The 115,000-nt window shown below is 43.2% G+C and overlaps 4 protein-coding genes and 1 long non-coding RNA gene across 10 annotated transcripts in view; 3 read left to right on the top strand and 2 right to left on the bottom strand.

The window, feature by feature from the left end:
* LOC129164686 (meiotic recombination protein SPO11) overlaps positions 1–9,178 on the bottom strand; it is a 12,673-nt gene extending 3,495 nt beyond the window's left edge. The window contains 12 exon segments of the mRNA XM_054745562.2: positions 55–166; positions 465–541; positions 753–790; positions 1,125–1,190; positions 1,193–1,223; positions 1,305–1,414; positions 1,528–1,564; positions 5,093–5,179; positions 5,447–5,555; positions 5,656–5,722; positions 8,394–8,482; positions 9,077–9,178. Of these exon segments, the coding sequence (XP_054601537.2) occupies positions 55–166; positions 465–541; positions 753–790; positions 1,125–1,190; positions 1,193–1,223; positions 1,305–1,414; positions 1,528–1,564; positions 5,093–5,179; positions 5,447–5,555; positions 5,656–5,722; positions 8,394–8,457 (798 nt within the window). The 5' untranslated portion in view covers positions 8,458–8,482; positions 9,077–9,178.
* Positions 9,179–16,725: 7,547 nt separating this feature from the next.
* Positions 16,726–40,375, top strand: bmp7b (bone morphogenetic protein 7b). Its single transcript, XM_015968302.3, has 7 exons — positions 16,726–17,261; positions 33,894–34,086; positions 35,222–35,370; positions 36,917–37,120; positions 37,925–38,001; positions 39,685–39,795; positions 40,087–40,375. Exons 1-7 carry the CDS (start codon positions 16,862–16,864, stop codon positions 40,234–40,236), a joined length of 1,284 nt encoding a protein of 427 aa, XP_015823788.1. The 5' UTR covers positions 16,726–16,861; the 3' UTR covers positions 40,237–40,375.
* A 5,668-nt stretch (positions 40,376–46,043) lies between these two features.
* On the top strand, positions 46,044–66,973 carry irf10 (interferon regulatory factor 10). Of its 4 annotated transcripts, none has more exons than XM_015968307.3 (8): positions 46,047–46,627; positions 53,700–53,895; positions 57,554–57,621; positions 58,865–58,907; positions 63,576–63,677; positions 63,782–64,168; positions 64,362–64,480; positions 66,420–66,973. In XM_015968307.3, exons 1-8 carry the CDS (start codon positions 46,457–46,459, stop codon positions 66,531–66,533), a joined length of 1,200 nt encoding a protein of 399 aa, XP_015823793.1. In that variant the 5' UTR covers positions 46,047–46,456; the 3' UTR covers positions 66,534–66,973. The 4 variants fall into 4 exon arrangements, with proteins under 4 accessions (XP_054602058.1, XP_054602057.1, XP_015823793.1 ...); XM_015968306.3 differs by having other exon boundaries at positions 46,182–46,627; positions 63,573–63,677; XM_054746083.2 differs by lacking the exon at positions 57,554–57,621 and having other exon boundaries at positions 46,044–46,627.
* Positions 66,970–85,070, bottom strand: zmp:0000000926 (ataxin-1-like). 3 transcript variants are annotated; one of them, XM_070545029.1, is made up of 4 exons: positions 77,641–84,399; positions 76,285–76,448; positions 68,799–70,537; positions 66,970–68,678 (listed from the first exon to the last, which is right to left on the bottom strand). In XM_070545029.1, exons 3-4 carry the CDS (start codon positions 70,377–70,379, stop codon positions 68,220–68,222), a joined length of 2,040 nt encoding a protein of 679 aa, XP_070401130.1. In that variant the 5' UTR covers positions 70,380–70,537; positions 76,285–76,448; positions 77,641–84,399; the 3' UTR covers positions 66,970–68,219. The 3 variants fall into 3 exon arrangements, with proteins under 3 accessions (XP_070401130.1, XP_015823789.3, XP_015823790.3); XM_015968303.3 differs by lacking the exons at positions 76,285–76,448; positions 77,641–84,399 and adding an exon at positions 84,493–85,070; XM_015968304.3 differs by lacking the exons at positions 76,285–76,448; positions 77,641–84,399 and adding an exon at positions 73,994–74,414.
* LOC139063343 (uncharacterized) lies at positions 78,344–93,934 on the top strand. The gene is made up of 5 exons (XR_011516720.1): positions 78,344–78,437; positions 80,756–80,824; positions 86,932–86,994; positions 92,980–93,047; positions 93,341–93,934. It is a non-coding gene; the product is annotated as an uncharacterized lncRNA (long non-coding RNA).
* The last annotated feature ends 21,066 nt before the right edge of the window (positions 93,935–115,000 follow it).

Here is a 115,000-nt window from a genome sequence, read left to right as displayed (position 1 = left end):
ACATCCTGAAACACCCAAAGGCTCTTCTCTCCATCTGGATTCCTCAACACTCACCTCCTTCTGCCAGTCTGGCTGGCTGGCTACGTAGGGTCGCTTCAGCAGGCTGTTCAGTTTGCTTTCGTCTCTCTTGGTGAGTGGAATCAAGGAGTCCCTGGGAACCCGTAACCTAAAGAAGACAAGTTTATCATCTTTCCTCCTGACGCTTTTCAAGCGCAGCGTGGAATTTGCATCAAGATGGAGCTCAGAGGGAAAGACTGCAGACTGCAATTACAAGCATCTCAAAAGGCCCTTTTCCCTAAATTTGCTCAAGTCGACATATACTTAAAACACCATACGAGTTTAAAAGTGGCTCCTTAAGCGCAACAGCAATGGAAACCAAAACAAACAATCAACAAATCCCCAGAATATAATCCCAACTGAAGGCAGGAGAGGGAAGTAGGAAGTCGTGAATGTTAAGTCCAAACCTCTGCAGGTCAGAGGGGAGGAGGCCTAGCCACATAACGCTGGGGACGGTCAGACTGCGAGCCTCAAATGACATTGCCTGTGGCAAAAAACCCACAATCCCACACCCAGTCACACAAAACGCCTCCAATAAACATACAGATAATCAGCACTGTGTCTCCATAATGTGACTATGGCCAGTGTGTGCTCACAACACGGAGATGGTTACTCCAACGTGTTGTCTCCTTGACACAACAGCTGACGCTGACCAGGCTAGATCTGACAGAGCACAGAAACATAAAGGGACTCACCACCGACCCATACTTGTAGATACACATGATCTCAATGCCTGAAAAAAGAAAAAAAATCATAGGAAGCGACACAGACATGGCAATCAGGAACATACCAGAGCAATTATCCCCTAAGATGGGTAACAGAGCTAAGATCAAAGTAAAGCGTGACATATGCAGGAGGGGAGAAACGTCGGAGGTATGGAGGTTGACGGAAACGGAGCCATCCTGCCTTAATGGGATTACGCCAAAGGGATTACCAGATACATCGGTACCGTGACGCCCCAGACAGATGCTAACTTGGCAGGACATGCAACCAGGCTGTCTCAGGTCATAAAAAGCTGTGGTGGTCTATGTGAACTATGTGTGAGCGTTACACTGATTCACAAGTACCATGAGGATCAGCGTCCACCAAGGCCTAGATGGGAATGTGCAGAGTGTCCCAAAGTTTCCTCACATCAATCGGCTGTTCACATCAGGAACGCCTTTACCCTAACTCAGGAACAAAATAACAATATTTCTGTGACGTGAATCACATTCACAGCAGCAGAGTGTTAAATAAACAGGACAGACGGTGATCATGATGCAAGGAGAGAGCTTTGTGCAGGCATCGTCATCCAGGAGTCTCTGGAATGTCGCATCCTTCTCAACTATCAGGACAAACTTAGCCGAGGATACGATATCTGATGCAGTCAAGGAAGGACCAGATGGACTTCTGTGTCCACAAAGAAACACACGTTGTGTGAATCTGAGAGAAACCATCTGAGAAAGCTGTTCTCAGAAGTATAAAGGATACTCGTGATGCCGCTGATGTTTGATGAAACTGAAACAGCCTGAAACAGAGTCATTAAGTATGGATGATCAAAGACAAGCAACGTAAAGCTAGTTGGACCGACTGAAACACACAGTGTTATAACGATAATACACCTTCTGCAAAATAAAACAGAATAATACAAGTATGAACACTCTGCTGTAAACTAATTACAGTAAAACGCTGTAAAAGGACGGAAAGTTCAGCGTGGAGGCTGAACAGTAGAAATGACACGGAAGGCAGTACGTTACAAAGTAGGACATTTATTTAGTTAAAGACCATTGTTATTAAAGGCTTAATCAGAATGTGAATTTTAGGATTGCATGTTATCTTAGGACCAATCAAAAGTGGTTTGTTAGTACAGGTCTTGCCTCCATGCCACGCCACATTGAAGCAGTCATTTCTGCAAAAGGATTCCCGACCAAGTATTGAGTGGATGACTGAACAGAATTATTTGAAGGTTGACTTTTTTTTTTGTATAAAAGCACTTTTCTTTTATTGGTCGGATGAAATATGCAAATTTTTTTAGATAGGAATTTTGAGCTTTCATGAGCTGTATGCCAAAATCATCCAAACAATAAAAGACTTGAACTACTTCAGTTGTGTGTAATGAATCTAATATATATGAAAGTCTATTGTTTATCAGTACGTTACAGAAAACAATGAACTTGATCACAATATGCTAATTTTTTGAGAGAACCTGTATTTCAGGGACACAAAAAGGAAGTTAATCCTGGACAGTTTGTCTGAGCTTTTACAAGCTAAACTATAAACCAAAAATTATGTTGAATCAGCTCAAGGAGAAGCTTTTAATCTGGCAGCTGAATCCATCAAGGAGCTCAGAACTTCTTTAACAATAAGAGTCACAAGCACTTACCTCAAAGTGTTTTTAAAACACTTAGTTGATGACAATTTTATTGTTTTAATAATTGTTCTTTACTGATAATTGTAATGTGATGGAAGTGGTTACTTTTATTAAATTACCAATAAAATGTGATATTCTATATAAATATGAATTATCAATTTGATTGGTCTTTGAATATTTGATTTAATATGAACTTAGGTTCTTTGGACTCTCAGGGAAACACACTGTATGATAATTCAGAGTCAAGAATATAGATTATAAAAATGAATTTAATTCTATATTTCTAAACTAATGATGACACTAAACAAATTATGATGGATGATGGTTGGACAAGATAACTGAGACAATGAATGAAATGATGGAATGTAAGCTTAGATGTTTTGTAGCAAAACCTTATTAAGTGTCTTAGAAATTAGTGATATCTGGGTTGTAAAATCAGTCTGACTGTGTGGGTTAACAAGCTATCAATTATTTATTAAACCATCTGACGCCATTGTGCAGAATCTACGCACCCTTGTGTGATGGTCCCCGTTCGATCCAACGGGTCAAGAGGTCGGTACGGACAGACTGCCGGTGGCATGGACCTCTGGGTATCGGAGCTCCTAGCTCTGCTGATACCCTCCAGGTGATTGCAGTAATCTGGTGCATCTATTTTGCATCTGATACAACTTGCAAAGGCTTTGACCTTGGGGTCAAAAACGAGGATGGTTCTTTATGCTTTGCTGCCCCGTCGGCCAAACTGTGCAGCTCGTGAGAACGGTATTGTTCAGGAAGTGAACTAGCTTTTATTAACTATTGTTTACTAATTTGGACAAATCAGAGTCTGACAAGTTAAGTGGACGTTATCAACATAGCTCAGACACCACTCCCTTCTCTAAACACAGAGAGATAATTTCTTAAAGCTTCTTTCCGGAGTATTTCTCTCATCCGATGGCACCATTTAGTGGCTGACAAGCATATCACACTCCTTCCGTTTTTTTTAAGATGGCGACTTCACGTTTCGGTTTATAAATGTGCTTCTGTGGCCGACAGAGCTAAAAAACTTTGTTTTACAAGTATTATTCTCATGTCATGCTGTGTTCTCATATATTTATATTTTAGAGACTTTCTTGTCCGTGAAAAGTTCATGAACTCTGCATCAGCCAAGGTATTCCTTAAATTTGAAGCAAGTAAGCGGTATTCTAACTCTATTGGTTAGTTCTGGTCAGCGCTCAGTTTCCTATTGCATGGAGCTCTGTGAGGCGGGGGGCGTACTTAGCAAAAAAAAAAAGACGTATTTTTTACATTATATCACAGTACATAATGAGACAACCACTTTTATGGATTTCTGACAAATCATACATCCTTTCTGAAAGGGGAAAACTCCGGAAAGATACTTTAATGTGAAGTAAAATCTTAATAAACATGAATGTGAAGTAAACATGTTAAAAATTCAAATTCATATTAATGTGCGAATATACTGATAGATTAACATTAAATTCAACGATTACTAATTTGGTGTAATTTGAGATCTGAAAAAAATCCTTAAAGGAATAAATATTCATGTTAACCCATCATTTATTCATGTAGAGTATTGGACACTTCAGATTTAAACATATTGTCCAAAAAAAGATTATATAAAACTTAGAAGAAGAAGAAGAAGAAGAAGAAGAAGAAGGAGAAAATATCATTTCTATAGCGCCTCTCAAGATAAAAATCACGAGGTGCTTCACAAAAACAAAAAATGTAAAGATATAAAAAAGAATTTAGAGAATGGTTAAAAATATATTTGAAATTAGCAAAAAATAGACAATTGTGATTAAAAAATGTTAAGAAAGAGAGAGAGAGAATAGGAAAGAGGGAAATCAGTGGATCCTGAGGAAGGTGGAATAGGTGGGGAGAGCAGAATAAAGAGAGAGGTGAAGAAGGTCATACAAAAGCCAGCTTGAACAAGTGAGTCTTCAGCTGCTTTTTAGAGGAGACCACTGAGTCCACTGATCTCAGGCTCAGGGGGAGAGAGTTCCAGAGTCTGGGGGCCACAGCACCAAATGATCTGTCACCTTTGACCTTTAGCCTGGTGCTGCACAACCAGTAGGCTTTAATCACTGGACCTCAGGGACCTGCTGGGGGTGTAGGGACTAAGAAGATCACCAATGTAAGATGGCGCTTGTCCATGTAAGGCCCTATAGACCAGAACCAGGATCTTGAAATGAACCCTGAAGTTGACTGGCAGCCAGTGAAGCTGGAGGAGAAGCGGGGTGATGTGGGTGTGTTTGTTATAAAACTATAAAGTCGTTTTATGAGACAGGAAAGATAAACTGGACGGGGTTTTAGGAGTGCCTGTATTTATTCTGCATCTAAAGCGAGCGTGCAAACAGAGAATCCTGACTTTGTGTTTCAACCCACAACAAAGTGTGTACCGATGAGAGAATCTGCCTTTTATCATGGTTTTTGTGACGCACCATGACATTGCTGATCCTCCTGATTGGGTGTGACAGGAAGAAGGTTGAACATGGAGATCATTTTATAAAATGAGTGTTATGGTAAACAGCCGCCAGCGGGGCATTTATAAGGTTGTTTTAATGGTTTTATATATAGCAACAGAAACGCGTGGAGCTGAACAAAACACACACATGCTGCTGAGGTTATCTTCTAGACAAGTGGGTTATTTGTTAGTGTGAAAACAAGATTTTTAGTGGAACTTACAGCAGAGGTAGAGCGACTGTCAATCCTCGTGCCGTCTGCCTCCAAATAACACAGATCACCTGAGATTAGGCCCTTGGATGTTGCCAACTACACAAGTTACACAAACACACACAGGTCACACACAGCTGTGGCATGGCCTCTTGGCATTCCAGATTAATCTCATCTTTGTTTGATCAGTAAAACTAGATCTATGCCACAGGTGTTTCCTGAAACATGAAGCAGAGCAAAACTAAAATACTGTTTTAATCTAACAGATCTCATATGTGAGCCGTTAATCAGCACAAGCTTTTACGCTTAAAGGTTTTTGCAACAATGCAAACCATCTTGTAGAAGATGAAGAGTGTGAGGGCTCACCACATGTAGCGATCTGCGGGGAAGCTTCAGCATGCAGGAGATGTCATCTATTATAGCATCCAGGCTCCTCTGGGAACTAAACAGCTGAGTGTTGCTGTAGAAGATGTCTCTGTGGAAGAAAACCTCAAAGTGAGAAGATTTCAGAATGACATTAAGATAAAGATGCAGATTATTTAGCTTTGGTGGAATGTATTTATAAGATAAATGACCTTTTTGTAGCGTAGGAGTTGCTCTGCACAAGTGTGTAGATGACAGAGAGGATCTTCAGAATTTGTGCTTTAAACAAAAGAAGAAAAACATGTTTTGGCATCAGTGATGAGTTGTAGCTAACATTTTCAAAGACTGGATAAACAAAAAAGAAGCTTTTTATGTGGCGATCTGATCCTCAAAGGTCGAGTTCACTGAGAAACAACTCTTACTTGTTCTGATATGATGAGTTTAACATGCAGGCTGAACATGAAAATGGTTGATAATTTCCTGCATCAGCCGCTAATATAAAATAGATGGGACTAGGGTTGCAACGATAATAAACTTTGGTGATTATAGTCTGAGAAATAATCACTGTTTCACGATAACCACAATTATTTTACATTAATCGATTAACATCAGGCTGTGCAGTGGCGCAGTGGTTAGAGCTGTTGCCTTGCAGCAAGAAGGTCCTGGGTTTGCTTCCCAGCCTGGGATCTTTCTGCATGGAGTTTGCATGTTCTCCCTGTGCATGTGTGGGTTCCCTCCGGGTACTCCGGCTTCCTCCCATAGTCCAAAAACATGACTGTTAGGTTGATTAGTCCGTCTAAATTGTCCTTAGGTGTGTGTGTGCATGATTGTTTGTCCTGTGTGTCTCTGTGTTGCCCTGCGATGGACTGGCTCTCTGTCCAGGGTGTACCTCGCCTGATTGCCCGTTGACCGCTGGAGATAGGCACCAGTCCCCCCCGCCCCCCCCCACCCCCACCCGCGACCCTGCGTGGACAAAGCGGGTTCAGAAAATGGATAGATGGATGGATTAAACATCTGTATTAACACATATAAATCACACATTCTGTAAATTATTGATAAAACACATGATTACATTCTATAAAGGTTTTGAACCCCTGAATTATCTATTGCTCCTTTTCAGAGTTTTTGCTTAGAAAAACTTACTCCACTACTGATTTACAATGTGGATGTTTTACCTCCACAAATAACACAAGCCTGGAGGAGTTCTGCTGTGTGGTGGAGTTGCTAACGCTAACAGTTAGTTTCTACTAGTCGAGAGTCGAGACATTCTCTGCTGTTTCTCGGATGCTAAACCAACAATAGCCTTCCCTGTCAAGAGTCAAGATGGATGAGTCCATGAATGTTAAAGAAAGAAAGAAAAATATGTTTTATACAGTGCCTCTCAAGTAAAAAATCACAAGGAACATGAACAAAAAATTCTAAATACAAAAAAAGTGACAGTGTACCGTACATCTGTCAGGCTTTTCTAATCCTAGACTTTCACCGTCTACTTTCTATCAGACGCTGATGCAGGAGATAGGTGTAGGAGATTGTTTTCATGTCCAGCCTGCATGAAAAACTCAGACTGAGTGATTATCAGAAAAAAGAATCATTAAAAATGTATTTCAGTGAACCACACCTTTAATTGTATTTGCCTGAAAAACTTTTTGGAGTTTCTTTAAAAAGACAAAAAGGTTTAACTGTTGACAGCTGGTCAGGTTAACCCTGAAGGATGGAGACACCTTAATGAATGAAGATGCTAAATTTCTACTAGTGCAGTTATTATTACGAATGTTACTTATTACTTATTTGTAATTTCTACTCGTTTGTGTCTTTTTAAGTTTCATCAGTAAGAATATTATTTGGACATGGATAAATTATATTATTGTTATGCAGAACAGGAATTACAGCGAGGTGCTAATTAAATATTATAATGGCTTGCCCTACTAGCTAGTTGTAGACAGATATGGGGAGAAAGGTAGAGCAACACAAAATGAGCCGTCGTTCACTGGATTGTTCTAATATTACTGTTAAATCTGTTCGGCCACTAGCCTCATCTGACTCAGTTGGGGCTAATTTGTCTGGCTGATGATCTCAGAGATGATAACAAGCTGGGATTGTAGCAACTTTTTTCTGTCAGCTCTGCAGATGGATGAGCCATTGTTCTGATTTTCTCTTTTAGCAGCGTTGGGAGTCTAAAATATTCCCTCACAGGAGACTTGAAGCACTTCCTAGATGGAAACGAAGCAGTCCCGGTGGTTGTTAACGCTGGTTCTGCTGCGTGCGCTTATTCGGTTTCACTTTTGCTTTAGTCCGCAAATTTTTTATTTTATTTTATTTTTCTGTCTTGGAGACGTCTTTACAGTGGATTAACCGCAGTGTTTCACACCGTGGTTAATAGTCAAACCAGTTAATCCTTGCGGCCCTAGATGGGAAAAACTGATCTACTTCACACTGTCACTTAACATTCATGGACTCAACTTGGACTTGGAAACAGCAGAGACCATCTCGACTAGTAGAAGCTGACCATTAGCATTAGCTACTCTAACACACAACAGAACTCCTTCAGACTTGTTTTATTTGTGGAGGTAAAACAGCAATGTAGCCACATGGTTGTTGGCCAATCAGAGGAGAGGTGTCTGAACATCAGGCAATAGGACTCCAAATCCTGCCGTTTTAAGCTCTCCTCTCCTGTGGCTCATTTAGTTCCTGAAACCGGAGCGCCAGAGCTTTTGTCCCCCAAACGGTCCCGTAAATTCTAGCATAAACATGCAGTGGCTCACAACGGAAGTGAAATGCTCCACAGAATTTTTCTCCTGGAAGTAGCATATGCTAAGACGCACAGAGTCGATCAGAGTTACAGATGGACAGAGGGGGAGAGAGCATTCCAGAGACGGGGAGCAAAGTAACAGAAAGCTCAGCTCCCCGTGGGGCTGAGACTAATGTAAAATAATAGTAGAGCCTTTCTCACCAGATTTAGAGGCGGATGAAGGACAGTCGCTCCTGATGATGGTGACACAATGTTCTGAACTCATCTGAAGCCCAATGGCGTCATTAAAGCTTTAAAAGGAGAACCTTAGAGAGACTGCATTATGGTTCCAGAGCTCTGATTCATCTAAATCTGAAACCTTTAATTTAAGCCAGGCTGAAAGTTCCTAAAGATAAAACAAGGTTTTGGTTAAAGAAGACCTGACAGTCAGGGCTCTGTGACACCTTATCACAGCCATCGCTTAAGGAACAGGAAGTTAAAAGTGGAAAGTTTTTCTTCCTCAACCGTTTCCTCCTGTAATCTGCCTGAAGCACGTTTTACGTAAATCCAGATCCAGCCAGACCAGAGTTTCCTTTTGAAGGAAATAAAACAAACATATGATCATCCTGTGTGACATTTTTACTATCTGGGTCAAGAATTAGAAGCGCCCGATGGCTGGCTGGTTGAAAGTTGCCCAAACAGAGAACTGATGTAATCACAATGTAGAAGAACATGAGTTAAAACAGAAGCACAGGTAAAACAAGTAAGATGAGTATATTTATATACATGTGACCACACAGCAAATGTCTGATATTAGAGCAACACTAGAGGACCAACAATAACATTAACACATGTTGACATGTGCAGAAGCTGCATGTCAGTGGCGTGTACATAACTACAGTTACCTGACATTGGCCCAACTGGATCGGTTTGGCACCACCAGAGCAGGAGCTTCATCCTTAGACAGACTAGTCACTATCCTCAGGATTACACCTTCGATCTGATTTAAAATCACTGTCCTGGAAATAAGAACGTGGTATTAAGGTTTTCACCTTTCTATCAGTATCTTTATTAGTTATTTCTGGGTTTTACTCAGCTTTTTTTTTCAAAATCCTACACTTTTGTTTATACTGTAACAAAACTACCTAAGAAACAGAACTCATTGTAAGTGAAATCCTACTCAGATTTTTGTCTTTCTGTTGGGTTATTTTTTTAATAAAACCAGGTCACCTTAAAAAAGAAGTCAAACGCACAGAGGGTTAGAGCAATATTATTGTTCAATTTTACTTTGCATAGTGGAGAGACGAAATGAATACACACCCAAGCATGGTTCACAGGATCTCTCAAAGGACTAAAGTCCTGTCAAGAGGTTTTATTCAGCAGACGAGTAGCACACGAACATCACATTCCACGACAGCTACATGGAAAGCTGTTTAAAACAACACCACAATTCCCTCATTTAAACCCAGGTGCATTTAGCCAACATGCAGTTTCTCATGGGAGTATAACTGATAAGCAGACCAGCGCAGTCTGAGGAAGGTCTCGTTATCCTCCCTGTTGAGACGGGAAGGCCAAGCAAAGGATAATACTTGCATTTTAATCAAAGCAACAGATGTTTTACTTTTAAGGCAGTTAAGGCAGCATTCCGTGCTGATCCGTCAACAACTCTCACCTTGATCGAATCCACCTTCTGGGTCAGAGCCTGAATCTCGGCAAAAGTTCCAAGCTTACGGCTCATCTTGACAATTATATGAGTTTGTGCGTTCACAGCACGGTGTAATCCATCCCTGAGCTCCGGGATTGAGCCAATATTCCTCGAAAGCTCATTGATTTTCTGGTAAGCCAGGTAACCGCTCAGGCCAAACAGCAGGAATCCCAACACCAAAACCACGAATATCCAGACATCTTCAGAATCCTCTGCAGACAGTTGAGAGAGGCAGATCAGGTTCCACTGTTTCCAGGAGTCCATGATATACCCAGCTGGCTCTGTCCCAGAGGGGCATCCGGGAGCCCCTTCTCCCGTTCTCATCGTTGAAAAAAATGTTGTCAATCTCGTTGAAAGACCAACTGACCAGATCCTTTTCTAATAATCTCCAGTTTCCAGAAAAAATGCAGAAAGCACCGTGCACAAGACAGGACAAAGAGCATTGGGGTAAGGAGGGAGGGAGAGGAGAAAAAAAGCATCTGTACGCTCCAAGAGCTGGAAGAAGATGACCAATATGTGATCATGAAGAGCCAGTAGTGATCAGTTTCCCAACACATCCCAGATCTTCTCCCTCTCATCAGTGACCCATACTAGTTCACCTACAACCCAAACCGGTCCACAGAGGACGCCATCTCCCTCACACTTCACACAGCACTGAGCTGGAGAACAAAGAGAGCTATGGATGCTCTTCATGGACTACACCTCAGCTTTCGACAACCTTATCCTGGACATCCTCGCTAAAAACTGCAGGAACTACAGGTCTTCGCTCACCTACACCTAGATCAAACGCTTCCTGGTGGACACCCACAGCATGTGAGGTATAATTTTATGATAATATGATTTTTTTTTCTCTTTTAAAGAAGTTATTCTACTCATCAAAGCACAGCAGGGCCCTTGCATTATCCAAATCATTCCCAAATGTTTAACCTGGACTTTCTCTGTTAAACCTTTATTTTGCCAAACCTAATGTTTTGGACTGGATCTTGGTACCAGGTTCAATCAAGCGAATCACACTGAATAATGGCCCAGTTTATGATTTGCATCTTTAATTTCCACACCTAACCTTCCTGCACAAGTATTTACAGGTAGGAAAGGGTTTTATTGCATAAACCAATAGTGCACGATTGTATAAGCAGGATTTCAAACCATGTTTGAAAACTAAAAGCTGATTGAATGAAGCCTCAACTCATTTCAGATAGAACCTGACTCCAACTAGAGGATCCCAGTGTGTGTGTGTGTGTGTGTGTGTGTGTGTGTGTGTGTGTGCGTGTCAATGTGGGCCAGTTGCACCTGGCTGGTGTAAAGTAATAATCCCATACTGATAGTGTTAAGAGAAACTCCCATTGCATCCTCTGTGGGCCTCAGTAATGAGACCCTCAGTCTGAACTTGCTGCTACTTGTCTGAGGTGTGTTTCTGTTTGTGTGCATGTGAGGTGGTGTACTTCGCTGTGGTTACAGCCCACAAGAAAATGAATATTTATTGTTTCTATTAGCCATGTGGAAGGGATTTTCAAGTGCAATTTTAAAGATGGATGTGTGTAATGATAATGCAGGCCAACGTGTGTTTTGGGGCTCTGTGAGATGCTGTAATCATTCACTACCAGTTCAGCTGTTTTAACTTCCAAGCATGAGTTGAACTAAATTAGACATTTTGAGGAAATTACACATATGTCCTCATCAGAAATGTGTTTAAAATGTGTTTCTTTGTTCTCTCATTAGCATCCTTTTTTTACACTTGAAAATGTGATTCTGTAAATCTGGGGTTATCCGTAGTCTCCACCTTTTAGAGTTGGTAGGCATGCTGTGCGTGTGTTTGCAGAGGCACCGATATCTTTGTTTCACAGTGTGTGGAGAGGCGAGGTCCGTGCCCCTGACCTGACCCTGACTATTTCCTAACGTGCGTATTTACCAAAGGCCTCCTTCACTCCTGAGAGGCTTTGGCAGCCTGCTTCCGTTGTAGTGGCCCTTAATTTCACCATAATTGCTATCTTTCAGTGAGGATGAGCCACCCCTCGCTCAAGCTGTAACAATCTTAAGATGTGCAAAACCACAGGTTGTGGGGGTCTTTTTCTTCCATTCCAGAAAGCCAGAGGACCCCCCACTGTTCCTTTTAGGCTGGGAGAGCTTTGAATCGAGTGCGAGGCCCTAACCTGAGGAGACAGAGTGCAACGAGTCATGTGCATGTCTCTGGATGAGTGTTTGTGCTGGGCAGGAGGAGGGAACACAGGGGAAGTGAAGGGGGCTGCAGGGTCAGAAGAAAGAAAGGGGCTAGGTGGAAAGGAGGGGGGCACCCGTTTGCAGGTGACGGGGATTAGCTGCTGCTAGAGGCCCAAAGAAACTAAATACAGATCTGTCAACCTAATCCTCACAAATAGAAAACAGAGCTGCCCTCCCTCCACAGTCCAGCACATCCACCTCCTGCTCCTTCACCCCAACCCCTAAGTGCACACACGCACTTCTCCAGCTTCTCTGTTTCTCATCAGCTTCATGACTTGATCACCGTGGATGCTGCCTTCTCTGTAATGACTTCTCCAGTCAGCATTCCCTACAGAGGAGCTAGCACATTGCCCAGTGTGCTCTGTGACTGACTGACTAACATAGCCTTATGGAGTGATGAGAGCAAGAGTCAAAGGGGCAGGGCCTCCCTCCACACACACAGGAATCTTAATGGGGCCATAGCCTAGAGTTGCTTGGAACCGCCTCGACCTTTATCAGGCCCACACACCTCAGTGATAAGACACTGGCACGCTGCAGCCTGGGTTCTGGGCTGATGACACGAGCGACGGTGCCTGAGTGATAACATCCTGCTATGGATAAGCACAACTAAGCTGGGCTTTAGCTAAAACGGCATTGCTGACTGTCAGCAACACCAGCTAGAACTGATGGGTCTGGCTGAACCGTTGAGAGCTATAGATCAGATCCAGGCGACCCCCGGTAATCCCAAGTGCCATATCCAGTTGCAGACAAACACACAGTTGACAGGACATAACTCACACAGGCAGATGTAGGCAGTGAGTGACAGCAGAGACTTGCAAGGTGCGACATTATAAAGGAATAAAACAACAATAATCTCTTTGACCTGATGTAATCCATTCATTCCAGAATAGAAAAAAGCACAGTGTCGGTGTTTTCTCCTTTCATTCCATATTTGGAGTATGCGGCTTTAAAATGCATAAAACTGGATCCAGATTTATTTCCTTTATGTAATCAAATCCAAATCTGAATGGGCTTTGTAAGTGAAGCATTTCAAAGCTGTTTCTTATTCCCATCCCTCTGGCTTTTCTTTCTGCCTGTCTCACAGCTGTGTTTCATATGTTCATGAGGCCCCTGGAAGTGTGAGACACCAGGGGAACATTTGCAATAGCTCAGCTCCACCTGGTTAGGCTGCTTAAACAGGCTGTCAGTTTTTAATGCTGCACACAGCGGACAGGCGAAAAATGTGGACAAGTAGAATGAGAGGTGGAATTAACAAAGAAGGTAGCTCCATCTCTTCAGACACCACATTGCTACAGTCCTGGCTTTAAATGTATTTTACCGCTTCTGCCTGGTCAGACCCTTTTTTCCTCCAACCTCATCCGCCTCCGTGCATCCACAGATCTTCAAAGGGCCACCGCCTGCTGCTCTCTGAGGCAACACATGAAATAAATATTAATATGACCTCTGACCGCATGCTTTAAACCCCTGAACAGAGTTAACCAAGCAGGCAGGAAGAGAAATAACTCTCGTGACAGAACCAACAGATGCAAAATAAAAAAAAAACGAGAGAACAATGTGATGAGCAGATGACAATGTCACAGAGGAGGGGAAAGAGTTTCAAGGGGTGTTTGATTGCACCACGGTGTGGTCTCCTTCGGAGCTTTGCATCAAGCTCCAACCTGTCTGAGTGTAGATGAGAGTTATGTAAATACTCTCCTTGCTTTAGATCGCAGAGAGACATCTGACAGAGAAGTCAGAATGCTTCAGGCTAAACACTGAGCTACTGACAACAAAAGGCTCAAAAGCAGAACAAGTAGAAGCAGGTGATGGTGAGGATCTTTAGATCTTACGGCTGAAGTTCTGTCTCATCACTTGCCACCAACAGTGTGTTATTGTGCGTTTGTCAGCCCAATATCACATAATCCACCAATCTTAATGAAACCTAGGGATTTTACGTATGTTCACCTATGATGGACTAACCAGTGCAATGTGGTCCCCACAGCTGATCTTCTCCAATCAGAACCAGAACAAAAGTGGCTGTAACTGTTAATTTTACAAATGTTGACCTATGACGTTTTATCGTAGTAGCAAGAGTCACTTCCAGCACACACACCAAGCACTACACAACACATATTACTCAAAGGTGTGAGCCACTCTTTAAATCAATACATTTGCAGTGGTCTCTAGTAGAAACAAATGCCTGTACTCATACTGGTGTGTGTGTGTGTGTGGGGTGGGGGTGGTGGTGTTCTCAGATGCACCTGTTTCAGGAACTAGAGGTATGCCAGATCAGAGGAGAGCTTATCATGGTCAGGATTTGTCTTACTTCCTGATATTTGGACAACTCACCTCTGATTGGATAGCAGCAACACTGACTCCGTTTGCTCTGCGACATAGACCGACAACTCAAGCCTGGAGGAGTTCTGCTCTGTGGTGGAGTTGCTAACACCGATGGTTTCCGGTTGAGACGTTCTCTGCTGTTTCCTGAACATTAAACCAACTACAGCCTTCCCCGTCATGAGTCCAGATGGGTGAGTGCATGAATGTTAAGGGACAGTGTGACGTAAATCTGTCAGGATTTACGCAACCTAGAGTTTCACCGTCTATTTTCTATCAGAAGCTGATGCAGGAGATAGGTGTAGGAGACTATTTTCATGTTCAGCCTGTGTGAAAAACTTAGAGTGACTGATTATAATCAGAAACAGTAATTATAAAAAGTTTTCAGAGTTCTACACCTTTAAGACCTTTGAACTTTAGATAAATAAACTATTTGTTGTTGCGATATCTTTTCAACCACTTGATGGATTTTAATTAAACTCCCAGAATGTATTCATCGAATGAATCTATAAGTGACTAACCCTGACCTTCCATAGGTGATCAGCCTTAGCAGAAACATGTCAGTTTAAAAGATGCTGACCTAAAGTTTCTTATAATAATAGATAAGAATAACAACACAGCAGCTCACACGATTGCAAGATTGCTTCCAAAATAATTTTGAAGATTAGACCAAAACAGCAATAATTTAAGATAATCTTAGATGAAAATGTTGGTGTAAAAGTTGTTATGGTTTATTATTCTGGGGAAATACAAATATCTTCACACATGTGTCTCTACAGAACAAGTCTATTGCGAACATAATGAGAAGAATCACAGTAATTATTTTGATAACCTTGCTTTGTCTCGTGCACCGCTGTTGTAACTTTTAAACACCGTTTCTGCTTTAATTCCCCCTCGTCAAAGGCCCCTCAGTGCAAGCCAGCCTCAGCTTGTGCCTACCGTTTACTGGGACAGTCACCAGACCCACGGAGGCCTAAACAAAAGGGGGTCTGTTCCTTTTGTCCTTTCCAGGATTGTTCACCCCTCTCTGGGCACAGAGTGAGCTGATGGCTGAGGGGAGTACTTGGTGGCAATTTGACCTCGCTAACATTTTAGCGAGGGTGAGAAAGCAGGAGGACAAGACAGGAAGACAAAAGGGGAAAGAAAGTGAGCAGGAGAGAAAGATGTGTATTTTTAATGAGGAGACTTTTAGTTTCCATGTCTGGAACTGACGTAGTGTAAACACCTGAGGTCATTAGTGAACTTTGTTTGAGCACCAGATAGAAATGTTTATATGTTACGGACACTGAGAGGCTAATAGAGGATTTGATGTATAGAATTAGCAGTGGCAGTAATGTAAGCTCCAGAGCTCTAAATCATGTGTGTGTGTGTGGGGAGGGGGGGTGCGGGGGGGGGGGGGGGGGGCTTTTTTGAAGACTAGAACAACCACATTAAAAAGGCAGGAAGGTGAGCTAAGACCTGTTCTTTCATTGCACTCTTGAAGTTTTAATTATGTTAGCATAAAAATCCCCAAGAGACATCCCAACTACAGTTCTGTGTAACCCTTCTGCTTGCATCAATAAGGTCAACGATGAGGTCAGGGGCGTTCCATTAAAGTGTGGTGTTGAGGAGGTGCTGGGGATGGAGGAGAGATGGGGAAGTGAAGCAGCTGCTGAACATCTGTAGCCTGTGCTGTGTCTGTGCACCCGCTGTCTCTTTTTGCCACAAACCTTCTGCTGCAGAGGTTTGATGTGTTATAAAGAAAACGAAGAAGGTTGCAAAGTTGTATAATTGCCTTTTGTACATCAAAAAGCTGCTGAATCGCACCCACACCATGACCCCAGGTACTCATAGAGTGCACCTGCAGATTATGGAGTAGTAGCTCTGCAACTGCATGTTGCAACGACTCCCCTGGAGCATTCCCTCACAAAACACAAATAATGACTCCTTTCTATGGACGGTTTTCCATCAACACAAGGGGGCTTAGGAGGCTCGTATCAGCGTCTCCACATCTGTTATTAGTGCATCTGCACACACAAGGAAGTGTGGGAATGAAGCGTCGCTGCATATTGATAACATCCAGCATTAAGTCTGTCTTCGCGCCTGGAGCTCTTCTCCAGCTGGCAGCAATGCTGCTCCTCTCCTCCCTCTCCACTCCTCCCAGCGCCTCTTTACAACTTGTTCAGTCAAATGCGTCTCCTCTCAGCCTCCTCTCTGCAGTTGCGTGCTGCACCACAGCTGACGGCAGGTTTTGAATGAGGACCGAAGTAGTGCACGTGCACACATCCCGCTCAGGAACAGCCAAAAGTCTTTGAGCTGACGTTGATGTCTCATCTGGGAGCGCTTCCCTCAACACGGGGCTCATTTTGGTTATTGATTACAGCCTGACTGTTGTTTAAAGTAGTTCAAGATTCCCCTTTCCCCTCTTTGTTTCAGCGAGCACTTCTGGGCGCAATTACGCACGGCGAGGATCATGGCACAGATTTTTGACAGACGCGCGCCAGCTTTGCTCTTGGTTTGGAGCTGCTGTGTCCTGGCGGATACGATCGTTACAAACTTTACTTCGGACAACGAGTTCCACTCCAGTTTCATCCACCGCCGACTGAAGAGCCAGGAGCGCAGGGAGATGCAGCGGGAGATCTTGTCGATCCTGGGGCTGCCGCACCGGCCGCGTCCGCACCCCCACGGAAAACACAACGCTGCTCCGATGTTCATGCTGGACTTGTACAACGCGATGACCACCGACAGGGACGAGAACAGATACTCCTACCCATACAAACCCATCTTCACCACCCAGGGTCCCCCGATAGCCAGCCTGCAGGACAACAACTTCTTGAACGACGCAGACATGGTGATGAGCTTTGTGAATTTAGGTAGGCTCTCTGATTATTTAGATTTATTCAACGAATTATTTGAATTTCCATCTATCCCGAATCAGTTTTCTATTTTTTTAAAGACCAATGAAGGTCCTGTAATAGGATTTTGGTCACCTGCTAGAGATTTAAGAATCATCACTTCTGAATTTCTGCATAATTATGTTCATACCTTTAATTATTGACAACTAAATCCTAGTTTTGGTGCTACAATCCTCCTGAGGAAGCACATTATTCTCCAACACCTGCCCACACATAAGGCTCCAAAACAAGCCTATAGTGCAGCCGCCCAGCTAATAGTGTCAGATTCCAGTGCACCCTTTTATTAAACAGCTGGGCAATCAGGTGCTTTAATGTGGAGCAAGGAGCAGCCATCAGCTAAAATGTCAGCCTTGCCTTATCTGAAGAATGAGTGAATCAACAGAGGAGAGGGTTCAAAGTGCACTGGGTCTTCTCTCTGTCATAGAGAGCACAATCTAAGGTCAGTCAATGATCTGAGCTGGTGAATTCACTCACTGTAGGATGCCCTGAACTTAACGGAGTCATTTTGGTAAGTGTTATCTTAGTCACAAAGCTCATAAAATAAGATGTATTTTATTTGATCTCAGTTGATTAATTTAAGTTACAACATTAACTGGAAAAGCCACACTATACATTTATTTAACAAACCATTGGGTAGCTGCAGAGTATTCATTTGGCACAAGACAATGAAATGAATGGAACCTGAGAAGACTGTTTCATGCTTCAACAGCAACAGAAAAAAAAAACGCTGTACTTTATGAACTTCTGCTGGAAGTTTGCTCTAAATCCTGGAAAATGATTGTTTAAGTGTTGGCTGGAGCGAGGGAGGTGACACTGGCTCCTCTACTGTAATGTGTAATTACTGTGGGAGCTGATGCTTTGTGACTATTTTCAACAAGCTGAAACACAGACAGATTTTGCCAAAGAGGCTGACAAAGTCAAGGACCAAAGGCGAGTTAGCGGAGTGCTTTTTGATTATCATCAGCGAGGGTGAGTCGCTGAAGTCTGAGGACAGAAGGAGTTCAATTTGCTCGCTGTCTTTTAGTTGTCAAATATTAAAGTCATGCACATTTTCTTTGCAAGATCTTGCACAATCTGGTAACACTTGTTTGTTTTGAATGACTTTATGCTACTACTGCAGGGTTGCAGGTATTTTTTGTAGTTTCTAAGGTCAGCTGTCTGTGGAGCCATCTTGAATGGGGTTGACTCCAAAAGGCAATCAGTTGTAGATGAACATCTAATGATTAGTTCCAAATAGTTTTACTAAAACCCATCTGGTGTTTTGTGAGTTGTTATGCTAACAGCCTCTAGCAAAAACGTTATGGTCCAGTTTATTTCCTTCGACTGCAAGCAGAAGGAACGCCATGTTCCCTCCACGGCTCGCAGTTAATTTAGCTCAGGTTGAAGCATTCTTTCGGACAAATGCTCAGCATTCTCATGATTGTCTGTAAACGTCACACAAAAAGCCTTTTTGTCATTTCATTCTGCCCGTTCTTGCAGAAATCAGCATTAAAGCTTTAATGTTGCTCATTCTCATGTGATAAAAAGCAACATTTATGAATGGTGAAAGGTTTGAGACTGTCTGTTACAAATCAGTAAATGGATTTTGTCCTCACAGGTTCCTATAGAATGAAACATGATATTTAATTGGGCATCAAGACTTAGTGGGTGTTTCTCATTGTCAAGGAACCTCGCCTTGATGTCGTGGCCCCACCCCGGTTGCCTATAGAGATACGTCATCTGGAACTGCAGAGAGGAGGTGTCTTGTAGCCTAGCCTTGGTCAAAAATTACCCAGAATACACCAAGGTATTTTCAAAAGGATGGCGGATCAGAAGCCGGCAGCTGCTTCAGGGGCAAATTTCAAGTTTAAAAGTAGGTCAACTAATTTAAAATGTTTTTGTTTTTAGATCCGAAGAAGTTATCTATGGTTGGTTAGCAGCTTAGTAGTTGCAGTTTCGGTGGCTAGCAGGTAGTAACTTGCTTATATATTTAATTTAACAAACATATACACAATTTAAAAAGTGAAAGGCTCATTATACATTTACATTGAAACTAATATGTATAAAATATGATGTTATCTCCCGTGTCACGTGACTTTACGTGACCGGCGTGGAAGCCGCGGTCACGTGATGCAAGTCTGTTCCATTTAATCGTTTTCTTTGACCAAGGAAGGACAGTGTCCTCGTCAGTAAGGCGCCTGGCCTCACAAGACATCGCCTCGCAAGGCCGGGCACCTTGGCATTGAGAAACACCCTTAGATCCACTCTCATGTATTTTACATCCAATTTTTTTGGTTATATGTTATGAAGCGGACAATATTTTTCAATAACTGAGAACCATTTAGTTTATTTTCAACAACATTTTGATTAACAGTAAAAACTAAACATTGTCACTTTAAGGCCATAAAGTATCATCAAACTCCTTTAACATTTCCTGATTTAACCATTGGGGGGCTAATATAAAATTATTTTTTATGATTTGGGTCTTTTTGTCCTTTGTTGGTTTGAGCAGTCATGTTATTCCAGGTCAGGGTGTGTGAGGGACTTGGGACAGACCCCTGACCAGGGATGTCCTCTCATTGAGTCAGTGTAGTTTAAAAGCCCAACTGTGTAAATGACTTACAGCATACATTCACAATCCACACTGCTGCAGGCAACGCGTGTCGCCCAGGCTCTGGGTGTGTGTCGGACATTTAACACAACACACAAGTTCCTGAAGGTGGTCACACTTAAAATACTTTGTGTACTTGTAATGACTATTTACTGTAGTGCTTTTGATCTCTGGCAGCATTAGCCCTCAGCCAATGTCAATTAAAGCATTTCCTCCCAAACAATCCACAAATTCCTTTACCTTTGGCAATGCAGGCCTGTAAAGTTCAGTTTATGCTAAACACATACAGTCACCCACTTTTAACCAACACACACACACACACACACACACACACACACACACACACACACACACACACACACACACACACACACACACACACACACACACACACACACACACACACACACACACACACACTAATAAAATCTAACCTGAAACTGTAATTTAGATCTCATCACTTACAGGAAAATACTGATAATGATGAGATCTGCTATTTGCACCCAGGACCACTGGGTGAGTAGTTGGGTAGTCACCTGTGTGTGTGTGTGTGTGTGTGTGTGTGTGTGTGTGTGTGTGTGTGTGTGTGTGTATGTGAGTGTGTGTGTGTGTGTGTGTGTGAGGGTTGGACCAAGTCTACTGTGAGATGTTATCGTGTGGTGCGTTAGTCACAGCTTCCTTGTTTTCCCTGTTCTCATGCAACCCTGCATGGATTATACCAGCAGTGGTTGTATAGTGGAAACAAGACTCAACAATAGAGGTGTGGTACCATGGAAGACACATGGTGATGGTTTTATCATGGTTGTGAGCAAGGCTGTTACTCAAAATTGTTCTTTGAACTAGAAAAGCACAATGATTTAGTATGTCTGCTGCTTTCTGTCTCTTCTAGGGAATCGTTATGTTTTTATCAGTATCAATAGCATTGTCGATTCTATCGATCCAGTTCCTTATCAATTCCTTTATCAATTATGGTGAATAATCTATTTATTCACAATATTTAACTTTCTCTTGTACCATGTTCAGCGCCTTGAGCTTCCCGATAGGATTGCGGAAGGCATTGATTGATTGAATTCCAGAGTAGTTCAACAGGTTGCAAAAATGTGGTTGTACAAAGCCTCCTGCATTATAACTATCAATTTATTCATGAAAAGCAATGATTTGTAAATGAAAATGGATGGATGGCATCATTTGTACCTGTATCAGTTGGAAAGATCTTTTTAAATGTTCTCCTTTATGCTCCCTGTGAAGGCAAAGTCATCTTCTTGTTCGGTGCGGTGTTGCTGTAGCTTTTGCAGAATGGGGAAAAATCTCCCCACAGGTCAGACTTTAGTTGCTGGAGTCTGCTAGCATGGAGGTGTATGTGTGCTAGCTTGATAAGCAGTGTTAGTTTGTTGGTTACCTGCAGTATTAACAGGACGTGCGAACGTCACAGATGCCGCTGCGTTGAAATTCACTTGTCCGGAGTTGGTCCAGTCACTTCCTTAAATGTAAGTGAACGAGTATTTTGTGCCCAAATGCTTTTGCATATTTGTGGTGTTTCCTCCCCTTGATGAAATGTCTACTATGCAAGTTTCCCTGTTGTCATTATTTCCCATAAAATATTATCCAAACGTTTGAGCGTTTGTGCTGCTTAGATGCCGTGTTTCCTGCTTTTGTAAGCTACGTAACGTGTGTGGTGATATCACTTGATAAGGGGAATCGTTTGAAAAGGAGGCAAAAGATTCCTAGGAATTGGAACAATGGGAACTGGTTCTCAACAAGAACCGGTTTTCAATTCCCACCCCTAATCTCTTCTCTTAACTTTTACAATGAAAGGCCTAACATTCCTTAAAGCAATAGACATCTTCTTGTGGCCTTTGATGCCAGAGCTTTTAACTAAGATCATCTGAAGTAGAGAAATGACAGAGTTGTTGAACCTTAAAGTTAACCGGTTTTAGATGTTCATTCAATACATATTTTATGAACGTTTTATTAAATACCTTTCTATGTTCCATGAGATTTTTGCAAACAAATAAAAATGCAGAAGATAAAAAGATTGATATGGTTTTTATCATCCATTCATGGGTCTATCTAGAGCCCAGACACCCTGCAGCCGCTTGTATCCGAAATCTCGTTCTTTCAGTCACCACCCAAACCTCGTAACCATAAAATAGCGTCGGAACACACATCAATCGGTAAATCTAGAGCTTCGCCTTCTTCTCAGCTCTCTCCACCACAACAGACCGCTACAACACCTGCACCTTTTGATCTCCCACTCCATTTTTTCCCTTACTTGTGAATAAGACCCAGAGACACTTAAACTCATCCACTAGGGGCAGGACCTCATTCCTGACCCGGAGAAGGCATTCTGGGATTTGGAGGAGCTGAATCTCATTCCAACTGCTTCACAATTGGCTTCAAACCAGTCCAGCAAAAGTTGGAGATCACATTCTGATGGCATTTTTGCTTCTGCGATCACCTGAGTCACATTCCGCTTGTGTTCAAAGTTTTGTCAGAGGTGGGAATCGAATCTACCTCTGACTGGAGACTCTTCCAGATATTTCCAGCAGACCCTCACAACACATTTGGGCCTGCCAGGTCTGACTGCCAGGTTTCGATGGTGGGGGAGGATGCCGGCCACTGACACGGCATCCTCCCCCACCATCAAAGCCAACTCACCACCAGGTATTGGTCAGTTGACAGCTCCACCCCTCTCTTCACATGAATGTCCAAAATATGTGGCCGCAAATCAGATGAAAAAACAACAAAGTTGATCATCAAGCTGCGGTCTAAGGTATCCTGGTACCAAGAGCCCATGAGGACACCTTAAAGCCTGTGCATGGTGTTCATTATGGATAATCTTATCAGAGATGTGGGGGGGGGGGGGGGGGGGGGGCATTACTCCCAACCACACCTCTCTAGGTCTTACTGACATTGTCCAGGAGAAGTCCCCCAGGAGAACAAGGGAGTCACCGGATGGAGCGCTCTCCAGCAACCCCTCCAAGGACTCCGAAAAGGGTGGGTGGTCCAACCTGAAGTTTTGTGCGTAAGCACAAGCATCCATCAAGACCCGTCCCCCCACACGTTGGTGGGTCCTTCCCTCATTCCCTCTCATTCTCCAGGGTAAACCCCATTTTACAGGCATCAAGATGGGGGGAATCTTGTATGCCCACCCCTGGTCAGCGCCTCTCATTGGGGACAACTCCAAAGTGCTAGACAGTCTAACCCCTCTCAAGGAAACTGGTTCTGGAGCCAGAGCCATGGGTTGAGGTGAGTTTGACTATATCTAGCTGGAACCTCTAAACCTAACAAACCAACTCAGGCTCTTTCCTCAGACCGCCAAGGTCCCCGCCTTTGTCTACGGCTCATCTCGCAACCCACCCGACCCCTTTGGCCCCTCCCATGAATGGTGAGTCCATTGGAAGGGGGGCCCAGGTCTCCTCTTTTAGCCGTGCCTGGCCTGAATCCATGGGTGAAAGCTCAGCCACCAGGCACTCACCAATATGATCCCATCTTCAGTCCTTGTTTCAGAGGGGGGCCCCGGTGATCCCCGTCTGGGCGAGGGAACTCAGTTTCCATATATATTCATCAAAAGGGGTTTTTGGGCTGCACTTTGTCTGATCCCTCAATGATGAGACAATTTTTTCTTAAAATGTGGTACAACCCCCCCCCAAATGTTCTGTTTTCGATTGTATATCAATGCTACGAAATATACAGTACAGGCCAAACGTTTGGACACACCTGTCTTATTCAATGTGTTGTCTATATTTTCATGACCATTGGTAGATTCTTACTGAAAGTATCAAAACTATGAATGAACACATGTGGAGTTCTGTACTTAAACAAAAAAGGTGAAATAACTGAAAACATGTTTTATATTCTATTTTCTTCAAAATAGCCACCCTTTACTCTGATTACTGCTTTGCACAATCATGGCGTTCTCTTGATGAGCTTCAAGAGGTCGTCACCTGAAATGGTTTTCCAACAGTCTTGAAGAAGTTCCCAGAGGTGTTCAGCACTTGTTGGCCCCTTTGCAAATGTTCCTGCTCATGAAAATAAAGAAAACACATTGAATTAGAAGGTGTGTCCAAACTTTTGGCCTGTACTGTACATCAGAATCTATGTGATTTAATTGTTTTTGTTAGTTAAACACGTTTCAGTTTCACATTTCAGCAGCAACCAAGTTCACTTTTAGATGTCAGCTCTATTTGATGGCGGTACTGTTCACACGATTGTTAAACAAAACATCTGCTTTCTCCTCCCGAAAAGACTTTAACACCAATCTGAAAAGTTATTTTTGGATTTGACTTATTTCCACATGTAGTCAGAAAAATTTGGAGTTCTGTTGTCCATATGTGGAAATAAAATAAAGTGGTCCCATTCAATAGGTTTAGTTTTAATATTGTATGTGATCTCAAAAAATCAGTTGTGATCACCCATGCTTTTTAGCAGAATTTAACATTAGTTTGTAGATGTGTACACTTTGTGTTATTTTTTATTTTGTCACAGTATCATCTTTGACAGTTTGTCTGGATTTCCGAGTAAAATCATGTGAAATGCTAAGTGATGTAGTCCCACTGGAAAATCAGATGCTACCAGGGAACATTTAATTGTTCTGTGTTTGCTGCTGTTAACCAGCACCAGACATGATTCATCTCCCAGGTTCGAAAACAGTAAATAAAATCCTCAGATTCTTCTTCTTGCCCTCATTTGTAGTCTCGCTGCACTTTGGTGATTTCAGCATCTATTTGTTTCATGTTGCAGATGTTGGTTCCTTTTAGCAGAATCTAGTCAACTTTTATTTGTCTAAAAACAAGGCAGCTAGCACAAACTCTAGGTGAGTGCACAATGACCTGATCGGTCACCACCTGACCCTCCACTGTTCACATCTGCTCTCATAGCAACAGTCCTCCTCTGGTTCTTTCAGCTGTGGCCTGATAGCGAAGTTATGGAGAGCAGATGAGGGAAGAAATGTCAAACTGGAGAATTAGTTTGGATGCATTAGCGGTTTTGGCTTTGAGACAAAACTCTGTCACCAGCGTTGTCTCTCATTTTGCCACAGGCTCAGACACAGTAGTGTCGCGCTCTAGACACACATGCAGTTGTTTTTTTATCATCTTTAGTTGTCTACTCATGTTTTTGGCAGTGATGAGCTCCAAATATATGTTTTTAAAAAACACACTCCTATCTCGCCCTCGTGCTCTCCCCACCCTTCTCTGTTGCTCCTCACATTCCTCTCCACAGCGAGCTGCCTGTGGTGCTGAGGTTAATACAGATGTTTCTCTCTGTCTGCAGGCCAAAGCAGCTGTGCAGAGAAACTTTATCTTTTCAGAATGCAACAAGTCCCCTAAACTCAACCTCCTCCACCAGGTCTAGTTGTGTTTTCAGTCCTTTTCACACACGCACACAGGACCACCTGATACCCCGGTTTCCTGCCTACCCTCCTGAGCTGGCAGTATTGATTGTCAGCGCTGGCCTCTGAGTTTTAATCAGTTAGTTATTATATGGCCCCGGCAGTGCTGTGTGGTGTTTAGTCTCCAACCTCCTGCTCTGGCCTTCACCTCTAGAGGTTTACACCTCCTGTGCTCCCAGACATAAAACATTTCAGCACTTTCTCGAGTTCTTTTGTATGTTTTTCCATTCTCCACCTCCCTTCCCACACACACACACTTCCCCTGAACTAAAAACAAGGCGATCTGTGTTTTCTGTGCCGCTTGTTGTTATAAACACACATTTTGTGGAATCTTTTTTAGTAAACTACTAAACCTATTTTTTGCTTACTTTGAACCACGCAACAATGTGTTTGAGGAACCTGACCAGATCTTTGCTGAAGGCCAGGCTTTTATTCATGCAGATTCATGCCATAGCTTCTGTGTACACCCCCAGAGGAAATAAAACACACATGTGCGTGCTTGTACATGCTTGCATCCAGGTGTGGACAAAGGCATGTTTACTGGTTTAGGGTCTGCAGCTCTGGAGCTGATTAGTGTTACTCAGGGCATGTTGGTGTTGCTGCTGGACAGAGAGTGAGCCGTGAGGAGTGCTGCAGCTAGTACACAGAGTTCGATCTTATCACCAGGTAATTTCCCATGACACACTCGGAGATTGAATGTAATGCATTGGGATCTGGTGCAGTAAATATGAGCGTCAAGTCAGAATGAAGAATTTCTTCTAGCACAGGTGTCAGGCAGACTTAAAAGCACTCAGCAGACGAGACTGAGAACTGTCTTCGTTTTTTAAATTTTTCATTTGCGATCTTGTGGATTCACCTGCTGAACTCCAGGGTTACATCTGGCGGTACTTAGCTGAGCCTGCTGTCTGCTTGACCGAGTAGAAGCACTTGCTGTGAGGGATGATGAAACTCACCGCGGGTGGGACTTGATAATGTGGCCAATGGTCAAATAGTCCAGATGTACGAAGCAGCAGGCATTCTTGCTTTGCTTCAGTGATGGAATGACCTCCATCTTTGCCAGGAATGTTGGGCTCATCTGAGTTTTTTCCAGTGAGTTCACTCGCTTTCTCTAAATCCCCCTTTTGCCTCTCTCACTGTAGCTCCGACCTGCAGTTATTAACACGCTCTGTAATTTGAAGAAGGTGAAAACATCAAAAGGAGTTTAGAATAAAGGAATCCTACATTTATGATGTGTGAAGTTGAATGTATTTTAGCAACTTAGCCATCATCTGGGTTACTTTGGCCTCTTCTTATCAGAGAACAGCAGCGTCGAAGACTCCCCTGCACTCCTACAATAACGGGTACCAAGCGGTGAAGCTGAGAGGGCAGCTGTGAGCCAGAGCACAGCCAGAGATCCTGGGACCAATAGCTCCACTGCAGCAAAAACAAATAAAACCCTCTAGCGTGGGCTCTGATGGGCAGAAGGGAGAGGAGCAGTGAAGCCGGAAGCGTATATGATGGGGAAATGTTTAAAAAAGGAAGAAAATAAAGTAATGCACTCATTTCTTAAATGGAAGTGCTTTTCTTCTTCCTAACGTGGGACTTCACATGCTTGTGAAACTCAGTGCAGTAAAGTGTGTTTTTGCACAGTAAAGCACTATTTTTGAGCCACCTACGCTTCCCAGTCATCAGTTGCAATGTGTTAGTGCTTTAAGCAGATGACTGCGTTAGCGGAAGCCCGTAACATTTACCAGATTCCTCAGCAGGCTCCAACATTTCAAATAAAAGCTTGTAAAAACACAGCAGCAACTGTGCACCACTGCTTTTTATGAAACGTTATGAACAAGTACAGGGGACAGGTTTAAATTTATTTACAAAAAACTGTGTTTCTCTTGCATTTCCTCCACTTTTACCCAAATTAAAAGAGCCTATAATTAAACAAAATAAACAAGAAGCTGTTAAAATCAGTGTTCCAGCAAGCCCATCATGTGCACACAAGGTGCCATCTGGGATGCAGGAAGAAATAAATGTTGAGAAGTTTCTCCTCATGCCAATGAGCGTCCGGGATGCGAATTTTCCTGAAGTCTATAATAAGAGGTGGCTTGGCTGGATGAGGAGGGTGTGGTTCTTGTGGCCTCTAAATTAAAGAACAAGAAAACAAGAGGAAGAGGGAATGAGTAGAGGAAAACTGAATGGCTGCGGTAGCTCGTCGTCGGGTTGTTTTATCCTGCAGCTGAGAGGAAATGCAGCTGGTTGAAAGGATGCTCCTGTGTCATCTGATGGATTCATTTATGCATGCAGACGAAGTGATTTTAAAGGATGTTAGAGAGAATAACTGCATTTCCTGGAAAACCAAGCGGTGATTTTTAAAGCTAAAGATCCAGCATTGCTTTAAACAAGCGAGAAAAAGACGTTTGAGTGGTTATTTTTTACATTTCTATTAGCTCCAGACTGTTTGTGTGTCTTTTATAAGTTTGTGGTCCGCGGTGAAGCATGAGGTGGAACCACCTAAAGGAGGACGGCTTAAGCTTCATGCGTGCAACGAGAGGAAGAGGTCAGCCGAGCTGTCAAGTTTAGAAGGCTCGAGAACGTTTGGACTGACCGCAGCTCTTCAACGTAAAGCCTTTTCATCCTGTGGTTGCAGCTTCCTCGCACGCTGCAGGTTCACACACACACACACACACACACACACACACACACACACACACACACACACACACACACACACACACACACACACACACACACACACACACACACACACACACACCATGGAAAGTTAACTATCGTCAAGTGCGAGTGAGTTATAGCATGAAACTCCGCCGACCCTGTCAGGGCCTAGTGGGAATCCATCATGCAGGAATGATGTCAGCGGCACTTGCTAGTGGACAGGATGTTTCCTAATGTGATAATCGCCCTACTGTGGGCAGTCACTCGTACCCAAGAGTTCAAACTGTCTTTATTCTTTATTGGATAAACATCTTGAAAAATCTGCCCCCTTTTTGCTCTCTGTTTTCTTCCCTTTTTGCTTTCGGAAACTGTGATGTCTTCCAGAACAGTTTCCTGTTGGTGCTATGGAAATGATCTAATCCAGCTTTGATTGACTGAAACATTCTCATTAGGTGTACCAGGTGTGCTATTAGAGTTAATGAGCTCTGCAGGATAGTGGTGATGGGAGGGGGGGGGGGGGGGGCACTTTACTTATCAGTTCAGAGAGAGTGAGAGCGGTGCCAGGGGTGAGAGCGCCCCTGCAGAGTAGCGGAAACGTGCGAGTAGGGCTGAAGGGTGTGAGGGTGCTGAACAGACACTTGGGTTAATGTGAGCCGTCAGATCTGTCCGCTGCTGCTCCGAGGCCGGAGGTGTTGGAGAATTGTCTCAGATCCACAGGAAAGCATGAAGAGAGGGACGAACTAACAGAGAGGAAACACTGTTAGAGGACAAGATGTGGAAAACCTGACCTAAATATGTTTCCAATGACATTAAAGTGGGAATTCACACTCGTCACATAAAAAAAGTTATGTGAAGCTTCTTTCTGTTAGAATCTAAGGTTTGACAAAATGCTGGCATTTTGATGACTAAATAATAAAACAATCATCATGTAAAATGATAATATGAGCACAGGCCCAAGTTTCCTCACTTATGTTTGTGGAAACTGTTTTTCGCTAAAGTCGTTTTTTCCCCCCAAAATTAATTCAGCTGTTTATCTTTTCCCAGAATAAAGCTTAAATCATAAAAAGGTCCATTCTGGAAATTAAAGCGATGGACAATACAAGCTCTAAAAAGACTGTTCTGCTGGTAAAAGTCCACCATGCTTCTCCCCATTACCAGTTGAGCTACACGTTTTGATGCATTGTGAGAAAAGCAGCAAACTTAAAATCTTGACAGGAATCAAAGAACAATGGGTGAACAGTGATCCCATGTGATTTCCTTCTTTTTGGTTTAAAGGCGAATGACATAAACTTGAGGGATTTTGTGATCTTTCAAGTAAGGCGAAGAGGATAGCAGAGAACCCGCTCCGTGGCTGAGAATTTCCCAGTGTGTACTGGACTGCAGCCTAAGTTGCGAGTAAACCGTTCCGCTCCGCTTCCAGCGTGAAATAGGGGTTAGGGACACAAAGTAGACTGGGTATGCATCTACAGCACCATAGCAAACCAGTCTGCGCTATAACTGCCCATATGTGTAACACAGGGCCGTGCTGGTGGTGGTAATTTTTCCGGAGGAATTGTGTGTAGGCACCACAGAAACAATGAAAAGGGCCATAAAAAGCCCATCTGTTACGGTAGAAACAGTCTTTGTTCGACGAGTCTTGTTCGTTCTCCAGGGATGAAAAGAGAAATGAACATGACATTCTCACATCCCATTTGGTAGCAAAGGAACTTAATGTGTTAAAATGGCAGAAACAAGGCTCTCCTCTAATTACTTCAGAACAAAGAGGACAAGTCAAACACCGGGTTGTGGTTTTGATATCACCGCTTTGGTGGAAAAGGCTTTAGATTTTCCACTGATGCATGTAGAGACACACAAAACACCTGACAGCTTTTGTTCATATTCCTGTTATCTTCCGTTTAAGTATGGGAGAACACACTAGAACAGCTGAAACCATCAATCAGAATAAGATGCAGATGTTAGCAGAGAGCTCATAGACCAGGTGTACAACATGCATTTGAAGGATGGATGAGTTACTATTATCTCATCGTGAGTGTGTGTGTGTGTGTGTGTGTGTGTGTGTGTGGCCAACTCACTGTAGAAGTGTGTCCCTCTTTGTGTCTGTTGTTGCATCTCTAATTATGGATCACAGCAGCCCATAATGATTGTGTAACTGTGCTGTGACGCACAAGAGCTCACTTTACTTTACGTGTGTGTGTGTGTGTGTGCGTGCACACATGAACTCTGGCCTATAGGATCTTAAGAACTTCCTGGAAGATCATAATCAGTGTTGTGTAAAAGTAAAACAGGCTCAACATCAAAATGAATTAATGTTCAACTCAAATTTTTAACAGAAATTCATTAAAATTTTGACTGGACATGTTACACACTAAACTGTGAGCGCTGCAGACGCTGCACTTCTAATTTCTACTGCAAACAACTATGAGATTGCTTGTAAACAGGCATTTAATGTTACATTTATGGTAATGTAATGGCTTATTTAAAGTGCTTGTATGAATTGAAATGACATATTTGGCTCTAGAGTTGTTTTAAGAAAACAGAAATAGACTTCGAACTGGTTCCTATAGTGACTACAGCCATTAGCTCATTGGTCTGGTCAGAACTAATCTCATTTTCTAATCTGAGGTTGTTCAATGAGCTTTGGACAGCAGGAAATATTATGTTTATAACATTTTCACAGAAACACTGAACTATTTCTTTCAGGTAAGCAGTTTCTGAACCACCATCCAGGTGTTTTCAGATTTAGAAAAGCGTTTACAGTAAAGGTGTTAGGGGTCTGGAGGGCAGGTCTGGCTTTTTGAACAGAAGGAGTGCACCTGCACTGGGTGACAAAAGGAGGGAGAGGTCTGCGCAGCAGCTGCCTGAAGTATAAAACAACTGTGAGCAGAAAAAACCCCCACTACTGCTATAAATCCCAAAGCCTTTGTCGTAGAAGGTCTCGTTCCCACCCATGAGTCTGTTTGTAGTGCAGCTTGTTTTCTCTGCTAAATGAATTCCTATTACGATGTTTATTGTAAAGAACAAGTTTGTATTTGACCAATCAAAGAGAAGCAGGACTTTCTGAAGAGTTATAAAAATGATTCAAAAAGTCTGAATAGTTTGTGTGATAATAAGTTTATGACATTTTCACTAATGTGTTCTTATTCGGAAAACAGTGATTAATTCTTAGTCGTCATGGGAAAGTGGTTCACAACCTGATCTGACCCGAGAGGACTGAAAGCAGCTAAAGCCTGTTAGAAATGCTTTCAGGGTTTTTAAGTGTTTTACTCAGAGTTTGGGTATGACTCTCACTCGTATGAAACAGGATTTCAGTTGTGCGATTAAACGCTGTTTAATCAGCTTATCGTAGACGTAATTAAGGGGTAGGAGCTTTGTGATAGACCCGACTGACCCAGACTGCAACAAGACACGAACACAGAGAGGGTGTGCAGAGGAGTCAAAGCCTGGATGGATTCTCTTGATGCTCAATCCTCAAGGTTAAAGCAGTTTGATGTGATCGTCCTGCTGCACTCCTGATGATGTGCAGAAACAATTAGACTGGGCTTTTTTGATAATTCAAGCATTAATTGGGACTATTTAATCAACATTTGGAAAGCATGATCTGCTTTATACCTGTTGTAACTGGATACTGCTCTGTGGAGCTGACCACAAACCAGCGGCCCTCTGGGTCCCAAAGTCATGAAGCAAAACTGATCAAACAAAGACTTCATATTTTCCCTGCAGTGGTTGATGGAACACTTGTAAAATATGAAATGAGATTAAAGACTCGTTGAGACCAAAGTCTTGCAGAGAAAAATCAGTTTATGTCACGACGCGCAGGTGAGCTGAGCCGGAGGTGAGGATCCACATGCAGGGGAAGAAGCAAGCAGGCAAACTGGAATGTCTAAAGAGTCTTTATTTACACAGAGCAGGCAGGACAATGAAACAATGAACCGACAAGACACAGAACTGAGGCCTAGTCCACACGTAGCCGGGTTTTTAAAAAAAACGAATATCCGCCCCTCCAAAAACTTGCATCCACACCACCTCGTTTTAAAAAAACTCTGTCCACACATACCCGGATAAATACGTTGTTAAGGACATGCCAGACCTGTAGGCGGCAGTACTTCCCCCGTTCTTAACCTCGTCCTTCCTCTGTGGTCTTCCGCAAGGAGCAGTAATTCCGCTTGAAAAAACAAACAAGCAAAAAGCGCTTGGACAATTGATAAAGCGAGCGCAGCTCTGAGGGCATCCATGCTCTCGGCTAGTGTAAACACAGGTCGCACACGTGATGTCAGCAATTTTTTGTCGCGGAAAGTGACGCTGCGGACCTTAAAACACCGGTTTTGTCCGTCCACGCGCAGACACCCAAAATGGAGAAAACACAGATCTTCACTTTGGCCGGAGTTTTTAAAAAGATCCGTTTTCGTGTGAAAAAACTCTGTTTTCGTGTGGATGACAGGCCAAAACGTAGAAAAATATCTACGTTTTGGCAGATCCTCGGCTACGTGTGGACAGGGCCTGCGAGGGTTTAAATACATGAGGGCTGGGAGCTTGGGTGATTGGAAAACGAGAGGCAGGTGGGAGTAATCAGGAGACACAGGACTGCACAGAATGGGGAGACAGGACAGAGTGCGACAGTTGATGATGATGAAATTAGCACCTGGCTCTGGCAATAATTTTCTATATATACCCTAAAATCATCGAAGAATCATTCACTATGACAATCTGGAAAACAGATGCTCCCTTATGTGATTATAATTCCAAATTTGTAAGAAAACGTTGAAGCAACTTTTAAAAAAGACTTCCTCGGGACAAATTCCCAGATAGAACCACCAGCTGGATAATAACATTCCGTGTTCAACTATAAGCTTGTGATTATTTTGGTAGTTTTATTATGCAGCTCTGGGAACGAATCAAGGGCGCCCCCAGAAAAGTTTGAAAAGGGTGGCCAGACGGGGCCAAATGTGTTTTTGGCGTGGGACACCAAATTGGTTCTTGTGGTAACTCTAGGAGACTTTAGCCTGTGGCGATCCTTTTTTTAAATAAAAAAATATGTATTCAAAACTTAAGAAACGCAGGCATTTCAGAGAAATACATTTCATTTATTTGAAATTTTACTACAATATATATATATGTATTTTTATTTAATTCTCCTGTCGCAGCTATTTTCTAGGGTTGGCCATAGCCCCCCTCGGGGGTGCCACTGGAACTAATGTTTTAATTAAGCTTTTTTCCATGTTTTGATGTAATAAATTAAAGTATGAAAGAAAGTTACTGATGGAGAACCATAGTAGAGATCATCCCTTTAGTTGGAGCTACACAGAAAAAGATAAATATTGGAGTGACACCCAGTAATGGGCACTGACCCCTGGGATGTCCTGTTGTGACATAAGAGGAGCAAGGCTAGGGAAGAAGAGGCGGGATGACGGGGGTTGTGGAAAGCAGGGATGTGGCAATAGGAAAGAGCAGGGATGTGGGAATAGGAGCCCCAACTCATGAGAACCAGATGAAGGGCAGACCGGATGGCTCTCTGGGGCTATGAAAGGAAGAAAGAGGGAAGAAATGGGCTCATAAAGCTGTCACAGTCTGCCTGCATCTCTTTATCATGACTCAGTGTGTGCCAGATGCATTGCTTTGAATGCTACTATGAATGTTTCTACCAAAAGCCAACATGTGTACTTTATATCTACAGACGTGTCTAATCAGGGTCAGGGGTCAGAGCTTGACAAGCTGCATCAGGTCCCTCAACCTATGTTGTGCAGCCTACGGGGAAGAATCAATACAAAAATGAAGGAGGAAAACACGTATCCACCAACTTTACAAACATGTGTTTTTTTTCCCTGGAGGTTGCAACTCAATACCACAAAAAAGCTTTTAAACTCTCTATGAACTCACGCAGATCTATGTGCTGCCCTCTTTAAGATGGCGGGAAAGCTGTTCACGTAGAATTAATTCTATGTTCTTATTATTTTTTTTCCAGTGGAGCACGATAAGGAGTTCCTGCCAGTGCGGCGGCATCATCGAGAGTTTAGATTCGATCTGTCACGGATCCCAGAGGGCGAGGCGGTTACTGCCGCCGAGTTTCGCATCTATAAGGACTTCATCCATGAGCGCTATGACAACGAGACTTTTCGCATCAGCATCTACCAGGTGCTGGAGGAGCACAGCGACAGGTGAGGAACAGTAACCATTTTACCTGATTAAATGACTTCAATCAAGACCAGCAGGTTTTGGTGATGAGGACTTTGGATTAAAGTGAAATTACTCCCGATGAACAAAGAATTTTTCCACTCAGAATGAAGTGACTCTAATGATGTTTCGATCTGATGACTTTCTTTGACTTTGCTGTGTCTGAGGAAACGTCATCAGAGAAATGATGAAAAAAGGATGAAATAAAACTAAACAGCTTTATATTAACTGACAGAAAAACCATGGAGCTATTTTTTAAAATACACTTCTTTGACTCTTGCAGAACTGCTGGAACAATTATAAAACAACCAGGCTTCTTCAGAGGTCGGAATAAACTGAACTTTTAGCTTCATGCTGTCAAAATCCAGATTTCAGTACACATGTGTAATTTAGAAGTTTTGATCATTTGGCGTTTTCTTCCAGATCAGACAAAACTAATCAAGGAGGAACATCATTTACCTGCAGATGTTTGAAAATCAGCATTTAAATCCTTGTGGTTCATCTGGACCACAAGGTGCATGACTCAGATAGAAACCAAGTCCCCGGTCTGTCCTTAAGGTTCAGTTGTCTGCGGGGAACAACACAATCATTTATTCCTCTGCCGGGGACATGCCGGGGACATGAATGGACCAGGGCTCTGTGACACACTATCTGCTCAGTCAGAAAATGGGTCGGGATACACGAACGGCTGCATAAAGAACAAGGGATTTTAGTTTGAAACTGTGAGAGATTAGAAAACCCAAAGTTCACTTGGATATGCACTATTTCCTCACTCATTTCCACACAGTTTTCTTTTGTTTTCTCACAGCTGTGAGAAAACACAGCTCTCATTTTGTCTTTCTGGTTCGCCCTCAGAATTCCAGTGAGTGATGGACTGTGTGCAGCATATGAAAGGACCGCTCGTTTATAAAGCTATTATTGTCAATTAAGAAAATGAAGTGCTCCCCTGGGCCTCACCATCTGGTGCCCTCCCTACTTGCCTCTCATCACTCTCTTTGTTTCACTTCGTCACACTCCTCTGGTTCTCTCTCCCTCCTGTCTATGGCTCTGTGCTCCAGTCTCGATAACTGGCTTTTTTGTTGCATGCATGTTCTAACTAGGAATATGTTTTCCCTGCAGGGAGTCAGACCTCTTTCTGCTGGACTCCAGAGTTATCTGGGCAGCAGAGGAGGGCTGGTTGGTGTTCGACGTGACAGCGACCAGTAATCATTGGGTCCTGAACCCTGGCAGAAACCTGGGTCTGCAGCTGGCTCTGGAGAGCACAAATGGTAAGGGGGCATTCTTGCCAGTAAATTCCCTCATGTCACAAAACACACACACACACACACACACACACACACACACACACACACACACACACACACACACACACACACACACACACACACACACACACACACACACATTTTAGATTTTGTGTTATGCTTAATGATGTTGAATTAATTTGCAGTATACTCATGTTTATTTGTCTTCATTTATGCAACCAGAAACAGGCTAAGACTTATTCTGCAATAAAATACAACACACATATAAAGGAGAAAACCCTAAAATAGGACAAAAAATGTATATATATATATATATATATATATATATATATATATATATATATATATATATATATATACATGTCAGAAATCATAAAAGAAACATTTATCTAAATAGTAATTTTATTTATTTATTTTTATTTATTTTACTTATATTTTTCTTCCCAGGAGGATAAACTGCTTGAGATGTGGCATCTCGTTTTCGAGCAGGTCCTCCTACCATACAACAAGTAAAGAATAAGAAGGCAACGTCGATAAACCATAACAAACTAAGAGAGAGGGGAAAAAATAATAATAACACCCGCTGTGACTTACCCCATGTATCTCTAGGCATAATTTTATTTATAAAACAATAATGCACATGCATCCAGTTAATAATAGTTGCCAGTCAGTATAAAATATGAAACAAATAAAATAAATCAAGGCGAAGACCTCTTCACATTTCCTTCCCATGAAATCCTCCTGACCTAAAGCACAATAAACCTGCATTTGTTATTATATTGTTATTCAAATGTTCTTGTAAACACCTAAAACAACACAAGCGCTGCTGGATTCTGCATGTTTGGACAGAACTATGAATATAATTCAATCAAAGTAATGACCACAAAGTACATCGTAAAATGTGTTTGGAATAAGTATTTCTAAACTGTTCCATCTGGATTAGAATCTAAACAAACCCAAATGCTGCATTTCCCACAGAGCAGTAAAAAAAAAACACGAGAGCTGGCATTAAAACACTCGAGTCTGCAACCGAGCTGCTATGAAACCAATGAAATCAGGTAATTTGTTCTCTGATGAGAAACACCAAACCCTGTTTCTCACCACCACTATCCTCATCTGACCTACCCTCAGCATCATTTAGCAGGTATGCAGTAAATACGCTGCACTATCTCAAAAGGCACAAACGTTTGTTGGTGATCAACTTTATCAGCAAAACACCAGGCAGTACAAGCGTGTTTCACAGGATGGCAGGATGTTACATGTTGGTGAGGGAAACAGATGCTGCTTTCAGGCTACGTTGTGGATGTTTGTCAGTGTGTGATTGTAGGTTTGGAGCTTTATGGAGTAGCATGTTCAGACAAGCTTAAGGGACAGCCTGTCACCAGACATGATGAAGGAGAAAGGGTGAAGGGGGAAAAGGATGAGGATTTACTAAAATAAAGCTCATTTTTAAAAGTTAAGTTGGGAAAAGTGATTTTTGTTGCCCTTCTCTGCCCTCTTGATGCTTTATTCCTCTGACCTGTTGTGTTTTCTCTCCCCCACCCTTCAGGAGAGAGTATCAGTCTTCGTGTGGCAGGGCTGATTGGTCGCAGTGGACCTCAGAATAAACAGCCCTTCATGGTGGCCTTCTTCAAAGCAACGGAGGTGCACCTGCGAAGCATCCGCTCTGCGTTGGGAGGATCCAAACAACGAAACCCCAGCCAATCCAAAGGGGCAAAGAGCCAAGTGACACTCCGAATGGCTAACATCGCCGGTAAACACATTGTTGTCAATCTGCCTTTGGTTTTCTCACAGAGGGACTCAGTTGAGCAACATTCACTATTTGATTCCTCTGCACACAAATATCCAAGTATTACACTTCAGATGGCAATGAAACATTTAACGTATATTGCAGGCCTTTGTCCAGGAGGTGTGAGAGAGCTGTGTTTATGTGAAACATTAGACTGTACAGCTTCAAATATCCATCTGCTGTCTTTGTTTATTTACTCAAGCATTACACAGCATTTGGGGCCAAGCTCCCTGCATGAAGGTAAGGCACCGCAGGCTTTTATGGCAGAGCACATCTGTGGCGTGCTGTGGGGCAACCGGGGTCCAGACACATGGGCCAAAATGGGACTGTTTGGAACTGTGGATAGCAGTGGTCTTTAGCTTCATGATGAGAACCAGTCCCTCATAATCACTTCCAATGTGAACTCCTTTCAAGCACTAATGTACCACAGAGCCTCCATGGTCACCAGAGGAGCAGAAAGATACTGCTGGATAGAAAACAGATATGTCTTTTTTTTTGCACTTGGTAAAAAGAAAGAAGGAATGCTGAAATGAGTCTTCAGTTATGAATTTTACCAAACTCTATATTATTGTACAGATGTGTCTCAGACACTCAAATCCCAGCAATGCTACGGTTTGTTTGAAATCCTCACTAAAATGTGGAAGTGATTTTCTTCAACCAATAATTATTGTTAATTTCTTTTTGGATAACAGTGGCTTGAAGGTTAATTCTTCATCATAGTGTAATGGTTTACCTGCCCTAAAACATTGTTTTCTCTCTGTTCCCCAGAAAACAGCAGTTCTGATCAGATGCAGGCGTGTAAGAAGCATGAGCTTTACGTCAGTTTCAAAGACTTGAAATGGCAGGTACAGAACCACTTCATCAAAGACACTTCTTCTTTCACAACGAATGAATAAAATGTTTTGTAATATCAAAAAGATAAGAAAAATGCCACCAAAAGATACTTTGGACAAACAATGCATCAAGTATCTGGAAAAAGGCCATTTTCACCTGATACTTGGTACTTTTTCATTTACAAGCAGAGGTATGAGTCTGCAATATGGAACATTTTAAATAAAAAGCTATATTGTTAAACAATAGATACCTTCAAGGGGCGTTTAGAGGGGTGCAGAATGAATGTCCTTTAAAAGCTACATTTAAAAAAATAATAATCAAATTTTAATTTTGTCGGCACAACGCTAAGCTTATGTTTACATCTACCAGCCTCTAGGGGGAACTGTTGCACTGAAAGGTCCACTCAGCAAGAGGCTAGGACTGTGTAAAATGGCGGCCCTGTCAAGTCAAGCAGCTGATTCTGAGCCCAGAAGATGTTCTAATGTTAAATACTATTGTAAAGGAAACTTATTAGTAGAAATGAGCCCTTACCCTGTACGATATGCCACTGGACATGGTGCTGGCTGGTCCCATAACGTTTCAGCAGTGAACCAACACCCCAAAGGCTGGAAAATGTGTTCTGTTGTTGCAATACCACCTCTCAACACCAGATGTCACCAGAGTGTCCGTGCTCCATATTCAAATTTTAAGATGTTTTCTTGATGCATAAGAATGTCCCAAAGTGGACACCATAGCTCAGGTCTCTAAGTGACAGGGTGCATGTCAATTTCAAGGCGCCTGGCCTCGCAAGACATTTCTTGATGCATAAGAATGTCCCAAAGTGGACACCATAGCTCAGGTCTCTAAGTGACAGGGTGCATGTCAGTTTGAAGGCGCCTGGCCTCGCAAGACATTGCCTAGCGAGGCCAGGTGCCTTGCTTTTGAGAACACTGTCCTTCCTTGGTCAAAGAAAACAGCTAAATGGAACAGACTTGCATCACGTGACCGCAGCTTCTGTGGCAGTCATGTGACACGGGAGATAACGTTATATTTTATACGTAAAAGTTTCATTATAATATATAATGAGCCTTTCACTTTAAAAATTGAGTATATATTTGTCAAATTAAATATGTAAGCGGGTTACTATACCTGCTAACCACCGAAGCAGCAGCTACTAGCATCTAACCCACCATAGCTAACTTCTTTGGATCTAAATAAAATATTTCAGATACCAGCCCAATAGCTACAATTAGTTGACTTACATTTAAACTTGAAATTTGCCCCCGAAGTAGCTGCCGGCTTCTCTTCCATCCTTTTGAAAATACTGCGGTGTATTCTGGGAAATGTTTGACCAAGGCTAGGCTACAAGACACCTTCCGTGTATCCTTGCTCAGCTAGCTAAACGGCTAACGAACGGAGAACAGATGCCTTGGTAGAACATGAACATTGGAACACGCCTTGGCGGTTCCTGATGATGTATCTCCTAGGCAACCGGGAAGGGACCAAGACATTAAGGCAAGCTTCCTTGGCAAGAGTCATGACTGGGTCGTCTCAGTGTGAAAACTCGTTTACATGAACGATGAAAATAGTAACCATCATTTTGCAGACATGCTAAAGTGTAAGCTACGTGGGTTAGCACTAAAGGTTCCTATTGAGTGAATTTATACTAACCAACCAGTCAGATGAAATACCTTGTCTGCCCCATCCACCCACAGGACTGGATCATTGCTCCAGATGGATATGCAGCATATTACTGCGAAGGAGAGTGCGCCTTCCCTCTGAACTCCTACATGAATGCCACAAACCATGCCATTATGCAAACACTTGTGAGTAACCACAAAACCAAAGAATAAAATGCAAAAGATTTGTTTAGACTTTATTAATCTCGCCAGGTGATAAAACATTTGATAAATGCAGATTATATTTTTACTCTGTGGTTTCAGGTCACAACATTCTGTGTTTAATAAGCCTGAAAGTTTCCAGTGTGATCAGTCTTATTTATTTATTTTTTTATTGTCACACGACACCTAACAAATGCCACACATTTACGGTGATCTATAAAACAAAGTGAATTGCTAAAATATAACTTTAATATCTGATTTTCCTTTGATTTCCAGGTTAATTTCATCAATCCCAAAACGGTTCCTAAACCCTGCTGTGTCCCCACACAGCTCAACGCCATCTCCGTGCTCTACTACGATGACAGCTCCAACGTAATCCTCAAGAAATACCGCAACATGGTGGTCAGAGCTTGTGGCTGCCACTAGGACCGTCAGCGCCCTCACCAGAACACGTACTGTACATACAGATGGGGATGGGGGGTGCACTGTGTCAAAAAGCTGCAAAAACACACCGCACAGAGTGGTTTGTGCATCTCGTGTTGATGATGTGTGACCAAACAGGACTTCGACGAACTTAAAGGGACAGTTCACCTCAACATTAAAGGCTGGATTGTATGCTGAAAAAAAGAATGTAATAAACACAAATACAACCAAATTATCTCTGTTAACAGCTGTACATACTGGCTTTATACAAATATCCTGATAGATTTTGTAATAAATGTCACAAACTGGCATGTAGTAACATATCTGCATGTTTATAGTTCCTATCAGTAATGCTTTTATTTATTTTACTTCTGATTATTTCCTCTGTGTGCGTGTGTGTATATATATATATATATATATATATATATATATATATATATATATATATATATATATACATATATATACATATATATATATGTATATATACATATATATATTAGATTAGTAGCCATTTTGTGCATATTGCAAAAAAATTGCACATTTTAGTATGTGCAGGTATTTTTATGTATAATATGATGACATTTCTATTATTTTCTTCCTGAATCATCTAGTAATTTTCCTCAACCTTTTCAGATATCTTTATAAAGCCAAATGTTCACTTGTTGAATACTTTTTTATTTTTCACACGTTTGCAAAGTGAACACCCTCAAACACAGTAAATCTGTATATGTTTGATGGATCTTGATGATAAGTGCTCCAAAACTCCCAGTTGCAAATGGTTGGAGGCTACATATCCATGGGATTTACATTTATTTGTAAAGTGAACTTTCTCTTTAAGACCTCTCATGCACACATACTCATGTTTGTGCTTTCTACTGTGTGATCAAGATACTTCAACTTGATTGTACTGAATAATCATCCACAGTTGCTTATATTCATGCTTAGGATCAACATTATAGTTTATTATGGTACTTTGCCAAAGTTTTAAATCACTTCTAATTTCTTTGTGGCCTGGGTTAACAGTTCTTCTGTTTTTATACAGTTTTTATAAGGTTTTCTGTGGACTTTGGCTGCTTTTTCTGTTTCAGTCTTTGTTTCTAACTATGGCAACACGTTAAACAGACAACAGGTGGAGAAGTTTTCAGGAAACATGTCTGAAAAGCACCTTGTTGACATTCTGATGATTTATGTTTCTAAAGGTAGGATTGAAATGATTTTTTTGTCAGCTAAATCGTCAACTCTGGCTCGTTTTTCATGTCTGAATAATTTTTAGTTACGTTCTAATTTGGTTGTCTAAATAAATAAAAACAGTCCCCGTACAGGAGTAGGCAACCCTGGTCCTGTTGGCTTTCCAAAATCTTTGTTGATCCTGCTGTTGATAGGGTCTTCTCCCTTTCTGGTCAGCTCATTCAGAAGAACGAATAAATGAATGCAAGTCAAAGTGGCTAAAAGAGCTATTTTCTAATCCGCTTTACCTTAGACCCTGGATCGCACATATATTGTACTGCAATTTAAATGAAACGTAATGATGGGTGTTTCGACCACGCCAGTCACGTACTTTGAGATTTATCAGCTTGTAAAAGTTTGTGATTAGCATGACTACATCGGCACATCGCATATATGACGTCACCACATAAACTCCTCTCTCCTAGCATAGCTGCTACTCACCACATGGCCAGCTTTAAGGTGGTTCTTTCCTCCTGAAAGAAGGATTTGAAGTTTGCAGAACTTACAGCCATTTTCCCTCAGTTTTCTCCGTGTCTGGCTCGATGACGTCCCTTTCGTGAAGCGCATTTGTAGTTCTGGACTTATTTTCACACAAAACCTAAAATAGCGTTTCCCCTCTGTTCGAAAATAAGTTTGTTCTTGGTATCAAAATGCATATTTAAAATTCACGGACATCACATATGAAATCCATAGCAAGTAACAAGTGGAATTAGAAAATAGCGGTTTTAGCCTCTATGACTTGCATTTGTTTTTTCGTTCTTTCGGGCACCCATGGTCCGGAAGTAGATGGGTGTGACTTGGGCTCCCTATTACCTGGATCAGGTGTGTTCAGCCAATTAGAAGTTGCAAGTTCATGCATGGCTGGAAAACATGCAGGACTGCGCCTCTCTAGGACCAGGGTTGCCTACTCCTGCCTTAAAATGTTGTGGTACCATCATGAAAAAAGTGAAAAAGCTGCTAAAGCCCTCCCAAATATCTTTATTAAGACTTTAGAAAGCCAGGAGAAATACTAATCATCCCAACATCACAAGTAAGCATGGAACATTAAGAGATGACTCAAGACTTTTGCACAGTACTGTAGTTATATATGTATGGCGATAAGGCTGAGAGAGGAGGAAACACTCTGTATTCCTTCCATGTATAAACTGTGTACATATTTTTATTTTAAAAGAAACAAGTGTATTTATTTCCTTGAATGTCACTCACTTGGGTTTGTTTATTTTGTTTTGCTGTATGAATGTTGCCTGGTTTCTCTTTTAGAAACTGACAGGAGTGTTGCATCATACACTTTTTAGAACAACAAACAGCTGTACGAAGCATCTCGTTTTGCGTGCTCGACATTTTCAGGTTTGTACTTCTCTGCTGTACTACAATCTGTCTTTTTTTAAAAAAAAGGTCTATTTATTGAGAGCAAGCTAAGCTGTTCAACAGCGTGCTCAGAATTCTCAGCCGCGTCTCACAGCTGAACGGTTACAACAATAAACTAAGAGTTAAACAACAAAACTGCTCCACAGTGTTTTACTGAATTTGAACGAAAAGCAGAACTTTGGTGTCAGGTTGGTGGAATGCTTGTGCTGGAGATGCAGTTCCTTGCACGACCCTGGATGAACATTTGACTTGGTTCCTTCACCGACTGACCTGAGACTTGTGTCTGCTGTTCCCATCATCACACTGAAATGTTGCTGTCTGTATCTGCAGCTCATCTTTTTCAGGTGGATGTGGAATATGAATGAAGACATGATTGCAGAGCCAGTGAGGTCATGTGTAAGCAAATGTGTGCTAGAATTAAAACCGCATCAATGGTGACATCATGAAGAGCTGATCGTTAACTGGGAACAGAATGCAGGTAGCTTGTGTTTGGGTACTTGGATCACACGAGACAAGTGCAGATTCTGCTAAATAAGCTGCTATTTTATCCAATGCTTTGGCTTTTTTGGTATCAATGCAAGGTACTCATATGCTTTCAGTAAGAATTTATTGCTAAAAATGTAAGAAACAGCTCCAAGGACTCTTGTAGGGGTGTATTTCAGTCATTCAGTTGGCAGAGAACTTTTCAGTAAGACTATGAGGGCCTCAAAGTGGAAAACAGGAGCTGAAAGTTAGGATTTATCATCAGTATTTACACTTTGCAGTTCTGACATCTAAAGAGACACTAGAAGAGAGGGTCAAAGGTCTTTGGTTTAGGGTTCTTCAGATTGCATTGCTGCTCTTCTTTTAATGCCGCTATAAATTCAGCCTTTCTCAGGATCCCATGATCACCTTTACCTATTCATTTTTGTCTTCCTTCACATTTTTCAATTAATAAAAAAATTCCCCATTTTTTATGACAATAGATTTTTTTTAAGTGTCCTTGAGAGGGGCTGGACACTATCACTCTAGAGTTGCCCCCACTGAGAGGCGCCGAGCAGGAGTTGGCATACTGGTTGCCCCCTATCTTGGTGCCTTTACGTTGGGGTTTACCTCGCCTACATGTGGGGGGACAGGTCCTGACTGTGGTCTGTGCTTATGCATCAAACTACAGTTCAGACTACCCGTCCTTTTTAGAGTCCTTTGGTGGGGTGCTGGAGAGCGCTCCTTCCAGTGACTCCCTCGTAATCCTGGGGGACAAATGGCATCCTTCAAGGGTGTGCATAACCCAGTAAAGCAGTACGTGAAAGGCAAGCCCCAACTTTGGGGATTAAAAATCCTGGCCCACTGCTCATCCTCCGGTATTCTCCACAACTTTGTTGTTCATCAAGTTGGCATTGGGAAGAAGACCTTAACCTGAGATTGGAGGTGATATTGTGGTACAACTTAGTGAAACACTCTCAGCTGGGAAAAAGAACAAAGTCTTTGCTGATAACTTCTTCTCTTCAGCCCTACTTCTACTCACCCTTCTTCAGTGACAGATCCACTTTGTAGAAACACTTTGTGGAAATCGCTTAGCAGGTTGTTAGCTTGAAGATGAGACAAGTTTTGCCCATCTTTTGATGCCAGAGTGGATAAAGAGGACAGCATGGTTGTTGTCAAGTGGTATGACAACAAGTCCGTTACCCTGATCTCATTCTTTTGTGCAAATGGGACAAACAAATGACTGAAACAGTCTTTTGAGCTTTCACAGCTGCCATAGTTCCCTTTTGGCGCATACACCGAACATCAGGGACGAGTCTGCAACAATACATAAAGATACAGATCTGGTTAATGGCTGGAGATGGGATTCTTGCCCTCCAACTTGTGTGGATGTGTGCAGTTACACACACACACACACACACACACACACACACACACACACACACACACACACACACACACACACACACATATATATGTGGTTTTATTATTGCCTTCATCTAAAAATATCTGGTTCATGTAGATCATCCAAAATCAGGGCAACCTGACTAGTGGTGTTGATTCTTCTTCATTTTTGTTTGTTAGCTTCACTTCTGACAAAAATTTTAAAACATTATAATTTATTGAGCAACACTAAGAAGAACATTTTAAAGCTGGCCTTACGCAAAGTAAGGACATTAGTGTTAATTTGATATGATCAAGTTTGGTTTAAGGGGGTCTAGATTATTGTTCTGACATTTTTATGTTTGATAAAACGTGTTTGTTATCATAAGGAATGACTGAGAAATCTGCTTATTTGATGTATAAAAAAGGATGCTTACATGCCTTAACTGTGGGGTATAGTGAGATGAGATCTGTTAAGGATTCAGGACCACTATGGCACCTCTTATTGGAGCTGCCATAGTGGTCGGCCGTCATCTTCAATAGGTCTCCCTTCCCCTGCTTACCAAACTAAAAACCACATTTTAACATGCTTTTTCACAAAATCAGACACATGGTGTGGCAATTAAAATATAAAATTATTAAACAAACTACATTAAAATAAACTAAAATATAAAATCTCATCACGTCGAAAAATAAATAGTAAGTGATCTATTTTCAACACAGATCACTCGTTGCTGGTTGCAACAAATCACCTGTAGTTGCTCACTGCATTGACTTTGGAGAGTGAGGAGACCCGTGCAATATGGCGGTGACATTGTTACGCCCTCTAGCGCCCAATGCGGCGTCTTACTACTTCTTCATTACAGTGTTTTTTTCTTTCTTTTTTAAAAAAAAACTTTATTGAACAAGGTGAAAGTATACAATCAAATTGCATACAAAATTGAACAAAGAAGATGAAACATATGCCAGGGGGTGCACTACAGAAATGTTACACACATCCAAATAACTTATAGGTGGTGCAAATAGTTATAGTTTTTAAAGCTTTTTTGTTTAGTGATCCACTAATCAATTTTATGTAAGATAGAGTGTCACTATAATAGTGCTCTTCATTACAGTGTTCAGGAAAAGTAGTTGCATGTGAGATGTTTTGCCGTTTGAGATTCTCTCTCTCTCTCTCTCTCTCTCTCTCTCTCTCTCTCTCTCTCTCTCTCTCTCTCTCTCTCTCTCTCTCTCTCTCTCTCTCTCTCTCTCTCTCTCTCTCTCTCGTTTTTTGAAAGAGCGAGCGTTTCATTCTCAAAATAAATTAAACTGAATTTCCTGTCTGGACAAGTAAAGCTCGTACTCTTCTCTTTTCACCTTTTTGATAATAAATGGTTCAGGAGGATTTTAAATATAATCCCGTGCATTTCCTCCTACACGTATTTGTGTGTTTCACACATTTGGACAGTTTTGATCCGGCCTGTAGCTGATAACTCTGAAGCAATTTACTTAGAAATGATTAACCATCCTTTCAGCGCCCAGTAGGGAAACCGAAAGTTGGTTTCAGTAAAGCTTTCGCTTTCGCTTCTAAGAGCGCATAAACCCTTACTTCTGCATTTAAGTTTGCGATGATCTCAGTAGGAGTTATTTCTCACACAAACCTTATTGGATGAGTTTTGAACCTACTGATTTAAGCGTGATGCTAAGCTGAAACGTCGATCGGTGGCCCAAAATAAACAGTTTTGCGTTTGTGAAGCGGATTAAAAGCGCTCGGAACTGAAACGCGCAGCATGTGCTGAAGATGGAAGAAGGAGCCAAGTTGCACCTGAAAGAGTGGCTGGTGGCTCAGATAGAGAGCGACAGCTATGACGGCCTGTGCTGGGAGGACGAGGACAAGACGATGTTCAGGATTCCCTGGAAACACGCAGCTAAGAAGGACTACAAACAGACGGAGGATGCGGCTCTGTTCAAGGTCAGATCACGCTTCACACAGAAAGTTGCAGGGAAAGTTTGTGCTCTGACAGGAAAGCTCCAGGTGCGCCACTGGGGGCCGTCTAATACCATATTTAAGTTTAAAGAAGCAAAGGATCAAGTGTCCAGTTTCAGTTAAAAGGGGATTTTATAAAATCTGATTTGAATACAAACTGAGCACTAGTTGTTTCCACCCAGGGTTTAAATTAATAAGTCTGGAGATCACATATGGGGCACCGATTGTTCAACAATACAGTTAAAACATGATTGACGGTCCTGATAGAGTCTAGGCTAAGTTTTCACCACATTAATTTAGGACTGTACAAAGTTATGTCCTATGCTGAAACATACATACATATAAAACAATGTATTCAATCAAATATAAGAATATAACATTGAAGTCATATTTTAAACATCTAATTAAGTGTGTGAAGCAATTGGGATGAGAATCAGCTCCTCTACATCCGAGACCATGTTCTTGATTCAGAAAAGGGCAGAATGCTTCTCCAGGTCAGGTACAAGGACCTGCCTCAAGTGGAGGAGTTTAAGGGGTCTTGTTCACGAGTGAGGGAAAGATGGAGCATGAGATCGACAGGCGGATTGGTGCTGCATCTGCAGAGAACTGAGCCGGAAGGCAAAGCTCTCGATTTACTGGTCGATCTACGATCCTATACCTCAACTTGTCAGGACGCGCTGGTGAGTGGAGCGGAGGTAAGGATCCAAACGCTGGGGAGAAAGCAGGCAGGCAGACAAACTAGAAAACTCAAAAGGTGTTTAATGATAACTGGACACAGGACATGGGAACAATGAGGCAACAAGAGACACAGAACTGGAGGGGTTTAAATACAGGAAGGTTGGGAGCTTGGGTGATTGGGAAACGAGAGGCAGGTGGGAGCAATCAACAGAGACACAGTCTGAACCAAATGGGGAGACAGGGCAGGGTGTGACAGTACCCCCCCCCCCCCCCCCTCAAAGGGCGGCTTCCAGACGAACACAGGAACACAGAGCAGGGCGGGAGGAGGGGGACCCGGAGGGAGGGCCAAGAGGGACCGAGGGGCCGATGGAGAGGAGGCAGGGACCAGCAGAGTCCGAGGGCCTGCGTCTAGGGCAGAGGAAGCGACGACGACGGGCTCTTGGGGGCCTGCGTCTGTGGCAGAGGAGGCGACGACAACGGGCTCTTGGGGGCCTGCGTCTGTGGCAGAGGAGGCAGCGACGACGGGCTCTTGGGGGTCTGCGTCTGTGGCAGAGGAGGCGGCGACGGGCTCTTGGGGGCCTGCGTCTGTGGCAGAGGAGGAGGTGACGACGGGCTCTTGGGGGCCTGCGTCTGCGGCAGAGGAGGAGGTGATGATGGGCTCTTGGGGGACTGCGTCTGCGGCAGAGGAGGAGACGACGACGGGCGCTTGGGGGCCAGCGTCTGCGGCAGAGGAGGAGGCGAGGACAGGACACAGGAGACTGAAACACATGGGGCACTGGAGACTCTTGAGAGGACGTAGACACTTGAGACTGGAACTCTTGAGAGGAGGGGAAGATGTCATCCTCTTGGACTGGAGAGAGCGCCGACCTCTGGACTGGAGAGAGCGTCAACCTCTGGACTGGAGAGAGTGTCGACCTCTGGACTGGAGAGAGCGTCGACCTTCGGAGTGGATGAGTCGACCTCGAGACTGGAGGTGTCGACTTCTGGCCCAGAGGCGTCGACCTCTGGCCTGGGGGGCGTCGAATTCTGGCCCGGGGGCGTCGACTTCTGGCTTGGGAGCATCGACTTCTGGCCCGGGGGCGTCGACTTCTGGCCTGGGGGCGTCGACTTCTGGCCTGGGGGCGTCAACCTTCATCGACTTCTGGTCCGTCGGCTCCTGGACTGCCGGCTTCTGGACCGCCGGCTTCTGTTGCTGCAGACGGGACCGCTTGGATAGGCTGGACCGGACGCGGTGCCACCTCCGGGCCCACCGCCGGAACTGGATGTGGTGCGACCTCCGGGACCACCGCTGGAACTGGCGCTGACTGGACTGGTGGCGCGGGACCTGGTGGAGCCAGTAACTGGAAAAGCAGGGAGGATAGATTGTCCAACTGGAACTCCTGGAGACTGAGGATCTGATGGAGTCGGTCCACCTCAGCTCGGAGACCGGCGAGCTCTGCTGGGTGGACTGCAGGCTTGCTCCTCTGGTTCTGAGATGAGGGAGCCGCTGGCTGGACCGGAGGCGGGGCCGCTGGCTGGATAGAAACCCTCCCCTGGAGATACGGGGAGGACAGGGTGTCCAGCTGGAACTCCCGGAGGCTGACGAGCTGACGGATCCGGCCAAGCTCCACCTGGAGACCGGCGAGCTCTGTCAGCTGGGCTGTAGGCGTGGTTCCTCCACCTGCAGGTGACAGAGGCGCTGATTGGACTGGAGACGCGACAGCTGATTCGACTGGGGGCGGGTCCAAGCCGGTGCGCCAAGCCGGTGCGCCGAGCCGGGGCAGCTGCGAGCCCGCGGCTCCGTCCGGGGACAAGGGGTGACGGTGGAGCCCGGCATCCTTCCAAACGCCATGGGCCAACTCCGGGGGAGCACACAGCCAGTCTGGTGCCCACATAGCAGGAGTGGTCCGTCTGCACCCGTCCAACTCTCCTTCCGGCTTCCGGAGGGTGGGTGGAGAGGATCGCCGAGAGGAGAGGATCGCCGAAGCCCGGGCTCAGCGGCGGAGTCTGCGGCGAGGCAATGCCGGAGGAAGAGGAGCCGGCCGGTGGTCTGCAGGTAAAAACTGAGGCAAGCACTCCCAAGGGAGAACCTCCCCGCTGGATCCTTTACTGGGTTGCCTCATTCAGTCAGGACACGCTGGTGAGTGGAGCGGAGGTAAGGATCCAAACGCTGGGGAGGAAGCAGGCAGGCAGACAAACTAGAAAACTCAAAAGGTGTTTAATGATAACCGGACACAGGACATGGGAACAATGAGGCAACAAGAGACACAGAACTGGAGGGGTTTAAATACAGGAGGGCTGGGAGCTTGGGTGATTGGGAAACGAGAGGCAGGTGGGAGCAATCAACAGCGACACAGGCTGAACCAAATGGGGAGACAGGACAGGGTGTGACACAACTATGGTCACGAGCGTCGAGTAGTGACCAAAAGAACGAGATTGCGGATACAAGCTGACAAAATGAGTTTTCTCCCCAGGGTGTCTGGGCTCTATTTCGTCTAGTTTTAGCCCTTAAGCTAGCTGCTATTGGAAGGGTGATCTCAGCATCAGCCAATCATAAAGAGCTTAAATGTACGCCCAACAATGTTGGGCACCCCGTGGGTATATAAGTGGAGCGACTCCACTGTTCACCTCTGCTATTTCTTCAAGCCAAGCTTAAGAGCTATCTTTAAAGAGCATTATCCATCCAAGAGCAAATTATCCTACTCACAACCATGTCCAGCGACGTCAGGACCTGCCCGGCCTGCCAGACGGGCTTCATCTCCAGCGGTGACCTTCACACCAAATGTGAGGTCTGTCTCATGGCTCATCATGCTGGCCTGGCCTTGACCCCTCAGGCCTTGTGCCCGTTTTGTACAGCTCTGCCCTGGCACAGCTCACTGATCGCGCACACCAGTGTGCCTTCCAGACCGGCGCTGCAGGAAATAACTTTGCCCTTTTTGCCTTTGGCATCTCCAAAATGGTGGAAGAGCTCGACGCTCCTGACGGGTCAAAAAACATCATTAGCAAGACCGCTGATGCCATTCTCGACCTGTGCGCTGCTGTACTCACCGGTTCTGCTCGCATTGCTGCCTGGCAGACCCTTCTCCAGTGGGCCTTGTGGCGCAAGGCCCTGCCCTCCATTCCTGAACACCTGCACAGAGAAATGCTGGAAGGCCCCATCACCTCTGATGTTTTGTTTGGTCCCCATCTTAGGATCGTCTTCGAGAGAGCTCAAAAGACAGCTGAACTGTCAGCCACGGTGTGAGACCTGGACCGTCCCCGGTCCACCTCTCACTCCGGCTGCTCCTCCAGAGGATGGGACGAACACCAGGGCCAGCGGGGAAATTTCAGACGCCCAGCTGCACTGCCCGCCCCTCTGAGCCGACCTCCCGCTGAGGTGGAGCCAAAGCAGGACCAGAAATCTGACAACCAACGGTTCCGAAAGAACCAGCAGACATCATCCTGGCCTTCTCAGTCACAAGAACTTTGCCGAAAGCAACCAAGAAAATGACTCGTTCGGGGGAATGTGTGTGTTATTTACGGTATTTTTTTAAATGCGTTACATTTTCAGACAGCTAAATAAACCCTGTATATCAGGAAAATATTGTCCTCAGTTTGTGTCTAAATTTTGCATAAAATGTGTAATTTTGTAATTATGTTGTTAATTTGTTTACATTTTCCCCTTTAGTGTTTTAAAATAGCAATATTTGCCCATAACTTCTTATTTTTTGTCTGTTTGATGTCATCATTTAAAAAATATTAGATCAGATGTTCCTCAGTACTCAAGTAGCCTTCTAATCAGATACTTTTTTTTACCCTTACTTGAGTAATAAACCCTATATCAGGAAAATATTGTCCTCAGTTTGTGTCCTTCCAGTGAGCTTTGCAGATTTGGGAAAATGTCATCAGGCAGTAATCATTGTTAAATTCATAATTATTCTTGGAGAGAGACCAACTTTTATCTACCCCTGGGAGCCCCATAATGCATAGCGTCATTTCAATATGGGGGTGTCCGCGACACGGTTTATATGCAGGTAGCGGGCGATTCGGCTGCTTTATTTAGCGACTCGTTGCATTCTCCCTCAACCCAAATCCTCGGATCACACATTTTAGCTAAAACGCTAATGTTAACTTGCCTTGCGTTGACTGTAGAGTTGTGGGTGATGGTCATGCAGATGTGTCATGAGATTTGAAGCGTTGCTGCCTTTCACAGAAACTTTTTCTGCACGTGCTGCAAACAGGATTGCCGTCTTCTATCAACTGTCCCTCGGCATTCTTCAAATATCCAAAAAAATGCCCATACTTTCCACTTTGCCTTATTTGAGGGATAAAAAATGTCCTGAGTGCTGCCGTCTCCTCCTTTGGCCGTTATTTCAGCTTTAGCTTCAAGAAAGTTTTGGTTGTAAACAACAAATATGTAGCATCAAGTATAAGTTAATAAAGCTAAACTTAAATATTTAGAATCAAAACTAATTCATATTTAAAAGTTAAAATCTAAATCTTAATGTGGTGGTTCCATTCTAAACTCTTAACCAACAACCTTAAAGCTGCACAAGCCTTTCAAAATAAAAGTGGAGGAAAATAACCCCCTAAATGACCGTGAATCTCTTTAACTCTCCACCATTCAGCAATGCTCTCCTCTCGATTTTCAGACTTCACCGTTATACTACCAGAGAGACTTGGAGATGTTATAGGGGATCTGTTAGCCCTGCTTTTATTTTGGTTGGCTGGCTTCTCCTGTTTTACATTAGTCTACATTTGAATGTTAAATATGTAATATAGTTCAAAATAGTCACATCCTTTCAACATAAATAGCACAACATTGTTATTATTTTAATCACTGTGTTATGATGTTAGTTTGAACTTTGTTTCAACCTTTTTTCTGGGGTCAACAGATGGCCTTAAAATACGATTACATGCAAATAATGGTTTTAGACTGGTGATAGTTTCACTTGAAACAATTTGCATTCAAAAGCTGGTAGTTTTAGGAGCAATGCGATGTGCAGAAGAGATGATCTGACCAAACAGACTGAATATCCTGAGGAGTAGAAAGATCAAGTAAAAACCTGGAACCACCTACAAAGAGTCATGGTATAAATACAGAAACCAATCCAACCAAGACCAATCAGAATCAGAATCAGAAGTTTTTTATTGCCATATGTGTGCCAAGTCACAACATTAGGAAATGTCTGCGGTATTTCAAACAAATTCAAATAGAATTTTGTCTTTATAATAGCAAAAAGGTAAAGACATTTGTGATGTAAAAACCAGATAATGCATTTACAAATGTTTTTTTAAATGTTGGATGTTGGTGAGGTTGTGAAAGGGTCGACTGTTCCAGAATTTAGGTACAGCCAGGAGCATCTCTGCTTGCTTAGTATGAGGATTGCTGTATAGTCACTGACACTAGTCAGTGACTTGATGCAATTTGCTGGGTTCCTTATATAGGAAACATTATTTCTGATTGGCTCAATGAACTGACCTGAATTGGAATGTTTATTATGTGAAGTGCCTTGAGACGACTCTTGTCGTGATTTGGCGCTATATAAATAAACTTGAATTGAATTGAAACTTGAATTGAATCTGCTCTCGGTGACATTCTTGGGTAGCCTATTATAGAGGAGTTACCATTTTAAAAAGCTGCAAAATATTTTAACTCATTCTAAAATAAAGAAAGCTATACTATGAAAACAACAAGAAAGGTAAAATATGCCAGCAGTTGAGCTCCAACGTTTGGACAGCTCATTGATGAAGCAGCAGAGACTGGCTGGTCCTGATGCAGAAAGTTTGTTTGTAAAGCGCCTTTCAAGATGAAAATCACAAGGAGCTGCACAAACACAACAAAATAAATTGTTGCAGTAATTCAGTCTATATCAAATAAAGGCACAAGGCATCCTCTCAAAAATGTGGAAATGAAAGAGAGGACAGTTGGATTAAAACTTGTTTTGACGATATTATTAAGTCATCTACTAAAAAAAATTGTTGTCAAGTTTTGGAAAGAGCCGACAATCATAGCTATGGTGTGGGTGGACTGGTTCAAGAGTGATTAATTGAAAAGTTTCGTGTGGGTTTGAGTTTCATATGATTGATTTTCTTTTTTGTTGGGACCAAAAAAACGTATTTTCTTCAAAACTTATTTTCTTCATGACTTATTTTGTTCATATGTTTTAGGTAATCAACAACAGAGCAGCAGTTAGTAAAGTTAACATTAACCCCCTCCCCCAGTAAATAAAAACAATAAATCTGCCCTCATTCATCAGCTTGTTGGATCTGGTGAGGTCCGTTTTGTATCGAAGCTAAATAGATGGAATACAAACATTTAAACATTGGTATACCTTAAGAATAAAGCAGTTATCTGAGCTAATAACAGCAAAAACCCTTTTGTTGTGTTGCTGTATAACAACTCTTTTACTGTCTACAGGCCTGGGCTGTGTACAAGGGTAAATATCAGGAGGGAAGGGACAAAGCAGATCCCACTATGTGGAAGACTCGTCTCCGCTGTGCACTCAACAAGAGCACAGACTTTGAGGAGATTCCTGAACGCAACCAACTGGACATCACAGAGCCGTACAAGGTCTATCGAATCCAGCAGGACAGTTCATCCACCAAACCAGCAGGTAAACAACTCAAACAGTTGCTGTGTTGGAGCTGTATTTTTAGATCTGAAGAAGGCTTTCGACTCTGTAAACCATCAGATATTGTTGTCCAGACTGACTCAGTTTAATATCTTCAGTCAGGCACTTCAGTGGTTTGCCTCATATCTCTCACACAGGAAAAAGTGTGTGGTGTGGGATGGGGTTAAATCTCCATATTTAGACTGTGATACAGGAGTTCCTCAAGGATCTGTTCTTGAGCCTTTATTGTTCTCTCTCTTTATTAATAACTTACCTGAAGTCTGTCCAAATACATTTGCTCAAATGTATGCGGTTGATGTAGTTAAATATACGCAAGCAAACATTGTCCAGCAGGTGGCAAAAGATCTTACAGCTGCTTTAGCATTAATGCTTAGCTGGCTGGAGGACTCATGCCTAATGTTGAACAGCTCAAAAATTGTATGTATTTTTCAAAACGCCCCTTAAACTTGAAGCAGTCAAATATATTCCTGGATGGAGTAGAGCTTGATCTAGTACCAGAATTTAAATATCTTGGGGTCATTCTAGACCCAACATTATCCTTCAAGAGTCATATAAATAGTGTCCCAGGTACTTAAATTTAATAATCGAAATTTTACTCATATACGTAATAATCTAAATATGAATGTTGCAAAAACTTATTTTTACTCAATGATCATCTCTCATATGGACTATTGTTTGACATCCTGGTCACTTGCTTGTCCAACAACACTTAAAACTATTGAAAACATTTATAAAAGAAGTTTAAAATTACTTGACAAAAAACCGACTTCCCACCACCATTGTCATGTGTTAAAAAACATAAATTACTGAACTTCAATAACTTAATGAAACTTAAAAGAGTCTGTTTAATGTATATTAATATGTATAATATATATATATATATATATATATATATATATATATATATATATATATATATATATATATATACCGTAAATCCTCTAATACAGGCCCGGGTCTGTATTTGACTCAAGCTCATCAAGCTCCAGGCCTTTATTGGAAGGAGGGCCAGTATTAGAGGCAGGCCTCTATTTCTATTTGAGCAAAATGAACTAATGGTTCACTGGAGTTTTTGACAATTAAAATTGCGCCCACATTTTCAAAGTTAAACACATTTCTTTTAACAACGGTAGTTTCTGCTTCAGCCCTCTCCCCCCTCCCCCTGCGCAGCGGCTGCAAACTCACTGATGCGCCTGCAGCCTCTCGGAGTTCCTGCTGCTCTAAACATTAAAATAATTATTTCATTTTCTGTTCCTCACTTCTGATTACCTTCAATGGTGTCTGTTTGTTGCAACCACCAGGTACAAAAACTAACTTGTTTTTATTTGACTATTTTTCTGTCCTGCCTGTTTATTATCTTCCTGCATCTCCTCTCAGTCCTAAAGAGAAACTGCTACCTGGGTTCATATATATTGACCTTATGAGTTACCTTTGAACTGCAGTTCTAAAAGAGCTACCGACCGCAAAAACAGTGGAGCGCTCCCTGCTTGGCGGCCGTATCATAAAGTCCGAGCAATAAACGCGGAAGTTAGATCCAAACACCCGTTGTGTGGGAGAAGCATCGAAATGAACTGTTTAATCTGCCCATCATTTGTGTTGAGAGATCAGCAGTGTTTGGATCAACAAAGGGCGACTACTTTGACAGTAGAAACTGTATTTATGGCTTATTTTTGTGCATTTAAAGTTCAGCCGCCATTGATAGTTGTTAAAAGTTGTTATGCATATGAAACAAAAAACGCCTTTTGTTTATCGGTTTATTGTGAAAAAAGGAAGTTGTGCTTGCTCCTTTTCCTGTTGGGCAGTTGTGATTTCTGTCCATTGACTGCGGAGGTGCTCCGGCGAAAATAGGATCGATTCTATTTTTGCCGGACGCCGGAACAGAGGGCGGCGCACGGCGCCGCATTGCCGGAGCACGGCCGCAGTAGTAGAATTGCTCTGATTGACTACAACGGGACCGATTTTGCTCCGGCGTTCGTGTCGGAGCGGAGCGGAGCGGAGGTAGTGGAATTTGCGTCGGAGGACAAGGTGATGCGCGCAGCGCCCCGCTCCACAGCATGCAGCAAAACGCATCAGGCGCAAATAAAAGACAGAAAACATTAAAGGAAATGAACTGACATGAACAATCGCGTGTTAAATTAGTTTTTGAGGTGGCGACACCTGATTGTGGCCGTGCTCAGGAGGCAGATCTACCGACCGCGAAAACAGCGGAGCTCTCCCTGCTTGGCGGCCGTATCAGTGATCTGTGAGTCGGAGGACAAGGTGATGTGCCCCGCTCCACAGCAGCGAAACACATCAGGCGCAAATAAAAGACAGAAAACATTAAAGGAAATGAACCGACATGAACGATTGCGTGTCAGTACCTATGCTCTGACACAGCGCGTTGCCCCCCTGAGCGCAGGAGCTTGTCACCTGCTGACAGCAGGCTGCTGTATTTTCCGAGGGCTGCATCTTGCCGGTCATAATCACGTGACAGCGACTAGTCGACGACAGGAATAAAAAATCACTATAGTGAAGTCGACTAGTTCATACAACCCCTACTGCTGCTCCCCAGAGTGTTCTGCAGCATAATCAGCACGTTCTCTTTGAACTTGATAGTGTAATGACCTGGCTGGGGGTTGTAAGCCAGGTGCATTCTGGGTATTGTGTTATATGTGTTTCCTATCGTTCTGCTAGTTCCTATGTGCTGATTTGCGTGTTGTGTGAGTGTTATGTAAGCCACAGGGAAGGTGATGTGTGTTCTGTGGAGTGGGTTGAATTAGCATGGTTAACTGACACCGTGACTCTGTGTGGTAGGAGCGTGATAGAGGATCGTGTCTGTAGCGTTACACAGCGTTGAAGAAAAAGCCTAACAAAGATCTGTGTGAACCTCTACTGCCTCCTGCTGGTTGATTTGGCGACTATAACCCTGCCGCTGAGACGCTCATATTTGCTTGTTACTACATTCCACCCGGCCACAATAAGAGACCGGCCATTATTCACCTCCGCTGACTCTGACACCGGCCAAAATTGGAGACCCGGCCTTTAATTGAATACCGGCCTGTATTAGAGGATTTACGGTATATATAGTTCATTAGGCATAAAGAAAGCTCAAACAGGACTACACGAGCTACAATTCGAGGAGAAATGTTTATACCACATAGACAGACAGCATTTGGGCAGAACGTCCTCTATGTCAAGGGTGGCCATCTGTGGAACAGTCTTCCTCAACTCATTAGAGAATGCTCGACTTTCAATTTGTTTAAGGCAAAGGTTAAAAACTGGTTATGGACAAATCAATTGTGTGGTCATGTATGAGTTGTATAGTTTGAATGTTTTATTTGTGAATAGAATGGTGTGTATGTGTACGTTTGGTGATGGAGTTTTTATTATGAATGAATGATGAATTTTTTATGAATTATTATGTCTTTTTATGTCTAAGGACAACAGATGGAAATTAGCCTTTGGCTATAATCTGGCATGTTTACATTCATGTAAGCTGCTTTTACATTTATGTTCATTAACATGCACTGTCATAAATAAATAAATAAATAAATAAATAAATAAATAAATAAATAAATAAATAAATATCACCTTTTTACTGTCCTTCTGACTTTAAGTTATCAGTGCTTGACACTCATTTTGTCCCACCAATTCTTTGCAGTGACAAACTACCAGATGATGCATCAGGTGAAACAGTCTCCAAGGAGTCCTGGTTACCAGGACAAGCAGGTAGAATGAGATGTTTGACCACTTTAGTTAAACATAACTAACTGTAAATTTCATGTTACAGTTAAAGAAAGTATTTTATTATTTAGAAAATTATGTCCTACATCCATCTCCTGCATTAGCTTCTGATAGAAAGTAGACGGTGAAACTCTAGGATTAGAAAAGCCTGACAGATCTACGTCAAGTGCTGAACTCACCTATATGGACTCACAACAAGGATGGCTGTTGTTGGTTTGGCATCCAGTAAACAGTAGAGAACAACTCGATTAGTAAAAACTAACCGTTAGCATTAGCAACTCCACCACAGAGCAGAACTCCTTCAGGCTTGTGTTATTTGTGGATATAAAACATCAACGTTGCAGAGCAAACAGAGTTGCTTTGCTGTTATCTAATAAGAGGAGAGATGTCCAAAGGCTCTAAATCCTGTCCTGTGAAGCTACTTTGTTTTCCATCTGAATTATTGGAACAAGCGCATCTTAGCTTTTTTTTTCCCCAGAGCACGACTTACAAGGCATTCATTCTTACTCGAGACATACTAGAGACCGCTTCATATGTATTAAAGATGTGGGACACCCTAAATTTGCAGTGGTCTCTAGTCAGAATAAATGCCATGCATGTCATACTCGGGGGTGGGGTGGTGGTGGAATGCTCAAATGCACTTGTTTCAAGAATTAGCAGAATGCTACATCAGAGGAGAGCTTAACATGGCCAGATTAGGGGATTTATTTCTTGATATTTGGACATCTCGCCTCTAATTGGCTGACAGCAACATGACCGTCACAGACTCCGTTTGCTCTACAACGTTAAGGTTTTATCTCCATAAATAACACAAGCCTGAAGGTGTTTTGCTGAGTGTGGAGTAACTCATGCTAACAGTTAGCTTCTACCAGCTGAGTCGTTCTCTGTTAGCCTTACCCGTTGTGAGCCAAGATTGATTTGCTCGTGTGTCATTTGGTTATTCCACATTCAGTGTTACTGCAAACATAAGTTTGTTTCCAAATGAAAATATTCAACGTACATATCTGTAGATGAAGGAAAATGTACACATTTGTCCTCACCTTTTCAAAAAACATTGAGTTTGGCCTGCAACTTCGTCCTAGTTTTTTATTTCAGCCCAGTGTGAATTAGAGTTTGACACCTCTGGTCTAGAAAGTTGAAGAATACTCATTTTTTAAAATGGCCCATGCTCTCGGCCTCATCAGATGTCCATCTAATTCTTGTTTTTGTTCTTTAATCTCCTTTTCAGAAGGAATTGTTTCAGTCAGACAAAGAAGAAAAGACATGTTCTGGTAAGTGTTACACAAACAAACAGGTTCAGTGAAACAGTATGAGTCAGGCGAAAGGACCCATTCAGACGTTTATTTAACAGCAACAAACTCAGCAAATTCAGCCTACCAACATGACTTTTATGAGCATCACAAAGGTGATCATTGTTTATTAGGTTTAACTGGGTTTAGCTTGATTTGTTCATACTCCTGTTGGATAATTTGTGTGACAGTGGGTGAGTGGATGTTTGTTATGTTTTAATGGGAAACACTTCTCCATTTTTATTTCTGTGGTTCATTTTGGCCTATGGGATCTCAAATGAGAGATTATAGATTTTTCAGTTTTTAGTGAATATAAATAATACATCAGTGTTCCACACAAGTCCTTAAAGCTCCAACATCAAATATTTGCAACCATGAAGAGACAACCGTCCTCTTGCTGTGTGCAGATTTGTGGTTGCATTGATGTTCATATCAGAGCGAGAAGCTTCTCTCTCTCTCTCTCTGTGCGACTCGTTTTATGTTTGTACTCTTCAGCCCTTTGTCTCTAAAGTTGGAAAATCTTCAAAAAAGAAAAAAACCAAAAAACTAAGAAGTTCTTCATTTTTGTCTGTTGAAAATTGCAGCCTTTTGGGTTCAAGAGGATCTCACAAAGAGTTAGAGCCAATTCAAATCCAGTTCATAAAGAAAGAAATTTCCAGGTTAGGATACACTTTAGGGTTTCATTCATTGTGGTTTGGAGGCAGATTGAGATGCTGTGGTGTAACACTCAGTGGTTCTCTCCAGTCACATAATAGTGGTCTGAAAACAAATTGAGTTGAAGCTATATAGAACACAGTAGTTAAAGCCATACTTTACAACTTCTTCATATTTTTAAATCATTTTCTTGAGCCAGTATGTGGTAAATGACTCTTTACAGGGTTAATGAAAAGTCACTCAGACCTCCACCACCTTCTGTGGCCAGAATATCACACTTGCAACTTCAGACTGGTGGGCCACCACCTGTGGAAAAAAACTGAGCTGACATACCTGAAGCTGCAGTCTGTTTCCAGCTCGTTTCCTGCATGTTTGAAATAACGAACACATCTAATTTGTTTGATTTACCCCGGCTTTCCACAGGAGTCGTCGGCAGCACGTTACTGCAGCAGCATGTCATAGCTGCTGATAGGAACCGCTGTGGTCAACAGAACCTTTTCCACTGGAGCCGCCAGCAGCCGTCAGCAGCGCGAGTCGGCAGCGTCTCAGGAGCAGCATGTCGCGGCCCTTCGCGCCGGTTCTATTTTCTACGCGCGATGCCTCTGAAACGGGTCAAGGTCGACATTTTTGGGGAAGGAAAGACAGGAAATCTGACGCGGAAATGGAGAGAAGCTCCCGAGATTTTCAGAATAAAGAACGTACTGCCTTCCGGTTGCTTTACTTTTAAAAAAGGTTACTAAGTGTGCGGCCCCGTGAGAAGTTATCACCTAGCTAGCGGTCTCCTTTGTTTTTCAGGTCTGTATTGGCGATTATAAAATGGACAGAACATAAAACACAAAGCTTTTGGAGCCATGTTGTAGTTTTCTCCTGCTTGTTGTTGTGTTTACTGACGAAGTCACTCGTGTGACCTCGTGCTCTGTCGGTGACAGCTGCTCCCCTGCTGCTTCGCGTCTCGTGGGAAGGGCCAAACAGCAGCGTACGCGAGCAAGACGTGCTGCTGCAGTAACGTGCTGCTGACGGCTCCTGTGGAAAGCCGGGGTACGTGTTGAACCGATCATGTAGACACCAAGGAAGGCTGTGGAGACATTTCTGCAGTTAGATTAAGGTGTTAAAAAGATGCACATTGAGGAGATACTGAAGTTTCACTTTTGGTTCTACTAAACGAACACAAGGGGATGCAAAAAACAAGCCAAAACTTAAACTTAAAATTTTTATGACTAGTTAAATTCAGATTTTTATGCCAAAATAAGAAAACTTACATTAAATGCATGAATACTCATGTGCAGCAGTGAGTGAATATAGATGTTTCTACTGATTGTTTATCAGTCCTGCATGTCAGCTTTGGCCCATTGTTCTTAACATATTCATTCTCTCCACAAAAACAATTTATTCCTCTGACTGCTCCACTTTCACTTGAGTCAGCCTTCAGTCAGATGTTCGGATATTTCATGTAGATAATACAAAACACAAGTCAGGATTTATTGATCCATCTTGGGGCGACGGTGGCACAGGAGTTAAGTGCTCGCCCCGTAATCGGAAGGTTGCAGGTTTGAGCCCTGCTCAGTCTGTCGCTGTCGTTGTGTCCTTGGGCAAGACACTTAACCCACCTTGCCTGCAGGTGGTGGTCGGAGGGACCGGTGGTGCCAGTGCTCGGCGGCCTCGCCTCTGTCAGTGCGCCCCAGGGCAGCTGTGGCTACATCGTAGTTCATCCCCACCAGGGTGTGAATGTGTGTGTGAATGGGTGAATGACTGATTGTGTTGTAAAGCGCCTTGGGGGGTTCCAGGACTCTAGAAGGCACCATTTAAGCCTGTTTCACACCTAATGCTGTACAGAGGCAGTCCATTTTCTGAATGGCATTTGTATGGAAATCTCCAAAAATCTGTTCCCACAAGAGCACCAAATGATTTGACACCATACATTTAAAGATAAACCTTTAAAAGTAACATCAGTCATCACACACTGTGAGCTGATACCCCTGTCATAAATAATAAAACTAAAGCTGGCAAAATCAATGCCACATGGGCTTTATTTTGAAATATACTGAATGCACCTTGGTGTTTCATGTCTCACTTCCTGTCGGGCTCATGTAATTTCTTTAACATCGTGACAATCAGCAGGTGGGCAGAAATAAAACACTTCATGCGAGAACTTTTAAGAACTCCACATCTGGATCCGCACCGCACCAAAACTGGTGCAAATGCTCTGATTGGACTCAATGGTTTTTGATCTACGTGGAAGCCTTGTGGAAACCAGACCGCATCCCTACCATGTTCTGCGTGAAAAAGGCTTAAAGTATGCAGCCCTGGAGCAGACGTTAGAAGACAAATAATGAAAGCTGTGCTTTAAGGTCAGACTTGAAATTCAGGATCTTTCCTTTTCAGTATTGAAACTTTAAACTGAAAGAGATTTTGGAGCGTTTTTGTTTTCATTTTTGAAATGTGTGCTTGTACTCCTGCTTTTAGCTGGTGTAGGTTCAGTTCTACACACCAGTATCTCACTGGGCTGTGCGTGTTTTCACTTGAAATCAAACGGAAGTGGTGCAACACAATTGTGACTAATTCTATATATGACTAGTTCCCTTTGGGGATTTGCCATAACTGCAAACAAATTGTGACATGCATTTTTTTTTTTGCTTTACACGTGCATTTTACATTCTCAGCTGAAGCTTCTTTCCACTCTGCAACCCGATTGCAAATGGCTGGAACAGGCTTTGTGTCATCATGCACTGCTCCTTCCGATCTAAGTAGCGTCGGATCTGGATCCGTCCTACTCTGGACTGTAAACACTAACACCCAGTCTCTCTGAGTTGCTAGTGTGGTATTTAATCTTCACAGTTGTGAAAAAGTTATTTCTTTTTCATCTAGTTTGCACTTTTGGTAACACGTAGAACCCCAAAAGGTCATTTTTGGCTGTGAGAGTTACAGGAATTAGTCCAGTCTTTATAGAGAACAGTTTAGTTGCCATAAATGGTTGGATTTTATCTTCTGGAGCTCGGAAGAACCGAGCCACATTGTGACTGTGATTTCACATACTGTACGTTAAACCACCACCAGTACCAGAGTGGCTTTTCAGATGGATTACTTCTTCAAACTGGCACCTGTCCAATGTTAAAACCACCCGATTGACAGGCTAGGGTGGTGAGTAAAAGCAAAATGTTATCAGCTAGCAGCAAGATAAATGGTGTTAAAGTTTGGTGGGCAAGTGTCAGGTACGGACTGGGACAATAATTCATCCCAGCTACCTTTTCTCTGTCCGTTGTCCCGATGACAAGTTCACCACTAGTGTGTGCTTTACTGCAAATGCTGATTTCTTCATTTTCCATGATGCTTTGCTGGGGATCCAGGGTTAGGTTATGAAATGGGTGGAATTCACGTAGTTGGAGGTGGGATTGCATGTAATCCAAGCGTCTTAGTTCCAGATAGAAAACATGTCTTAAGAAAAGAACTTGTACTTATATCTCCAGTGCCAGGGGTAATATTGTAATCATTAATGGGCCTATCTTTGCTCTGGAAGCAGCATGACATAGGTCCTTTAACTCTCAGTTTATCCTCATTTGAGTCACAGCTCTGTGTCCACATGGAGACAACCGAACGGATGTCTCTGGCTTCCTGCAAAAAGTCTTGCAGGCAAAACTTTAAATCTGAAAGTCCTTCAACATGAGAGAGCCTGTGCCTCATACAAGAAATTTGAGAACTCTTGTAAATATTTCGAAATTTTTTGAGAACTCTTGTGAATGACGTTGGCAGTTTGACATCAGAAGTTGCAGCATAGTGATATCCTGGTATAAAAACACCAAAGTTGTTGAGGGGTGAATATTTGTCCTGCCACTGATCGGATTGTTGTTTTAGCTCAGTCAGGATTTATCTGCAAACTGCTTTAGTTCCTACGTGGAGTGACTTTGAAATCAATAACAACAAAGAAAATGTTGTTTCACAACATGCGTAATGTTTCTAAGTATGACTGGATTAATCTGTTTCTCTGCTCTGCTTCAGAAGTCCTGATGAGAGAGCACGTGTACTGTGAGGTAATGGAGAAAAAAAATCAGATTCAGGCCCCTGCTCCTGTGAAGTTCCTAAGCCCTACACTTGTTATATCAGGTAAGAAAACTTACCAGAATATACACAAAAATATTAACCAAATAAAACAGTTCTGATCTTTTGACTGCATCAGCCAGAGTCTTAGCTACATTTTGCATGTACAGATTTTCGTATGGAGGTGAGGCTGTTGTACCAAGGCCACATGGTGACAAAAGTGGTCACCAGTAGCCCAGATGGGTGCTTCATTCTACAGGGACGTGTTCCTTTAGGAAATGAACGGATCTATGGACCCTGCTCTGTCCAGCAGATCTCCTTCCCTTCTCCAGCTTCTGTATCTCTACCATCCTTCATGGCTGAAGCAATGAATCGCCTTCTTTGTCACCTGGAACGAGGCGTTCTGTTATGGGTGGCACCAGATGGGGTGTTTATCAAGAGGTTCTGCCAGGGCAGGGTGTATTGGAGTGGGCCCATGGCCCAGCACATCGACCAGCCAAACAAGCTGGAGAGAGAAAAGACTTTCAAACTGCTTGATATACCCACCTTTCTTAATGGTATTGTAGAACATGCACACTTTTTTTTGGAAAATCTGCTCTGTCAGATAAGGATTTGTTTATATATATATATATATATATATATATATATATATATATATATATATATATATATATATATATATATATATATATGTATGTATATATACACATATATACATTTGACTGAATGTATAAATTACTGCCTTTGCAGCGCTTCAGAACAATCTACAAGGGAAGGGGCAGATGCCCTCTTATCAGATCGAACTCTGCTTTGGAGAAGAATATCCAGACCCCATCGTACCCAAAACCAGAAAGCTCATCATGGCGCAAGTTGGTGGAATAAACTATACACATGGATTGTTTAATGTCAGCTTGTAAATATTCAGATGAATTATTAATGAAAACAATTTGAATCACCACCCTTGGATATCATGACAACAATTAGCTCAACTGCTGACTTCTAAAGTGACTCAATGCTGGCCACTTAATTAGGTATGCTCGGCTAGTACAAGTTTAGGGAAGCCTGAAAAGCCATCCTATATATGAGTATTTAGTCTGGTCACGACCCATAGACAGATCTCAGTCACGGGGAGGAATCCGTGGTTGTCTTTGAAACTTGTCTTTATATGCTATTGGACAACGAACGACGTGACATACTTACTGCTACAAATGCCAGTCAACGGGGTAGTCCACCATACACTGTTGAAGGTGACACAAATACATCCTTTTTCTAAATAAAGGACTTAAGTACCTTCATCTGCTATTGAGTCAAATGGGCCTTCCCCACTAGCATAGGCTCCACACCACCTGGATAGCCCCAGCTGTCCCCAGCCTGGCCCAGTTGATTCCACACATCCTTGCTTAGGATTGCAAGGAATGCAGTCAGAGATGCTCTCTCCTTCTTGGTAATCAGCATGATATTGAACTGTGCATGCTATAAGCCTACTTGGGTCAGTGGCCCAAAGGGACAGTGCTAGAATGCCAGATAGACCAGTCCAACCCTGCGCACTGGGCTGATTCAACCCACCAATCAAAGGCTTCCCCTAATGGGAGGCGTAAATTTGAGCCAGCCTATCAGTCAGCAGTGGGTGTGTTGGCCCTGGTCAGCCTGAAGCAGACCACTTTGTGAAGAGGGTTGAAAAACTGTCCGATTGCACCCTGAAAGACAGCCAGGCTATGCTAATGTGGATAGTCTCTATGCTATCCAGACCATGCGGAGCCAGTGCTAGTGGGAAAGGCCCAAAAGAAAAAGTCGTACAGAGTTCATACCAAAGCCATTTCAAACAAGCCGTCCCCACCTTAGTTTTGCTCTGTTGCAGTAACATCCCCCCCACCAAACCAATAGAGCGCTGTGATTGGCTGCTCAGGTCAATGGTAGACCTGCTGAGGCTACAATGGAGCGTGGCTAGAGCTAGACCTGCAAAGCAAATTTCTTTTGCTACTGCTATAGTATGTCTAGATTTCTAGGCTAGGATGCAGACCTGTTTCACCTTCAGAACTACCAGTTTTCCATGACACAGATTAGTTGTTGGAAATAGTGCTTAGAGATTTTGGTCCAGTTTGGACCACACAATGATGGTTAAACAGTGGCCAGTTGGTACCAAGGGACCCAAAGTAGGCCATAAAAAATCACCTCACCACCGCTATACCTGACATGAATCATACATGACATGGTCTTCTGCTGCTGTGGTCCTTCTGCTTCAAGGTGCGACATGTGGTTCAGAGGAGATCACATGCAGAGTTTTGTTGATCAGTGTTTACGTGAGTTACGATTGCGTTCAGCCCGCCCATTCTCCTCTAACCTCTGACATCAGCAAGGCATTTTCATCCACACAAGATACTCTCTGTTAACCCCCTAGAGGTGATTGCGGATAAAAAATACCAGCACGTCAGCAGTTTCTGAAATACTCAGACCCGCAGTGTTCATAGTAATTAGATTTTTTTTCTTCTTCATTCTGATGCTTGGTTGGAACATCTTCACCACATCTAGATACCCAAATGCATTCAGATGCTGCCGTGTGATTGGCTGATTAGTTACTGGTTAACAGGTGTACCTATTAAAGTGGCCAGTGAATGTGCATTTCTCAATTAGCCAAAACATAATTTTAACAAGTAACTGAATTTTAAGATTTTTAATTCATATGGAAAACATGTTAAAACGTTTACATTTGCACTGATCAGACACAAGCTCTGGGCGACAGTATTATTTTCAGCCAGCAGATGTCCTCAAAAGCACATTTGTGATGTTGCTCTGTGTTCTGTTGCTCAGGTGGTTCCCTTGTTTGCTGTAGAACTGATGCGGAGACTCAACTTGGGACAAAGTCAAGAAAAACGTTTGAATCTCTCGTCAAACTCAGCAGGAAAGATGACTTTGGAAGGCTGACTCTGGAACAGCGACCCGGTGAAATGCAGCTCTGTGAACAATTTTAAAAACAGTAGGAATACCATTTGTGAAGATGTGCATTATATATAATGAAATGTGAGTGTGTGGTTGACTTATGTGCAAGGTATTAAGCGAAACATAAACATGTATTTTTGAACACTGTATACGCCTAGAAATGAAAACCAAAATAAGAATAAATAAGTAAGTGGACTAGTCTTTTTTCTGATGACCTTTCACCTCTCAGGCTTCAGAGTCTCTACGCCATCACGCATTTCAGAAGGGTTGTGGGTGTGCATGCAAAGTGCAGCTAAAAACGCTTATGACATAGTAATGTAAATGATTTTCTTCGTTTTCATCGATGTTGATCTGAAATTTGAAAGATAATACATACTAATCTAGATTTCTATTTCTAATAAGAATAAAGTGACACCAGCAATTCAGTCTGTAGAGCTTTTTTCCTCATTTATTTCTAGCGAACATCATTTAACAGATTCACAATTTTTAAAAATATACATTTTTGTAGCTTTAACATTTAAAAAAAAATAAACAGATTAAATCTTCTCTTTGAAAAAAAAGACAAACTAAAGTGAGAGAGAGTGCTGAATCAGATGAGATACCCGTATCTGAGTTTAAAATACTTTCATCATTTTCCCTGCTTTCAAACATATACAGTACACAAAACATGAGATGGGAACAAAAGCGTACAGTACACAGGGGTCAAGAGCATTCACAAAGCATCATGTTCCAACGTGTTATTAGCACCATTACTCTTCAGCCCATCCTGCACCTTTTACTCCTTCCATCATTCAGGTTTAATGGAAAAACACCACGAGTGTCGAGGCGAAGTGGCACAGACCTGTCTGTGCGTGGGATTGTCTGTTACGCGATTTTCATTAGTGTTCTCCCTTTCTCAGAGATAATGTTAAGAACATATTGGAGGGTAATGCCTTGATGAAGAAACCATGTTGAAATGACTCCCGGTGATGAGAATGGAAAAAGGCGAAGAGTTGCTCATACATTCACTTTGCCCGCCAGACCGGCGAGAAGACATCGGCTCAGAAGCAAGAAATTAAACAAAACAAGAAAAAAATGCATCGCAAGATTGATAAGAGATTGCATTAAATCTGTTTAGCATATTTACTGTATATAACATTTGTAATGTATTATATATATTTATATTGTCAATTTTTGTATATTTCTGTGATTCCTCAATAGCTTTTAGTTTTATAACACTGATTGAAAATACCCTGCAGCAGTGACTTTCATTAAGTAGGTGTGTGGGACAACAATAACAAAAAACAGAGTGAACACACACACACACACACACACACACACACACACCAGTGCTTGATTGTCTCACTGATAGTCTTCAGTGTGTTAGTTAAGAGTCCTCCGCATATCTTTGAGCTTCTGCTCCTTTCAGGGCTGTGCTGAGTACAGTAAGGCTGAGGGAGAGGAGATGAAAAGAGACAAGGAGAGGAGAGGAGAAGAAGAGAAAGGTGCAGTGGGTGACAGAGAAGGGGGGGGGGGGGTAGAGACTAATCACCTGTAAAGTGTGTTTCCTATTGTTTTGTATTCCTTCCCTGCAACCCTGCCTTGAGGTCTCTCCATTGTTTTTCTTTCTGGGTGCAAAAGAGACAAGGAGGGTGTGTATATGTGTGTACTTGGGTGTATATGTGCACGTTTCTACTGCCACTTCATTAGCTTGGAGCCATGAGGTAAATCCAAGAGCCTTTCATCAGTTCCAGCTGAGGGAAGAATGTCTGGAGCAGACCAGCGCCGTTTTCGAGATAGTCGCTGCTCTTTAGCCGAAGAATCTGCAGCCTGTGAGCATGGAGGGTTTGATGCAGATGGAGATGGTTGATGAGCAAGAGGGGGAGGCGGGGGTGGCATCTCCTCCCTTTGTGAACTGCTCGACTCTGCTCCGGCCCTGGAGAGGGGCTGTGTGCGGTGGGCCCGGGAGCTGGCACGTGTGTGTGTCTGGTGAGTTTGGGTGGGCGTGGGGGTGAGGGCCAGGCAGACGTCACCTTCTGTGAGCTGACGGCATGGCAAGCCATACAGCTGTGTGGTTCTCTGAGGAGAGCAAGAAGACCAGCCTCTGTCTTGTACAAAGAATGGATACTCCACCAAGACCTGCAGTAACTCCTAAAACCAACAAACAAAAAACAAACAGGTGTGTTCAACTCAGCCAGAAGCAACTTTCCTGGTTTAAGCTGTAATGTAAACACAAAGGTAAGGCAGAAAAGGGCTCAAGAGAAAGCTGACCTGAGTGTTGCGATCTGCGAGGTGGACCTGCAGGTGGCTGAAGCCCTCAGTACTGCTGGGAGAGATCAGCAGCACAGTGCAGGTGCTGAGGTGGAACTCCGGGGATGTATCTGCACTCCTCAGGAAGTCCTCGGTCCGCAGCTCCTCCACCCGCTTCAGTCGCCCACTGCCCAACTCAATCAGAGACCCCTTGGTGAAATGAGGTAGGATTGTGGGTGAAGATGGGCGAAGGGCTGGGGATGAGGTGTGGGGATTGGAAGGAGATATCGCTCTCCCTTTGTCTCTGTCCCTGTTGCGTCGTCTCTCACGCTCACTTTCTCTCTCTTGGTCTTTGTCCTGCTGCTGCTGTTGCCTCTCTTTGACCTTACCTCGCTCCCTGTCTCTCTGAAGGACCTTCTCTCTTTCTTGGTCTCTTTGTGACCTGTCATGTCTGTTAGGCAGATCCAGGGGTGAGTGTGATGAGTTCCTCAAATTGTGCTGCCTGAGTCCTGGCTCCCTGTGCAGGTTGTACGGAAATGTTCCTGAGGGGCTGTAGAGTGGGAAGGTTTGAGCCTGAGGCCTTGGGTGAGAAACCGACCCTAAGGAATAGTAGATATGGGCCTCAGTTTGTGTGGCCCCCACACGTGACAAAAGTCCGCCTCTGCCTGTCCTAGAATCTGGTCCAAGGGGATGGGGACTGGTGGAGAGTGAAGTAGAGCTGGTCTTCCCAGAATGATGTCTTTCCTGCAGAGAAGAATGTTGCTCAGGCATTTCTTGAGTTTGCAAGTCTGACAAAAAAGCTCCCCCAGGGTGGACAGGGGAGGTTAGATCCTCCCGTTGTCTTCGTCCACCGTTGGCATGGGAAGAATGTGGGCTGACATTCAACCTTAGCCTGTTGCCATCATTCCCATATTCTCCTATGAGCAGAGGTCTGGTGGTTGAGGCAGTCCTGCTGCCTGGCCCATCCAAGCCATTGGGCCTCTTGCTCAAGTACCTAGGTCTTACTTCAACTAAGCCAGGGTCTTGGGGGAAAAGGGACTGAGGGCTAAATAGGTATGAAGTGGAGAAGAGCGATTGGCTGTAGTCCCGCCGGCCACTGTTAACATAGGACCACATCTCCCTGGAACTGGCTGGGAAAGGAGTCTTGAATGAGGAAGTAGAGGAAGAAGAAGGGGAAGGAGGCAATGCCAGGGGCCCATCTCCTCTGTACCAACTGGGGGGTTGGGGCAGGGGTGAGACATGTGGATCATCTCTCCAAGCTGGAGACCCAGAGCTCCTCCTATCGCTGACCGTCCCCGGGAAAAGGGGAAGGGAGACAGATGAAGAGTAGCTAAGGGGCCACGCTAATGGCACGGGGAGGCCTGGTACTGGACCAGGAAGGGGCGGGGGGCTTTGTAGAGGATGGAGGCTCAGGTTAGGGAGGCCTCTGTCTCTGTCATTGGCCTCCCTGCCTCCCTCCCCTCTACCAGTGCTCAGCCGACTCCGGAGAGGCACAGGGGGCTTAAAGTCATCCACGGGAACGTGGTGATCAGCAGAGCCTTGCTGAGTATCCCTCTTCTTGGGAGGGAGGCACTCTTTGCTGCGGCCAGGGCTTGGATTCATGGGTGGGCTCCAGCAGCAGTGGGGGCCCCCTGCGTGTTGGTGAAGGCTAGGTCACATGGGCCTCACGGGAAAACGAGGGGCAAGGACAGATGGGAAGGCTGGTACACAGCATCACTCTTGGATCCCTGTTTCTGCTCTCCGACTAAAGCACCACTCACCTAGAGAAACAGGGACAAGGTGGGGAAAAGGGAAAGACAGAAGTAGAAGAGATTAAGTGTGAGCATTGGGAAGGAGCCGTCTGTTAGGTCCTGGCATCAGCTGTACTTAGGACTTAGCTGCCAGTATGGTCAGACATGCAAACAAACATTCAGCTGTAACAGACAGATGGAGAGAAATCAGATAATCACTCCATCTTCCAAACTCCTTCAAGGAAGCTGGAACCCATCTTTGTTGTGATCTTGTTTTTTGTATAAAATTCATTACCTGCGTGCACTGTGGTGGGGCAGAAACTACCCAACTTACTTGATTCATTCAAACACATTACTCCCACATGTGGGCTAAAAATACACCTGCAGCCAATGAAGCTCAGAAGCAGCACAGTAACACACTCAGAGCCCTCCCAGCAGGAGGGTTTTCATCTCTGACTCTCGGGGGATGATTGGAATATGTAGATATGCTTTTCTACCACTTTCATGAACCACCCCCACAACACCCTCGGGTGCTCTCTGTGTTCTATAAGCTTACTACCAACACCCCCTCACCCCTTCTAGTTCAGACACAGAGAGCGAGCGAGAGGGAGAGACAAACACGTACTCCCTCAAGTGGCTGTAAACACTCCCCCAGTGATAGGCAAAGCTGGTCACTACCCACCAAAGCTGACACAAACACTGTTGATTTTACCACCAGTTGTTGTAGACACAGGCTGTGTGTCTTTGCATGTTAATCAGGCATCACAGCGGGGATGTGGGGAAAATATGTGCCACTGTGTGCAGACATGTATGCCCTGTTGATCTGTCAAAATGTGTCGTATTTCTGTCTGGGGAACAAAAATGTGAATGTGTTTTATTGTTTGGGTCTTTGTGCGCGTGTGTGTTTGTGTTAGAGCGCTTCGATGTGTCACAGATTTTCAAACCTTGTTTCATTCAGCGAGAAGTGCGGAGGAGCTCCACTAATTCTCCTCCAAATGTTTTAAATGAGCTCTTTTGAAATGAATGGCGGCGGCATGAGTCCGGCCGTTCCCCTCCTCCACTTACATCGCTGCTCCAGCTGCACCACAGCGCCGCCCTGCCACCCAGCCCCGCATTCACCTGCAAGTCTCGCAACCGTTAACCAACTCCCCGCAGCCTCAGCATCCGCCACATCATCACCATGGCAACAGGGTCCACACAGGAACACAAATACATGTAGCTGATTAGAAAGGTTAAATGAGGACACGGCTCATTGAGTAACTTGGTCCAAACAGTGGAGTCAGAGTAGAGTCAGCTGTCAGTACGTTTGAGCGGAGGGCTCGTAGTCTCACAGGACGGACGAAATAAACCAGAGCACCTAAAATGATGACGTGTATTTATTAAGTCAACACAAACGTTGCTGCATTTACTGCAACTCTGATACAGAAGGATCTCTTCTCATGACACTTATCAGTAAATCATATTTTGTTAGCTTAAAACGTGGAAACGGTTTCTACGTTTTAAGCTAACAAAATAACACAATGTCTTTTGGACTAACTTGTAGCTGTATTAAAATTAGATTGATTAAAATTTCTAATAGAAAGTATTTAAGAGGTTGGTTCTGACACTTAGGCATCATATTTAGGCAAATACCTTTTCTTATAAAGCTCCACACCTGGTTTTTTATGTTACAGTAAAAATTTCAGTGACAGCTGACTCAGTAAAAAATTAAAGGAGGATATTTGGGGAGGCATGGACAAATATTTCTGCAGCATACATGTGATCAACATTAAAAGATTAGGGTTGACAAACTAAATTCTCAAACCTGGATGTAAAATCAAAATCAGGGATGAAGGGCAAATGGGTCACAATAAGCAGAGTCCTCCAGTTTACCAACACAGAAATTAAACGGTTTAAAGCTATTTCATGTTGAAGGGTCCTCAGGAAATCAGGCGAAAAAGCTAAATGCTGAACAAGTGAAAACCTTCAGCAAAATTCCATGATGAAGAAAACAGCCTCATAAATAAAATGAAGGAATCACGTCACTTCAGGAAAACTGTGTGAAAGTCCTGATGCAACTCACACAAAATCATCCAGCAGAGAAAAGCTATGAAAAGGGTTCAGAAATGTCTGTCTTTACAAACGGCCTGAGCTAGAACGCTTTTGGAAAAGAAAAACCGGAAAGATTTTTCCTATTTAGTTCAAATAATAATGAAAAAAAAAAATTCTAAAATGTTTCGCAGAACAGATTTGACTCAATAATCCTAACAAGTCTAGAATGCACCACGCAGAGCAGCGGTTCCTAAACTTTTCAGCTTCAGGACAAAAAATAAACAAAATACAGCCATCAAGACATGCAATGCCAGATTTGATGACTGAAAACTAAAAAAATGCCAAATAATTTAAGGCATGAAGAGAATTGCTTCAGATCATGTTCCCTGATATGACAACTCAGTTGAGTTTTTCCTAACAGTTATGCTACAAAATGGCTTCAGCAAAGGTTTTTCAATTTTATTTGATTTCTGGAAATCATCTGAAGACCCTCCGTGTAGTTCTCAGTGACCCACAGAGGGGTCCCGACACCAGCTTCAGGGACTGCTGACATAAGAGACACAACTAAATGATGTCTCATTTTAAATATTTCTACAAATATCCAACAACGAAAACAAAACAAACCAAATAATTAATCTGAATAATTTGAAACCTGACAAACGGAATATAAATAAACACAGGACCCTCATAAAAATATGGATTTCAACTTTCTTATAGACTCAATCAAATAGAGCTAAAGTAAAGTTTACTTAATAAATTTAGTGAAATCATTGATTCAAAAGGTCAAACTGTGCAGCTTAATAGAAGAGGCTGAAAATCCTTAAAAAATAAATCTAACTAAAAACTACAGCATAAAAGCCCACCGCAATCTGGTTTTGGTGTTTGTCCTCAGATGACTCTCACACCCGCATCTTCAAAATAGACCTAATATAAACTTGCCAAAGAGTACAACAAAACAAAGAATGCAATTGTGCATGTGGAGGAGTTTGAAAAGAAACGTCTCCTAACAGAATCCTCCTACACGGTGCAGACGTGCACGCAGAGCTGGAGTTTAGCTGGAGCTTCTGCAGCTCAAACAGTTCAGCTCATCTAAAGGGATGGATCGTTGGCATCATGGTGCTGCTCTACATTCCTTCACATGAAACCACCTTAAAGACTTCTCTTCCCAGTATTTAACACGTAAATATTAAAATCATCATGGTTTTAAAGAAAATTGTTGTTTTAAAACTGGTCTTTAACATAAATTGTAAGTGAACTCAAACTTTCAATTTCAAACTTCTATGCTCTACCTCATCCCGCCTTTACTCTTCATGCTGTCAAACACTCATGACCACAAACCTCAGAAACACACATCTGCAGAGTATCAGTTAAATGCTCCCATCAATTTAAAAATAAAAAAACAGAGAAAGTGGAAACAATCTGGTGGCAGCTGGTGTGATGAGATGCAAGACTGACCTTAGTGCAGACAGGAGATGTCCCAGAGTTGCCATTTATATTTAAATCCCCCTCAAAGGGTCAGCACACCCCTCAGCTCATCAGAGCTCCTTCACAGCACCACCGTGGACTAGCAGCAGCCTCCAGCTACGCCCTGCCTCTGATCTCTGGAGGCATGAATAACACCAGCGAGCCCACCAAACTGGAGGAAAAAACTCAGTCTGCTCTCCGTCTCTGTGTCTGTTGTGCTTGTGAGCATGTGTGTGTCAAGAGAGGGTGTGTGTGTGTGTGTGTGTGTGTGTGTGTGTGTGTGTGCCTGTGTGTGCAAAGGGCTGAGGAAATGAGTAATATCTAGCAGTGAGAAACATGTCTGCTATGCAGAGCCACACAGGCAGACCAGTTGCTGCTGCCGCCCACTTGCTTTAATCACTGTGAGGGATACAAACCTGCACACACACACACACACACACACACACACACACACACACACACACACACACACACACACACACACACACACACACACACACACACACACACACACACACACACACACACACACACACACACAGTCAAATGTATGCACAGTCAAGAATGCAGACTATACCGATCATCTGATCTTTCCATTTGCTGCCTCTGCTGCCTTTTATTTCACTCCTAAAGTGTTTCTGGCTAAATGCAATTTTTCACATGAAATATCATTAATCAATCAATAGCAATCAACTCACGAGAGTGTGTCTGCATGTCTGCAGTGACATTTCACAGAAGACATGCTGACACATAAAAGAAACAGAGGGACAGAGGGGAGGAAGAGAGACAGTTGATGAGAGACAGGGAGGAACGTGGTAGGAGGCTCATCCTACACACACTCTCAGACTTAGGCTTTCGCTGCTGCCTCTGACTCAAAACTAAACCTCACATCCATCAAGAACACACAAAAACACACACACACTAACTCGCACGCTGCTGTTGAGTCTTTTGTTTATCTGTAGTTTCATCTGAATTTGTGTCCTTTGTTCTCATGAAAGCTCTCGGTGACGAACCTGCTTGTTAAGAGCTTTTTATGAATACATTTGATTCGACTTTATGCACACACACACACACACGCACGCACGCACACACACACACACACACACACACACACACACACACACACACACACACACACACACACACACACACACACACACACACACACACACACACACACACACACACACACACACACACACACACACACACAGGAGCACTGCAGGGGAGCGCTGAATGATTTGCTTCAGTGATTCAGCTAGTACGGGCGGAGTGTGTCGGCACGGCTGCTCTGACAGTCGTGTAGCGTTCATTCACGTTCACGGCGAGATTTCAGGAGAGCTGTCAGTGCAGAAACAAACCCAGGGTCAGGGAGGGTTGAGCTGTGTCCTTTCAGAACTTAAGAGGAACTTCATCTTTCAAATGAAACGCACAAAATAATTTTTTTAACAACGAGCAGCGAACGAAACATCCAGAAATGAAAGGGTGATCAAAAATGGAGGTGAGAAAACTCAACTGGCTGCTGAAAACACGACCTCTGACATTTTAGTTGATGATACTTTTAATTTCAAAGTGACTGAAGACGATAAACACTGAAGCTGTGTGGGCATGAGGACTGTCTGCTCCTCCAAATGCCTTTATTGAATGTTACCACAGCTTGTTTTGGTTAAATTAAAGTTAAACGTTTATGTTGTCTAATGGGAAATACAAGTAATCCAGTTTTATAATTTAAATAAAATATTTTAAAGCAAATTTAACAGTTATATAATAAAAACATTACTATACATTTACTGTTGACTGAGATTATTGTTCAAAAACAACACAAATACCAGAAGGCAGAGAAAGCTTAGAAAGTTTGCTTAGTTTGAGTGAACAGCTTTCTACCTGTAGGAAATAATTTTTTCTTCCTTCTATAAACAATTTGTGCACCAAAGTTACTTTGGTTATTCAATTTAATCTGAAACATGCTTATTTAACTAGTATTTTAAACAAAACCTTCAACTAGGGTCAAAAGTGTGAAGTAATGGACATAAAATCATAGAGAAATAATTGTAATGATTGTTTATGTATAATATTTATATTTATTTATAGTTAAACAATTAAATGATTACTTATCTGTAAATATATATATAACTCCTCTTGCCTGAGATCAGCCTGCAGCAAATATCAAACCACAAGTAAGTGTTGGACGGAAGTTTGCACAGTCCAGTCAAAATGAAAGAGAAAGAAACACGAACTACAATATAGAGCTATAGAAATCACTTTTGTGTTTTCACTCTTACCTGATACACACGTAAACAAATGTCGAGATGTGCAAACACACACCGTGCTGCCAGTCATTTAGGGCCTGCCTGAGTCATTCTGCTGGTGTAAGTCCTTCCTGTATTTCTCCGGTTTCTATCGGTCGTGCTCTTTAGTGTTGCACTATGTAATCTGTCCATCTTCTCTGTGACACACACACACACACACACACACACACACACACACACACACACACACACACACACACACACACACACACACACACACACACACACACACACACACACACACACACAGAGATACACACACGGGGTCAGGCCTCGACAAGAAAGGTCAAATGAGTCAGACAGCATTAAAAATAAGTCAAGGCCCATACAGGTGAGGCTTCAGAGAGCTTTATGCTTTTATATGTTTTTGTTTTAGGGAAAAAAAGTGTATTTTCTTTATTTTTTATTATTTTAATCTTCTTTTTACCCTCTTTCATTTGTAGCTTTGTATTGGGCATCTGATTATGTTTCAGGCTGTGTGTGTGTGTGTGTGGGGGGGGGGGGATCTATGAAGGATGTCTGATGCAGCAGAAATTTGTTGCTGAATGTAACAGATCTGAACGGAGGCAAGAGTAGAGGAGAGGATGGTGGAAGAAGGACAAAGCTGACAGACGGACTGCCTGATCAACCGGCCGACAGACAGTGAGCAAATTTAGATTTCCTCACCTCTCAGGGGTATTTGGAGTGATGGGGTGATGCAGGGAGGAGGAATAGAGTACTACGGTGGTGGCTTACTCTACAAGAAGCCAGGCTAAGCTGATAAAAGGACAGAGTGATACAGGCAATAGCTTATTGGGCAAAAGGCCAGGCCAGCCTTCAGAGCCCTGAGCCATTCTTCAACAGGATGAGCCAGCAGCAACAGAGTCAGTCACAACCAGGACGGACGGGCTTATGGTTCAGGACTTACTATTAACATCTGACACACACACACATGCACACACACAAGCATGCACGGATGCACACAAACACACGTGGATAGGGTGAGAAAAGCATGCCTTTAGTGGACTATAATAAACAATAACAAAACCAGGTCGCTGACACAGAAGTCTGCAACAGAGAGTGATTCAGCCTCCGAGGTGAGCCTGTAACGTATCGCTGGGTTAATCCTCACGAATCCAAACTGGAACAACCTAAGGCTTAGTATAGTTCTGAGAGGAAATCCCCCCCCCATAGTGGTACAGGCCATTAGCCCCTAGAGTATAAATAGGGCAGCTATGGCTCCTTAAGCTGGCTTTTACGCAATATCGGTTAAAAATATGACTTGACTAATTACATGCAGGTCAGCAAGTCAGCAGAAACCAAACAAAATTCCACCTCATTCTCGTTTACCTGTGGCGGGCCGTCGCTGTGCTCCCGCTTGCGTTCCATGTTTCTCCACACACATGCAGACAGTAAACAAACGCGGGTCAGAGTTAACGTGTGCTTACAGTCTGTAGGTATCTTTGTGGCTGACATCTTCAACTGCGGCCGTTGTTGTCATTTATTGACATTTAGGTGTCTTCTGTAACGAGTTTCGTTCTTGCTATTGTCGTTTTTTTCACAGCGTGAGTCTGATCATTTGAAACAGCAAGAATTCAAACCACAAAGCCCTGAATTTGGTTTCAGGCTGCAGTTATCGTTTGCATCACAGAGGTGTAAAACCCACTGTGAACGTTCTAAAGATTAAATGAAAAATAGTTATTACAAAACAGCTTTGATCTCATATAATGCTGAAGCTCAGCTGACAGTTTCACATCCCTGTTCCTATTTCATTCGTTTTCCACATCTCTGCGTGCCTTGCCCCACCGTGGTGCTGACCGAAGTTCTCGTGTAAAGTTTTTGACACAATTAACCCGACTCGGAGCTTTGTTCCCCGTGCTATGAAGTCTCCGACTCACAAGAGAGGTGAAAGCTGTTGAAACAGGGCCAAAACAGCCAAGTGTGTGTGTGTGTGTGTGTGTGTGTGTGCGTGTGAGGATAAAGGAGGGGAAGTATTTTTCATTCTAATGACTCGTTGCTTTTGGTGCCGTCCCTCCGGTGAGTGTCAGTCAAACGTGGAGGTTTCTCTGTTTCAGCAGCAAAATGTCAGCAAGCCTGTGAGCAGTCTTGACATCTCCATGGAGAGAACATGGCCAGGTCTCTCACTGGTAAGTGGCATTCATGTTCAGAGACACTGTCTAGACTGGCTTCGCAGACATTGTCTTGAGCACGCTATTCAAGGCAACATTGCTATACACTGCCTTTATTAATGCTGCTCCACAGCCCCACCCACAACAACACAGCCACACACAGTCACAGCCGCTTACTCAACACGCTCTTCGTTATAAAAGGCGCTTCAAGTTATGTGAAAATATCACTGAGTGGGCTGAAGACTTATGCGGAAAATTAAAACTCCATTCCACCTTTGTCAATTTCTTCACCTCTGAAAATAGTTTCAGATGAACTCACAGCCAGACGTTTGGGTGAGTGATTACAGAAAGGAAGAATGAAATGAATCACGAGGGCATCCAGCTTCAGGACAGGCTTTCACATCTCCAGGACGACTCTGGGATGTTCCACACTCTGCTCCAAAAACCCGACGCTGTGCAATCTGTTGCATTTGTGCTCGGGGCCCGCCTTTAAAGAAGGAGCAGCCTTAACGCTCTAACAGGGAGAAAGCCAGGCCTGGCTGAGGAACTGTGGGTGTAAGTGGTGGGCGGCAAGGTTTAAAGGTCGTTGACCTCTATTGTAGATGAAGGGTGGAGGAGGAGGAGGACGCCCAGCACGATCGTTCTCAAAGGTTAGCGAGTCAAGGCCGAGGATAACGATCCATGTGAGCAGAAGCAGTGATACCCGTCAGAAGAGACACTCGTGTTTCCTTAAAAGCGTGTACACACATTTAAAAATATGCACATATGTTTACTTCACACATACAGCGAGTGGATTGGAGTGTAAATAGCTTGTATGAAGCATCCCTGCTCTCAGGAGAAAACTTGAGCAACAGGTGTGTCTGTCACCTTTAAGCAGTCTGGCACAGTGTCAGCTGTGTTCAAACACTGGCTTCTGTTTGGGATTATTAATCACACTCCCATCTCCTTGGCTAAGCTCCCAAGCCAAATCTCAAACCAATTTAACTAGGAGAGCTAATCTGGGAGCAGTGGACAGACCAAAGTCCAATGATCACCAAACACCTCAAACGCACATCTGGTTGAAGATAAAACAGATGTTTGGAAGAAGGTCATGAACAATTAATGTCTCACCTGATGTGGAGAGTTGTTTACATGACCCCGATTTGCAGCAAACAAGATTAGATCTAACCTGATAAATAAGCTAAAGGCTAGTCACCATGGAGCTAGTTACAAAGTGAGTATTTTCTATCTTCAAACAACTCTAGTCTCAAAGTTTTCATTTAAATTAGGATAATTTTAACATCATAACCTTTTACACAATTGTTAGGTTTCCACTGCATGATTAATCTGGCAAATGTTAAAATGTTCCACCTAGAAGTGCTGAAAACAGCAAGTTTTACTGCTAATTCTAGCTATAAAATAACTACTGAATAATTTGTGAGTATCTTTAATGCAAAACGAAAGAGTAAAAAGACGGTTTGGACTACATCCATCCTAAGCTACTATAATCCACTTTGTAACAGACATAGCTGTGCCTAGCCATTAGCATGTCAATCCCTATCTGGAACTAGTTTCTATTACTTGGAACAGACATCGTTTAAAGAGCTAGCTACATTTGAATACATTTGTCCATGCCTTTTCAACAGAAACACATTAAGATAATTAATTACTCCCTTGAAACATAAAATGAAATTAGCTAGAAATTGCCATAAAAATGCATTTGTGAAATTATTCAAGCTCTGTTTGTAGCAACTGTGTGAGTTTCCTTACAATAGAAGCAAAAGAGTCAGACAGGAAGTACATACGTAACACACAAACATAACTACACAGTTTCAGCTCATCTGTTTTACTTTTATGTGGGTTTTTAGTAACATCTGCTATAGCTGCACCTTATTGTACAGGAAGGTCATTTATACGGGTGGCGCAGTTGTTAGCATTGTTACCTCGCAGCACGGAGGTCGCAGGTTCGAAACTCGGCTGTGGCCTTTCTGTGTGGAGTTGCGTGTTCTCCCCACTCATGCGTGGGTTTCCTCCGGGTACTCCGGTTTCCCCCACAGATCACAACATGCCCTATAGGTTATAAATTGTAAGTCGCTTTGGATAAAGTCGCTTTGGATAAAAGCGTCTGCTAAATTACTAAACATTCAAAAAACATAAAATAAACATAAACATACTTGGATGTACGTAGATGCTACTGATGCATGTGGAACGCAGACCGCATGAATGTTTTTCAGTTTAAGTCGACTCTTGAAGTTTCTAAATGAACATTTACAATATGACTCATGAATATCCATATTCGTTTAGCACTAATGTAACCTAGAACTCGTTCATTTTATTTGTTTTTATTTACCTTTTAGATGAAGTCTCACCCACCTGTGACCTGTCCTGGAGGCTGAACGTTGTTTGTGATGTCCTAAAGCCTAAAGGTACTTTCGATCATTTTACTTACCGTTAGTGACTTCTGCTATTTTACTGAACACAGTGTCAATAAATATTTTACTTTATTCTAGTACTTCCTAAATATTTTAGTTTCTGACCAAAATAACTATGGCAAAGGCGTGTGTGTGTGTACAAATAACCAGATTCAGTTTGCAAGGAAGCACTCATAAATAATATTCTTTCACGTACATACATGGGGTTCAAATATTATATTAGCATTTATTATTCTGTTACGTTTATTTGATTAATGAAGTCATCTTAAGATACCAAAAATGGATATTTCTCGATTCACATTCTATTCTATTCTATTCTATTCTATTCTATTCTATTCTATTTATTTAAACTGCTGGGTTACACAACTAAAGAAGTGCACGATGGGGAAAAAACACACCAAAGTGCTGGAGGTACAAGGCCCATCTCCATTTGCATTCACGTGGTGGCCATAAACTCACCTCCCTCCAACAACGAAACCAATGAAACTAGTCTCATTTGAGGTGACAAAGTTATCATCCGTTGAACATTTAGGAGAACTGCTGTAATAAGACGTGTGCTGTCAGCTTTACATCAGCAGGAGCAAAATCTCAGTCCAGTTAAACATCTATGGAAGATCATGGAGCGAAGAGCGCAGGACACCAATCAAGCAAGTGGGAGAATATAACTTGATTACATTTTTAATCCTAGATGTCCCGATTTATAGTAGAAAGCAGAATTAAGTACAAGATCAACTGAAGGTGAGTATTTTTATTTTGTCGCCTCTCTGAATAATCCTAACTGAAAGGTGTGGAGCATCTTAAGTGAGGGAAGTGATGTTGATTAAGATGTTTCTGCACAAAAGAAGGAATGACACTTTCTGTTCTGTGAGTGGTTGACATGCCAGACACGCAAAGACATGCAAGTGTTTGCCCGAAGTGTAGGTGTGACTACGAGTGGCAATGAGACACATAATCCCTCACACAGTTGGCAATAATGTGCTGAATGCTTCTTAAGAAAGAAGGGAACAAACCGAGTGCTTGTAAAGGATCGCACAGGTCACAATGAAAGCTGAAGTGCTGCACCCGCAAACTAGAAGATTAGCGTCTTCTTAGAGCCGGCATGCGGAATGCAGTCCAGGAAAATTAGCACTGTGTAAAGTATGCATGCATAGATTCATGCAATCATGCAAATGCACGTCGCAGCATGAATGTACACATCCCTGTGTAAGTTTTCCCTTTCTTCATCTTTCACTTTCAGTCTCCCCAGCCCACCCACTCCTGGCCTCCCTCTCACTCATCTGGGTGGCTGTTTGAGAGCATACACTCAGCGTGGGTGAGAGTGTGAGAGTGCCAGAGTAGAGTATATCACTGCTAGCACAAGATGCAGGGTGTGTGTGTGTGTCTGCCTGTCTGCGTGCTGCTGTAGGTGGAGAGGCACAGCAGGGCGTGAAGGAGCGCTGTGATAATGACAGGCCATGCATTATGTAACATGCAGATTGCATAAGGAAAAGATTATTTTAGGTCCAGATATTGAGGATGTGTACGTTTTTATTTTTTTTCACGTGGGTGAACAGCACTATGTGCTCCTCTTAATGCACAGAATGGGTTTGAACGTTCACAAGCGCACATGTTCGTGTGATTTTCGTTCGAGGAGTGTGTGGGCGTGAGTGAACTACTGTGTGTTTTGTGTCTGTGAGAAGGGGGCATGAATGTTTTCAGATTTCCGTCATCGCTATCCGCATATCAAAACAAGTATGTGGGAATGTTGGCACTTTTTTATGCATAAGGGTGTCTTTACTGCAAAGCTCCCACTCGTTATCACTTTCCGACTTCAGAGAGATCCACTGGGGGGTGGGGGGGCTGAGTCTCCTCAGAGGGCGAAGGCTGAGCAACTTCCAGTTTTGATTCATGTCACGTACTTCAGTTTGAGGACAAGTGTTCCACTACGGATCGCACAGACTCGACACGTTTCTGTCGGTAACTCTGTCACAAGGTTTATGGTCCTGCAGGATCTGCTGTGAGGAGTCACAGAAGTGAGGCGGTGCAGATACGGTTTCTGTGTGCGACTGCCTCGCTCCATGCATGAGTGTGCCCCTGTAAAAATAGACCTCTTAAAGGGCCAGCATTCTCTCAACCTTCTGCCACTAGAGGCCTGTTCTTGTCCTCCGGGTGACACAAGAATGGTGGGATGTATTTTTCAACTAGACGCATAGAAAAGTCGTGCTTCTGCCTCCGAAAAACAAAAGAGAAAACTGAATAATTTTTTCCCACGTATCACTCAAAAAGACACATTCCATTATAGAAACAGGACACAAAGCTTTAGGATTTGAGTCAATAAGCAGCTAAAAAACACAATGTAAAATGATGAGAGTAATATTACAGTTCTGAAGCACCCAGAGCACAAATAGAAACATACATTTGCAGGTTAGTGATATTGTGCTTCATGCGGGAATGTGTGAAAAATACAACATTCAGAAGAAATTTAAAACCAGTGCTCTAAAAACAGGCTTTAGAAGAGGGAATTGCAGGAAGACGTAAAACTTCCTGTACACTCCAGCAGATCATCCTCATAATTGAAATTAATTGAATTAAGTCGTCAGGGACACATGTTGTATGTCTCGCTTGAGAGACGCCTAAAGCTGAGGACTGTCAGGTTTCTCCCATACACAGCATATGGTTTACTGCTGAAGCAGAAGGACGGCGTCGGCTGAAGCAGAAATAGACGTACAGAAATCATAATTGCGCTCGCTGGAGTCATGTGTCTCCATCGAAAATGGTGAGAAATTAGAAGAGGGTTTGAGAAGTGACGGCTGTGCTTTTAAGACACACACATGCACAGACAAACAAGTTTGAAGTCTATATTTAAAAGCTAAAAAATAAATAAATAAGACTTCAAGAAGTTACATTCTCTCTGCACAAATGTGAAGTTAGACTACTGCAGATGCACCTAACTTCTTCTCCCCGCCCTCTCCATCCTCCCTCTGAATCTTCCCCTCACCCCTCATCTGGACCCTTCCCATCCTTCCCAATTTAAGCGGGCTCCTCGAGGGCCCCTGGCTATCTCTGGACCAGGGCTATTTAAGCCCACTGCTCTAATTCTGAAAGCCCTGATCTGCAGTCAGGCTGTGAGATAAACCTCCACCTCTCTCTTCCTCTTTCAGTCTTTCTTTTTCTCACACATTCATTCTCTCCTGATCACTCACACCCTCACTCACTGACACACACACACACACACACACACACACACACACACACACACACACACACACACACACACACACACACACACACACACACACACACATACATGCACGCGCACAAACTTGAGTCGGTACAGCAAAGTCAGTCTCACATACGCACTCAAAACAATTCCAACATATTTCCTCCTTGTTACAAGCTGACTCCAGCTACACATTAAACTCCCACAGCAATCATCACACACTGTTTATCCTGTCAGTCAGAGTTCCCAACACACCTGTGTTCCCTCTCCTTCACACACACACACACACACACACACACACACACACACACACACACACACACACACACACACACACACACACACACACACACACACACACACACACACACACACACACACACACACACACACACACACACACACACACACACACACACACACACACACACACACACACACACACAGCGCCGTGGTCACATACCTTGCCGGGTGCCGTTGCGTGGCTGTTCTCTAGGAGTTTTCTCACTGGATCGGGCAGCAGCTGGCACGCAGAAATATCCAGTTTTGACGCTGAGTCTCTTCCTTCTCTCTACAGCTCAGCCTTCCTTCTCTTCATCCTATTCCTTCCTCTCCTCCTTCTCACTCTCTAAATGCCTCTTTGCTCCCTCTCTCTCTCTCTCTCTCTCTCTCTCTCTCTCTCTCTCTCTCTCTCTCTCTCTCTCTCTCTCCCCCTCTGAGCACGCTGCTTCTCTCTTCAGCTTGTCTGATTTCTCCAACCTCCCCGTTCTGCCTCCTCTCTGTCACACACCTTTTATCTCGCTCGTACAACTTCAGTCTGCTCTCATCCCTCTTAGTGCCTCTCTCTGACACATCAGGACACTTGATAACTTTTTTTTCTCCCCCCTGCCTAATATGCTCTCTGTCTCTCCCTGGCTTTTGCCGGGAGTGTATAATTAGACAGAGCTCAGTGGTAATACAGTCAGGCTCATTGTGGGAGCCTTAGCATTGCTGCTCATGTTTGGCTGACAGCCCAGTGGCTTCACTCATTAACCTCCCTCGAGCTGCACAACGGACCGGCCCACTGCCTCGTGCTATTTGCTGCAACACCTCTGCCTTCTTACCCGCCAGCCAATCAGGGGCTGTGGGGGTGACAGAAAAGGTGTGCTGGCTGGATGCGGCTCTGCAGGTGAGGAGGGAACCAACTGTAATCACAAAGCATTGTCACTCTGCGACAGATGAAGTGTAACACCAGCTGGTCAAATGTGACACACCAAGCTTTTCATCACTCATAACGAGTCACTTCTCTTTTTGGCCTAATCACTTGTTCATGATCTGCGTGCTGGGGCATCATGTGCTTTTGTTTGAGGCATGAAAACCACCAAAATGACCTCTCACACGTCTTATTGTGAAATCACTGCGAGGTATGGGGAATGTCCCAACGAGGCAGTAAGTCATTTGTTGTCTTTACTGTACTCTACGCCCAGTTCTCATCACATGTGACCTGGCATACACTCATGTAGCAGACTTCTTTTTTCATCTCTCTCTAACTTAAACTCAACATTCTGACGTTTCCACGCTCCCGACACACCAGTGTGACGTTTCACCTGAACTCAGAGACACTTGTCTCTTTTCTGTTTCCATCAAAAAGATTTAAAGTAGTTAAATCATCATTTTTCTCTCTAATAGAAAGTAACAACGTGTTCCACGTCGAATCTTAGTGAGCTTGCAGGACAATGGTTTCCATTAAAACAAGTGGAGTACCTGGAATTTCTGGGTAATCCAGATTTCTAAATTTTGTTTATCAGCTAGAAAATTAAACAAATAACCAATGGCATGAATAAGATACACGTGTCAAAGGCAGAGCAAAACAGTGTAAATGTGAATCTTTCCAGTAAATGTCAACAAGTTTAATATAAATCCAACTTCTGCCAAGATGGTATAAAAAGCTACAGCTGTCTCTCAGCAGCAAAAGGATCCCAGGACTGGAAAACTCTGGTAATTATACCAAGATTATCATTGTCATATCCAGTAATAATTAAAAACATAATTTATATTTGCTCTGAGGGATTTTTGTGACCTGGGCGTTTCCACTGAGCAGAAGAAGTTGAATATTTCAGCTAAAGGTCTTCAGTGATTTCGAGTTGAGCCAGCATTATCTTCTGAAAGTTTCTGTTTGACTGGAGCTCAGGAGTGGGAGGGAGATTGTGATCAAACAACCAGAGAGAGTGGGAGGGAGCGACTACAGCATTAATCGAGAGATCACATGGTCCGTGCGTGTGTCTCCGCGTGTGTTCATATCCGTGCGTGTCTCTCTTTGCTCTTGTGATCATTAGGCCCTGTGCCGCCAAACGTCTTGGTATCATTTCCTCTCCCCTTCTCTCTCTCCCATTCTCACTTCTGCATTCGCACTACAACATCCTTTAAAGAGGCATGTAAATAGAAGTGGGAAAAACATCGCTCTAATCGCTGAGTAAACATTCCAAAAAGAAGGTTATGCATGAAGAAATGTAAAAAAGAGACAGAAACAAACTCCATTTCTAGACTGTCTCTGAAATATGCATTCATGTTTTTGGTGTTCCCTGCTGATGCGGTTGGACTGCTTCTCTTCACCTACACCAGTACAGTAGTTGTATCTACAACAATCACAGGAGCAGCAGATTGTGTCATAAATAAATTAATTAGAACAAAAATGATAAAATAACAAGATAACAGCAGGTTTGACGCGTAAACAGTGCTAGCACTGATTTGGGCTTTTATTGCTTGATAAAAGGCAGCAGGTGTGTAAGGACTAATACATGACCCTGTTGACCCCTAAAAAGAGTGCCTTTGGGATATGTGGCTAGTTACTACAAAGCACTCTGAAGACATTAAAGGTTGACCAAAGACTTTCTGTTTTCCATGATGGTCCATGGGTCACCAGAGACGAGGCGTTTCACTGATTCCATGATGTTGGGATTTAATGCAGGCAGCCAATAACACAGAGGTAAGGAACTTAAATATTTGGTTGTCCTGCATGTGTGCGTGTGCCTGCGTGTGTGTGTGTGTGTGTGTGTGTGTGTGTGAAAGTGACTCACCCCGTGTCAGTTACTCCTCTACTAAAGTGTCCTTTCCTTTTTTACTTCACACCTCTCCACTTTGCTATTTTAGGGCCATGTTAGCAGAGCTAGTAGTATCTAGAGAATCACACACACACACACACACACACACACACACACACACACACACACACACACACACACACACACACACACACACACACACACACACACACACACACACACACACACACACACACACACACACACACGCAGAACAACATTCTAAACCCATTGGGAGTGTTTTGGAAGAACTAGAGGAGCTGTGCATCTTTGATTGTACACTAGCTGACTTGGTGGAGCTGACAGAAATACCCAGGGTTACTCACAAAGTGAAAAATATCATATTGCATAAGATGGTGAGAGGGCCCGACCATGTCAATGCAACAGTAACTCTCTCACCCACAAACACGCACACACATTCTCTTGTACTCACACAATCATCAACTCAAATAGACACTAAGGCACCCACCCACACACACACACACACACACACACACACACACACACACACACACACACACACACACACACACACACACACACACACACACACACACACACACACACACACACACACACACACACACACACACACACACACACACACAATAATGTCCTCATTGTGTCCTGCGGGCAGAGCGGGATGGAGAAACTAGAGCTGAGGCAGAGTGCTGACTCAGGGAACAAACCAGTCACTGAGAAAGTGTGTATCTGTGTGAGAGAGGGGAGGACAATATGCTTCGTGGAGGCCTCTCGTGTGTGTGTGTGTGTGTGTGTGTGTGTGTGTGTTTTCAGTTGTATGTTTTAACATTTTAGGAATTAGAACGAATCCTTTGGTGTGTTTAATCAAATATGGGTGACGGTGGCACAGGAGTTAAGTGCTCGCCCATTCGGAAGATTTCAGGTTCAAGCCCCGCTCGGTCTGTTGCTGTTGTTGTGTCCTTGGGCAAGACACTTAACCCCCCTTGCCTGCTGGTGGTGGAGGGATCAGTGGCACCAGCAGACCAGCAGACTCTCCTCTGTCAGTGTGCCCCAGGGCAGCTGTTGCTACAATGTAGCTCATCACCACAAGGGGTGTGAATGTGTGTGTGAATGGTTGAATGACTGGTTGTGTTGTGACGTGCCTTGGGGGGTTCCAGGACTCTAGAAGGTGCTATATCAAATACAGGCTATTTAATATTTATCAAATGTATTCGAGGTACAAAAACACAAATTCCATGATGTCATTGTTGTAATATATATACATATATATATATATATATATATATATATGTATATATTTCACCTAAAAGTAGCATTATTGTTTCATTTTAAATTTGATTCTGCAATTTTTCAACATTGGTAACTGTAGAGAATTGGGGGGTTTAATTATGACCAATAAGATGTGATGATTCTATATAAATATAGAATATCAAGCGGAATGATCTTTAAATGTTCAAGCAGAAAAATTTAGGATTCTTTGCTTATTCAGGGACCATACACTACAATAACACACTTTGTATTAATTCAGACAGAGTCAAGTATATAATAAAAAAACTTTGTTTTTTAGACTAATTATAATACATGACAAGCTATGAATAATGTGATGGAGAGTATGTGTGGTGATGGAATGTGACGTAGATGTTTATTTGAACCTTTGTATCTGGAAGAAACTGTGAGGTCTGGGTGTTAAAGAATTTGTTCTGCTATAAACTAGAGAGTTTAATATTTATAGAACAACATCAGACGCAATCTGTTGTGTCTACGTACCCTGATGGAGACACTCTTTTGGATCCGAGATGTCGGGGTGGGGGGGGGTCGGGTGACCCCAAGGCACTGAAGTTTGTAGATTAACCGCAATGCCACCAGGTGGGTCCAGAGATGTCTCCAGGACACAACAAACAGGTGGACTTGTTTTGCGTCTCAAATGGATGGACTCTTAAGGAATCGTGCGGCTGTGTCAGCTTGCAGCGTGTAAACAGGTTTGACTGTGTGTCAAAGAGATGTTTCAAAAGAGGCTGGTTCCGAATTGGCTACTTCAGAGTGTCAGCTGGAAACTGAGTAACTCGGGCAGTCACTCTAGTTTTAATAATCTAGAGTTAATCATTTCTGCAAATCAGAATTTGACGTGTCGGCGTTGCCGAACATCCCTCAGAGAACCACACCTTCCAGATACAAGATGTTCTTGTTCTGTGGATAAAGAGTCTTTAAACTTTATTTGAGATGGCCTTAACCTGAAGTTGCATCTAATGAACATTGTGTATGAGTGTAGATAATGATTCACTTGTTAAATAAAACATTACTGATCATAAAACATTAATGGATCATTCACGTTTTATTCAGAGGGAGGAATCCTGCAGTCTTATCAGAAGAAAGCTTTGCTTGGAGACATAGGCTGACAGTCTTGTCTTCATGGAATGTGTCACACCCTGTCCAGTCTCCCCTTATGGTTTAGTCTTGTGTCTCTGTTAATTGCTCCCACCTGCCTCTCGTTTTCCAATCACCCGAGCTCCCAACCCTCTTGTATTTAAACCCCTTCAGTTCTTTGTCTCGTGTTGGATCATTGTTTCTATGTCCTGCATGCTTCAGATTAAAGTTATAGTAAAACGTTCCTACCTGTCTGCCTGTTTTCCTCACTCCGTTTGGATCCTCACCTCATCTCCACTTCGCTCACCGGCACGTTAGTGGCAGAATGATCCAACCCTGTAAAGGATCCAGCGGGGAGATTCTCCCCTGGGAGTGCCTGCACCAGTTCCTCTACTCGGACCACTGGCTGGCTTCTCCTCCTCCGGCTTCGCCTCGCTGCCGACGCCGTCACCGAGCTTCAGCCTCGGCGATCCTCTCCACCCTCCCGGAGCCAGATGAGAGGTTGGACCGGGAGACACTTCCAGATCACTCCAGCTTCGTGGGCACCAGACTGGCTGTGTGCTCCCCTGGAGCTGGCCCACGGCATTGGGAAGGAGGCCGGGCTCCACCGTCACCCCTGGTACCGGGACGGAGCCGCGAGCTCGCCGCAGCTCCGGCTCGCCGCGCCAGCTTGGACCCGCCCCCAGTCAGACCAGCAGTCTCGCTTCCGGTCCAATCAGTGCGTCCGTCATCTGCAGGCGGAGGAACCACGCCTACAGCCCAGCTGACTGAGCTCACCGGTCTCCAGGCGGAGCTTGGCCGGATGCGTCAGCTCGTCAGCCTCAAGGAGTCCCACCTGGACACCCTGTCCTCCCCGAATCACCAGGAGAGGGTTTCAGTCAAGCCAGCAGCTCCCTCGTCTCAGAGCGAGAGGAGCAAGCCTGCAGTCCACCCAGCAGTGCTTGCCGGTCTCCGAGCTGAGCTGGCCCAACTCCATCAGAGCCTCAGTCTCCAGGAGCTCCAACTGGACACTCTATCCTCCCTCCTCTCCCAGTTTCCAGCAGCACCAGTTCCCGGAGGTCGCACCGCATCCTGTTCCAGCGGTGGTCCCAGTGGATGCACCACATCCATTTCCCGTGGTGGTCCCGGAGGTCGCACCGCATCCATTTCCAGCGGTGTTCCCGGAGGTCGCACCGCATCCGGTCCAGCCTGTCCAAGCGGTCCCGTCCGTGGCAACTCCTCCTCCACTCCAGAAGCCGGCAGTCTAGCAGCCGGTGGTCCAGAAACCAGCGGTCCAGAAGCCGGCGGTCCAGAGGCCGGCGGTCCAGAAGCCGACGATCCAGAAGTCGATGCTCCCGGACCAGAAGTCGACGGTCCAGAAGTCGACGGACCAGAAGTCGACGCCCCCGGACCAGAAGTCGATGCCCCTGGACCAGAAGTCCACGCCTCCGGACCAGAAGTCGATGTGGTTGACGCCTCTTCCAGTCCTTTGGTCTATGCCTCTTCCAGTCCTGTGGTCTATGCCTCTTCCAGTCCTGTGGTCAACGCTCTTCCAGTCCTGTGGTCGATGCCTCTTTCAGTTCTGTGGTCAACGCCTTTTCCAGTCCTGTGGTCAATGCCTTTTCCAGTCCTGTGGTCGACGCCACTTCCAGTCCTGTGGTCAACGCCTCTTCCAGTCCTGTAGTCGACGCCTCCTTGTGTTCTGAAGTCGACGCCTCATCCAGTCCAGAGGTCGACGCTCTCTCCAGTCCAGAGGTCGACGCTTTCTCCAGTCCAGAGGTCGACGCTCTCTCCAGTCCAGAGGTCGACGCTCCTTCGTGTCCAGAGGTCGATGCTCTCTCCAGTTCAGAAGTCGACGCTCTCTCCAGTCCAGAGGTCGACGCTCTCTCCAGTCCAGCGGTCGACGCTCTCTCCAGTCCAGAGGTCGACGCTCTTTCCAGTCCAGAGGTCGATGCTCTTTCCAGTCCAGAGGTCAACGCTCTTTCCAGTCCAGAGGTCGATGCTCTTTCCAGTCCAGAGGTCGACACTCCCACGTGTCCAGAGGTCGACGCCCCCTCGTGTCCAGAGATCGACGTCCCCTCCAGTCCAACGTCTCCGCCATCTCCAGTCCGGTGGTCGATGCCGTCTCCAGTCCGGTGGTCGATGCCATCTCCAGTCCGGTGGTCGACGCCGCCGTCTCCTGCCCGGTGGTCGACGATGCCGCCTCCAGCCCAGGGGCCGACAATGCCGCCTCCAGCCCAGAGGCCGCCGCCGCCGCCTCCAGCACAGAGGTTGACGACGCCGCCTCCAGCACAGAGGTTGACGACGCCACCTCCAGCCCAGAGGCCACCACCGCCGCCTCCAGCCCAGAGGCCGACGCTGCCGCCTCCAGTCCAGAGGCCGACGCCGCCGCCTCCAGTCCTGAGGCCGCCGCCGCCGCCGCCTCCAGTCCAGAAGTCAAGGACGTCTCTGCCTCCGGTCACCGCCAGTCCTGCCCTCATCAGGCGTGGCCCCCTAAGAGCCCGTCGTCACCTCCTCCTCTGCCACAGACGCAGGCCCCCGGACTCTACTGGTCCCTGCCTCCTCTTCCTTGGTCCCTCTCGGCCCTCCCTCCGGGTCCCCCTCCTCCCGCCCTGCTTTGTCGTCCTGTGGGCGTCTGGAATCCGCCCTTTGAGGAGTGTGTGGGGTGGAGGGGGGGGGGGGGGGGGGGTACTGTCACACCCTGTCCTGTCTCTCCTTATGGTTTAGTCTTGCGTCTCTGTTAATTGCTCCCACCTGCCTCTCGTTTTCCAATCACCCGAGCTCCCAACCCGCTTGTATTTAAACCCCTTCAGTTCTTTATCTCATGTTGGATTATTGTTTCTATGTCCTGCGTGCTTCAGATTAAAGTTATAGTAAAACGTTCCTACCTGTCTGCCTGTCTTCCTCACCCCGTTTGGATCCTCACCTCATTTCCGCATCGCTCACTCGTACGTTAGTGACAGAATGTCAGCAAGCACAGCAGTGTTTCCTGGGTTGTAGAAGATAGAATATAAAATCCACCTAGAAAGTGGAATTATTTCTGTAGATGGCCGGCTGCTATGTAGGTCAATATATAGGTGAAAATTGACCCTTTCCGGACGTTACAGTTACCATGAAAATAACGATGCACCCTTCTGATTCTGTGACCTGTTAAGAACATTTTCAACCTGCAGAGGACATGTCAGCATCTTCACTGAATTGGTTTAAAGAAATGTTCTTTTTTCTCTTTCTTGAAGCTTTTATACTCATCTGCAAAGTAGCTTTTTCAAACTTTTGCTTTTTCAAACTTTGAATTTTAGCAGGTTTGTCATCAAAGTCATTGCTTTTGGTGCATGATTTTCTACAACAGAATCATATTAATAACACAATTTATTTGAGCTGCCAGCGAGATTTTTAAATGCAAATCAGTGGATTTAAATAATTATGAAAGTACTGTGTGCTTATCTGCTATCATATCTTTAACAGAATTAAACATGGCTACATCTTTTAACTGCTAATTTACTCAACATTTCCTCTGATATGTTGTGTTCTTTTGAATTTTCCAGAGGGGATTTCTGGATTAAGGAGAGGAGCAGAGCGTCACCTGCTGAAAAAAACGTCTTCACTGGAAGAGGTAGATTGATTTCACTTGTAGAGCTGAGATTGCTCAAGTTTTGACATCCATTTGTAAAATGCTTTAGAAAAATAAATTTGGCAATGCATAAACATGAAATGTGGTTGCTAGGAAACATCTGTAATCTGTAATGTAATGTTATACATTTGATGGTGTCTGGTAAAAAACTATTGTGTAAATATTTTATGATAACACTTAGTTTATCTGTTTATACTTTCATAAAAGTAAACATAAGTTTGTGAGATGTTTTTGGAAGAACCTAGATTTGTGTTTACTCTTTCTTTACCTCAAAGACCCAGATCGGCAAAGATGAGGAGAAAGTTGAGAGTTGATCAAGTGCCAGACCGTTGGATCCACCTGCTGAAAAGCAGAAGAAGCGTTACTGCTGTGACCATTGTGACAAGAGCTTTAGTGGTCCATCACAGTTAAAACGTCACCAGCGGATCCACACTGGAGAGAAGCCATATCACTGTGACCATTGTGGGAAATATTTCAATTTATCATCAAATCTCAAATTCCACCAGCGGAACCACACTGGAGAGGAGCCATTTTCCTGTGACCAGTGTGGTAAATGTTTTAGACAGCATGGGAATCTGTTCATGCACAAGTCGACGCACACAAAAAATCAGCAGTAACGTTTGTGACCAGGTCAAAACCTTTAAAAGGTCAGTGTGTTAATAATACAAGAAGATATACAAAGAATTTTGATTATTCAACTCTCAATACAGTAAGAACAGGAATTGGTAATTCAAGTTATGAAAGTTTACAGTTGCAAAGGTTTGACTACACAGAGTATAAACTACAAGATATGCAGGATGACATTGATCCAGATAACAATTTTTACACTAGAGTACATAATCATTGTGAATACTATACTAAATACCAGTTTTTACATAATGTAACTATAAGGTAAATTATCTGTTATACATTTCAATTGTAGAAGTCTAAATTCAAATTTCGTGAAGATTGTGCAATGTTTGAAGAAATCAAAACATCAGTTTGTTGTAATAGCAATCTCTGAGACATGGCTCCAGGAAGGGAATATATCTATGTAACAAATTGAAGGATATAATATGTTTTCCACAAGCAGAGATTGCCAAAAAGGTGGGGGTGTGGCTTTGTATATTGATAAAAACTTTAAAAGTAGATTGGTGGGAGATATGACATCTGCGGAAATACAAATGGAAAAGTCTAAGAATGTGTTAGTCAGTTGTATGTAATGGAAACCAGGATCTTGTATTGAAATGTTTAGAGAAAAAATAGTTGATATGTATGATGATAAAATCAACAAAAAAAAATGTGTTTGTCTGTGGGGATTTTAACACTGACCTGTTAAATCCTCAAATGCAAATTGCAAATACAGAGTTCATTAATTCAGTGTTTAGTCTGGGACTGTATCCACTAATTACTCGGCCAACTGGAATTACAAGAAATAGTGCAACACTGATCGACAATATTTTTACAAATATTCTTGAAAACTATGTGTTAAGTGGTCTTATAATTACTGATATATCTGATAATTTACCGGTTTTTACCGTCGTACAAAAGACAACTGTAACCACTCGAAGTCAATCTGTTGTTGTTACAAGGCAAAAAATTCAAGAAGCAGTAAACTCATTTAAAACTGACTTGATGGAACAAAATTGGGATGAGGTTTATGTGAAAGATGTAAATATGGCTTACAGAAATGTTGTAATATTGTTACTACTCTTTACAAGAAAAATTGCCCATTGCTTTATAAGGTGAATAAGAATAAATATGCTGAAAAGCCGTGGATAACTAAGGGGATTCAGAAGGCTTGCAGGAAAAAACAAGCTGTATAAAGACTTTTTAAAGAAAAGAACGGAGGAAGCTGAACAGAAATATAAGATATATAAGAATAAATTATGAGATCAAGTAAAATAAATTATTATAGTAAATTACTGGAAGGAAATAAATCTAATATTAAAAACAGGTGGCGTATATTAAATGATATAATAAAAAAAGGGTAGTGGCACTAATAGTTTTCCAAAATTTTTTTAACAAAAGATAATCAAAAAATTAATCAGTCTAAAGAAATAGCAAATTAATTCAATAAGTATTTCACTGAAAATGGACCAAATTTGGCAAAGGATATAGCAAACACTAAATTAGATGCTGCTGCTGTAAGTAAAATAACAAATTTATATAAAACCATACTTATTCAAGGCACAAATGAAAATGAAGTTATAACACTTGTTAAAAAATTAAAAAGTAAAAAGTCAGCAGATTTGCATGGATTTGATTTGTCTGTTGCAAAATAAATCATTGAGATTATACCCAAACCACTTACACATAGTTGTAATCAGTCTCTCCAATCAGGAAGATTTCCTGAAAGGATGAATGTTACAAAGTCATTCCTATCTATAAGGCTGGAGACAAACATGACTTTTCTATTATAGACCAATTTCTATTTGATCTCAATTCTCCAAAATACTAGAAACAATATTTCATAAAAAATTGTTTTACTTTATTGTGCATCATGGTATTCTTTGTGAACAACTCTCGACCGGAAAAGGGTGGCTTGCCAACTCCGGGTCGGGAGAGAGGTCCTACCTCAAGTGGAGGAGTTTAAGTATCTTGGGGTCTTGATCACGAGTGAGGGTAGGAGGGATCGGGAGATCGACAGGTGGACTGGTTCGGCGTCTGCAGTGATGCAGACGCTGAGCCGATCTGTCGTGGTGAAGAGGGAGCTGAGCCAGAAAGTCAGGCTCTCGATTTACCGGTCGATCTACGTCCCAATCCTCACCTATGGTCATGAGCTTTGGGTAATGACCGAAAGAACAAGATCGCGGATACAAGCGGCCGAAATGAATTTCCTCCGTAGGGTGGCCGGGCTCAGCCTTAGAGATAGGGTGAGGAGCTCGGACATTCGGGAGGGACTCGGAGTAGAACCGCTGCTTCTCTGGATCGAAAGGAGTCAGTTGAGGTGGTTTGGGCATCTGGTCAGGATGCCTCCTGGACGCCTCCCTGGCGAGGTGTTTCGGGCATGTCCTGTCGGCAGGAGGCCCCCGGGTTGACCCAGGACACGTTGGAGAGGTTACATCTCCAATCTGTTCCGGGAACGCCTTGGGGTCCTGCCGGAGGAACTGGTGGAGGTGGCTGGGGAGAGGACGGTCCGGAGCTCCCTAGTTGGGATGCTGCCCCCGCGACCCGGACCCGGATAAGCGGAGGCAGACGATGACGAAGACAGCAATAGGGTTTTAGACGTGATCGGTCAACTTCTCTGGCAATTGTTGATCTAGTGGAGAAAATATCTGATGCAATTGACAACAAACAATATGCTGTTGGGGTGTTCTTAGACCTGACCAAAGCTTTTGACTGTCAATCTTGACTTACTAGTCAAACAATTGTGTAGATATGGCATCAGGGGTGTGGCCTTTTACTCAATTAAGAGTTATTTAGAGAACAGACTCCAATATGTCCCCATTAACAACACTGATTCACAGATACCGGTATCCCACAGGGGTCAGTGTTAGGACCTTTGTTATTTATTCTTTATATTAATGATATGTTTGGTTTCAAAAACACGTACATTTCATATTATTTGCAGATGATACAAATGTTCTAAGTTTTGGGAAAGATTTAATAACATTAATGGACAAGGTTGAGAAAGAATTACATGCATTAAAGTGTTAGTTTGATTTAAATAAATTAACTTTAAATCTAAATAAAACAAAATTTATCATATTTACTAACAGAGCAATTACAGTGGATACACATCTAAAATGAAATAAAACAGAAATTGAAAGAGTGAGTGAAATAAAATTTCTTGGCGTAACCATAGAAAAAAGTTAACTTGGAAACCGCATATTTACTCAATTAAAGCAAATTTATCTTAATCATTAGCAGTTCTCTATAAAGTTAAAGATTTTTTAAATGAAAAAGCTTTAAGTCTTTTGTATTGCTCCTTAATTCTGCCTTATTTCATGCATTGTGTTGAACTGTGGGGAAACACCTACGAAACCCACTTAAAGCCTTTGTTTACAATTCAAAAGAGTGCAATTCGATTTGTAAATAAAGCAGCTTGTGGAGAGCATACACATTTACTTTTTATTCGTTTTAAAGTATTAAAGTTAAGAGAATAACTGTAGTTACATTTAGAACCGCACAATTTATGTATAAAGTGATGAATAATTTGATGCCAAAACAAATTCAGGATCTGTTCCAGATCAGAGAGAGTGTTTATGATCTCAGAGGGTATAAAATGTTTAGAAAGCCTAAAGTAAGAACTAAAATTAAACAACTTTGCGTTTCTTGTGTTGGGGTTGATGTGTGGAATAAATTAGATCAGGAGCAAAAAATATTGTTCAACAGTGTTAAAGTTTAAGGGAATGTTTAAATCAAATGTGATTAAATATTATGAGTCAAGTCAATGAAAAAAAGGCATAAAATATTAAAGGTTATTATTGTTTATAAAGCAAGAATGGGGATTAGAATATATTCTCATAAATTAAAATAATGGTGTATAAATTATGGTATCGGTATGCTATTTGTTTCACGCGTCAGCTCTGGCAGACGCGTGAAACAAATTTAAAAAACACCGTATGCATTTTCATTCTCATTATTTTTTTTATTTCAGAAATTGCACACAATAATGTACGTGACAACAAGGCTAAACAAAGAGAGTGAAAAGTGCAGTCTGGCCAAATGTAATGAATAAAATCTAACCTCTAATCACACTGTAAAAAAATAATCAAGCTATCAGAGTTGAACCACTAGAAATAATTATAAGAAAAAAAGAACTAGAGACAGCGCCTGCAGCTCACTACAGAGTCAGCGCATTCAGGTCAGCGCGGGTCAAGCGGCCGTATGCAGGAGAAATGGGTTTGTGAACGGACATCACGCGCCTGAATTCGTGCAGCTGCGTACAGCCATGGTGAACAGCACGTCGGCGTCCATCCGCGTACCGTGCAGACTCAGGAAACGTTGAAGAGCCGGAATGAGTTTAGGTGTTAAAACAATGTCGGGAAAGTAAAAATCGTAAAATTGGTAATTTTCAGGTACGTACAAACACTCGTGTTTCTCATGAACGGGGTTCTTGGTGCTCTTGCACGCGGGACAGATTGTGAAATCTTTGATCGCCATGTCGACCAAGTGAAGAAGCGCCATCCTCACTCGGTCCACCGTCTCTTCTGAAAACACCCTCATAGGCAACCGCAGAGACTCCTCGCTTGCTCCGCTTCTGCTCCTCGGGCTCTTCGGGCTCCATGGGTTGAGGCTGCTGCTGCTCGGGCTTCCGCACGCTGTCCTCCGGAGCAGGTTCACGCAAAATCGGAAGTGGACCAAGGATCGATGCCTCCAAAGGATGCTGCTGAGTATCCAGACTCGCGGGAGTGTCTTCGATCCAGGGTCTGAATGGTGCGCGAGCGGAAGCTGTTTCTGGAACCTCCATGATTGTGGGGGAGAGGAGAGGAGAGTCTGCGGAGATGAAACGGTTGCTCGCCGCAAGCCCTTTCTACGCGATGTTGAGGGGTGTGGTTTGATGATGATGGTGATGGTGATGATGATGCAATCACAGCCCGTAACTCGAGTGCGCATGCGCCTCATGTCTAGTCGTGTTTCTTAATATGTTTTTGGGGGGGTGTATTATAGGACCCCAACACGAGCCCGCCCCACCCCCCATCCAACAGCTTGTACGCTTGCATGTCTATGTAGACGTGGGGACATTTTTTTGGTCCTCACTGTTTTTTAGAAGCTTACCAGTTGGTTTTAGAGATATGGTGTGATTTAAGTTTTAGTTAAGGTTAGAGTTAGGACTAGATCAGCATTGGTTATGGTTAGAGTATGGGTTAGGCATAGTGGAGTCACAAAAATGAATGGAAGTCAATGGAGGGTCCTCACTATGATAGAAAGACAGATGTGTGTGTGTGTGTGTGTGTGTGTGTGTGTGTGTGTGTGTATGTGTGTGTGTGTGTTTGCAAGCAAATCAGAACGTCCCAACCACTATTTTGCTCACTTTGAATAATTTTACTAACCACTCTGAGGTCAGAGCAAAAGCTGCTGGCTTGCAAGAGAAGTAAACCAAAAACCAATGTCTTGCTCTTGTAAGAATTCCATTGAGAAAAAAAAGGAGAAGTAAAAAGAAGAAGTCTGCTTTGGTCTTCTTCTTTTTGGTTGTACTATATTTCTCCTCAGCTGTCCATCGGAGCAATTACTTCACCAGTTGTTTATCTCGGCTGAAGCTACAACTTCAAGGCTTAATTCAAAAATTCATGCGAGTGATGAAAATGGGATTAAGGCAGCTACACAGAGATCTGGAAATACAGTCAGATGGTGGAACCAAATTTCATGTTTCCCCAGCAAAAAGGCCACAGACATGAATGTAGGGTTAGTCTGTGAAATCAAATGTGTGTTTTGTTTGTGTGTGTGTTTGTTAATCCAGTAAACCATCAACCAGTTAGATTTGTTTTTGTCTTTTAGCAGATTTCTGCAAGTGCTTTGGCGTCTCAGAAGTTATTATCCTTTTTCTGAGTACGTAAACAAATGTGGTGGTGGCTTTTATGTATTCCAGATAGATTTCCTAGGTTCAGTCAGTTGTTTTATAGGAAGTTATGCTCGAAAGCGGTAACACAACTTTTGCTCCGAATCGAATAGACGACTGCATTAAACAACCTACTGGTTCTGTAAAAAAAGGCTGTTGGACAGAACTCATAGAAACTCACATTTACCCAGAGGCTCTCAGATTGAGAAAACTTGTGAGAATACATGTAATAGCCGCTTAGAGATGGAGCAATATGCCGCTAGCATAGTGGCTAATTGCTAGCATAGCAGTTTGGCCAGTTATATCGATATAACGATATAAAGTCATCTTATATCTTGTTTAAAAATTATACTGTTATTTTAAAAATATCGATATATCGCCCAGCCCTACGTACAAGTAACCTGGTTCATCTCACAAAAAGGAAAAACACACTGGTGAAGTGGTAATTCACCGTGTCACCAACTAATGTAGGAGAGGGAACATGTGAGTGAGTCACCACGGCAGAAAGCCCAGCTTGCTGTGAGAGAGAGTAGCGAGCGATCTGTGGCTGATGAGTGAAAACAAAAGAAAAACATTCGGGACTGAAGCTCCATCAACATCGGCTGGCGACGCGACTGCATTTCTAAATAAAGCAAGTAATTTTGGCAGCGCGTGCAGCCGCAGCTCACGGTTCCGGCAGAGCTATAGAGAGAGAGTTACGACACTCCCATAGACTCTATGGAAAGAATGAATGTGGAAGTCATGTGGTTCATGTAGCGTCGAATAGTTCCAAACAAGCCCCGCTGCTGCATTGACCGCAGTTCATTTTCGGTGTTTCGGAAGAATTTTCTCCAGTAAGTTGATGAAATGTCCTCTTTTTTTGCATTGCGAAGCGTTAGCTAACTGCTTCGTACCAAAATAAGCCAACAATGATGTGTTACGTTGCCAGTTTTAGCTAGATGATAACCTTTAATGAGCTAATTGTTTGCAGCTTGTTGATTGTGAGCAGGAGGGACAAGCTTGACGAGCTGCAGACGGGTTTATTTCAGCTTGTTTGATTCTACGTTTTAAAAATATTCCCCACAGTTTGAAATAGGTTATAAACATTTTACATTATTAGTTTTATTTGGGATTTTTTTGTAAAGTATGTTGCTGGTTGCTGTATCAACACGAACATGCATCAGAAATGGAAGCACACATGGAGAGACCAATAATAATGAAAAATGTGATTGTGAAGACAAGTAATTATTAAATAGTTTTCAGTTAATAATTTTTCCGGATAACACTGACTGCAGCGAACTGCTGAAACATGAGATTAACAGGATTACAAATTCAAGAAGATATGTTGTTCTATTATGTGGACTCAAGTAAGACAAATAGAATTATGATATTTCAAGAACAGTAGTCGAACACAATAACTTTTAAAAATGAGACATTTTACATAAAACTGCTCATTTCCATTTGCTTTATAATATTAGCATTTGCAATTTAGTTATTAACTAAGGAATGACAAGAAATAAGTTTTAAAAATAACATAACTATCAATAAATGAATGTCAAAGAGTTACTAAAACAAAATTCTTATTTAACCATTAAAGGTTAAACTGTGTTGTGTGTCCATCTTCATGTTTTCAAAATGGCTGAGCAGAGAGCAGACCAGAAACAACGGTGGTGTCGAATCCCAGTTGGGTCTGTGATGGAGTGATGCATAACTTGGTAAGTGGAATGATGGTGTGCTGGAGCTGACTGGTTGAAGTAGTTTTTGCCTTCAATTGATCTTTAGTAAAAACATGGCCTATTTTTTTTTCCATGTTGAAAACTTTCTATCGCTGGACCGAATTAATTTTTGTCTGTGCTTTAAGTGCCCCTTCCAATCTTCTAAGGTGTTCTTTTTGACTTTCTTTTTCCTCCCTTTGGTTTTCCAGCTGGGTTCCCTGGTTGCATAGCCTGTTCCTTTCTCCTCCTGGCCCTGACGCCAGCTCCTCATGGCTTCCTGGGATGTCCCCCTCTCCTGATACCATCTCATGTCCCCCCTCAATTTCCCTCATCTCATTTGCCTCACTGCTAATGCTGCTTTCCTCATTCTCTGAAATTATAATGGCACTGTTAGAATAAAGAATCATTTTTAAATAAAAAAAAATGTCTAATATTTAAAAAGATTTGTACCACAGTTTACTTGAGTACAATATGTGTGGCAAGGGCATCAGTTTGTTTTCAGAATTGCTGGGGACAATAACCATACACTTGAGTGGGGTTTAAAAATTGCTGGGGACAATAAAGTAGGCTAGCACAGGGGTTGGCGGCTCTGGAGCCGCATGCCGCTCTTCCATCCATCTGATGCGGCTCTCTGTGCTTGTAAAATAATGAATGGATATTTAAATAAAAAGCTTTATATTTTACTGCATTAATTTTACATCTGTATGCCAATTCTAAATGTAAAGATTGTCTGCGTAAACCTGAACAGGTCCAACCCGGTCTTACTGTGAGACCGGGTTGACGCGTCACGCTTGTGCGTAATCATATGCGCTTCCTGAGCTGGAGGATGTCAGATTCTGGGATTCTCCTCAGACAGGTTCCTGGATGCATCGCCACATTGGAGACAGGAACAAGCACTATTCAGCCAAAGTTTCATAATCAGGTGTGGCAGTGTGAGTGTCCTGTCACAGTGTCCCGATAGATAATGCACCCTGGCTGCTTGGCCAAGGGGTTGTTCCTTTGGCTGACTGGTTAGAGCGTATGACTCTCACCCGGGAGTCATGGGATCGAATCCCGCCCGGGCCCTTGTTTCTCCACCTTGCCACATATTGACGGATAAACTGAAGGATGTTGGTTGTTTTGAAAGAATTACCCCGACGCACACTGATGCGCATGGATGAGCTGACATTTTAATCGTTACGCACATCGCAGAGGTGACTTGATTCCCATCAGAACATCAGAGCTTTATACTGGACAAGAGTTCAGCGCGGCTCGGAGTGCCCACAGTGGACAGTGGGCTGAAGATCTGAGGGGTTCGCAGCGCTGTGCAGAACCACGGTGCATGCGATGATTTCCTCCCACTGAAGCGGTCTGGAAATCCGGTCTCTCTGAGGGATGTGTCACTTGGAAAAATGTTCTTTTTATGAAATTATGAAACTTTGGCTGAACAGCGCTTGTTCCCGTCTCTAATATGGAGACGCATGACGCATCCAGTCTGAGGCAGAATAGCTCTTCAGCTCATAAAGCACCTGTAGAGACATTTGATTACGCACAAAGTTTATGTGGAGCAGAAGTGGTCGGGCCACGGCAGGTGAAATGTTCCTAGCCTACATGAAGTGTAATGTTACTGGACACGCTGGTCTGGTTGGTTAGACCAGTGTTTGAAGTGGAACACACACACACACACACACACACACACACACACACACACACACACACACACACACACACACACACACACACACACACACACACACACACACACACACACACACACACACACCAATTAAAATAATGCTGATAGCGTGGACTAGAAGACAGGTGATGGTTTACGTATTTAAATGATGATCAGGCTGCTGTAAAATGTAATCTCCATCCACATCCAGACAGAATTATCCTCTATTCTGTCTCTATTTGCTCTGCTCTTGTCTGGGCTGACGTAGCTGATGGTGCGCACGACGCGCCTAACTAGCGGCTGATGCACATTTTACACATTTGGAGAGGTGGGCTGGATGCTTTGCTTTGACTGGAAGATGGTCCACTTAACGCACGGGTGTAGACTACATATTAATGACAAATGAATGAAAATTAAACTGGGAGTTTTTACTTCATATTTTATAAATAAAAATGACAGGGGAACACATTTATGACGTCTTTTTAAACGAAATTGTCTAGCGCGTCCTGCCTGCTTCACTAAGTCACTGCTTATTAAGGTCCGTCCAGAATTACCGTGGCCCACCCAAAAATAAAAACCTGGTGCCGCGCCAGTTATAAACCTCTGCAAATGGTTGTTCTTCACTTTATCAAACTCAGACTTTGTACAGCTAATGTCAAGATGTAAAATTATGAATTCAATCGAGCTCTTCCGTCCCTCCCTCTCCTGCTCTCCTGGAAACCCGACATCGACTGTCAGAAGCGGGAGGTGAAGAAGATGAGGCAAACAGAGTGAGTGCGACATAAAGAAACCAGACTGGTGTGGAGGTGAGCAAAACAGCTGGAAAAGTGTGGGTGTTGAATCCCCCACGGGTGCGACGCCCATGTGAGCGACCAGAACCGGCTGCTGTCACCTGGTTGTGAGCAGCTCTCTGCTGTCTGAGGGTAGGCCCCGCCCACAACGCTGCGGCCGCTGTGGCTCCCAGTGTTTTCTTTACTGTGGGAAACGGGTAATAATGGCTCTTTGATGGGAACAGGTTGCCGACCCCTGGTATAAGATCTGAGCTGGTAAAACAAAAATCCTCATCAGCAGGCTTTTTTTAAAGTGGGGGGGACACAGCTGCCAATCACACATTTTGCTGGGGACATGTCCCCGGCGTCCCCGGTTAAAATGACGCCTATGATGTGTGGTCACTGGTCAGTGGATCAACATGCAGTGGGTCTGCTGTACTTCTCACTGCAGGATCCTTCCTCCTCCTTGGTTCAGGGCGATGAACAAACAGGATTGGACCAGCATCAGCCCTGAGTCTCACCTTGCCTCTCCTAGTCTTAGTAAACTGTCCCTCCTCAAAATGTGCCTGTAGAGTGGTGTATTAGTTTATTTTCTGCAACATTTAACTGTTTAATTGCAGCATTGTGCAGTTGAGCTCATAACATGTAGAGCCTTGACAGAAATCATTTGAGGGTGCATTTAAACTCACTGCACACAGCTTTTTGTTGTGATCTCTGGTCATGGTGAGGTTGCTTCTGCTGACTTGAGCCAACTATTTTCTTCCTCTCTCTGCATCTTTGGGGATGCCATACATTCTGATTCCTCTCTAACACAAATTGCTACTTCAAAGCGTGTCGTAACTCTCTCTATAGCTCAAGGTTCTGGGAGAAAGAAGCGGGCATGCCCGTCCCATCAACAGCAGGTGGAGTTCACCGCTCCTCCCATCTCCTGAGTCGAAAAAAGCACATTGGCTCGGATTATACAGATGGGATACTGTGTGTGAAATAACGCCAGTTAAATTATTACTTAAGTGTTGTTTGTGTGCATGTTAATGCTAAAATTAATATAATCTGTTTTATTTTTTCTCATAAGCCCTACACACTGTGCCTGGTGTGCGTTTGGAGAGTGCAGGCACTGGTTTAGCGTAAGAGATTGGAGGTGTGGCATGAGAGAGTGTGAAGAGGGTCAAATGCGTGTGTCTCACGCTCAGTGCGTGAGAGTTGGCAGCCCTGGCCAGACGCCATTTTTAACTACAGCAAAAAAACTACAGTGTCCCGTGGTGCAGTCTGCATTTCCGTCTTTTTTCTGATTGGTTATGTTTGAGCTGGCTAGTCCCGCCCCTCATGTGCCTCTCTGCCTGTGAGTAACCAGACTAGTTCTCTGTGCAGAATCTAACAGAGGATGAGTCTGGCAGGTCAGGCTATGTTTCTCCCTGCTAGGTGTCCTTGTCCTCCCTGTCCCTTCCATACCCTATCTTCCTAGTCTCCGATCCCCTCATTTATCATTCAGGTTTTTTCTTTATTTCTTATTTGGTGCATGTATTATCCCTAGTCGTTCCCTCTTCAGGGTTTAGTTTATTATGTTTTCTATTTTGTCTTCAGATTCCCTTAGTCTAATCTCATGTTTTACTTTTGGTTTTAGTTACCTTTTAGTGTATTTCAGCATTTAGTTCTATGTTACTGTGTCTTATTGTTTATTTGATCAATTTTAGTCATTTAGTGTGTTGGATTGCCTCCGCTCCCATCCCTCAGTATAACCAGCCACACCTGTAGGTCATTGTAATCAGTAATCATCACACCTGTTCCCTGTCTTCACTCACCTCCTCAGCAGTAGTCATGTCCATAGCTCCTTGTGTTTTTTAGATCCTCCTGCTCCACAGCTTAAAATAAACTTTTGGATTTTTAAACCTACCTAGCTGCCTCCTGGATTTCCTGCAATTGGTTCCTACAATATCACCAATTGCATGACACTTAGAATAAAAAGAATCAGATGGATGGCTTCTAACAAATTAAATCAGGTCTTTCTAGCCTTTTCTGAAGCTGTGGGGCACTTACTTAATTAGTGCATTTGCAGCGGTCTCCAGTAGAAATGAACGTCATGTAAGTCGTATTTGGGGGGTCAGATGCACTTGTTTCAGGAACTAATAGAATGCCACATCAGAGGAAAGCTTAACGGCAGGATTTAGAGCTTTATTTCCTGATATTTTGACAAATCTCTTCTGACTGGATACCAGCAACACAACACTATGACTGACACCATTTGCTTTGTGACATTGATGTTTTATCTTCACAAATAACATAATTGAGCTCTGTTGTGTGGTGGAGTTGCTATTGCTAACTGTTAGCTTACAGAGAAGCATTCTCTGCTGTTTCCTGGAAGCTAAACAACAACAGCCTTCTGCGTCATGAGTCGAGATGGGGGGGTGCATCAATGTTCAGTGACAGTGTGATGTACATCTGTCAGGCTTTTCAAATCCTAGAGTTTCACTGTCTAATTTCTATCAGAATCTAATGCAGCAGATTGGTGTAGGAGACTATTTTCATGTTCAGCCTGCTTGAAAAACTCAGGGTGACCGATTGTAATCTGATTGTAATCTGAAAGAAGTAAAAAAAAAGTTTATTAGTGAATATTTGTGGTGAACTTCTTTGGTTTCTTGAAGTTTGGTGCTTCTTGTCCAAAGAGCTTTGTTCTGACTGGAATATGGGAGTTAATTTTATGAATTGTAGCTGTCTATTGTTCCTTAATGAGCAGAAACTACCTATGAATATCCCTCTTCCCTACCCCGATGAGTAGCCTCTGAGGGAATCGCTGTATTGATTAGATGCAAGGATCCTTTGTCCTTCAGGTAGGTGTAAGTGGACTGCAGAGCTTTGACCTGATGAGGTGGCTCCGCTGTGTTGTGTCATGCACTTATGTAGTTGTTTACTTTATTAGTGAACCACATATTTTAATCTTGAAACTTTTACTGTAACTTTATATCCAGAGGTACATTCAGATTTTAATATGTAGAAGCCACACCTGTGCACAATGTATTGAGATTTGGATGCAAAGTGACCTGCTGACAAACAGAACTGGAGACTCCAAAAAATACCAAATAAAAACTTAAGAATAAACAAACCAGCACCTCCAGCTTCCTGGCATCGTTCAAACTGGCACACATTTGGATGTGCTGTACACAGTGATACGGGCGGGTACTCGAGTCATGCATCTGTGCTCTAAAAACAGGAGCAGCGAGTCAGCAACATCCAGGTGGTTCTGGTTTACCCTCAGTTTTCACTCCTCTCATTGCTCTTTTATCTCCCTCACTTTCCTCCCTTTGTCTCACTGCTCCTCACCCCCTTGTTGTCTCACTATTTGTCCTTTCTCTTCAGCTAAAAATACCTGCTGGCCTGTCACTATAACAGATCACCTTAGAGGAAATTTAGGTCCAGCATTAGACAGTGTTTGAAACAGCAACAACACACACACACACACACACACACACATGCCATGCATCTTGGATCAGTGGATTAGACTTTCTGTTCATGCAAAAAGACTGTGCACATGCTTGAGACACAGGTGCAGCGATCGTACGAGGCTGACAGAGCTGTTGTGGAGTCGACAACGAAGGTGCGATAGTTACTTCAGGTCACAGCAGTTGGAGAACAGGAATAACAAATATTGTCTCACTTACTCACACAGACAAGGCTGCACCTGTGCTCTGCTGTTCAAAGTAGCAGGAATATATGTGTGTGTGAGAAAACTGCTGGGTGGAGTGAGGCAGACAATGAAAATATGTGTGAGCAAATGTCCACAAGGGTACGTGTGAAAAAGCTTTTTTTTCCTATGTAAGAGGGAACGTTAAAGGGAGAGTGTGAAAAAGAGCGGGCTTCGACGGGCCACGCTTGTGACTCGTAAGAAAATTAAATAAACAACAACTTCTCACTCCTGCTTTCACACTCGATGTGCAACTCAGCCGAGTCTGACGGAGACGGCGCTGGGTGTCACTGTTCAGGGCGCAGGAGAATTTTCCTTCTTGTTTCTTGTTCCCATAGCAACTGCATGGTGACCTGTGGCGACCCTGAAGGACTAGAGATGAGATATCGTTTTGCACGTGTCTCTGGAAAATTCATAACTGGGTTATTGATCTGTGTTGATGGTAAAGATGTTTGTACAGATGGAGCATGAAGCAAGGTAATTGATGGACATGCAGCAAGTGCTATAGTCTGGGTTCATTTCTAATGTTTACAGCTCTTGTTGTGATTGTAGCATTCAATATTTGTTTTCTTGTCTTCGGTGCAACCCCTCTTTTGAATTTTTTTCACATTTCCTCACCGTTTCGTGCCTGCTGCTCTCTCGCTGTACACCGGCACACGCCACAGCTCTGCTACCTGTACTTTGATGGGCCCTGTTGTCTCATTATCAGAGTGACATTTATGCAGTCCTGCAGAGCCATCTGGATGCGTCCCACACACATGTGAGAGAAACCAGCCTGGGTCTGGATCTGACTCACATCAAACAGCCTCTCTGCCCACACACACACACACACACACACACACACACGAAATACAGAAGGCACAAACAGAGCGGTTTCCAGGAGCTAATATCTGACATTTAACAAGTAGTGAGGTGATAGAGAGATGCTTCACACTTGAGACTTTCCAGTCACAACAGTAGAGGCTCTCAGAAAACAGCTGCATGTAAAACAGTGGACAGCTATGGAGGAACAACAGAGAATAGTGGCATCTTTTACCCCTACTTCACACTGGAAGCTTTAGCGGCGCGGAACATCGGCAGAATATCATTGCTTCTAATAAAATCCATAATAGTCTATGGGGTTATTCAAAGCAGCTGCAACGTGGAAAATTTCAGGCCCGTTCCCGATGTGGCAAGCCGTGCTGCTTATCATAGGATCGGGTTCTATTTTTGCCATGAGCTGCTTCCGGAAAACACGTTTTCAGTGTAAAACCTCCGGTAATTTTCAAACTAACAGACTTATCTAAGTGCATTACCTCCATACGTGTGACCTTACCACTTATTTACTCCCAGCATCGATGTGCAAGAGAGATGTGCAACGGTGTGTTTTTAATGGCTGTAATCCTGGCAGTAAAGAGGAACAACGTCGTATATGACATCAAACAGCGATACCAAACGTGATTTCTTTCTTTTTGGTTTAATGGCAGCCAATCAAACCGTGACCTTTGACCTTGCAGGTCCAGCGTGGAGCACGGCAGAGATTCTCCCGTTGTGTACTGGCACACAGTGAAACTCACAAGTACATCATTCCGCTGCCTTTCCACACCGCTGATACCGCCGGCGTGGAGCGGCATGTGATTTCAAAACTGTATGATGTGTGATTGCATTAGTGTCCATGTAAACATACACCAGACAACCCCACAACAAACGTAAAGCTTTTTAATTGCACCACGGGTTGGAGTTAAATGGTATAGATCAACCAGACATCAACTAGAAATGATAATAAATATGATAGTCCAGGAAATCCCCTAGATCAGGGATTCCCAAAGTGTGGTGCGCGCACCCCCAGGGGTGCGCGAGCTGCCGCTAGGGGGTGCGCGAGGTGAAAAGTGTAATGGCTGCGGAGCTCAGAGAAGTCTGTCATATGTCACCATTAGCGTAGAAACTCATTTGTGGGTGGGCCAAAGAAAAAGTAAGTGGGCACAATAAATGTAATTGAAAACAAGTATATTTTTGCGCGCGTGTGTCCTCCACATGTGCCCTAACTTCATAATAATAATAATGCGCCGAGCTTCAGCACTCTGGCCTGCGCACGCCGATATGTTCCGTATTTGATCATTTTTAACGGTGTTGGAGGAATCTGAAGGTGGCGAGTCATTCTGGCAGATTGTAATTAACACCTGTCTCATGCAGGTGTTCTGACATTGTAAACCTCACACACAGAACATTGTGGATGTAACAAAATAACAAGAAATGATTCCCATTCAGGCTATTAACAGCGCGCTGAAGATCTGAAGATCTGAAGTTCAGAGTGCGTCTGTCAGAGGTCAGACGCGTTCCGGCTGAACCACGGCTCACGGGTGCACAAAAGAGCACATCTGGGCTGGGCAGAGGTAATTTTACAACATTGGTTTAAAGCGAGACGTGGTGCCTTGAGCGGCTGTGCCGCGCGCGCGCGCACACACACACACACACACACAGATTCAATAAGCGCACACGCTGCTTTAACTCCGGCGCGCCGTCAGACTGAAGGCAGAAATGAACGCTGCCTCCACCGTGATAAAAACTTTTAAGAGGTTATTTTTCATTCAAGGTCAAATTAAGATATTAGCTTCTGGGATGAGTCGGGTCCGCTCCAGCCAGTGACTCCTCATGAACCTGACCACATCTCATGTTACTGCAGCATTTGTTATTCCAGTCCACATGACAGCGGATCACAGATTCAGCCACACCATAAAACAGCAATAAGTCGGTCTGAGGTAAAAGTGAACATCATGGCTATATCTTGTCCCCTATTGACATTTGATTACGCACACGTAGGTGATCAGCTCAGGTTTACGCAGAGCAGAAGGAAGGAGAGCGCTCTGGCCGCACAGGTTAAACGTTCCTACTTTAAGAAAACCATTAAATTGCATTGTTTATGTGCTACCTGGGCACTCTAAATATTTATTTAAAATGAAATCAAAGGAAATTGTAATGGTATCGAATGTTTATTAATTACTATTTAAAAAATGAAAGTGATGGGGAATTTTTATGCATATATATATATATATATATATATATATATATATATATAGAGCCATGCCCCGATGTGGGGACGGGGGGGGGGGGGGGGGGGGGGGGTGCGTCGACATGGTCGGGACTTAGAAGGGGGTGCGCGGCTAAATAAGTTTGGGAACCACTGCCCTAGATCATAATAAACCAGACCGCATCACTACGGATGTTAACACAAATTATTATGAGAAGATAAATGTAAATGAAAGGAGCACGACTTTGTTCAGCAACGCTGGTCTACAAACACTATAACGCGAACAGAATGGCCTGCATTGTGCCGTCGCTCGCGCTGCTCCTAATTCCTAGAATCACAAAAGATATCTGAGAAATCTGTTTGTGGTCAGGTGTGTGTAATGTGTACCGCAGTGTGGATCCAAAATCAGCAGAGGACAGACAGAAGGCCTGTGTGACTCACAAACAGATAAGCCTGAAGACTATGAGAGGGTTACTTCATAAACTCTGCATCTTGCCTGATTTTCCTGGTTTCGAAGAGAACACTATGACTGTTGCTCAACATTTGTGTAAAGCCTAAATACAGTTTCACTATGACTCTGTCAGTGCAGCAGGCTATAGAAGAGCACAAGTGCACACGCTCAAGCACACAGACGGGTGAACCAATAACTGTGAGTTACTGGCAGATGAATGCTACTGGTGTGGTGTGAAAGGTGCATGAACACTAGATTAGTGTCATCACAGAACTGGAAGCAGAATGCTATGGTGATGTTCAAAGGCATGCTAAAGCTCTGCTGCATGCAAGGTAGGCCTCACTCCACCCGCCTCAGCCATCCATCTCCTCCCCTCCTACCTTATCTCATTTATAATTGATTGCTCCCACTGTACCAACTTAATTTGCTGCCTGTGAATAATGAATGAGACACAGAGAGGACGTGCTTTTTCCTCTGTTATGGAAATTTTATATTTCATTGCGTTGAATCCTGTTAACAAATGTCCTGAAGCATTCTGACACACACACACACACACACACACACACACACACACACACACACACACACACACACACACACACACACACACACACACACACACACACACACACACACACACACACACACACACACACACACACACATTCTTGTCTCACTCATACACACACTGACTCTCTCACACAATGACCTCACTCCCATTCTTATCTTTCTATCTAAATAAAGTCTGTGACCAGATGTTCGGGGCATTTTACCTCGTGCATATGCCACAGGTATAACTTGTTGACTTGTTGTCTCATTGTCTCCTATTCTCTTCGACTGCAGGAAATGGGTTATTGATAAACATATTGATAAAATCCCTAACATCCTCTCTGTTAGTCTGATGCCCGATTAGCCGGTTACAGTACATCTATGCTATCTGTGACCAGGCATGGGGTTCCCAACAAGGGCCAAAGGAGTAATGCCAAAAAGTCATGATGCCTCAGGGAGGCAGTAAGGAAAAGAGCCAATTATTCCAAGTGATTGGCATCGTTGAAGGACTTACCAGGAAGGAGGGAGTGCGTGTTTTTAAGGTTTGAGTGAGGCACAGAGGCAGTTGTATGTAAATGAACCTTGTGACAGGGTGAATGCATAATTTCCCAGAGCAATCTCATACTCTTCACACATTCAGACACAACATACTGTACCTTGGACACATTCACGTACACTCAAATACCCACACTCACCGAGACAAACTGTTCTTTGGCACAGTCAGACATGCTCTTTGAGGTGCACGCCATGTGATGCACATTCTGCTTACCTCCTCTACACAGCTCAATGGACTTTCAAGCTGCGTCCAACTCACACACACACACACACACACACACACACACACACACACACACACACACACACACACACACACACACACACACACACACACACACACACACACACACACACACACACACACACACACACACACACACACCCTCAGCCGAGATTATTAATAGTATGTTTCAGTTCCACAAAGCACCAGAGAGTTTCAGCTGAAGCAATCTGGATCTCAGAAGCCAAGGAGGATCAAAAAACATCTCAAAAACGGTCTCGCCCTCACTGAAGGAGCTGTCCTCTATCCATCGGATTGTCCCCATCAACTGGACAATACTCGCAAGATCATCCATGATAAATATAAAATAAATAAAGGTGTGGATCAGGAGGGTGAGGTTTCAAATCACTGTGCTGCCGGAGAACGATGTGGTGCACAGAAGGATCTCAGTGTGGGCATCAGATGACATGTCAGCTGTTCTGCTTCATGCAACCTGATGGAGTGATTGTGTGTTTGTTCTTGGAAGAGCAGAGATGATGACAGAGATGATGGCACTGAGATGATAATGTGGGGGAGAAGGACAGAAGTGAAGTGATGGTTAAATGTGAGGAAAACTATGGTTTTGTTGAATCCAGTGCCATTTTCATCTCTACTGTCTGCAATGTCTGGACACGTTTATAGAAACAACTCATAAATTGGAGACCCTGAGTGTCTGAATGAACACCGAGACAGTCTGAGACATAATAAGGCTTTATCTAAAGCTGTGGATGGATAGTGTTATGTAGAGATGTATGAAGGTTTTTGAGAAAAAACAGGAGAGTTAGAGTGAGTGAGAATGAGAGACGCTACCGTAGGAAGCTGCAGGGGGATGCAGGGAGAACGCAAGAGGGATGGAGGGAGAATACATGAGCAAGAGAGAGTGCGAAGGAAATAAATAGAGACGGAGAGAGCAGGAGGAGTGGGAGAGTGTAAACAGCAGAAGGTTCACTGGGTTCAGTGTGCAGTAGAGGAGCTGAAGGATGAGCGTCAGAACTCAAAGACTGGGGAGCTGCATAGTGGTGTGACTCACACACTCATCTATACATTCACACACAGGCAATCGGAAACATGCAAAAGCTGCTTCATTAAAGCAGCACAAGGGCAAGAGGCAGTCTGACACAAAAGTAACAAAACATGTGTAAACAAGTGACCTGTTGACCCTAACCCTAACCACCGATAGGCTAAATGTGGGTGGTGATGTTTTCCCCTGTGCATGTGTGTGCATGCACCATCTCCCCATAACCATCGGACAGATTTTAGCATTTACTGGATGTACTTGTACAACTGATTCATGTTTGGAGTCGGTATGATTAAAGAAATCCTCCAGAGCTATATAAGTTACCCTAAAGAACAGCTAAAACTCACTAGACCTGACTGATACTGAGCTAATACTTGGTGTTATTTTTGGTAAAGGGTCACCCCAACATATCCACCCAATGTAATGCGCCAGGAGATCACCTACAACTGAGGGGCCTTTTGAGTGCAGTTCAAGATGGCGACCCCAGCTGACCAACCCAAGCCAGTTTTGTATGTTAGTAGGTGAGAGTCTTCCACCAGAAATACTCACAAGACCTTACAAGAGTTTTCAGCATAAAGCATTAAAATTCTGGTATCAAGGTTAATAGTAGCGATGCTCGACATCGACCTTTTTACCTAAATAAAATATACCGATATTGTCTGACTCTTAATTTTTGATACGGATGTAAACCTATACCGATATGTGTGGCCCCCTCTCATAAAAAAGAAGAATATAAACATTTATACTACTAACATCACATATCTCCCACGCTTGAACTTTAAACACTTTCTGTGCTAAATGACAACTCCATCAATTTAAGTTAGGAACAAGAAAAGTTCCATATTTATTTTATCTCCAACTGCAGCTGAATCTCATTCTCTCTAAGTGTGACTCTAAGATGTGAGTATTAGTTGGTCATGTAGTTTTTATTTCTCTGTATTTTGCAGCTATGGTGATAAAACATTTATAAGGATCTTCGGAAAAGAAGAACAGCCCTGGGAGAAGAATCCTGTTCTTGCTTTAGTTATTTGTTAGCTGTCTAGCTACGTGCTGTGATCACTGCGTACGTTCACTACAGAGGGCTAATTTCTGCTTCCCAAGTTGTGGCAAATAAACTGAAATATCTCAAGAATCAGTTATATTTTTGCATTTTGAGAGAGAGAAAAGTAGCTGATGAGTTGGGGTGATCTTGTCATAAAAGACTGAAAACCACTACAGATATTTTCTGATATAAAGTTTTATTGCCGATACTGGCGGATATTGATAATATCGGGCATCTCTAGTAAAAAGTAAACATGCATGCCTTTGATGAATGACACAACCAGTCATGATAGATATTCACAGGTTGGGTTACACACTTTTATCTCACTTTTCTTGCAGACTTAAATTCAAAATGGAGACTGAGCTGCCTCCCCAGTATATCAGTCACAATGAGTCAAAATGATACCATGATCCACTCAGTCCAGGTTGTTGGTTTTTCTCCACATGAGTCACTAGATCTCATTTAGACATAGAAAAAAACAAAAACAAAAGACAGCCGTGCAAAACTGACATCACAAATCACTGCATTAACCTAAATTTAGCTGTTCCAAACACACAGATTTACAGACCCTAATGCACACAACATGCCAAAAGTCAAGAGTTTTTTATTTGTTTTTAAACTTATTTAAATAAAATGTGTTTTTAAAAACATTTAACAGGTTGGTGTAACTTGCAGATCCCCTGCTGGCAAGGACAAACAGAAACCCTATTCATCAACTACCACTTCCACTTTACTGCATTTTGTAATAAATCTGTAAAGGCAAAAATCTGTTT

This window comes from Nothobranchius furzeri, chromosome 15 (genome assembly GCF_043380555.1).
Source record: "Nothobranchius furzeri strain GRZ-AD chromosome 15, NfurGRZ-RIMD1, whole genome shotgun sequence".
Lineage (NCBI taxonomy): Eukaryota > Metazoa > Chordata > Actinopteri > Cyprinodontiformes > Nothobranchiidae > Nothobranchius > Nothobranchius furzeri.
The sequence above is the reverse complement of the archived record's forward strand: the minus strand, read 5'-3'. Positions and strand labels throughout refer to the sequence as shown.

Bases quoted from the DNA above. Each gene is read 5' to 3' on its own strand.
- bmp7b (XM_015968302.3), top strand. From the start codon at position 16,862: ATGGCACAGATTTTTGACAGACGCGCGCCAGCTTTGCTCTTGGTTTGG. The intron at 37,121-37,924 runs GTAAACACATTG...TCTGTTCCCCAG, and splicing joins CCGAATGGCTAACATCGCCG to AAAACAGCAGTTCTGATCAG. The intron at 38,002-39,684 runs GTACAGAACCAC...ATCCACCCACAG, and splicing joins TCAAAGACTTGAAATGGCAG to GACTGGATCATTGCTCCAGA.
- irf10 (XM_015968306.3), top strand. From the start codon at position 46,457: ATGGAAGAAGGAGCCAAGTTGCACCTGAAAGAGTGGCTGGTGGCTCAG. The intron at 53,896-57,553 runs GTAAACAACTCA...AATTCTTTGCAG, and splicing joins TTCATCCACCAAACCAGCAG to TGACAAACTACCAGATGATG. The intron at 64,169-64,361 runs GTATTGTAGAAC...CTGCCTTTGCAG, and splicing joins TATACCCACCTTTCTTAATG to CGCTTCAGAACAATCTACAA.
- zmp:0000000926 (XM_015968303.3), bottom strand. From the start codon at position 70,379: ATGAATCCAAGCCCTGGCCGCAGCAAAGAGTGCCTCCCTCCCAAGAAG. The intron at 68,679-68,798 runs GTCAGCTTTCTC...TGTTGGTTTTAG, and splicing joins TCGCAGATCGCAACACTCAG to GAGTTACTGCAGGTCTTGGT.